Source organism: Peromyscus californicus, unplaced genomic scaffold (genome assembly GCF_007827085.1).
Source record: "Peromyscus californicus insignis strain IS unplaced genomic scaffold, ASM782708v3 Scaffold_4__1_contigs__length_199733344, whole genome shotgun sequence".
NCBI classification, from domain to species: domain Eukaryota; kingdom Metazoa; phylum Chordata; class Mammalia; order Rodentia; family Cricetidae; genus Peromyscus; species Peromyscus californicus.
The window spans coordinates 63145459-63254058 of NW_026294562.1; the positions used below are offsets into that span (position 1 = coordinate 63145459).

At 48.9% G+C, this 108600-nt stretch overlaps 5 protein-coding genes, 1 long non-coding RNA gene and 1 pseudogene across 18 annotated transcripts; 5 read left to right on the forward strand and 2 right to left on the reverse strand.

Moving 5' to 3' along the window:
• The first annotated feature begins 15720 nt into the window (after positions 1-15720).
• LOC128094585 (homeobox protein MSX-3) lies at positions 15721-17401 on the forward strand. 2 transcript variants are annotated; one of them, XM_052713030.1, is made up of 2 exons: positions 15721-16006; positions 16638-17401. In XM_052713030.1, the coding sequence occupies exons 1-2, from the start codon at positions 15793-15795 to the stop codon at positions 17033-17035; spliced, it is 612 nt and encodes a 203-aa protein (XP_052568990.1). In that variant the 5' UTR covers positions 15721-15792; the 3' UTR covers positions 17036-17401. The 2 variants fall into 2 exon arrangements, with proteins under 2 accessions (XP_052568990.1, XP_052568991.1); XM_052713031.1 differs by having other exon boundaries at positions 15721-16080; positions 16638-16910.
• Positions 17402-22328: 4927 nt separating this feature from the next.
• On the forward strand, positions 22329-23461 carry LOC128123822 (cytosolic 5'-nucleotidase 3A-like; annotated as a pseudogene).
• A 3789-nt stretch (positions 23462-27250) lies between these two features.
• On the reverse strand, positions 27251-31685 carry Znf511 (zinc finger protein 511). Of its 4 annotated transcripts, none has more exons than XR_008213014.1 (6): positions 31427-31685; positions 31129-31202; positions 30617-30818; positions 30457-30522; positions 28323-28518; positions 27251-27594 (listed from the first exon to the last, which is right to left on the reverse strand). XR_008213014.1 is itself a non-coding variant. In XM_052713026.1 (6 exons), the coding sequence occupies exons 1-6, from the start codon at positions 31577-31579 to the stop codon at positions 27531-27533; spliced, it is 738 nt and encodes a 245-aa protein (XP_052568986.1). In that variant the 5' UTR covers positions 31580-31685; the 3' UTR covers positions 27251-27530. The 4 variants fall into 4 exon arrangements, 2 of the variants coding, with proteins under 2 accessions (XP_052568986.1, XP_052568985.1); XR_008213013.1 differs by having other exon boundaries at positions 27251-27622; XM_052713026.1 differs by having other exon boundaries at positions 28323-28442; positions 30398-30522.
• On the forward strand, positions 31572-56358 carry Tubgcp2 (tubulin gamma complex associated protein 2). 3 transcript variants are annotated; one of them, XM_052713008.1, is made up of 18 exons: positions 31572-31686; positions 36461-36646; positions 38082-38210; positions 39407-39583; positions 40669-40828; positions 44593-44800; positions 45275-45474; positions 45930-46119; positions 46816-46961; positions 47557-47737; positions 48033-48213; positions 51002-51174; positions 51457-51585; positions 52854-52974; positions 53313-53456; positions 54122-54250; positions 55431-55594; positions 56151-56358. In XM_052713008.1, exons 2-18 carry the CDS (start codon positions 36497-36499, stop codon positions 56284-56286), a joined length of 2718 nt encoding a protein of 905 aa, XP_052568968.1. In that variant the 5' UTR covers positions 31572-31686; positions 36461-36496; the 3' UTR covers positions 56287-56358. The 3 variants fall into 3 exon arrangements, with proteins under 3 accessions (XP_052568968.1, XP_052568969.1, XP_052568970.1); XM_052713009.1 differs by having other exon boundaries at positions 51457-51561; XM_052713010.1 differs by lacking the exons at positions 31572-31686; positions 36461-36646; positions 38082-38210; positions 40669-40828 and having other exon boundaries at positions 39485-39583.
• A 112-nt stretch (positions 56359-56470) lies between these two features.
• Positions 56471-77754, forward strand: Adam8 (ADAM metallopeptidase domain 8). Of its 7 annotated transcripts, none has more exons than XM_052713011.1 (24): positions 56471-60047; positions 60988-61091; positions 62083-62159; positions 62302-62380; positions 62461-62537; positions 62849-63029; positions 63268-63330; positions 63411-63479; positions 63704-63870; positions 64038-64119; positions 64383-64531; positions 64614-64791; positions 65081-65170; positions 65277-65466; positions 65548-65623; positions 65881-66046; positions 66473-66550; positions 66911-67004; positions 67913-68027; positions 68742-68901; positions 73642-73707; positions 73944-73997; positions 76665-76739; positions 77162-77754. In XM_052713011.1, the coding sequence occupies exons 1-24, from the start codon at positions 60008-60010 to the stop codon at positions 77210-77212; spliced, it is 2481 nt and encodes an 826-aa protein (XP_052568971.1). In that variant the 5' UTR covers positions 56471-60007; the 3' UTR covers positions 77213-77754. The 7 variants fall into 7 exon arrangements, 4 of the variants coding, with proteins under 4 accessions (XP_052568971.1, XP_052568972.1, XP_052568973.1 ...); XM_052713012.1 differs by having other exon boundaries at positions 73947-73997; XR_008213009.1 differs by lacking the exons at positions 76665-76739; positions 77162-77754 and adding an exon at positions 72080-72194 and having other exon boundaries at positions 73947-73992.
• On the reverse strand, positions 68212-72833 carry LOC128094588 (uncharacterized). The gene is made up of 3 exons (XR_008213015.1): positions 72724-72833; positions 69948-70944; positions 68212-68370 (listed from the first exon to the last, which is right to left on the reverse strand). It is a non-coding gene; the product is annotated as an uncharacterized LOC128094588 (long non-coding RNA).
• A 676-nt stretch (positions 77755-78430) lies between the features above and the next one.
• Positions 78431-85061, forward strand: LOC128093892 (sperm flagellar protein 1-like). Its single transcript, XM_052711763.1, has 7 exons — positions 78431-78646; positions 79052-79163; positions 80325-80478; positions 80845-81037; positions 81395-81482; positions 81565-81661; positions 84796-85061. Exons 1-7 carry the CDS (start codon positions 78511-78513, stop codon positions 84928-84930), a joined length of 915 nt encoding a protein of 304 aa, XP_052567723.1. The 5' UTR covers positions 78431-78510; the 3' UTR covers positions 84931-85061.
• The last annotated feature ends 23539 nt before the right edge of the window (positions 85062-108600 follow it).

Here is a 108600-nt window from a genome sequence, read left to right on the forward strand (position 1 = left end):
ACCAAACCTTTTCCTTCAGGCCCTGTACACCCTGGTGCTGAGCCTTAGAATCAGAGTTTCCAGAAGGCCACGGAACTCCTATACTCTGGCCTACCTGTTCTCTGGAGTGGAACTGTGGCCATGGCAGGGGCTGCCCACACAGTATGAGATCTACTCCTGTGTCCTGGGTACCTGTTCTGCGGTCCCTGGGTCTGGCCCTGGTGTAGATGGAAGGCCAGCTCTGTGGAGGGGCCAACACTCAACACTCAAGTCTGTGTTGGTATCTGAGGTCCTTTCCACAAGCTGTGACTGCTGGCGAGGCAGGCCTGAGGACCAGGGGGAGTCCAATGGAGTCTAGTATGCCCTAGAAGTCTGTGAGGTTGGAAGACACCTCATAGCTTCTTGGAGGTTCCTCTACCTGGGTATTTGGATGGAGGACTTGCTTTGGACATCTCAGAGTCCAGAGACTAGAGTCCCTGGAAAAGCTCAACTTGGCCTATGGGGGCATCCGTGTCCATCATCAGCTCCTGGCCATGCTGATCTCAGTCAGCCTCAGTCCTTAAGTTACAGTAGCTCTGCTTACTTGCAAGAATATGCCAGGCCACAGCTGTTGCCTAACACAAAGTCTCCCCTCTCCTTCTGCTCCTCACTCCCTTGTCTGATGCTGTCCTCTTAATGGAGAACTTCACTGTGTAAGTCTTAGCCCCAGGATGCTGATGACATTGAGCCTCTTTACCAGCTCCCAGCAGGATCACAATGTTTTGCTGCAGCCTGATGTGTGCTGAGAATATCAGTCCAGTGTTGGACTTCAAATTTGGCTGATTTTTGGGCTAGGGGTCCAGCCCAGTGGTAGAGGGCTTGCCTAGCATGCACAAGGCTCTGAGTTCCATGCCCAGTGTCACCAAAGCAACAGCATTTGCTTCTCTTTGGAAATCACCCTTCAACTGTTCTTGAAGATGTGTAAAATGCATACCCAGAGAAGAGGCCTCCAGGTCTACCACTGACATCAAATTTCCTTCTCTGAAGGTGTTGGAGAGACAGTCCAGTGGTTAAGAGCTCTGGCTGCTGCTCTTCCAGAGGATCAGAGTTCAATTCCCAGCACCCAAATGGCAGTTCACAACCATCTGTGCCTCTAGTCCCAGAGGATCTCATGCCCTCATCTGGCCTCTGTGGGCATCAATCGTAGATGCAGACAAAACATTCATACACACAAAATAAATAAGTTAACAAAAAAGTCCTGCCTTGGTGGGTGTTAGGGAGCGGAGTCAAGTGCATCTCTAATGAAGCCAGCAGGATCTGGAGGAGTACTCAACCCTCATCCTTCTTCATCTTGTCCCACACCTCCCCTACAGAGACCAGGAAATTAAGTTTGTCTTGGACAGATGGATACTATGCTGTCTGCACCCTCAAAAGACATAATTCAAGCTGGGGGTGTAGCTTAGTGGTAGAGTACTCTCTTATATGAGGCTCCAGGTTCAATTATAAGTACACACACACACACACACACACACACACACACACACACACACACACAAACACACACACACACAAACACACACACACACAAACACACACACAAACACACACACAAACACACACACAAACACACACACACACACACACACACATGCAAAATAAAACAAGAGTGTTCAGGCATATCCCACAGACAGCACTGGCAGAAGCACCCCACTGAGGCAGTGCAATTTTATCCACCTCCAGGAGGTGGCACTGCAGCCAGGCCTCCAGGAGGTGGCGATGCTATTCAACGGAGGTCTCAATTGCAGGATTATGAGAGCTGAGAAATGAGGGATCATGGGCAGTGAAGGATGACGTTGGAAAGAACACAGGTTTGCTTCTGTGTGAGGAAGTCTAACCTGCCTGACCCAGTGGGAGCACTCAGCTGAGAACAAACTCAGGCCTCCTCCAAACCCCCTCATTTCTTCAAAGAATGGGTGGCTGTGGCCAGCTCTATGCAGACTCTCAATGTATAGACTCTCAAAATGCACAAGGCTAGAGAGCCTATGGCAGAGTCCAGGAGTCATCTCATGACAGGAACACAGATTTAGAGGACCAGCTTCTGCATTTTCTTCCTAGGAAACCTTCAGAGCCAGCATGGGGGGCATCACTTCTCAAGACCATTGCAAAGGGCAGAGAAACATCGGCAGCAACTGCAGAGATCTGCCAAGCTGGGTGTTCCCAAAGCTCCCCAACTAAGGAAAGGAACAGCAAAGAGAAACAATAAACAAATGCCCAAGATTGGAGGCAGGGACTCACTCAGAGTACATGGTACTTCTGAACACTGGGGTACTAACACATCTTCCCAGAAGCCTAGATATCCAGGGTGCTATATATGCCACCCTCCACAGGCCCAGATGCCCCTGTCAACAAAGATCAGAGGCACAGGTGTGTTTGGGCTGCTGAGGACATGTACTATCTTGCAAGAAAGCAAGATGGGCCACCCTCAGGTGCTAATGTGCAGGGGACTTTCAGGGCATTAGCTGGACAAGAGAGTGGTGGACGCCCTGTCCTGTCAGACTCTGAGGAGATGCTGAGATTAGGGTGCCAGGACACTACTGAAGGAGAAAGTCCTATTCACCAAGCCAGTCTCAGTCCCCTGGTCAGCACTCAGCTCTGGGAAACTGACAGGTCCACTTGGGGTCCACACTGCTCTAACTCATGAACAGGACTTTCCATGCCCTCATTAAGGTCGGCAGAGTTAACCTGTCTGCCCGTGTGTCTGTGGGAACTAACTGCCTTCAGTCTGTTTCTTGTTTCCTGAGAGAAAGCCTTCTCAGAGAAGCACCCGTGGTTGTGAGTTCCTGGATGAAGAGAACCCTGGGCACGGCAACCCTCCCAGGGGCAACTAGGACTTCATCCAAAACTGCCAGCTTCCCTAATTTCTATCCCCATTTCCAACTTGGGACCAACCTGAGGAAGCATACCCCACAGACCCTGGCTTCCCTGTCCTGCCTCCCAGACCAAAGACCTTAACTTATCATGCTTGTATCTTCCTCTGATACCCTGCAGCTGGCCCTGTGGCTTTCTGGGCGAGCAGGGCCCACTCCACTGCCATAAGGCATCTTTGAGAGCCTTCTGTTCAAAAAAAAAAAAAATGGGGGCATATAGAGGTTGTACTTTCTCTTTTCTTTCTTTCTTTTTTTTTGCGGGGGGGGGGGGGGGGGGCGTTTTTTGAGACAGGGTTTCTCTGTGTAGGTTTGGAGTCTATCCTGGAACTCACTTTGTAGACCAGGCTGGCCTCGAACTCACAGAGATCCTCCTACCTCTGCCTCCCAAGTGCTGGGATTAAAGGCGTGCGCCACCACCGCCCGGTGAGGTTGTACTTTCGAAGCTTTTCTTTTCTGAAGTAGCTCATGAAGACACTGGTCATAGGCTTCCTTCCCCACAGCTCTTGGACCAGCAGGGTTCTCTCTATACTAGCTCAGACCCATGGCCAAGAAGCCCTGTTGAGACAGCCTAAGCACTGTGGGTGGAGATTGGCCTGGGGCTGAAAAGGTGCTTAATCACCTATTACTAGGGCCAGGAGCCTCAGGATGCCTAACTAAGCTGGATGCTTAGATGAGGAGGAGCAAGGGCAGGGCTCAAGGTGGCAGGTTAATACAAACCTCTCCTGACTTTGTCCACATGCTTGGGAGGCAGGACACCACTCTCCTACTCCTACTTACATAGAGCAGATCTTTATGCTGTCTGCTTTCTTCTGGAGAATATGGCACACTCACTTGGAGTTACAAGTTGCATGGTGCCCACTTGCCCCACCTGGGTGAGATGTCTGTTTACAGGAGATTACTGTAATCTTCATAATAAATAGCATGGTATTGTAAGGAATGTTTGTGTCAGTAAACCAAGCATATTTGAAAGGCAAATCTCATGTGGACATCCTAATTGCTAGATGTGTCATAGCCCTGTGGCTGGGCTCCCAGCGCCTACCTACTGTTGCCTGGAGGTGGGACTGGAGAGTGGACACGACAAGAGGAAGGGTTACAGAGGAACTGGGCCATGTGTACACTGGGGCAAGTCCAATGGTCAGGACTTGGGGGTGTCCTGAGAAGGAACCTGGAATAACAAGGGAACTGTCAGGTATAGTGGACCCCAGCACAGGGAAAAGAGGTTTGGTGGGATTTGCTTACTACTGCATCTGAAGAAGACAGCAGGGTTAGCAAGACCCACCATCCCCAGGAGTGTTTCCAGTACTGAGGCTTTCCCACAACAGTCCAAGCACAGCCTCAAGAGTTCTGCAAACCACAATGCACCTTCCTAAGGAGGCTCCATCCTTGGTGGACCATATATACAGGACAGACATCCCATGCCTGCATAGTTCCTGCCCAGCCCCAGGTACATTGGCATCTGAACACTAGAAGTGATTAGTGTTGTGCCTTTCTGGCCATCTCTGCCCATCTTTTTCCTAGAAGTCGGGACAGGGAGCAGGGATCCCAGGCTAACATGCACTGAGCCTGCACTGTCCACAGCAGCTTTGACAAACTTTTGCCGAACCCTGTCTACCTGCCACCCTCTGCTCCACACTCTGTTCCTGGGACTTCCTGGCATGTAGGGTACATAAATTCATTTCTGCCCTCTTGAGAGGCCCTGACCCCAAGGTCTCCTTCCTGAGCCACCGCCTTCACACTTAGGACAGGACCTTTGGGTTCCCACCCCTAAGGTTCCCAGCACAGCTCCCAATTGTCTTAGGCCCATTAGGATCTTGACCTTCTCATTAGTCCAACAAATTTTACATTCCAAAGACTGTCAAAAGACGAGGTCAGCATATTCTGGGGTCACTGCTAGGCTAGAGGAGAATTGTGCAGGGGGTCTTTCCCTAGCTTTGAGCCCCTCATCTCCAGCCGTCTGTCTCATCCAGCATAGCTACTAACTGAGCTGAACTCAACCAAGTCGAAAGGACTGGGCAAAAAGCAGGTGAAACAACTGCCTCCCTAAGCGGGGCGGGGCGGGGCGGGGCGGGGCGCAGAGGGTGCCGCCTCCAAGGGGCAATTAGGGGGTAGAGGAGGGAGGGAGAAAAGAGAAGAGGCGGAGGAGGAAGGATGAATGGGAGGCCATCAAGGGAAATGAAGGGGTAAGGGGGCGGGGGGGGGGGGAGAAGGGGGTGGAGGGAATAAGTAGGAGAGGCCGGGAGACCCGTCCCGCTGGCGCGTTCCTCCCGATCTGTGGCTCGGCCCTTCAGCACGCGCGTGAGGGGCGGGGCGGTGGCCATTGAGTGGAGCTGCCATTGTGCCCGCGCTGCGAGTGGCGACACGCTCGAAGTCCGCTCCCTGGTGACGCCTGAAAGCTCTTTTGACCGGCAGCTCACCTGCAGAGCCGGCTCTATAGAGCCTCTGAACGCGCAGCAGCTGCCAGGGGCCGCGGGCCGGGCACCTAGGGGGACAAAGAATGGGGGCCGGGCCCTTTGAATGAGAGGCCACTTGGAAGCAGCAGGCATGTGCCAAGCCTCAGACTAGGGAAGAAAAGTGCCCTTGGTGTGTCTCAGCAGTGAAGGGGACCCTTTCTCAGCCGCTGCGCCCTCATGTGCATGACAAAAGCCCGGGCGCGAGAGCTTGGCAATCGCGAGCCCGCGGGGCTCTACTGCAGGCATCCTGTATCCTAGGCACTCGCTTCCCTTCACCCTGGGCCTCCACACCCTGGTAGGAAAGCCAGGAAGAACCTGAGCCAGATCCATCTTGCCGAGCAGCCCTGGGTCGGACCCTCCAAGGTGGCAAGATCTGAAGGACCAATGTTTTCAGCTGTAAAGATTTGGGTTAGTCTTTTGGGCCGTCCCGGGGGCCATATAGCTGCTATAGCCCAACTCCAATAGGCATCTGCCATGGCTATCCAAAGTTTCATGCCACTACTGTCTCCTTCAGGACAAAGCAAAACTTTGTTTTCACCCAGGAAAGGCTCCTGCTTCCATTCTTGTCCGTTGCTCCCACTCACTGGCCTCATCTATCCCTAGGCAGTCACAACATGCAAGCCTGCAGGAATCTCTCCTCTTCAGGTAATCCTTGACCACACCACACCTCTTGCACGGTTTTATTTGCTATCTTCACCAAACAGCTTTTAAGGGAGGTCTCCCACTCTGCTGTTTCTTCCTCACTTTCTGCTGTCCTTGAAGTCAAGGAACTTGCCCCGAGGCCTCTGTAGAGAGCAGATGAGCCTCACTTGGCCACACAATCACCTTTCCCTTTGGTCTGGCTTCATGGGCTGGCCAGCGTGGCATAGGCAAGGTACCTGCCTTTCATTCAGCTCTTATCTGAATAATTCCAACTTGGCCATTCCTAGAAGTTCAGGCTATGGCCCTAGAGGCCACCATATCCTTGTTTTCTTTTTGTTTTTGTTTTTGTTTTGATTTGTTTTTCAAGACAGCATTTCTCTGTGTAGCCCTGTCTTAGAACTCACCCTGTAGACCAGATCATCTTGGAATTCGAAGATCTGCCTGCTTCTACCTCCCAAATGCTAGGATTAAGAGTATGTCACTATGCCTAGTGATGTCCTTGTTTTCAATACAAGACTTGTGTTCAATTTGATCATCCTGTTGATGCTGACTGCTCAGCTAAAGATAACTAGAGAGGCCTCTGCCTTGTGATTTGGGCTCAGCCTCGGCCAAGCTAGAGCTGCCTTTTGCATTCAATCCTACTCCAGTTGAAGTAGGCAAGGCTGGCCATTTGCCTGTCAGCAGGCATACTGTGCATCAAACCTGTGTGCTGGAGCCCCAGATCCCATGGGGCCTAGTGTCTGCAGGGATCAAAAGTCAGGTTCTGAGCAGCTAAATCCACTGTGTGTGGCCTCCCAGTGCCTGCAGGGATGGGGCTGGGCTGCTGACAGGATTAAGCCGGATTACAAGTTCCCAGTGGGCTGAGTCCTCTCTGCATTGGCTGACCCAGACTGCTGGGTTCTGGAGTGTAGGAAGAAGGCTAAGGCGACTGTTTGTAACCCAGTGGCCCTGGCTTTTCTGCACACCTTAACTCCCTGTCCAGGTCCAAGAAAGGAAGAGATGGGCAGGGTCTTAATGGTCACATCATACCCAACTGATTGTATTTTTTCTTTATCTCTTTCCACATAGGGTCTCGCTTTGTGTCTCAGGTTAGCCTACAACTCGCAATCCTCCTGAGTGCTGGGATCATTGGCAAGGATCACATTCAGCCTTCTTTGTAAGCTTTCTACTTACAAAGTGCATTCTACAGCTAAGCATGATAGTGCATACCTGAAAAGCTAGCACTTAAGTTGAGGCAGGAGGATAGCCTCAAGGTCAAGGCCAGTATAGGCTATATGAGACTGTCTCAAAACAGCAAACAAACAAACCAAGATGTGCTCCTCTCCATTCCACAGCTCAGTACCTTCACAGGGTGAGACTATGTAACACCCATGATGCTCACTCCACTCCTTAAATCCTGATACAACTGACATTTACACTGGACCTAGCTGGTGCTGGGCCTGGGGTTTGCCTTGTGACCAAGCCAGTGCAGGGCTTGGGACACAGAGAGGCCCAGGGTGGCAGGGGTCCATACACAGACACTTCTTCCAACTCCAGTTGCAAACACAGGCTGGATTGAACCTGCAACCTTCCCTGAAGGAGAGGGCTTGTTTCCTACCAATCTTGCCCAAGGCCTAAACTTAGGTGGACAACTCACTCTGTTCAGAGCGCCCAGACAGCCCTAACTTCTTAGCATATAATATCCACTTGAGGCTACTGATTAGGGAAGAAAGTGCTCTTTCCTCCGGATGGAGAAGGAAACAGTCCACTCTGCAGGGAATGAAAATGCCCAGAGTGAAGGTTGTTTGTATTTAAACTAGGGGTCTGAAGCATCAGTGTGCCAGTGTGAGAACCCAGCTAGGAGGAATGCCCCTGTACTTGACTGATGTCCCCTTCTTCCCACAGTTAAATACCTTTGAAGAGGCTGTTCTCTGATCCTGAGGGAGTGTGTGGGACCCAAGGGATCCACCAACAGGGACCAGAGGAGAGGCTTGGCACATGCACCACCCTTAGTCCAGTTTTCCTGAGGCCAGTACCAGTCAGCATTTCAGTCCTGAGGCCTTTCTCTGGGTTTGCAGGCCTCTTCATTTACTGATTCCAGTTCTCCTGGGCTTTAGGAAACTCCAGGAATGAGATTCTAATGTTTTAGCTCTCAACTCCAGGTCCTAGGAGAGAACAGCCAGACACCCTGTTCTACATGAAGATCTCCCACACTTTTGGTAGCTCCCCCGTACCAAAGCTCCCAAGAGCTGCTGAGCACAGGTCACCAATCTTCAAACCTGGGCAGCAATGGGGTTGATGGACAGGGGCTGGAGGTGAGAGGGGCAAGAAGCAGATTGCCCTCTGTTCACTTCCTCCATGACTGTTTGGGGCTTGGGGCTGACTGCTATGACCTCTATATTAGTATATGCAACCCAGTGAGTCAGTCTGAAAAATGAGAAAAATGGACACAAAAATGTTGGACACTTTACTTTCTAACTCAGCAATCTGTTAACCTACTGGATCCTCTAATTTGACTGTGGTTCAGAAACACGTGCAGCAAGGCAAAACCACCTGATTTCGGGTCTGAGAGATATCGGGGGGCTTGTCGTTTTTGTCCAAGTAGAGTTAGGATGGCCAGTGTCTTCTGGGGCCTTTGGGCAGGGCTGAACAAGCAGATGCCACCTCTGGGTATCCACACCCAGGAGCTAAATTAAGGCCAGCACCGAATGGGGCAGGCGGGAGAACTGCGCTGCGGTCTAATTTGAGTTTTAAGCTTGGAATCCTGGGTCCCCTCCCACTTAAGAGTCCGCTTGGGGTCTTTCTGCTAGAGGCAAAGCCTGGTCGCCATCCCTGCAAGGATATGCTGGGGCCCTGGGGACAAAGGAGATCAATTCCGGGGTCTCCCAGCAGCCAAGTGACGCCGCGGTCCTTTAAACGATTTTCACAGCCGGGGAAGCCAATTGTATTTTCCAGCTCATTAAGCGGCGCACAAAGAGCCTGGCGGCCGGCGGCTCGGATTCCCCAGGTCCCACCCCGCCAGAGACGGCCGTGCTTTGTCCGTGCAGTGTACCGCCTGTTTATCCAGGCCCTTTGAACACTGCCCTGCGCGGCGGGGCCGCCTGGGAGAATCCTACTGGACCCGGAACAATGAGCCTGCAGCCGCCGGGCAGTGATTAAAGGGGCCGGACGCTCACAACATCTGGCCGCCGCTGGGGGCGCGGCCGTCAGCACCTCGGGACAAAAACTCGGTTACAGATGCCAAGAAATGGCAGGGTGCAGTGGCCACAGGGACTCTCTGCGCGGCTGGAAGTGGAGCCAGGATCTTAGGGCGTGCTGGCTGGTGGAGCTGCCTGTGGGAGGGACAAGCACTGTCCATCCCCATTACCACCACCGAGTAACTTAGCCGGGCTGGCGGAGTGGGGGGGAGGGGCGGGGTGGAGGGAGCAGGCTCATGAAGACAAGATGGGCTGGGGAGCTCCCTTGACAGTGAGAAGGTTGAATGGTGGAAGAGCGTTCTCTAACCCCTGTTCACCCCATTCTGAGCTGTCCTAAAGGCACCTCTCACCCACATGTTGGTGAGGCAAGGGAAGGACCCACAGGAATGAGGAGAACGGGATATCTCCCCCTCAAGAGGCCTGCTCCCATCCTCACTTCTCAAGACAACTGGCTGACCACCAGCACACTTAACCCACAGGACCAACCAACCTCTACCAGGATGCTACAGACATTTCTTCTCTGGTCTGCAGCCTGAGAGAGCTCATACCCATCTGGCTGTAGGTTTTGATGCCCAGCACACCTGAATACACAGTACTCCTCTGTGCACTGGTGGAATATTTGAGGTAGTCCTTTGTGGTCCCCATGATCTTGCTCCTGAGATTCAAGGAGTCAGGAATAGGGTAGAGTTAAGACCAGCTTGGTGGCTACTGGCTATGAGAACTTTGGGGGTCCAGGAATGGGAGGAGATGTGCTGTCTCTCGCATGGTGTGTGTGTGTGTGTGTGTGTGTGTGTGTGTGTGTGTGTGTGTGTGTGTGTGCTCCTCCTTCCCATCACTCTGAAAGGCAACACTGCTTCTCCCCAGGTGAGGGATCTCCTTTTGGTACCACTCTGCAGGGATGTCCTAGCCTGTTGCCCTAGTCCCAGCCCCAGAGTTTAGGAGTGCAGGGCTGTCACCTATTATGACCACAAATATGTTCTTGCTTCTGTTTTTCAAGCACTGATCTTTTTTTTGAAATGCCTCAAAAAACTTCTCTTTGGGCTTACAGACCCAAGAGTAATCTTGGTAATTTTTTGCATCACCTGTGTGTTGGGGGCTGGCCAACAAGAGTTAAATAATCCGAAGATACCTAGAGTAGACGCTGGAGCCCAACTGATCTGTTGTGGAATATTATTTTAACTATGTAAAGATGTGTTACATTTGTTTGTGCTGCATTTGTTTAATTAGGTAAAGATGGGTTACTGTTTCACCTTACCTGTCTAAGGCACCTGATTGGTCTAATAAAAAGCTGAATGGCCAATAGGTAGGCAGAAGAAGGATAGGTGGGGCTGGTGGACAGAGAGAATAAACAAGAGAAGAAGAAAAAAGAGGGAGAGAATGAGAGAGAAAGAGAGGGACACACCCGAGGCCAGAAGCCAAGCAGCCACCAGCCAGCCATGGAGACAACAGGAAAGAAAGGTATACGGAAAGAAAGGTAAAAAGCCCCAAGGCAAAACATAGATGAAAAGAAACAGGTTAAGTTATAAGAAGCAAGCATAAGATAAAGCCGAGCATTTATAACTAATATTAAGTCTCTGTGTCATGATTTGGGAGCTGGTTGGTGGCCCAAAAGAGAAGCCCACTACACTGGCCCATGGTGGAATGGAGGAGAACCTGGGCAGATGGACACACAGACCTGCCTTCACAGAAGGTCGAGCCACAGGGCACAAGAAAAACTGCCCAAGCTGCACCACTAGCTGGCTCCAGGCACTAGATGGGGAGGTCAACCATCCCATCCTAAAGTCTTGAGGGACTCATCACACCTGCTGAGCTGGTAGTGTGTGATCCACCCCTCACCCCCACACACCAGGAAGACGGGAACAAATGTCTATTTGCACTAAAAAGGGGGTCACAGGCAGACCAAGAGACCTATTCCAATCTAGAGTTACAAGAGAAGGGGTGTAAGGGGCTACTCCCAGGAGTGGGGGTGAATCAAAGGGAGCTGCGTCGCTGCAAAGCCCAACCCAGTACAGATGAGAACTCACAAAAGCTGCATTTCTGGAGCCCTCTGCACAGCCTGCAGCAGCTTTGACCCTGGAAGAGTTTCCTCTCCCCGACAAGTAGTACTGTTAATGTGACCATAAGGAATGTGGCCACACTGAATAAATCCCCTGTCTCTGCTTTCCACTATTACTTCTCTCTTGGCTTGTTGGAGAAGAGTGGTCAAGTCTAGTTCGTTGGAGCTTCCAGGACCTAGGTTTTGACCCTAAAAAGGCTCATTTACCAAATCTGTGGCACTACCGGGAGGTTGTATGTAGTGGGTAGGTAGCTGTTCTAGCTTTGACCTTGAAGCACCACCCCTAGTGAGGTAGCCGGTAACTGTTACATCTGCCTATGACCTTGAAGTACATGACCCTGGGGTTTTGCTGGTCAGGACCCTTAAGACCTGGGATGCACTGCACGTAAGAAGCTCTCTTTTCTCTTCCTTGTGGTATTGGATGCTGAGATCTTGGACCAGGCAAATCAGTGTGGGTTATAGCTCAGCTTTCCCAGGCCCTACGATAAATCTCCCATGGTAGTGGATTAACCCTCAAATAAATTCCTTGCTCATTAAATAGACCCGTGGATTTCTTGCATTAGTTGTACAGTCTTTGTAGGAGATGGGTGTAGGTGGACGTGTGTCCTTGAAGAAGGTGTCTTGACTTGACCACCACCTCACTTTGCTTCCAGCTGCCACAAAGTGAGCAGCTTTGTTCCACCACATGCTCCCCACCATAATGTTCCCACAGGCTCAGAAATAACAGGGCCAAGTGACCATGGACTGAAGGTTTGGAAGCCCTAGCTTAGGTATTTTATCCTAATATCAGAAAGCTGAGTAAGTTTGTGGGGAAAAGTTCTTCCCACAATGCTTCCCAAGTCTAGCTGGGGCCGAGAGGTTATAGACAGAGGGCCAGGCCTCAGTCAGAGAACTGACTCTGGTCAAGCACTGTGGCAGCCCTGCCTGAGAAATCTTAAAAAGCAGACCCAAAAGGACCAACATGCTTCCAAATGATGTGACTGCCCCAGAACAGAACTCAAGAATACGGAGCTGGTTGTGGTGGCACACACATTTGATCCCAACACAGGTAAAAATGGGGCGGGAGTGTCTGGCAGTTCAAGGCCAGCCTGGTCTACATAGCAAGTTCTAGGCCAGCTGACATGATTTGGAAAAGAATGGCCTCCATAGGTTCATGTATTTGAATACTTAGTCATCAGGGGGTGGCACTATTTGAGAAGAATCAGGAGGCATGGCCTTGTTGGAGGAAGAATGTCACTGGGGCATGGACTTTGAGGTCTCAAAGGCCCATGTCAGACCCAGTCTCTCTCTCTCTCTCTCTCTCTCTCTCTCTCTCTCTCTCTCTCTCTCTCTCTCTTTCCTCCCCCTTCCCCCGCCTTCTCTTTCAGGATGTAGCTCATAGCTACTTCTCCAGCACCATGCCTGCCTGCTGCCATGTTCCCTGCCATGATGATAATGGACTAAAGCCCCTAAAACTTTAAGCAATTAATTGCTTTCCTGTATAAGAGTTCCCTTGATCATGGTGTCTCATCAGAGCAATAGAACAGTGACTAAGACACCAGCCAAGGCTGCACACAGAGATTTTTGTCTCAAACAAACAAACAAAGAATATAGACCAGACCTGAGAGTACAATGTAAAGGCTGATGCTGCCGTATAACATTTACAATGTGCTTCTACTTTTTTCCCTATAGAATGTGTTTAAACCACAAAAAAGCAAAAGATTAAGAAAAAATTGCCTGGCAGTGGTGGCACATGCTTTTAATCTCAGCACTCAGGAGGCAGAGGCAGTGGATCTCTGAGTTCGAGGCCAGCCTGGTCTACAGAGCAAGCTCCAGGACAGGTACCAAAACTACACAGAGAAACCCTGTCTCGAAAAAAAAACTTTATAAAATAAACTGAAATATTTTTAAAGAAAGAAAACAATGTGGGGGCTGGCAAGATGGCTCCGTTGGTAAAAGCACTTGCCTCAAAAGCCTGACAAAACTGGATCCCTGGCATGTATATAAAGGTGAGAATAAAGAACTGACTCCACAAAGTTGTCCTCTGACCTCCACCCCTGTTCCCCGGCAAAGGCATGTCCTCAATCATACACACAATAGTAATAAACTAAGTTTATTTTTAAAAGTCAATGAGAAATTGGTCACGGTGATTCATGCCTTTAATCCAAGAACTTTAGAGGCAAAGGCAGGTAGGTGGAGCTCCATGAGTTTAAGGCCAGCACAGCCTACATAAAGAGATCGGTGTCTCAAAAAACCAAACATGCAACAGTGGCACAATTTTTATAGGAATAATCAAACACTTTTTGATTGAATTTAAGGTCTACTCCATCAGATGGAACCGACCCATGATACTGTTAAAGTGGTTAAGAACCTGAGACTGGATACATCATATGCTTAGGGGGAAACCTACTATTACTATTCTGCTAAAGGAACTTGCAACAGGAGCTGGAGATAGCTCAGTGGTTAAGAGCGCTGACTGCTCTTCCAGAGGACTCAGGTTCAATTCCCAGCACCCACATGGCACCTCATAACTGTCTGTAACTCCAAGATCTGACACCCTCACACAGACATCTATTCAGGCAAAACACCAATGCACATAAATTAAAAAATTTTAAAAGGAACATACAACAAAGTGACTCCTAATGACATATTGCTACACCCATAGAGCAGAGCATCACTCAGCCCACATCAGAGCATTTTCTTCTTCCAGTACATGTTAATTAACAAGGAGATCCAAAATTAGGCAATGTGCAGAGAGAGCTTTTGGAGCACTTAGCCTTAAATGGGATGTCTTTATCAAATCCCTCCTCTCAAGGCTCAGGGATCTATACAGAAGAGGAGGCAGAAAGACTGTAGGAGCCAGAAGTGGTGGATGGCTCCAAAGAAACAGTGTCTTCCAGACGTGACCAGACTGATACAAATATGAACTCACAGAGACTCTGACAGCATGCACGAGGCCTGTACAGATTCAAATCAGACAAAATCCCTAGCCTTCTCCAACGGAGTATACATAACTGGATTTATCTACCGCACTCCAAAGCATGCCTCATGTCCAGGAGTAGATGCCAACACAAAATGGGCTCCACGGTTTTTGTGCTATTTTTGTTTTGTTTTGGCATTTTTTTCTCTTACTGATTTTCTTTTTTTAAAGTTTGTTTTGACTTTTTGTTTTTGTTACTTTGTTGTTTTTCCTGTTTTGTTTTTGTTTTTGTTTTGAAAAAAAAAGAACAAGGGGGTTGGGAAGCTCTGGAAGGAGTCGCGGGGGGAGAATATGATCAAATGAATTATATGGAAAAATAGGAAATAAATAAATAACAAATAAATATAAACAGTAAATTCTGCTTTTATGCCCTAGCATAAAATCAGACTCGATTTCCTAAATCAATTTCCAATATTATTCTAAAATCCAAGCCCGGTTTTCTTCCTTCAGAAAGAGGCTGCGGCTCCAGTTGGCTCTGCGGTGAGGTTTGGGGATAAGAATCACCAGCAGCGACAGACTCTATCTGGCCTCAGCCGCACCCTTCCCGAGCCCAAAGAATCCTCAGCTGATGCTTTTGAGAGCCGATCGAACAGGTTCCCACCCTGCTTGTCCCGGTCAGAGAAAGACTGCATCACTGGAGACCCTCTCTAGAGACCTTTCATGAATCTGCGTCAGCGATTCAGCCGGACAAATACAGGGCACCCAGAGGACGATCATGCACCCGGCATCTAGTTAAGGACTCTCAGCTTTGAGCAGCCTGAGGCGCTTGCATCCTGAGCTGCATCTTAGCTGCATCTAAGACTAGTAAGAGGTCTTTCTCCACCACCTTCCCTTGACCTCTGCCTTCGGGATCGGAGACATGTCTCTCCAGCCGATTACTGGCCCAAGCTGGGACGCAAGCGCAGCCCTCGAAGTTTCTAATGGCCTGGAAAATGTGTGGAGACTCCAGAAGCCTTAAGAGAGACCCGAGACTAAAGACACCACAATTCGACCTCAAAGGATCAGAAAGCAGAATCTTGTTGGTCTCATTCGAACGCTATGACTAAAATAGTCGTGAGCCAGTTTCTCAGCAAGAAAAGCAGCCGGTCAACACACCATTGTAGGAGGCGCGAGCTCAAAATTGCTCTCTGTCTAAGCGCTTAGGCTCGAGATCCGAGCAAGGTCAAGAACTGATGCCTAGACGGTGGCTACACCGTACGCGCCCGCGCGCTGTCCGTTCCTCCGCTCCAGGAGGCTGAGGCCATCTCTTCGTCGGTGCCTGGGTTCCCCCTCAGCCTTTCCCGCAGGAGGAGCTCGATAAGCGCCCCCACAGACGGCAGTAGGTCCTGAAAACCTGATGTGGGTGCGACAATGCCACCCCAGGTCTCGGGGCACTCAGTTCCCAGGCAGCGGCCCCGCCCTTCTCTGTCGGTCCCGCCCCCGAAAGCAGTGAATCCAACCCGCACTGAGGCCCGCACATCGACTGAAACGACCATTGGGTAGCGGCTCATGAAAGCGGAGCCACCTTTTTATAGGGTGCGGAGGGGCCCGAGAGCCACCGAGTCCAGGGTCCTGGCAAAACAAGCCGCCGCTACGTCCCGCGAGTACCAGCCGGGCGGGTAGCCCTGCACCCGCCATCCCATGCATGGCCCGGGCGACACTCGACATGAACACGGAGGGGCTCGGAACACGCGGCGGGGGCCACGTAGGGCATGGACCACTCCCCTTCAGCGTCGAGTCACTGCTGGAGGCAGAGCGCGTACGGGGCTCCGACCCTGGGGAGCTAGGGGAGGAGAGGCCGCCGGGTGCCTCGAAGCCCGGAGCATGGCCCCCACCGGTCACGCACACGTGCCCCCCACGTAAGTGCTCAGTGCCCGGGTCCCAGGCCCTGAAAAGCGTGCGCGCATTCAAGGCAAGGAAGTCTGGGGGCAATGCTCGCTGTGGCTCCGAACTTAATTACTAGCCACTAACCCGCCCAGCCACAAATTGGTACAAATTGGTGATGGGATAACTGGTGATGGGAGCCCGACATTGTGCACAGGCCCAACAGCCACGTCCACGTCTCTTCCTGGGCGAGGTCCACAGCCCAGGACAGACACCCCTAATGCTTTTCCACTCCTTGTCGCTCACGCTTTTGCACCCCTTACCGACTTTGCGTATGCTCGCGACAGCTAACTAGTCTGCATATAGCCCTGATCTCTACTCATCCTGCTATTGCAGCCGCCTCCCGCCCCAGCTTCGCTCTTTTTCCAAGTGGGCAGTCTCCAGTTTCCTTGGGGTGCGGGGTCACGGATTGGGAGAGTCTAGAGCGCCTCCCCTCCACTTCCCTGCCCCCTTGCTTTGCTTATCCACGTGGCTTTGGGGACCTCGCTCCTCTGAGCGGAGTGGTCACGGAGCACCAACCTTCCTTTGTAGGGGATGGGACAGTGTCGGGATAGGGGTATGCAGCTAGGGTTTGAGCGCTCGCCCTGTACTTCTCTTTCCTTTCAGGTGCCCCCAGCCCCCCACCCTGCACCCTCCGCAAACACAAAAACAACCGCAAGCCACGGACGCCCTTCACCACTGCGCAGCTGCTGGCGCTTGAGCGCAAGTTTCACCAGAAGCAGTACTTGTCCATTGCTGAGCGCGCCGAGTTCTCCAGCAGTTTGAGCCTCACTGAGACTCAAGTCAAGATCTGGTTTCAGAACCGCCGAGCCAAGGCCAAGCGGCTGCAGGAGGCTGAGCTGGAGAAGCTGAAGCTGGCAGCCAAGCCACTACTGCCGGCGCTTGCCCTGCCGTTTCCGCTGGGCACCCAGCTGCACAGCTCCGCGGCCTCTTTCGGCGGCGGCGCGGTTCCTGGCGTCCTCGCTGGGCCGGTCGCGGCTTATGGCATGTACTACCTGTCTTAGCCCATGGAACCAAGTTCTAGCCTCTGGGGTTCAGGCCTGCGCCACAGCTCCGCCCGCCGCTGATGCTCCTGGTAATTTCTGACCTTTAGGTATCCCTTTCATTTTTAGTTTTTCGTTTTTTACTGTTCATACGATGTTATATTTGATGACTGGAACCTCTTTGCAGGCATCTTACAAATATTTTAAACCTTCCTAAAATCATGTTCACACCAATCTGTTTTCTGACAGTAAAGGGCTTCATACAGTCCTTGAAATGGATAAAAGTAGATCTTCCTACTTCGTACAAAGCAGCACCAAGGACTTTAGAGAGGCTCTTTTGGACTGGCATAATAATTCCATAAAAAGAAATTAAAATAAAAATGTAGTAGGATTGCTAGGAAGAAACTTAGAAATTACTATCACTCTAACTAGATGTGGTACGTTTTACCCCATTGTTATTTTTTTAGATTATACACCGTTACTTTTTTTTTTTTGTTTTCGAGACAGGGTTTCTCTGTGTAGCTTTGCACCTTTCCTGGAACTCACTTTGTAGACCAGGCTGGCCTCGAACTCACAGAGATCCACCTGGCTCTGCCTCCCGAGTGCTGGGATTAAAGGCGTGCGCCACCACCGCCCGGCTATACACCAGTTACTTTTTAGAGTATACACGGTTGAAGGAGCCGGAGGCAAACGCTGCATGGGTGGGAGCGTGGGGAAGGTGATATGCCCCTGGCACCAAGCACCAAAATAAGGGTGGTGGCTGGGGCAGCCCCTGCTGGGCTTCAAGACTGGAGGGCTGTAGCTGTCACGCTGAAGGCAGCGGCCCGCAGGGACCAAGCCCTAGCCTCTTGGGTGCCCAACCAATGAAGAGAAGAGACTGAAGGTTGAGAGCCTTACTGTGGGCGCGGTAGGAGGCGGGGCTTGAGAAGGTCCCAAAGGACTTGCTGTGAGTACCAGAGGCCCCTGTAATCCAGATGCGCCTTAGAAAAGCGGTGGACTTGTTTAGGAATCCGGACCCCTACCTTTATTTGAGGAACGAAAAAAGAACATCTGCGCTGTCCTGTCCCATTCTCCCTGTAGGATTCTCAAGCCTGTCAAGACAGACTGAAGCCCTTTGGGTACCTGTCAACGGCACTGGTAAAGCCTGTGGCTGTTTCCACAGTAAGCTTCCGCCACAACCTCGAGATTTAAGTCTGGAGTGTGCTGAGGGCTCACAAAGGTCCCCTGGAGTCTCAGCCCCGCCATGAACAAGCCCCTTCTTCCAGATGCTGCCTTAGAGCTGAAGAGGAAGAACTGGGCTGCAGAAGTGTGCTTGCTGTGTGTTCATGAGGACCTCCCAGTGATGGCCCTGGGTTAGGATATTCTGGTTGGGAGGAAGGGGAAGACTGGGCTGTCTGTGCTCAGCAGCCTAAGCCAAAACAACTGCTCCAGGGAAACCGCTGTCCTGGTCACTGCTCCATCTGCTCCAAATAAAACAGAAGAGATGATATTGCATGGAATTGCCTATTGATACCCACCGACATTCCTCAGCCCTGTGTCTCTTGGAAAATGGAAACCAGATAGGTTGTTGTTTTGTTTTGAGACAGAATCTCACCATGTAGCCTTAACTGGCCTGGGGCTTGCTATTCCCCAAGGATGGCCTTAGACTCAGAAAGGTCCACTTGCCTCTGCCTCCCAAGTGTTGGGATTAAAGGCGTACACCACCATGCCCAGCCATGTGATTTTTTTTTTTAAGTCAAATGGCTCAGTTGTAGGGGTGTCAGATGCAGAGAGTAAAGAACAGTTGCAAGGGAGAGTGGCTGTGTCTCAGGAGCGTGTACAGATCGATCCCTCAGCCCAGGCTGTTTTAACTTCAGCCCAGTCCTACCGCTGCTCTCAAGAGGTCGGACCCTCTCCTGGTGTGCAAATGCCGATGTGCAGAGAGCCTGGGGGAAGGGTCCTGAGATTTCACAAGCAAGTCTGCTCCTTGGAAAGCAGACCTGGAACTACTTGTGTAGCTCAGGCTAGCTTTAGACTCAAAGCAATCCTATCTCACCCCGCTGAGTCTTGGGATTACAGACATGAGCCACCACACCCAGGCAAGCAGCTGCCTCTTAGATCCCTCCATCATTGCTTCAGTTCTGCTCTCAGATCTGAGGTACTGAGTGGCACTTGGGCACAATCACGTACAGCCACGGCCAGTGCATGGACAATCCCGAAATGACAGGAAAATGAAAATCAAATGTTAATTTCAGGAAAGCGGGTGTGTGCCACCCTACCACTTCACAGTGGATCTAGATCTGTGTGGCACATCTCTATCTGCTGTGCAAGAGCATGTGATGGCACGAGCCACCAAAGGCTGAGCAAAAAATCTGCTGTTCAGCTGACTGGCCAGCTTGCTAGTTTGCCTCTCTGACCCAAAATACCCAGCCAGGCATATTCTCCCCAGATCCTTTCACTGAGCCAGTCCAATTATGTGTCTGGTTCTGAGAGTCCTCCCCCTGAGGGTGGGCATGGCTCTGGTGGTCTAGCAGGTAGGATGTATCCATACCTTCACATCATCCAGCAGGTGTTCTTCCTGTCGTCCAGCAGTGTTTGCTTTTGGGACAAGGCTGAGGCACACTCACACTTTTCTGGAGAGCTGACTACCAGCCTTCTTACAGAACTCAGACCCCTTCTGGTCCCAGCCAGGACCTGATGCTGCACATACTCACTGATCTAATCCTGAATTCAAATAGTATGACTTTGAGTTCAAGGTCTTTATTTTTATTTTTTTTTTTTTTTTGGTTTTTCGAGACAGGGTTTCTCTGTGTAGCTTTGCGCCTTTCCTGGAACTCACTTGGTAGCCCAGGCTGGCCTCGAACTCACAGAGATCCGCCTGGCTCTGCCTCCCGAGTGCTGGGATTAAAGGCGTGCGCCACCACCGCCCGGCTGAGTTCAAGGTCTTTAAAGGCCAAAAGTGGCCCAAAGCCAGTTGTGAAAGGATTTCCTTATTGTAACAATGCAGATCTTTGGGCCTCTGCCATTCAGCATCATATGGACAGACTGCTGAATCCCAGAGTCCATGGCTTCTAGTCTAAGCCCTTTCAGCTGCCAATTCTGGACCACTGAGGGTGGACTTGGAGACCTGGCCCTGCCCTTGGGAACTTGTATCAGGGAGGCCACTGGACAAAGTGACCTAAAAGCTGTTGAGGGTGAACCATGCCTCTCTGGGCTTGAAGCAGGCAAAACAAGAAATAGAGAAGTAATGAAATGGTGTGGACTGCAGATGACCTTGGGCAGAGCGTAGGTACAGAGGTCTGGACTGTGACTTACTCATCGAGTATATGTGTCTCATCTTTCCCATTAGAGTGATCTGATGTGTTGGATGGGTATGGGAGGTCAGAGTATTGCCTGAGCTCTGGGAAACACCCCTGGGGCCTTTAAGGTCAGGATCGCCCCAGGGAGGGAACCAGGGCTCGTGCACCTACTAGCTTCCAAATGGAGCTGGGGTTGGCCACCCATATCAGCTTTGGCCCCTCTGCATCTCGGGGACTGGTCTAGGGTCTCCAGCATAGCGACCTGAGGGCATAGGTACTGTGCTGTGGACCACGCAAGGTGGAGCCTGGTCAGTCCCGTTGGTGTTTCTAGAAGGGACTCTTTAGACATGACTAGTCGACCCTGGATGATGTAAGAGATCTGGAGGGCAGCATCTCCTCCTGGGGATTTCTGCACAGCTGATACACAATAGGTGGACAAGGTCATAGGGCGGGCATTAAAGGACAACGTCATCCCTTCCTTGCTTGAGGAATGGTGAGCATCCTTCTGCTGAGTAACATAAGCCAGGTGCCGGGGAAGAGCAACTGTCTCCTGTCCTCTCTGTGCTTCCGATCTTCTCCAGTTCCCAATCTGGTGGTGTTCTTGGGAAGCCTTTGATTAAGTGCGTCACCGTTTCCCTGAAACATTGTGAATGATGCCATGCAGTTGGTGCCAGAGTCTGATAATCTCATTTTTACTGTGAAGAAATATTGTCTAAATATACACAAGTTTTTCTGTCCTGATTGGCACATTGCATTCTCATTGTATTTGATTGTGTTATTAAGAAAAAAAAAATCAGCCAGGCAGTGGTGGCACAAGCCTTTACTCCCAGCACTCGGAAGGCAGGGCCAGGCGGATCTCTGTGAGTTCAAGGCCAGCCTGGTCTACAGAGCGAGATCCAGGACAGGCACCAAAACTACACAGAAAAACCCTGTCTCAAAAAACCAAAAAGAAAAAATTAAAAAATCATGCATTAAACAGAGATGGTTGATAATAGAGAGAAGCTAAGTTCCAGAGATGGCCAAGGGAGGGAAAGAAATGTCTTCACATTTATAATGTGTGTGCTTTAGAAAACCAAACCACACAACCACAGCATTCCCCTAAATATTCAAGGGGTGTTATCTTTGAAACTTTATGAGAAGAACCATGGGCTCATCTCTACTCTGAACACACTTGTTTTTATACAACAATAGGGACACCTGCTCTGGCAGGTGACTTTGGGTCTAATCCTGTGCTTCCTTTACTAGCAGCTTTTGGGGACCGAGGTTCAGGACTAGACAGCAGTCTACCTCCAACTCCCAGCTTGCTGGGCTGCTGGGGACCTGTGTGAGCACCCAGGTGTCATGGGCCCATTTTTGCTTTTGAAGGAGATGCTTCCAACCTCAAAGGTATTGGCAGTAAATTCGCAGTCACCATTTCTAGATTATTAGGACTCATTTCCCGAGGTGGTTACTAAGAAGTTTCATGAATGGATATTGTGGTTTATCATATGCCTTTTTTTTCTGAATATATTAAGATAACCAAATGGCTTCCTCATTGAACCTGCAGAGTCAAAAGTCGTAAGATTTTCCTTTGTTGAACATGGTGGCATACGCATTTAATCCCAGCACTCCGGAGGTGGAAGCAGAGGCAGGTGGATCTCTGTGAGTTCCAGGACAGCCAGGACTGTTACATAGAGAACAACAACAGAAACAAAAAAGTGGCTGCAACCCTGAGCTCATACTCAAGGGGACGTGCAGGAGGCAACTGTGGGCCTGTCCATGGACCATGTGGCTGTTTGTGCGGATGGGCACAGTGTCAAGTGCCAGATGTGTGCTCAGTGGTGGTGGGCATGGTGCTGGCCCTTGAAGAGAAAGATAGGCTGCAAGATCAAAATCATCAAGATCGTGCCGGGCGGTGGTGACGCACGCCTTTAATCCCAGCACTCGGGAGGCAGAGCCAGGCGGATCTCTGTGAGTTCGAGGCCAGCCTGGGCTACCGAGTGAGTTCCAGGAAAAGGCGCAAAGCTACACAGAGAAACCGTGTCTCGGAAAACCAAAAAAAAATCATCAAGATCATGCCAGAATTTCAGAATAGCACAGTTTGTATCAACAACCCTACAAGAAATTATCTGTGGTCTCATTAAAGGAGGAGCTGCCAAACTTCAGATAATAAAGACTTTTTTTTTTTTTTTTTTTTTTTTTTGGTTTTTCGAGACAGGGTTTCTCTGTGTAGCTTTGCGCCTTTCCTGGAACTCACTCGGTAGCCCAGGCTGGCCTTGAACTCACAGAGATCCACCTGGCTCTGCCTCCCAAGTGCTGGGATTGAAGGCGTGCGCCACCACCGCCCGGCAATAAAGACTTTTATATGACACTTAAGTAGGTTTTCCTACAAAGGGAAAAGATGGCCAACATGTTATAATATTATTGATAACTATAGGCTTTTTAAAAATACATTTTTATTTATATAGTGCTCTGGCTGCATGTATGCCTGCAGGCCAGAAGAGGACACCAGATCTCATTAGAGACAGTTGTGAGCCACCAAGTGGTTGCAGGGAACTGAACTCAGAACCTCTGGAATAGCAGCCAGTGCTCTTAACCGCTGAGCCATCTCTCCAGCCCTAACAAGTGTAAACTTGTTACAGATGAATGTCCAAGAAAGTTACTTAGTTAAAGGAGCAGTATTACACTGTTGAAGTTAGCCCTGTTCTCTGTGGAAGAGAAGTTCCCTTACATGGTAGAGTGGTGTACTAAGTCACATGATTTGCTTGTTGAACACGGCATATCAAAAGCCAAACTTAATAGAGACTCTGGCAGACTCTGATGTTATGCTCATGGAAGGAGATGAGAATTTCTTCGGTAAACTTCAACAGCACCGTATCCCTATGTTCATATTTTTGGCTGGTCTCGGTGACATGCTTGAAGGACATGATTCTCAATTCTCATATGATATTCAAGGGCCATCCTCCAGGTTACGAGATAGCAGCAGCATGAGGGTTTGCTGGACTCTCATGATTGTTCAGTTTGTTCTGTTAAAAAGCTATGCTGACATACAATTCACAAGTCTTCTGGTTCCCCCATTCAGTCTGTCATTCACTACCACCACAGTCAATGTTCAAACATTTTCATCATCACCAAAAGAAACTCTCTCCTTCAGCCATCATCCCTACTCCTCCCCACCGCCCAGCCTTAACCTAACACAACAAACATCCTACCTGTGTTGCTTTACTATTCAGGACTTTTGCTAGAAACAGAATCATACAGTAAGGTGTGTGTTTGTGTGTGTGTGTGTGTGTGTGTGTGTGTGTGTGTGTGTGTGTGTGTGTTCTCATTTATTTAGTTTCCAGCGTTCCTCTCTGTTACAGTATGTTGATATCAATTCCTCATTCTTTTTGTTTTGTTTGGTTTGTTTTGGTTTGGTTTTTCGAGACAGGGTTTCTCTACGTAGTTTTGGTGCCTGTCCTGGATCTCGCTCTGTAGACTCACAGAGATCCGCCTGCCTCTGCCTCCCAAGAGCTGGGATTAAAGGTGTGCACCACCACCGCTTGGGTCCTCATTCTTTTTATGGCTGAAAAATATTCCTGTTATATGTATATAACCCATTTGTCTATCAGTCTGATAGTTGGTGAATATTTGCATTGCTTTTATCTTTTGCCTGTTGTGAATTATGCTGCTATGAACATTCATATATATTTTGTGTGTGTGTGAATGTGTGTTCATTTCTCTTGGTGTATATACCTAAGAGTGGAGTTGCTGGGTCAGATAGTGACTGTGCCTAAGGTACTGCAACATTGTTTCCACAATCATCTGTCCACTCCCGTGTCCGTCCTGAGGAGTGAGATGTGGCTCATGTTGTTAGTTTTTGAGGCACTTCCATTTTAATTCCTGTAGTATAATTTACATTGCACCAGCAGTGTTAAAAGTTCCTTTTTCCACATCTTCTCTAGACTTTGCTTACATTTAAGTTTTTTGAGACTTTATTTTACGTGTATGGGTGTTTTGTCTACATGTATGTCTATGCACTATGTGAGTGTAGTGCTTGGTCAGAAGAGGGTGTTGGATCCCCTGGGATGCTTGTAAGCCACCATGTAGTTGCTGGGTGGGAATCAAACCCAGGCCCTTTGGAAGAGCAGCCAGTGCTCTTAACCTCTGAGCCATCTTTCTAGCCACTCATTGATTATTTTTTAAATTAATTTATTGTCAGGTGAGATAGTGCATGCCTTTAATCCCACAATTCAGGAGGCAGAGGCAAGTAGATTTCTGTAAGCTCAAGGCCAACCTGGTCTCCATAGTAAGTTCCAGGTCAGCCAGACTACAGAGTGAGACCTTGTTTCAAAATATTACTTTTTAAAGTTACCCGTGTGTGTATGTCAGTGTGGGGTTATATGCACAGAAGTGTAGGTGCCCATGGAGAACAGAAGAAGGTGTTGGGTATTCGGGAGCTAGAGTTACAGGTAGTTGTAAGCTGCCTGTTGTCAGTGCTGGGAACCAAATTCTGGTCCTCTCCAAGTGCAGTACATTGAAGCGTGAACCTAATTAGTCTTATCAATAAAAAACAGGAGTCAGATATCGGGGGTAATAACCTGAAAGATCAGAGAAGCAGAGGAGCAGCCACCAGTGACTTCCTACCTCTCCAGATCCTCTGACCAAAAGGGTCAAGATCTTGTCTCCACCCTGACTTATCACTTCCTGTCTCTGCCTCCTGAGTGCTAGGATTAAAGATGTGAGCTTCCCAAGTGCTGGTATTAAAGATGTGAGCTTCTCAAACGCTGAGATTAAAGGCATGGGCCACCACCACCCAGCTCCTATGGTTAACTAGTGGCTAGTTCCACCCTCTGATCTCCAGGCAAGCTTTATTTGTCAGAACACACACAAAATATCACACAACAGTACATGTGCTCTAGAACTAAGCCACTTCAGCCTTTGTTCTCATTTTATTGATGATTATAATTCTGACAGGTCAAGTAGAATCTCTCAGTGTTGAACACTTTTTCATATATTTATTGGCCATTTCGAACAATTGTTCTTATTGACAGTATTATTTATTCTTTTGGTGTTTAATGTCTTGACTTGTTTCTATATTTTAGATCAGTGATTCTCAACCTTCCCAATGCTGTGGCCCTTTAATGCAGTTCCTCATGTTGTGGTGACCCCCAACCATACAATTATTTCATTGCTACTGTAATTTTGCTATTGTTATGAATCATAATGCAAATATCTGACATTTGACCCCTGGGAGTGTCATGATCCACAGGTTGAGAACCACTGTTCTAGATAGTAATACCTTATCAGACAGCTAGCAAGGAGCTTCACCCATTCTGCAGGCTGTTTTCTTCATGGTGCTACTTCTATTTCTTGTAAATCTCATTTGTCAGTTCTTGGAGTTCCTGAGATGCTTATGTCCTTAACAGAAAGCCCTTGCCCATGCCTTTGTCTTGACATGTTTTCTTTGATTTCTTCTAACAGTTTCAGAATTCCAGGTCTTACATTAAGACCTTTGATCCAGGTTGACTTTTGGCAGACAAGAGTCAAGGACCTGGTTTCCTTCTTCTGTGTGTGGAACCCACTCTTTTCCAGCACCGTATGTGAAAGAGTCTATCTTTTCTCCCAGGTATTTTGGGCACCGTTTTCAGATTAAGTGACTGCACTGCATGAGCTTATTTCTGGCCACTTTATTCTCACTAGTCTGCTTACCTGCTTTGTGCCTCCACCATGTTGTTTCTATTACAGCTTTGTATTCTAACTTGCAGTCAGGTATGGTGATATCTCTAGCATTACTCTTTCCTGCATCCATATGGATTTTAAGATCACCTTTTTTATTCCTGTCCTGCCCTTCATCAAATCTGGGATTTACTCTGTAACCCAGGCTGGCTTTGAACTCCCGGTCTTGCCAGTGTTGGGATTACAGATGAGAGCCATGTAACCTTGTCTTTTCACTTTTCTCAGTTCCTTGACTTGCGTTATCCAGTTGATCTGTCCAGCTCACTTAGTCTTCCCTGTGCCATCTCAGCTCTCCCTGCGAGTCCTTCAGTGAGTTTTTAAAGTTCAAGCACTATACTCTCAACTCCAGAATTCCCATCTGGCTCTTTTGAAAGCTGGAGAGATGGCTTGGTAGTTAAGAGCATGCACAGCTCCTCTAGAGGATCGGAGCTGGATTCCCATCAATCATACCAGACGTCTGTAACTCTAGCTCCAGGCCAGAGTCTCTGTGGGCACCTGTTATCATGTGCACATACACATAATGAAAATAAATCTCAAAAACAAAAAACAAACCCCAAATATCTCTTTATGGATGGTCTCTGTGGGGTAGTGTGTTCCCGCCTTCCTTAGTTTTGTGAACGTGAGTGATGGCAGTGGGACTCTACTAGTCCTGGCATTCTGCCACCTCATAGGCAGTTTCCACTGCCTTCAATATCAGGAGGTGGGCTGTACATTCTGGTTCTTCCGACCTCTCATTGCTGCTGTTTAAATTTGACATTAGTAACAACTAATTGATCTTAGAACTACTTTGGGGCTTGTTATTGGTGGGTTTGTAGTTAGATGGAGCATGGTTTTGGTAAAGATGGCTTTCCTGTGTTTGGCTTTCCCAAGTTTCTGGTATCTCAGGAAAAATGAGTTTTGCTGGCCACAGACCTGGGATAGATTTTTTGGTTTGTTTTTGTTGTTGTTGTTTTAAGGCTTTTGGTAGGACCCGTGAGTTCTCTCAATATCTACCCCACAGCTGCCCCACTATTCCTGCAGTGTATGTACAATCTCTCTCCTAGGGTTTCCTCCTGCACTCTTCCAGATACCATGTCCCAGTGGAGTTTAACTGGCTGCACAGGGCACAAGGACAACAAGGCTGTCTCTTACAGCATAAGGATCCTGGATTCCACCTGTGGCTGTTCTGGACCCCTTCCTCACAGCTTTTGTGGGATGCAGGAATTATACAAATCTCCCTAAAACTTTGTGTTAGAAGCAAAATAGTCATGGCTCACAATCATTCCCTTTTCTGATCATCAGTGAAAAAATTTATTTCATATGTTTAATAGTGACATTCTTAGAGCAGCCCCCACGAAGCAGGTAGGCGGTGTCTCCATCTCATTCCTTCAGTGTGTCCTGGTTATTTCTGGAATCTGCAGATTCTGAGTTTCTACACACTGGCTGCTTCATGTGCTCAGACATGGAAATAAGGAGGTGGCAATGGTCCAGCTCAGGGCAGCTATCCAGAAGCAAGAGAAAGGTCCTGGCACACCACTCCCCGAAAGTCCATCTGGCTTTCCTCACCAGGATCCATCAGTGGTGTTTGTTTCTTTTCTTAGTGCTTTTAAAGCCTCTGGCTGCACCCTGGCCAAAACAGACAGTAGAAGGTATTCTGAAACAGAAAAACGGTCATCTCAAACAATGGCATTATCTTTAACAACACACAGCTTGTCTCTACTTCCTTCACATTTGTATTCTGGAATGTTCTCCTTGTGCTTTGGGGAACACTCAGGAAATGGAGTCTGGTCTCTTGGGTCCTAGGATCAGCTCCTGGTCTCAGCCTTGCTTCCTGTGGGATATCTTCCTGGTAGCAATGTGCATTTGCTTAGAAGAATTTAGCCAGCAAGGTTAGCTCCCCTATGGCATTGGCTTCCTGTTATCTCCATTGCTGAAACCCAGTCACCACAGGCAGGCAGGGTACTCACAGGCCAAGGTCCAAACAACCATGGAAGATGGCTGCTGGAAGGCAAATGAGGGGCATCCATGTCCATCTTCCTGCCGGTTTGGATTCTTGGGCCACCCCACCACCAATTTCAAAAATTTCCCCAAAATAATAGTTAAAGCTGATGTGAGTGCAATCTGAGAAAGACAGTCTGCCAGGCAAACACAGGCGAAGGTCCTTTCCACTCAGCAGAGGTAACAGTGACAAGGGGGTGGTGCTGGCATGCGGGGCTCCAGGGTCCAAAGCACAGGAAAGGAGGGAAACTACAACATTCAGGTTGTCACCAGCAACGAAGCCCATCTTCTTGCCCAGTGGTACCCACTCTCAAGCCTAGAGTCATTAATACACACGGAAAGATGCACATACTGACCTGTGGCTGTAGGTCCGCCTGCAGGGAGGTGGGGCAGCAGGTTCAGAGCAGATATCCATGGCGTCACTGTCATCTTTCAGGGCTCTGGCTGGTGGGTCTGGAGCAGCTGGCATGGCTGGGCTGTAGAGGACAAAGCAGTGGGCAGCACTTGTACCTGGTTCCCCAGTACTAGACTCTCAAGGAAGACACTTTTTTCCTGCAAAAATGTTTGTTTGTTTGTTTGTTTGTTTTTTACTATTTTGGCATATTCTACTATTACAATGAAATTTTCAGGCTATGGAAAAAAGAAGAATGCTTTATGGCATGGTCATGCATTCATATAGCTAAGTCTGATAGTTTATAAATTTAAACATAATGATTCTTCATCCCCACCCCCCTCTTTTTTTTTTTTTTTTTTTTTGAGACAGGGTTTCTCTGTGTAGTTTTGGCGCCTGTCCTGGAGCTCACTCTGTAGACCAGGCTGTCCTCGAACTCACAGAGATCCGCCAGCCTCTGCCTCCAGGATGCTGGGATTAAAGGCGTGTGCCACCGCCGCCCCATCCTTCCCCCATTAAAGACATCCGGGGTCAGGTGTAGTAGTGCATCCTTTAATCCCAGCACTGGAGAGGGAGAGACAGGTGATCTCTGTGAGTTCTGGAGGATAGCCAGGCCTACAAAGTGAGTTGCAGATGAGCCAGAGTTACAGTACATACAGTGAGACACCTACCCCACCCCTGCAAAAAAGAAAAGAAAAAAAAAAAAAAGCTGGCCAGGAACTTGATATGTAAGACCAGGATGGCCTCAAATGCAGAGATCTGCCTGCCTCTGCTTTCCAAGTACTGGGATTAAAGGTACACTCCACCATGCTCAGTCCCCACCAGTATTTTTCCTTAAGCTTTTCTATTTTTCTATTTATGTATATGTATGTGTTCTTCTCAGTGCCACACATATGGATGCCTAGAGGACAGAAAAGGGCATGGAGCTGAAATTACAAGCAGTTGTGAGCCATCTGATATGGGTATTGTGGACAGCACTCTACTACTGAGCTCTGTTCCCAGCCCCCAACTGTCTTTCCATGAGGGAGAGATTTACTAAAATTAACTAGATAACATAGATTCTTGTCCCCTACTACCAACAAGCTAATCCAGCACTGTAGAAGTACAGAAGTATTGAAGACTCAGATTCTCATGAAGCATTCCACAATGCAATGGGTTCTCTAATTATTTTACACAGAAAGGTGCACTATTTGGAGAAAATAAGGACTTCACGAACTTTTTATTCATTTACTTATTGTGTGTGCTTATGTGTGTATACCCACATGTGTGGTGCATGCACGTGTGTGTAAGACAGAGGCCCACCTCAGGTGTCATTCCTCAGTAGCCATCTACTTTATTTTTTGAGACAGGGCCTCTTCCTGGGACCTGGAGCTCACAGCTGAGGCTAGGCTGGCTGGCCTAACCCCAGAGACCTCTGTCTCCACTTCTCTAGTGCTAGCATTATATGTGCACACCATGATCCTTGGCTTTTTTAGATAGGTGACAGGGACTGAACCTCAAGCTTAAACACTCCACTGAGCGAGTTGTCTCCCCAACCCCAATCAATGCAATATCTAATGATTACGGAGAGTTCACTGAAAGGAATATGTTTGAAAGGAAGCAAAGAAGTATTATACTAAGAGTTATTCCAGGTGTTATTTTCCTGGGCAGTATAAACAGTCAGGTTAACAAACAGCTTTGTTTACAAGTTTGTAAAAGTAAGCAGAGAGAAAAAATGAAAAAAAAAAAAAAAAAACCTAGGAGGTCCCATGGGAGAAGTGTGAAGAGTACATACACTGGGCTAGTCCCCAAATGTCCCTGCTGGTAGATTCAGAGGGGCATGCAGGGCACAGATCAGCACAAGCAGCTGCCAGTACCACTCCCTCTGCTCCCAGCCAGGGAGTGCCCTCCTGTCTCCACCAACATATACCCCAAGCATACTAATTCACTGTCCTCAGAGTTTCAGCTACCTGTGTATAAATAAAAACTAAGTCAGCTTTGACTACAGTATCTGTTCCCAGGCTTACGACTGGGGGCAGTCACAACTGGGTCCCTACGTACCCTCTGTTTGTCTTGGGCTTATCAAATCGGAAATCCGCAGGGTACAAGTGGAGCCTCACCATGTGATCCTTCCGGTCTTGGCTGGTCTTGAACTTCTGCGGGCAGCCTTCAACCAAGCACTGGTACTACAAAGAACAAGGTGTCACCTCCACTCTCTCCCTGCCCTAAGCCCTGATCCCAGTCACCGTTGCAGATGTGTTCAGTGTAGCCAACACCCACCATATCTTGCCTCTGGGCCAGGATCTGGAACAGAGAGTCATGCCATTCCAGGATGTGGACGTCCAACAAATGCCCAGAGGGGAAGGCACGGCTGCAGAGGGAGCAGGTGTTCCCATGCAACATGTGATAGTGATGCTGGTAGTCCTCTAGGGCGGCAAACACTTGGCAGCAGCCAGCCACCTGACAGGTGAACTCAGGCACCCTGGGAAAGGAGGCGTGTTACTTGGAAGGATGCCTCCACCCCAGGCAGGAATTCTAGGAAGAATTCAGGCTCCTGTTGGTGAGCCTGAAACAAGTTCAGAGTTCCTGTACCACCCCCAAGCTTTACTAATAGACTAGGGGAGAGAGGACCCAGCCAAGCCATGCACGTGCACGGGCAGGGTGGTGCTAAGCCGATGATACCCAGGGTGTCATCTGGAAGGGGTTCTAGTCCTAGCCTGTATGCGGGCGGGAGAGGAGGAGCCAGGGTAGCGCTAGCAAGAAGAGAAAGGCCTCGAAGTCAAGCTGCTCACATGGACTTCTCCGGCGTCTCGGACACTTGCGTGAGCATGTCCTGCAGGTAGAGGTGCCGCTGCACATCCCCATCCTAGGGAAGATACGCGCCAAAAGCCAGGGGTGGACCCGGGTCTTGAAGCCTCGCCCTGCAGCTTTGAACCACGCCCCAACCTACAGAGAGGTGTCCAGCCCCTAAGTCCCGCCCACACAGACAAGCTCCGCCTAGCCTAGCCCCGCCCCCAGCGACAGTCCTGCCCCCTAGGCCCCGCCCTGCGGGGGGGGCTCAGGAAACCTTCCGCCCAGGTTCTCACGCACCTCAAAGAACTCGTGATCCCGCGGGAAGCGCACGGGGCGCGGTGTGAACCAGAAGGGCGCCGCCCCAGCTGCAGGGCTCCGCTCCACCGGCAGCGGTTCGGCTGCCCCGGGCGGCCCAGCCAGGCGGGAATAGAGCGCAGGGGGAAGCAACATCTCCACGGCCGCCGCAGCCCTTCGGCCACCGTCGGCGGGGCGGAGACGGACGTGACATCTATTAACTTCCTGTGGCAACCCTGCGGGGCGGAACGCGGCGCGCGGAGGTGAGTGAGGGCTGGTTCTGGGTTGTGGCGGGAACCTGTCGGGGAGGGGCGGGGCTGGAACCGGACGCGGGGACCGGGTACGGGAACCCAACTAACCTGCAGCGGTGAAGAGTCTGATTCTCTTGGGCATCTGCCACCGGCAGTTCCGACTGCCAACCCGGGCCTGCCCCGCAGCTCGTCGGTGCGACAGCCTCTGGCTGTTTCTGCCCCTCCAGGCGTCCGTCCAGCTGGAGGCAGTGGCCGTGGGAAGTTCACGGTTAATGTGACTTCTCCCCTGAGAGCCCCGCGGTGACTGCGGAGCTGGCTTGCGGGTCTTCTGGAGTGAAGGAGTCAGGGCCACCTTCAGTAGAGACAGACATGGGAAGAAACCCTAAACTAAGCAAAAAGGCGATTGAGATGTGCAGCTGACAGGTTCGGGAGCTTTAACTTTCCTCCTCTCCCAAAATAGCACAGAGCAGGGCTCACCTGTATGAAGGTAATATCAAGGAAGAAGAAGGGGTACTACTGTTTAACAGATATAAACGAAAACTTTTTTTTTTTTTTAAGATTTATTTATTTATTATATATACAGTGAGTGTTTGGCCTGAAGGCCAGAAGAGGGCACCAGATCTTATTGTAGATGGTTGTGAGCCACCATGTGGTTGCTGGGAATTGAACTCAGGACCTCTGGAAGAACAGCCAATGCTCTTAACCTCTGAGCCATCTCTCCAGCCCCAACGAAAACCTTTTGGGGCTATTCTCCCTTCTTTCAGATAGCCCTGGCCATGCCCAGTCTATTTTTCTTCCTCTCTGCTCTGGACTCTTCCAGATGTCTCTGGATATTTTCTCTTTCTTATTTACAATAAAACTTTGCCCTTAACCATAAAAAAGAAAACTTTTTTTGTCATTATGCCTTAGAAATCAAGGTCTGTGTCCATGTCTTTAGCCATCTATCTGCCGATGGGCTAGCGGTGACGTCATCTCTCTCACTCCTCTGTCTCTGAAAAAGCATTTGGATTCTTGACATTTTGCAGGTTATAAAATGTTTTTGACAGGCCGTGTCTTGGTTAGGTTTCCATTGCTGTGATAAACACTGTGACAAAAGGCAACTTCGGGAGGAAAGGGTTTTTTTCAGCTTACAGCTGTAGTTTTCCATGAAGAGAAGTAGGGCAGAAGGGCTTTCTCAGTCTGTCTCTCTCTCTCTCTCTCTCTCTCTCTCTCTCTCTCTCTCTCTCTCTCTCTCTCTCTCTCTCTCCCTCCCCCTCTCCCCCTCCCTCCCTCGCTCCCTCCCTCCCTCTTCCTCTCCCTCTCCCTCTGTCCCCCCTCCCCTTTCTTTTTCTTTTTGGTTTGGTTTTTTGAGACAAGGTTTCTCTGTGTGACAGCCCTGGCTGTCCTGGAGCTCACTTGTATAGACCAGGCTGGCCTCAAACTCAGAGATTGGCCTGCCTCTGCCTCCTGATTGCTGGGATTAAAAGTGTAAGCCATCACACCCAGCCAGCCTGCTTTTTTATATACCCCAGAACCACTTGCTCAAAGGCACCACCCACAGTGATCTGGGCCCTCTCGAATTAATCATCTACCAAAGAAATGTACAGGCCAGCCTGGTGGAGACAGTTCCTCATTTGAGAGTCTGTCTTCCCAGATATGTCTAGGTTTGTGTCATTTGACAAAAACCAATCAGCACACTCTGGTTTGTACTATTATCCAGGAGCCTTTAGTGGCTCTCAACCTTCCTAATGCTGCGACCCTTTAATACAGTTCCTCATGTTGTGATGACCCCTGACCATAAAATTATTTTGTTGCTACTTCATAACTATAATTTTGCTACTGTTGTAAATTGTAATGTAAATATATGAATGCAGGATATCTGATATGTGACCCTGTGAAAGGGTCATGGTGGTCTTGACCCACAGGTTGAGAATTACTGCTCCAGACTCCCCTTTTCACACCTCTTCTACCCCCACCCCAACTCCATTTTAGCCATTGTTCACTGAAAATATGCATCTGGTTTGCTCATAATTGGTTGTGCCAGACTTTGCTAAATAAGTTGTGTTTGGTCTAGTGTATCTGTGGTAACTGATACAGATAGGAACCAAGGAGTATGAGAAAGTCGTGCAGGCTGTTGAGGGTTGATCAGACTTCTCTACAGTTGGACCTTTCAACTGTGACTTTGTCTTCCTGTATGTAGAAACCATTGTGTGGACATTACTGTCTGTGTCCTTTGTCCACTAACTGCCAAGAATGTCTTTTCATTGTTGTGACAACCAAAAGTTTAGGTATGTCTCTAGGACATATCTAAAGCCTTAAAGGAAGCTACTGTTTAGAGATGCGAGAAGTCTCCCCCCACCCCCAATGATCTATAAATCAGGAAGCACGGCAGGCTCCTAGGATTAATACACGGGAAGTAGTGATATCTGAGGATTTACACGTTTACTTGGATATGATTTTAAACAAGTATCTGTGTAGATGATCCTTTCGTGGTAGTACCCTGCCCTGTGTCTAGTGGGCAGGGCTTTGTGTTGGTGGTTCATACCTTCTTTGCCATCTAGCATGTTACAGGACAGCCTTTGGGCCTTGCAAAGCCTCATGGTTACTGCTGAATTTGATGAGACCATATGTGGGGGAAGTTTGGGGTTTTGCATTCTGCTTGCCAGGTAGCTTAAAGTGCCTCTTTTGAGAACTACCAATATTTTTAAAAAAATTTTCTTGAACATTTTATTTTTTTTTTAATGTATGGGTATTTTGTCTGCATTTTTGTTTGTGCACCATGTGCCAATGGAGGCTAGAAAAGTGTCAGTTCTCCTGGGATTAGAATTACAGTTTTGAGCTGCCACATGGGAGCTGGGAACTCAATCCAGGTCCTCTGCAAGATGCTTTTAACTGCTGAGCCATGTATCCAGTCCCAAGATACCTGCATTAAAGATACTGTCAGCGTCTTACTGTCTCTCTAAAACTAAGTAATTCCCATGTTACTTAGTGAGCATAACCAGTTCCCAGAAACCAGAGCAAACATGTTGAGGCAGTAGCTGTTTTATTTAATCTCCATAGCAACTCTAGGGAGCTGTGTTAAGCCCTCTTTTCATGAGCAGCATGCAAGGGACTAGCTAGCGTTTTGACTGGTGTCCACACCCCACGACTGAAAGAATCATGTTTCTATTGTGTAAGACTCCACAGCCCACACTCTGCTGTTGTGTGCTTTTTATTGTGGTTACACTGAACACCTCTTGATTTGGAAGTTTGTGTGCTGGGGATTTGATACCTGCTTTAGGCTTTCCATTTTGTTTTAGTTCTTGGAGACACCTGTTTTGACCATTGGTGGAGGGTGATAAACTAAGAAACTGCTTTCTATTACATGGGTTTACAGTGTGGAACTCTCAAGGTAGAGTTCCAGATGGTACTGTTTGTCCATTAGCATACTGTGGGAGTGTGTGCTGAGTCTCCTGCCCTTGACACTGTTTAACTCAAGGCTTGTCTCAATTGGAGATGCTAGCACAGCGTTTCTTAACTTCTGAGTTACACCTTTGTGAATGTACAAGAATACTCAGAAAATTCACAGATATGAATAGTAAAGTCTCATCTCCAGGCCTAACTTCACTATTGTTTGTGGATCTCAAATTAAGAATCCTGACTTGGGTTTATTACTATGTTCCTATAACATCCATAAAGTTTTTATTGGGCTTAATTTCTAATCTGTAGCAAATGTTTGTTTTCCTTAACGCTGTTTAATAGCAATTCTGATACTGACTGACTAGCTCAGCCATCAGTGGAAGACCCCATGTTCTCAGCTATTAGAACCAGGATGTTGGTACATCTGTTACCCACTAGGACATTATATACAGTCTCCACAGGTCAACCACTTTCCACTGGGATGATGGGATAGAAGTCACCATACCTTTCCTAACCAGTAGAACATTGCTTTAGAAATTGACATGCTGTCTTCTGCTGTTGCTCTGTGATGTCAAATACAGTTCTATTTGATTTTGAGATAGGTTCTTGCTGTCTCCCAGACTGGCTTTGACTGTGCTCTTCCTGCCCAGCCTCTCAAGTTCTGGGGTTACAGCCTCAGAAATCGTTTTGATCTCCACCACTTTAGCCAATGTCTAGACCTCAGTACAGCTGGTCCTAGAGCATCAGTAAAGCTGGAATATGTGGACTATTCCACATATTCTTACCTACCTAAACTATCTTTGTATGTTGTCAGGCCTGGACCAGAAAAAGGAACATTGAAGGTTTTAGAGTGCAAAAAGAATTCCAGACAGGCATGTGAACAGAGGTACCAACTTACAGTTTAGGGTTTAAGAATTGGGTATGGCCTCTTGAGCGGGAAGTTTTACTACATCAGGACAGAGACAGTAGCCTAGGCCTATGCAAGTTCCCTCAAAGGGCAGGATCATTGTGTCTGCCCAGCCTGGGCCAGAAAAGCTGAGACAAAATATCGGATCTGCTTCCTGCTGGCCCCTGGTTACATGAGGATGGGCTGGACCAGGAAGTGAGAGCCAGGTTTGTCTGGCCCATTTCAGTGATTAGCTGGTACAGCTGGCTCAAGTGGTGGTGTGAGCTGGAAAACTGAAAGCTGTGTCGACAGGACCATGGTACAGGTGAATGCAGTGACAGTGGCAGTGACGGTGGCTGGCAGATTTTGTAGATGAGTACCATTTTGATAGATCAGACTGCCGGGGAGAGGAAGAGGCTCATGGTTGACATAATCTTGACAATGATTTTTATGTCGAAGGCTTGAATCAGTCAAAAGACATTTTAGGTTTAATTTTATGAACAGCTTTCTTCCTGCCTTCAGGAGAATATTGCTATGTTGGTGTCTCAGAGCTAAACTATGAGTGAATTTCGGATTCACCATGATGTCAATGAGCTGCTCAGCCTGCTACGCATCCATGGTGGGGACGGGGCTGAGGTCTACATTGACCTGCTGCAGAAGAACCGGACGCCATATGTTACAACCACAGTCTCTGCCCACAGTGCCAAGGTGAGCTCCTATTCCTGATACAGGACCATAGGGATGGGAGCCTGAAGGTGCAGCCATGGGTGTAGACACTCATCCTAGGGCTGTGGAGATGGGGCCCTGCCCTTCATAGCCACAGCATAGCTAGTGCTGGGCCAACAGCACCTGATGGATACTTCCTTTGAACCTGACATTCACTGTGCTCTGCTAGGCTTCTGGTTCCCAGCAATAGCTCCTGTTACTTACTCTATTATAAAGATGAATCAGTGGATGTCCAGAGAGATAGTAGTCTTGAATTCTCACTTCCACAGTTCTCCTCTGTTTCTCCTCCACAGTTTACATATATTAAGGAGGAGACTTAACGTATGTAAAAATTACTGGGTGGGAAAAGGAAAACTACTGATATTAATCACATTAAAATTTCTTTTTTTTTTCTTTTTATCTCTTTCTTTGTGTAGCCTTGGCCTGTCTGAAACTCACTATGTACATATGTAAAACAGGCTGGCCTTGAACTCAGATCTATCTGGGAATAAAGGTGTGTGCCACATCACACCTGGCTTCATAATTCAGTTATGTATCTTTAATAAAAGATACCTTTGAATTTGAAATCTACATCTAAAAATATAGACCTAAAAACATAAACGCTACAGAGACAGCTCAGTGGTTAAGAACACTTGCAACAGTCAGGTGGTGGTGATGCATGTCTTTAATCCCAGCACTTGGGAGGCAGAGGCAGGCGAATCTCTGTGAGTTTGAGGCCAGCCTGGTCTATAGAGCGAGTTCCAGGACAGGCTGCAAAGCTACACAGAGGAACCCTGTCTCGGGGAAAAAAAAGACTGCTTGCAGCTCTTGCAGAGGACCTGGTTCAGTTTCCAGTTCCCCACATGGTAGCTCATAACCGTATATAACTCTAGTTCCAGGGGCTCCAATGCCCTTTCCTGGTCTCCATGGACACTGCATGTACATGGTATATAGACATATATGTAAGCAAAACACTCAGACACATAAATAAAAGTAAAGCTTTTGAAAGTTAAAATACAATAAAACAGACATTGTGAAGTGTCACTTAAACAGTATAATGATGCCCCAGTACAGTCAGACAAATTGAGTGGAGCATGGCTCAGGAAACACACGCCACATCATTAAAAATTGCTGAGTGAAACATCCCTGAATTGGTACAGGCAGTGAGTTCAGGAGGCAACTAGTATGAAAGAATGCATGAACTTGTAGGAGAGTTGTGAGCGCTCCCAGGCCTGTGAAGCGTAAGCTATGAGAAATCATAAAGGAAGGGTGGCTGCTCTTGGGGAGCATTGACATTCATTTCTGTTTACTTCAGAGATGTGATTATTTAGCTCACCTAATTCAACTGTGGTTTGTTTATTTGTTTCTTTTAATTAAGGGTTTTTTTTAAGTATTTGATTTGTTCCTATCATTAAATTACTTATGCTTGTGATATGAGGTTAAAATTGCAGAATTTTCTCGTACTCCTGAGGACTTTTTAAAGAAATATGATGAACTGAAGTCTAAAAATACAAGGAACCTTGACCCACTGGTATACCTGCTATCGAAGCTCACAGAAGACAAAGAGGTAAGCTTCCTGCCTCCTCTGCATCACCACACCTGCTTTGGAGACATTGAAAACACCCCCCAGTGTCTCTACAGAGTCCTGGCTTGTGGTCCTCAAGGAGCCTGGGGTGCAGATTATGCCTTACATGCGTTTACTTCTGCACATCCTTGCCCTGCTTTCACTGACTGGCAGCTGTGCCTCCTGAAGGCAACACTTTGAAGGCATGTGTTTGGTGAAACATTAGCCTTTCCATACTGAAAGAATACCTGTAAACTTAAAGGGAAGTGGTTGTATTGTTTATGGTTTCAGTCCCCATTATTTTGGGGCCCAAGTTGAGGCAGAACATCAGGGAGTAGCCTGGTAAGAGGTGACAGAGCTGCTGACCTCATGGCATGAAGAGTTCAGTTTGTATTATCAGTGAGTTAATCCATTGATAGATAAGGTTAGAGTCTTCACGATCCAATCCTATGTCAGTACCATCACCAGCTGGAGACTGAGCCTTTAACATGTGAATCTTTTGGAAAGACTTTTTTTTTATCCGAGACAGGGTTTCTCTGTGTAATTTTGGTGCCTGTCCTGGATCTCGCTCTATAGGCCAGGCTGGCCTTGAGCTCACAGAGATCCGCTTGGCTCTGCTTCCGAGTGCTGGGATTAAAGGTGTGCGCCACTGCTGCCTGGCTAGGAAGACATTTTTATATCCAAACCATAGCAGTAAATCATAATATAACTCAGGATGGGCACAGACCAGGAAACATGAAAGTGGTAGCATGAGGTAGCACATCTGCTTTTCTCTAATGCTGTGCTGGTCCCCACCTGTTGTGTGTGTCATATGTCAGTATGGAGCCAGTGAGTAGTGTGTTGAGCCCTACTCGCCATCAATGCAGAGGTGTGTACCAGGCACTAGGACAGAAAGGGGAAGTGGTGCTGCAGCCCAGATGTTGTAGGTAGAATGTAGAGGAACATTTGTCCATTGGGGGTGAAATTAGGGATTGACTATCAAAGAAGGCTGTAGGCTTTCGGTCCCCTGTTGTCACCCTACCCCTCCCCCCACCCCCGGAGCTGAGGACCGAACCTAGGGCTTTGTGCTCGCTAGGCAAGCGCTCTACCACTGAGCCAAATCCCCAACCCCTCCCCTGTTGTTTTGGTGACGTGACAGGTGGTAGAGCACAGCGAGCTTTTGTGGCCCAGTGTGAATGTATGGTTTTATGTGTTCTCAGACACTGCAGTATTTGCAACAGAATGCAAAGGAAAGAGCTGAGCTTGCAGCTAATGCTGCCATCAGCAGCACCACCAGCTTCAACATCCCTGTTACAGCCTCCAAGATGTCCACACAGGAGCTAGAAGAACTGAGGAAGCAGCTTGGCAGTGTGGCCACAGGCTCTACACTGCAGCAGGTACTGGATCTACCGTGGTCCACAGCTCCACCCACTGTTCGCAGCAACACTGGGTGCTAGCTATGCAGATATTTCTATTCTTAGTAAAAAATAATGTGCCGTAGGGAGGCTAAGGCTGGATTGTGTTCTGTAGTCATAATTCTGACCCATAAGAATAAACAGTGCAGTGAAGGTCTGACCAAGTCCACCTGCAGTGCATCTGAGCCAGCACCGGTTATGGTTCCCTACCAGAATATGTGACAATTTCTAACAAGGTGGTACTTTTTAAATTACCAGTTATTTCTCTAGGTTATTTTCTTCCACAGTACTTGCTGCTGCTTGGATTTATTCTGCCTCACACTGGGTTGTTTTGTTTTTTTTTCTGAGTTTCCAGTGTCGTCATATAGCCACCACATGCCTACCTTTGAGACCCTCAGACCCCTTTTCACAGCCCCAGCTCTGTGAAGTGCCCCAGCCTCCCCTCTGTGTGCTGAGCACAGAGGACACAGCCAAGTCTTTTAGGTATATCCCCATGCCAATTGTCACATTGCCCATATACCACCCTGTGTGACCTACAAGTATGCAGAGCTAAATTGATGCTTCCAAAAGTTGCCCAGCATTGTTAGTCTCCCAGGAAGGCCAGTGCTCTGTGCATGGCCTAGAATCTAGCCTTTGTGGTGGGCCGTCTTTACATGACAAGGGTGTATGTCAGTTGCTAACTCCCGTCTTAACTCAGCAAGTGGTGTTAGAACTAGTCTCTGCTAAGAAAATCGATTTAGACTTCCTGCCTTGTGTCCTAATCTGAAACAGCTCTGTGGTAAAATGCAGACACTCTCCCATGGCCCCCATAGCTGATGCCCTGACACCTATGGACTCCTTGATGGACAGAAGAGAAACCTTCAGGGGGCCTGGCTCTCTTGTTCCTAGACCCAGATGTTGTGATGGACAGATAGAAATATGTCTCCTTTTTAAATTAGATCAAATGTCCTATGTTCTAAAACAATGGACTTTTTCTATTTCAAAGATGTGTTAATTTCCATAGATATCTTAGTTTTGTTTGCACTGTGGTATATTTTTCTTTTTGTTTTTTAAAATGTCCTTACTAGTCTCTGGAACTTACAAGAAAGATGCTTCGAGACAAACAGAACAAAAAAAATTCAGGCCAGCCCCTTCCGGTCTTCCCAGCGTGGGTATATGAGAGGCCAACACTGGCTGGAGATTTCCTGATTGGTTCGGGCTTAAGCTCAGACACAGCTTTGCCTATAGGTATGTGATGGATATCTTTCTGACACCTGAAAATTTCTCCCTGCTTGCATTTGCTTCAGCAGGCTGGGAAACTATGGGTGTCACACTGAAGCCCAGAGGACTTGAAGTGGTTGTTCTGCATTCCTCCTGCCAGATCTTTGGGACAGCCGGAAGCTGGCCTCCCAGGCTGTGCACAGATGGGCTGGTACAAGGACCAGGAAGACACCTTTTTCTGAAGTGATTTGTGATTACCACAGATTCCATCAAATATTAGTACTGTACTCACAAAGGCCTTCAAAGTTCTGTCTACCTAATAGCACTGCTGTTACAGGACAGGTTCTTGGGAATCTGAGATGTGTGTGTTGGCATACCATGAGCTGCATGCAGCCCTACAGTGTTTTTTTCAGATCGAAATATGAAATTTTGTGCATTGGCATAACATACATGTGGTATCCTGCCCCTTTGATGGCAGCCCCAGTTCAAGAGGAACATGGAGTGGTGGGCCTTGCCACAGCTCATGAGTTCTGTGAGGTGTTGGTGCAGAGGTCTGCTGTCACCTTTAGAAATATCTTATAGGGCTGTTAGACAAATAACAGCGTTTTCTCCTGTCCCTAAGCAGACATATTCTGCTGAAAGTTAGTGGGAAGGTAGAGACAGCTGGCTGGATGTCATGAACTTCTTGTTTGCAGTGTTGGTATTTACCTAATTGTCACCTGTCCCATCACCTGGTAGAGGTGTCTTCTTCCTGTCTGCTTTCCTGTCTACACATGGACCCCTGTAGTCAGCATAGTCATCGTCCTTGGCAGAGACTCAACCTTGGACCTTACCTTTCTGCAGGCTGTGGCTTTAGCTGGTATTCTGCGTATTTGTGTGTCCCTCAGGACTCATTCCTGTTGGATTTCACTCTCCTCAGCAATACTTAGCATCATGAATCAACATTTCTCCAGTTGTCCCAGCTCTGTGCTCTTCCAGACAGTTTTTTCAGTGAGCTCCCCTGTCTTCTCCCATTGCCTGTGCTCCTTGGGGTTTAGTCCTGGACCTGCCACCTCCATCTCCCCTTCCAAGTGGTGGGTAAACTTTGTCACCTATTCCCACTCTGCTGCTGTACCTGCCACCTCCCCAGTGGTTTACTCATACCTACAGCTGTTGAACATTGAAATTCAAAGTGTGGCCAAGGAACCAGTTTTCTGTTTTATTACCTTAATCCCAGTGGCTATGGCATCATGCAGGGGCATGGATCTGATCACCTCATCTTGCTCCCCTTCCTGTAGTTCCTGTACATGTAGGCATAACTAGAGCCTACTTTCAGTACAAGGCCTGAGTCTTCGGTAAGCCTGTCGTGACAACCCTGGAACCACACACACACACACACACACACACACACACACACACACACACACACACACACACACACACACACACACACAGAAACCCTGACAGTTTGACCAGGCCGGCCCCTTCTGACCCTTTAGCTCCATTTTTCACTCAGGCCTCGAATACCAGTCAGATAAGCCAGGTCTACTACCTCAGGGTGTTTGCTCCTTCAGAGCGAAGCTGAAGATCCAGCAATACTTGCCCATTGTTCTTGGTCCTTCCTTGTCACCCTTAATATGGTGTATGATGCTGGTTTAATTTTGTTTGGTATTTTTTCCCTATCCAGGCATGTTGATAGGAGGACGGGGCTGGCATCTGCTGTGCACATGTGTTGACTAGAAGCAGGAGAGTATCTGCCAGACTCATGCTTAGCATGGAAGAGCTACTGGTAGTCATTTGAGTAAGCATGGTGATTCACAGCATTTCAGTCATGACAGGAGTACTGGAGCACCACCTGCTCCCTGCTCTCACTGCTGAGGATTCCATGCTGCCAGTGAACCCCGGGTGGTAGGATGAGAAATAACCTCTACAGAGGGTCAGCTGTTCTTAGAGGATCCTGCCAAACACAGCCAGACTGTCACCAGCCATGGAGATTAGCATTGTGGTTTTACTGGTCAAGAGAAAGCCAGTGGAGTAAAGTGAGCAATGGAACTTGGAATTCAAAGGCATGGATCTAAGCTAGATGTCATCTTGGGGCTGGAAGGCAGCTATACAGAGAGCCTTTTTTTCATACAATGTATTTTGATTATGTTTCCTCTCCTCAAACTCCTTCCATGTCCTCTCACCTCCCCACCCACCCAACTTTATGTTCTTTTTCTCACTTTTAAAACAAAATCAAAACAAACAAGCAAAAGACCAATGAAACAAAAATAACAAAACAAAAAGCCCACAAAAAGATTCATGAAGTCAGTTTTGTGTTGTCCATCTAGTCCTGGGCATGGGGCCTGCCTTGTAGTTGATATACCCAGTGACATTCCATTGGAGAAAACTGATTCCTTCTCCCAGCAAATGTCAATTGCAAATTGCTTCTTGGTTAGGGATGGGATTTTGTGTTCATTCCCCTCTCAGTGCGGGGACCCTGTCTTGTTTAAATCTGTGCAGGTCTTGTGCATGCTGCCACAGTCTCTGTGAGTTCACATGTGCATCAGTCCTTTTGTGTCTTGGAGACACTGTTTAATTGGCTTCTTTTTAATGGTGCTGATCTCTTCAGAAACCATGCATACTTTAGCTACAATCTTACATGGGCTTTTCTGATCTAACTGCATTTTTTTTTAAGCCTTCATGCTCTGTATTTTATTTTACTTTATTTTTGACTCCCAATTGTCACTGTAAAACCCATCTAAAAAGAGTCTGGCGGCTGGAGAGGTGGCTCAGAGGTTAAGAGCATTGACTACTCTTCCAGAGGTCCAGTGTTCAATTCGCAGCAACCACATGGTGGCTCACAACCATCTATAATGAGATCTGATGTCCTCTTCTGGCATGCAGGCAGAACACTATATATATATATATATATATATATATATATATATATATATATATAATATAAAAAATAAATAAATCTTAAAAAAAAAGCCTGTAATAAATATGTCATACCCTGAATGAATGACTGCCTCAAAATTACCTTGCCAGGATTAATTGGTCTATTACCTTGAGACTCAGACTCAGAAATTTTCAGGGTATAAATAGTATGAAGACAAATTCTTGGCTATCTGACACCCAATAAGCTTGCCTTTCACTCTATTCCTAATGGTATTCTGGTCATTGGAGTTCACAAGACTTGCCCATTAAGTCTACTTAAATTCTAGCCTCCTCCATCCTGCATTTCTAAACATTTCAACTTTCCTCCCACAAACTAGTCCAAAGCATAAGAACCACTTGGCCAGGTTTAGTCACAGCAAAATGGAACTTGTTGATACCAACTTTCTGTATTAGCTGCTTTTGATGTGACCAAAATAACTCAGAGGATAATTTAAAGTTGGGAGGTTTTTTGGGTGGTGGGGGAGGGGAGGCCCATGGTTTCAGAGATTTTAGCTAATGTCCTTTTCTCTATTGATGTTGGGCCCTCAGATGAGGCACTACATCAGGAGTGTGTGGTGGAAAGGTGGTTCATTTTGTGGACAGGAAGCAGATTAAGGAAAGAGCTGGGGATCCTGTATAACCTTCAAAGATACACCCCCAGTGTCCTACTTCCTATAACTAAGTCCTGTGTCCTGAGGTTTCCACACCTACCAATGGAGCTACCAACTGGAGGTCAAACATTCAACACAACCTGTGGAGTATGTTCATATTCAGGCCATACCATTTCCTTTTTCCATCCATCTGTGTCCAGGAGGTTACAGAGAAGGTTGGTAAGTAAGGTTATGGAGCCAGTGGCATGGGAGCCTTAGTCTAGTGTTGCCTCTGCCTTGCAGGTACACTGCCCTTGGCCTCCCAGGAATCAGCAGTGGTGGAAGATCTGCTCTATGTGCTTGTGGGTGTGGATGGCAGGTACATCACTGCTCAGCCCTTGGCTGGGAGGCAGAACCGTACCTTCCTTGTGGACCCCAACCTGGACCTGTCCATCCGGGAGCTGGTAAACAGAATCCTCCCTGTGGCTGCCAGCTACTCTACTGTAACCAGGTGGGTCCCTAGCATGACCAGCCACCTCCCTAATGAAACAGGTCCTTCCCTGGCTTCTGATTCTCCCTCCTTCCTAACAAATTTTGAAGAGCCTGTGAGTCACCAATCCCTATCCTGACTCAGTTTAACTCTTTTTCTTTTCTTTTTTTTTTTTTTTAATATGGTTTTTTTTCAAGACAGGGTTTCTTTGTGTATTTGTTGTAGTTTTGGGTGCCTGTCCTGAATCTCCCTCTGTAGACCAGGCTGGCCTCGTACTTACAGAGATCCTCCTGGCTCTGCCTCCCAAGTGCTGGGATTAAAGACGTGAGCCACCACCACCTGGCTCAGTTTAATTCTTAATGCCATAGATTCCCATTGCTATAAGTACTGGAGTGAGTAATTTGCTTCTTGGGTAAGAAGGGGACTTGGAATGGGCTCAACTTTTGTTTGGAAATTTAGCTCTTCCCCAGGATGTCCCATATATCTTTGCTGTAGGTTCATTGAAGAGAAGTCTTCATTCGAATATGGCCAGGTGAACCATGCCTTAGCCGCTGCCATGAGGACCCTGGTAAAGGAATACCTGATCCTGGTCACACAACTGGAACAGCTGCACAGGCAGGGCCTCCTGTCACTGCAGAAGCTGTGGTTCTACATCCAGCCAGCCATGCGTACCATCGACATCCTTGCCTCTCTTGGTGCGGACTGCTGGTGGAGGTGCTGCAGGTGGAGGGCTCCCTAAGGCAGTGCATGGCAGACCATTCTGGCTGCGGGTGGCCGTTCATATTTAACTCTCCAGTGGCAGGGCGGTGAGGCAAGCCCTTGCCACATCTCGTTTTAGTGAACTATAGAAGGAAAGCTCCAGAGTATTTTTCTTGTTTTTTGAGTCAGGGTCTCCTGTGTTCTGGGTTGGTAACAAACTCAACTGTGTAGTCCACATTGGCCTCTCATTTGCAGTCGTCTTGCTTCAGCTTCCTAAGTGCTGAGATTTGGGTGTGTACCACCATATCAGGCCTGGAAGCTTTTCTTGATAGGCCTCATTAGCAACTGTAGCATTAGCATCTGAGTATGGCATCTGGGTAGGGGTCCTGCCTGACTGCCTGCCAGGAGTGCATAGACATCTGGGTAGTGAGCCACCCCTTTCTGCCCACAGCCACCTCAGTGGATAAAGGCGAGTGTGTGGGCGGGTCGACGCTGAGCCTTCTGCATGATAGGAGCTTCAACTACACAGGGGACAGCCAGGCACAAGAGCTTTGCCTCTATCTGACCAAGGCGGCCAGTGCACCCTACTTTGAGATCCTGGAGAAATGGATCTACAGGGGCATCATTCATGACCCATACAGGTAGGACCTATGTGTGCCAGACACCTTTCACTTGGACTCTCCACTGTGTGGTAGCCTCTGAGAAGGGACATGCCACATATAAGTCCTCAACACAACAGTCAGCTTGGAGCTGAGGGAGTGTGTCACTCACTCAGCTGCCTTTTAGTGGCTTCATCCTGTTGAATAAGGAACATTGGTGTCTAAATCTAGAGCCCATATCCTTACTGCCTCCATGTGGTTATGTGTGCCACTTCAGCATGATGCCTTTGAACATGTAAAGCAAATGACTAGTTCACAGAGAACTCTCTTCTCTTGTGCTAGGCATGAATCCCAGACCTTGCATGTACTCTAGCACAGAGTGGGCCTTGTGTTTCTTTACTGAGGGGCCAAATTAAAGAATCCGGTATGGTAAGCAATGCAATTTCCATCTGACTACAGGCAAATGGTTCTTAACACTCTATGGAAAGGGTCTGGTTCTGTTGGTGACAGACCCACATACCCAGGAGAAATCATTCTGTGTCCATCCTTTGTCCATATTGGAAGAGTAAGGAAGAAGTCACCTAGCTTTGCCTCAAAGTAGACCCCCTGCTCCCAAGTGAGGCTAGAGTTATCAACTCACAGTGCAGTGGTTGTGCATGTTGTTTCTGGAAGTATGTGGCCCCCTCAGAGTTGGCCAGCCTTGCCCTGGAGTGCCCTGAGACACTGTGTGACTTGCAGTGAGTTCATGGTGGAGGAGCATGAGCTGCGGAAGGAGAAGATCCAGGAGGACTACAATGACAAGTACTGGGACCAGCGCTACACTGTGCTGCCACAGCAGATCCCATCCTTCCTGCAGAAGGTGGCAGGCAAGATCCTCAGCACAGGTGACTACCGCTTGGACCTCTCTCTACAGCCTTCCAGCCCCTCTGCCCCTGGAGATGACTTAGCTGGGAATGACCTGTTACCCTGAGCTGTTAGCCACTGGTAGTTCCTAGCTCTCCATGTCTTCATTCTGCCCCCTGATGAGGAAACTGTCTGCCTTAAACACAGCTTTCTATTTTGGGTTTTAACATCTAAAACTCCATCATATAGCAGGAAAAGCCATGAGGAACTCACACCTCCCAGGCCAACTGCATCTTTTAGTTTCATTGTTCAGGTTAAGGCCTGATGGAGATATTAGGCAAGTCCTCGGGGCCTTGGCATGTATGCTGTGCTCTGAGAGTTGAGCAGCATCAGAAAGGGCTAGCAGATGATTTAGCAACCTAGCTCTCAAGGTTTTTCAAAATCCTTTCCATGAAGTACAGTTCTGAAGAGCCATTGCAAGTCACTATTGCACAATCTTTTCAGTGACAGGAAACAAATTGTGCCTCATGTTTGGCCCACTCCCCCATGTTTGACTGGTGTCACATAGGTCCAGGCCTCAGGTCCAGGCCTGAGGTGTACAGTGATACCGACTCCACCGTCCTCTACTTTTTCCAGGAAAATATCTAAATGTGGTCAGAGAATGTGGTCATGATGTCACCTGTCCTGTAGCCAAAGAGATCATCTACACACTCAAAGAGCGGGCATATGTGGAACAGATTGAGAAGGCATTCAACTATGCCAGCAAGGTGCTGCTGGACTTCCTTATGGAGGAGAAGGAGCTGGTGGCCCACCTGAGGTTGGACTTCTTCCTATTCATGTGGCTGAGAGTAGAACGTTTCTCTTAGCAGCTATTTTTTGTTTGTTTGTTTGTTTCTGCACAGACTTTCTTCAGCCCCAGTGTGAGGTGGCAGGGTCTTAGTTTTCTATACTGTCCAAGCCAACAAGTCTCTCAGCTCCTTGCTGTCAGCCTCTCCCCTGCCATCCCCGAGCAGTAGCTCCATGTCCCGCTGAGAGCTGCCAAGCCTCTACCTTATATGTTGAAGGCTGGGGTCAGGGTATATGCTCAACAACTCCCCCCGCCCCCGGCACAGGTCCATCAAGCGCTACTTCCTGATGGACCAGGGGGACTTCTTCGTGCACTTCATGGACCTTACTGAGGAGGAGCTCAGGAAGCCAGTAGAGGACATCACACCCACACGCCTGGAGGCTCTGTTGGAGCTGGCCCTGCGAATGAGCACTGCCAACACTGACCCTTTCAAAGATGACCTCAAGGTGAATGCAATGTTAGCCATCATGGCACATGGCTTTGAGACATTGGAGTGAGCAAATAACAGGGCCCAGTCAAGGTGTCCCACCGTGCGTTCATCCTTATTTCAGAGAACACTGGCTTGTAAGCATTTTATTTGGCTTTGTGTCTGGTCTCACGGGGGACACTGGTGTGTACTTTTCTTGTGGGTTTGGTCCACACCTGTGTCAGATAAGGTTCACCTCACACTCACAGAGTGTATGGAGGTGCGTGCTTCCTCTTTATGTTCTTAGGTTTGGGGAGTGGGTGAGTTACTTGAGTTCTGTGCCTGGGCCCTTTTTTTCTGGGAAATACTGCATCAAGGCTCCATCTCATGCCGGTCAAGGTCTTTCATAACTTCTGCTTCCAGAGTCATGCTGGACACCTGAACGTTTCTGTCACCATCAACAGGGTGTGTGCTTGCTGTCATCAGTGCAGAGAGCTCTTAGGGTTTAGGAAGCTGACAGGAAGAGCTCCACTTTTCATCTCTGCGTCCAGTGGTTCGAGTCTTTTCTCCCTCGTGTAGGGAGAAAGCTTGTCAGTTCCATTGATGTTTGTAAGAACTCAGTCTTGGTTTTATTACTTTTCTCCCTTTCTATTCTTTGTTTCTGTTAGCTTTGGACTTAGATTCTGTTCTTATTTTCTTGAGTTTTGAAGTTAGGCTATTTTAGTATGCTTTGTTTTCATTTGTTTCAAGAGATTCTGTAATTTCCTCATGATTCCTTCATTAGTGATTCATTTTGTTTAATTTCTACTTATTTGTTAATTTTCAGGGTTTCTCCTTTTCCTTAGGATTTTTTTGTTTTTTTAAATTTTGTTTATTTTATATATGTGGGTGTTTTGTCTGCATGTGTATCTACAAGAGAGCATCCAATCTCCTGGAACTGGAGTTACAGACAGTTGTTAGCCACCATGTGGATGCTGGGAATTGAACCCGGGTCCTCTGGAAGAACAGCCATTGCTCTTAACCACTGAGCCATCTCTCCAGCCCAGTTACTTGGTTTTACTTCAGCTGCCGTGCTTGCAGAGTGTGCTGTATGTAGTGTCAGTAGTCAAGTGTCACGGTGTGTCCTGGGATTCCACACGGGTTCTTCCTCTGCTTTGCAGGTCTCGGATGGTTCTTAGTGCTGTCCAGGTGGCTTGCTTCTATTACTGAGAGTGGGCCTCAGTCTCCATTGTTCTCATGGAGCTTCGTTTTTCCTTGCAGTTCTGCATTTCTTCACTTCATATAGTTCTGGATCTCTTGTTAGGTACAGGAGTAATTTTATGGGGTACAGTCCTAGTGACAGTCTGTGGCCTCATCATCCAAGTGAACCACACAAGAGCTATCTCAGGTGCTGGCCATGGGGCAAATGAGAGTCGTGTCTGCTCACCTGATGTCTCCATCTGTGTTACTTTGACAAGCAGGATTAGAGTGGTCCACATTTTCATGACTGTTAGGAGATGGTGAGCATTTGATTTGTTCATGAGCTGTTTGTGTTTTTCTTCCTTTATTTTTGTTTTGTCTTTTATATTTTATTTATATTTATATGTCATTCATGTCTTACAGTCACCTGTGTCACACTGGCATGTGGTTGACTCTTAATACGTATTTTAATAATTAATGTTGTAGACAGTACTCTTTGTCCTTAATAATAACTGTCATATAGCTCACCGAGTATGCTTCATCTTCACAGGTAAAATAAAAAGTCTTCACTCCTAAGATTTATTCAGTTTCCCCTATGGTTTCTCATTTATAACAACAACATCAAAAACATTTAAAATGTTATTTTAGGCCTGGAGAGATGGTTCAGTGGTTCAGAGTTATCTTAGGTTTCTGTTGCTGTGATAAACACCATGACCAAAAGCAACTTGCAAGGACAGGTTTATTTCAGCTTACAGTTCTATATCACACTCCATCACTGAGGAAAGTCAGAGCAGAAATTCAAACAAAGAGGACCCTGAAGGCAGGAGCTGATGCACAGGTCACAGAGGACTGCTGCTTACTGCCTTGCTCTTTATGGCTTACACAGCCTGCTTTCTTATAGAACCCAGGACCACCAGCCCAACGGTGGCATCACCCACAATGGGCTGGGTAATCCCACATCACTCACTAATAAAATGCACTACAGACCTGCCTCTAGGCCAATTAGAGGCGTCTTCTTGAATTGAGATTCCCATTTTTCCAAATGACTCAGTTTGTATCAATTTGACATAAAACTAGCCTGCATGAAAGTGTTTGCTGCTTTTTCAGAAACCTGGGTTTGGTTCTCAGCACTCACTGGGCAGCCTGTTTCTTTAGTTCCAGTGGATCTGGTGCCTTCTTCTCGCCTCCACAGGCACCAGATGTTCACATGTTATACATACACACATACACGTAGAGATACTCACATATATACACATAAGATTTAATTTTTACTGTGTGGTGCTGTAGACAGAACCTAGGACCTAACACATGGCAGGCAAGTGCTCACCAGTGTACTACATATATTCCAGCCTAACTTTTTCTTTTGGAGACAGGGTCTCTACATAGCCCTGTCTTGGAATTTACTATGTAGACCAGGCTATCATTGAACTCACAGAGATCTGTCTGTCTCTGCCTCCCAAGTGCTGAGATTAAAGATGTGGGCCTCTGTCCCTGGCTCTAACCTAACTTATTAATTAAGGGTTATCAGTAGGTGGTTAACTTCTAATAGTGTTTAAGAAACTGCTTGCTTTGCCAACTCCATTCAGGGGTAAGTAAAGGTTAAGACAATTTTGTATGCATCATTTCATTTCTTTTCTTTTTTTCCCAAGATTGACCTGATGCCTCATGACCTCATCACTCAGCTTTTGCGGGTTCTGGCCATCGAGACCAAGCAGGAGAAGGCAATGACTCATGCTGACCCCACGGAGCTCACACTGAGTGGTCTGGAGGCCTTCTCCTTTGACTACATGGTCAAGTGGCCTCTGTCCCTGATTATCAATAGGTAAGGTCTGCGTGGCCCAAGCCATTTGTGGTCGAGCAAGTGCATACCACTGAGCTGTACCCTGACCTAACTTTTTAGTTAGGGCTTTACAGTTGATGTTTAACCTCTAATAGTATTTAAGAAACTTAGTTGCTTTTCCAACTCAGTTCAGGGTTGGGTAGGAGTCGGGCAGCCTCATGCTGCAGGATGCTGGGCTGTTCTTGCTGTCTGTTGGTGCCAGCCTGCAGACAGTCAGAAGCACAGACTGCCTTGCCCAGGTTCCTAACATGCCCCTCTTTGCAGGAAGGCGCTCACCCGCTACCAGATGCTCTTCCGGCACATGTTCTACTGTAAGCACGTGGAGCGGCAGCTCTGCAGTGTCTGGATCAGCAACAAGACCGCCAAGCAGTACGCGCTGCACTCTGCAAAGTGGTGTGTCCTGTTTTGCCCCCATGTCATTCTAAGAAGAGTGGCTCTGCTTTTTAGGTCTTGGAAAACATTGTTTGAAAGTCACTTGTAGCTTACCTGTTTTCCTGACTTTCCCACTAGCTACATACTCACTGTCTGCATCCTCATAGAGTTGACTTCAGGCTCTGTCTGCATCACACAAGCCCCTCCCTGCATTCCCTCTTCTTGAGTACTTAGAGTAATGAGTGCTGGGAAGTGCTCTGGTAACCTTTTGTACACTAGTGTGTGGAGCTAGCTGATGTTTGAAGGAAAGTTGAGGATAAAATTTCTTAAGAATTTGCCTCAGGCCGGGCAATGTTGGCGCATACCTTTAATCTAACCAGCACTCGGGAGGCAGAGGCAGACAGATCTCTGTGAGTTTGAGGCCAGCCTAGTCTACAAGGGAAGTTCAGTACAGCCAGGACTACACAGAGAAACCCTGTCTTCAAAAAGACAAAAAAACAAAAACAACCAAAAAAAAAAAAAAGAAAGAATTTGCCTCAGGATGATGGGCAGTGGTGGCACACACCTTTAGTTGCGGCACTAGGGAGGCAGAGGCAGGTGGATCTCTGAGTTCAAGGCCAGCCTGGTCTACAGAGTGAGTTTCAGGACAACCAGAGCTACACAGAGAAACCCTGTATTGGAAAAACAAAACAAACAAACAAACAGAATTTGCCTCAAGAAGCTGGAGCAGTGGCTCAGGGGTTAAGAGCATGTAGTACTCTTGCAGAAGACCAGAGTTCTGTTCCCAGCACCCACATTGGAACAGCCCATTAGTGCCTATAATTCCAGCTCCAAGGGATCCTCAAAGACAACCCCCAGTAAGATACTTCTTCCAACAAGGCTGTACATCCTAAGCCTCCCTACACAGCCACCAACTTGGAACATGTCATCCAAACCTCCACACCCGCTCTGAGTGGCTTAGTTAGCTACAGATCCTGCTCTGTGTCTCCATGGTGTGGCTGGTTGGCACTGTCTTTTCAGGATGCAGGGGAGTAAGAGTGTGCTGAGTAGGACATTTACTTGATATGCCAGTGAAACCAGAAGTGAGTGTCCTTAAACTTCAGCACTGAGGCATCTTCCTTGTTAATATCATTTGTTCCTGTGTCTGAACTCTGCGTACATGAGAGCTAGGGTCATGAGAGTAAGTCTCCTCTGCAGTGGAGTTGGGGGCAGAAGCCATCACTGTGTGTTGTAGGTACTTTATGATAATTCTGCACTTCCTCCTCAGTAACTGTGGTTTATGCACTCAGGTTTGCTGGTGCTTTCACTTTGCGGCAGCGAATGCTCAACTTTGTGCAGAATATTCAGTACTATATGATGTTTGAAGTGATGGAACCGACCTGGCACATCCTTGAAAAAAACCTGAAATCTGTGAGTTTCTGTTCTACAGAAATATACGTAGCATCTGAAAGGCTCTTTCCCAGCCAAAGTGCATTTCATAGCGCCATCATGTGCTCGCCAGGTATCATGGTGGCCACAGAAATGTCCGCAGTCTCACATCTGCCTGCTTCCTTCTCATGTGCAGACAGGGCTTCCTTCCAACATGGGGCATGAGAGAGGAGACAGGGACAGAAGGGATAGAGACAAGTAGTTTCTAAGAGGTCACAGGCCTATTGAGACAATAGAAATGTACAGGCAGTAGAGTACCAAGCAGAACTGAAAACCACATGCACAGTATCTTCAGGGAAGTCTCAGGCCTTTGTTTGCAGGCTTCCAACATTGATGACGTCCTTGGCCACCACACAAGTTTCCTTGACAACTGCCTGAAGGACTGCATGCTGACCAACCCTGAGCTGCTGAAGGTTTTCTCCAAGCTCATGTCTGTGTGCGTCATGTTTACCAATTGTATGCAGGTGAGGACAAGGAGGCAACATGGGAATGTTTAATGTCTGGGCTGTTGCCGAATTCTGCTCTGTCCCACAACTTCTGCCCTTGCAGAGCTCCTGGTCTTTGTGGCCAGTCCATCCCATGCTGGCTGTGAAGCTTTCTAGGGGCCCTCCCTTATTTCTTACAGTGTCCTGGTACTGGTCTCTGTCTTAGGCCTCTTCTGAATGCCTTGGCATTCATTTGTCAAAGTGAGTATTAAGTTGGGTCAAACTTGTCACAAGCAGTTGTCCAAAATAATGCAGAAAATATCAGATGACAGAAGAGTAGCCTGGTCTCTGGGCTGGAGGATGCTGGGAGCCAGGTGCTTTTCAGGCAGCACTTTGGAACAGACAGGAGGTAGAGATGTAGGTGTTGATGCATTATAGAGGAGACAAGGCTGTGAAGCCTGATCCTTAGATGTTTAGGGCCCATGTTAATTCCCATATAAGAAAACATGAATCAACTTTTATGAAAATTAGTTGATAATCATTGAGAAATGTAGGCTTGCAAATGCTGAGAACTAACATCCTGTCTACAGCTTTGTGTCCCTGTGTCTCTGGGTTGGGTAATGTGTACCTATAGATACCCGCTGTCTTCTATGGAACACCGTATCTAGAACTAAACATAACCTTTCCTCATGGTCCGCCCTTAGAAATTTACACAGAGCATGAAACTGGACAGTGAGCTAGGCCGGCTGACACTGGAGCAGGGTAGTGTGCAGGGGCCACCCACAGAGACTGAACGGATTGAAGATCGCCCCCGGAAAGAGCCTACCAGGAAGGTATGTGGCCTTGGAGTTTGTCCAGAAAGACCCTCTTCCTAGTCAGCTGTGACAGTATTAGCACTGCAAACTTAAGAAAAGAAAACTTTAAACAAGACAAATATAAAGCCGGGTGTGGTGTTGTATACCTGGAATCCCAGCACTTGGAAAGTGGAGGCAGGAGGACCGCTTGTTCAGAACCAGCTTCAGCTCCATAACAAGTTTGAGACCAGACCTGTCTCAAAAACAAACAATCAAACAAACAAAAAAAAAAAAGAAAACACATAAATACACTATCTCCCTTTCCTGGCTGTCACCCATGTGATGGGGAAAAAAAGTTCCTGCAGTTAGGTTGGAAACACAGCCACTAGAGTCTTCCCTCTTCTCAACACTGAGCCTCTAGACATCTGGCCTCCAGGGTGTGGCAAAGCCGTCTATACAACGGTATTGTGTGGAGTAGGCCTGGCTGCCCTAGAGTGCAGAGCTTTGCTTGGCTGCAATCAGTGTTTAGTGCGTATTCTGATTAGAACAGTCAGCTGGTACAACTGACCTATGCAGCCTTTAGGATTCATGGTCACGTGTTAGCAAATGGGAGATGGTCTAGGAGCATGTGAGGGTCAGAAGCCTTGGACAACAGGAAATAAGGTCTATCCTCCTTGCGTCTTAGTGACCAGGAGTCAGCACACTAGTTCTGAAATCAGACCTACAGAGAGCACATAGTACCTTGCTGTTGGCTCTTGATACTGTGAGTCTGGAGAAGCCCCAGTGTGCTAGGCCTGCTACCCTAATTATTTCTCCATTTGCTGTGTTCTGATGCCCCAACTTCCCATCTTTTATAACAGAAACATCACAACTTTTCATTAAAAAACTAGGGAGGCTGAGTATGATTGTATATACCTGCAATCCCAACATTTGGAAGGTAGAGGCAGGAGGATCAGGCATTCAAGGTGAGTTCAAGGCCAGCCTAGACCACATGAGATTGTCTCTAAAAAAGAGACAAGTGATGGCACATGCCTGTAATCCCTGCACTCAGGAGGCTGTGGTAGGGGAATTACAAGCCAGGCTGAGCTATAGTAGCAACAGTCTGTCTCAAAACTAAAAAAGCAAAGAAACAAAAAGGGGAAGAGCATCCTCGTAGCTTGCAGAGAGGCTGAGTACCTACCTGGTAACCGCTACTGAGCTTCCTGCGGCTTGTTTCCAGCACCTGTCTGAGCATGTGGATACTCCTCAGCTGGCCCCTGGTTTGGAGGCCACCATCAATAACTTTGACAAAAACTTTTCTGCCCATCTTCTTGATTTGCTGGCCCGACTAAGTGTCTACAGCACCAGTGACTGTGAACATGGCATGGCCAGCGTCATTTCCAGGTAAGTAACACCTGACTTTGAAGCCTAGCCCTGCCATCTGCTTTTACTGTAGCCCTTGCTCCCCAGAGCCCCCAGCAGCAAGCACCCTAATCCAGGCAAAGGCCGAAGAAGGAAGAGGGGCCAGCTGTGAATACTCTGGTGAGGGGGTGTTTGCTTATCATTGGAATAGGAAGGGTCTCTGACTTCATCCAGGAATTGGGTACCATCCCTGAATTGCCCTTTGAAAAGTGATAGTTTGGACATTGGGACCATCTAGCACCCTGTGCCACCCTACAATGCCCTAGTTTCTAGGGTCACTAGCACTGAAAGTCATTGTCAGGCTTCCCAAGCCTGGGGTATCCTCAGACTCCATTTGCCAGGAGATGCTGGGTGATGGGAACCCTAACCCATGATGTTCAGTAGAGCCCACCAGGGTTGAGACTTGCTAGTGTACCCATGTACTGGCAGATAGAGCATGCCCCTCCCTCTGCCTGGCAGAACTTGTGTATCTTCTCAGCTTAAGCTGGACTCTGCTCTATTCTAGAGTTTCCTTAACTCTCCTTTCTCTCCCCTAAAGGCTGGATTTCAATGGCTTCTATGCCGAACGCCTGGAACGTCTATCTGCAGAGAGGAGTCAGAAGGCTGCCCCCCAAGTGCCCGTCCCAAGGGGGCCCCCAGCACCAACCCCCAGGGTGGCCATCCCTGCACAATGAGCTCACTTTTTAAATATCTTCCTGGAACGTGGGTGTTGTGTGTTATTACTGTTTAAATGTGGTTTGAGTTTCCATCTTGGCTCAAGGAGTTTCTTCTTCAAGGTGCTAGATTTCCTTTTAGAAGCACTCCAGAGGGCTGGCGCGATGACTCCGTCAGTAAAGTGCTTTCTGTGCAAGTGTTAGGACCTGAGTTCAGATCCTTGCCGTCTGTCTTCATTAGGGCTCTTATTGCTATGATGAAACACCGTAAGCAAAAGCAACTCAGAGAGGGTGGGGTTTGTTTGGTTTTACAGCGTGTAGTCTAGTCCATCATCCAGGACAATCAGGGCAGGAACCTAGAGACAGGAACTATACAGAGGCCATGGAGGCTTTCTCCCATGGCTTGCTCAGCCTGCCTTTTCATCAGGACCAGAACCAGGACCAGCTCAGAGGCAGCACTGCCCACAGTGAGCTGGCCCCTCCTATGTCAAACATCAATCAAGGAAATGTACCTTGTGGGGCATTTTCTCAGTTGAGGTTTCCTCCTCTTCTTATTTATTTTTGTTTTATGTGCATTGGTGTTTTGACGTGGGTGTTGGGTCCCCTGGAACTGGAATTACAGACAGTTGAGAGCAGCCATGTGGGTGCTGGGAATTGAACCCAAGTTCTCTGGAAGAGCAGTCAGTGGTCTTAACCACTGAGCCATCTCTCCAGCCCGAGGTTCCCACTTCTACAATGACTCTAGTTTGTATGAAATTGATGTAAATTTCACCCAGCACACCACCTACATAAAAAGTTGAGTGTAATGGAACACTGTATTCCCAGTGCTGGGAGATGGAGGTGGGAGGATTCCTAGGGCTTACTGGCCAGCCAGTCTAGCTGAATCATGAGCTCAAGAGACCCATAAATAAATAAAAACTAAAAAATAGGGTGGAGAGTAATAGAGGAAGTAAACTGATGTCAGTCTCTCACTTCCACACGCACACACACGCACACACAAAAGAATAAAAATGGAACCAGGCAGTGACGGCGCACGCCTTTAATCCCAGCACTTGGGAGGCAGAGGCAGGCAGATCTCTGTGAGTTCAAGGCCAGCCTGGGCTACAGAGTGAGTTCCAGGACAGCCAAGGCTACATAGAGAAACCCTCTCTCAAAAAAACGGAAAAAAATAAATAAAAAATAAAAATGGAAGCTGCTTGTACAAGAGTAAGGTGTCCCCAGACTTAACTGTTTGCTTTTAAAATCCAGTCTGTGTGTATGTGGGGGGGAGGGGAGGTGCTTTTAGCCTCAGGCAGTAAAAATACGTTTGTGAAAGGAGCAATATAATTAGAAAATGCCATGTAGGGAAGGTGTAGCATGGGGTTGGAACTGTTCTCTACATGTTTTGGATCTGCCTTTGTGGACACAAGGGGGCAGCATTATTCCTGACAAGGTATTCCTGACTGAAGCTCTTCAACAAAAAACCTTAAGGTGTATGAGGTCTCTGAGGCATATGTTTGGAGACAGGCTAAGCTTCAAGCTGGAAGCTACTCCTGCCTCAACCAGGGTCTGGATGCTCTTTATCCATTAGATGCAGGCCTTGCCTTTTGGAAATTACTCAGCAAAGTAGCTAACAAGTTGTGTTGAAGCTGCCTTGTCTCAATGGCTGTTTTAGTCCTGGAATGGACAATATGTCCTTGATATGATAGTTCCCTGCTCTAGGGTGGCCTGTTCTAGCTAAGCTGCCCTTCCTATAAATACGTGTGTCCTTTTCAGAATCCAGTTTTAAACATCTGCCTCAGGTGAGCTTGAGTGAGGAAGTGTTTGGAGGAGTGAGAACCAGAGGCAGATCTCTTGGTCCTGTGCAGATGGTAAGACTGGTGGATGGCCCAGTCAGGACTGGTTAGCTAAGCAGAGCCCCCCTGGAGTGCTTGGTTTTTTCAGCCACACAGTTTCTTCTGGTCTGCAGCATGTGTGGGCTTGCCTGAGTAAATGTCCATTGGCCAATTGGCCAACTTAGTGTCAGAATGAATGCCAGACTGAGCAGAGCTTAGTGGCCTGTCTCCAGGAGCCCAAAAACCCATGTCGGGTTGATCTGCAACTCCTAGGTTTGCATGGGGCCCAACTCCAAACCCTCCAGAGCTTCTGCTGGGTGAAGATGGCAATAAGTTGAGTCTGTTTGGTGTGGTGGAGTGACTACACATCATTTCCAATGCATTTCTGCCAGTGCGGGATAAAACTGGCCCCACCTGGTCCTGGCTTTTCATTATACCCTGTTTCTTTGCCTTTATTATGGATGGTTGGACTTACAAGACAATGGTGCATACTGGCAACAAACAGCTTTTGATTTTGCCTCTGATTTGATTAAGGAGACTATTGCCTTGAATCTTCACTGTCACCTAACTTGCAATGTAGAAAGGTCCTGTGTATGTGGAAGTCAGTGTTACCCAAGAGCTCTGCCCGCCACTTCCTGCAGCTGGTGTCTACTCTAACCTTAAGCACTGTGGGCTGACGCCTCAGGTAGCAGGTTGCTGGGAGGTTCCTAAGCCATTTCTATATTTCTAATCATAACTCGTTCACAAGGGCAGTGGGGTGACAGTATCATTTGTGCCCTAGCTTAAATTCTTAGGTACAGTCCTTGGGATATGGTCCAAGGCTCCAGCCTAGCCCTGCTAGGCTGCCCTTCAGAGATGTCAGGCCCTGTTGATAGTCTGGGTGTTTCCCCTTACCCCTTAGGTTACTTACCCCTGTGAGGTCTAACCACATCTGTGTCCACAAGGCTGGATCACAGTAGAAGACATTGCCACAAATGATAAACAGGCTTGACCACATCCCCAACAGTCCTGGGTTCCCACAGTAATAGACCCACTTGGAGAAGCTGGGAACCAGGCCATGGTAGGGGTGTTGAGAGCTCTGGTTCTGAGACAGCCCTACCCTTGGGACATGAAGGACAGAATTCAGGCCTGTACAAGAAGACTGGTATATCAGGACCCCCCTACAATGGGGTTAGGATAGGACCCCAAAGGATCAGCCAGGTAGACTTCTTGCTTGCTGTCACTTGGTCACCTGGGCCTAGACACCCACCTGTCTGGTTCCTACCTCCATTTCTCTCCCAGTGAGGCCTTAAAAGCCTGGTAGAGCTGGGCAGGGACTTTGGGAAATGTCAGTTCCCACAGGGTAGTCCTGGGCCCCCACTGCCCATCCTTGCCCCTACCTAAGGGGCATCCTTGCCATCCCATCATGCTCAGCCTTTCAGTTGCCCAGGAAGTCATAGGGTCCCCACCTTCTGAAATTTCAGGCTCATAAGTCACTTCCCCGTCAAAAGTCATCTTCCTCCAACTAGACCACCCAATTAGCACCCTACAGCTCTGGTAGGGCTGGAAGGCTAGGCCTTGGTTTCTGCACCAGAACTGGGAACTTGTAGAATTGTAGAGTGGCCCAAGTTGGTCCATTTACCATCTCTAGCTCTCATTAATTAGGTCCAAATTATGGGAGAACAGTAGAAGATGCAAAGCTACCCAGAAGCCACTGGAGAAGAGCCTCTGTAACTCCAGACTGCTCTGGAGGTGGTTACTGCCAGCAGGGTGCTGGTACAGAGGTGTACACCTCTTGCCCCGCCCAGCCCCACCCCACCCCGCCCCCATGACCTAGCGATTGGCCAGTCCTGATCACTGGGAAGGGCTCTCAGAAAGAATAACTACCCCAGTGCTCAAGCCAGAGTATTTTGTGGAACCTCTAGGGTTAGCGTGCCCAAGATCCCGTCATGCTCGGCCTCTGGCTTCTCAGCGTCCTATGGACACCAGGTGAGTGATGATTACTTGATTTCAAGGAACCCATTCAGGGTTTGGTGGTCTGCCATACTACCATGGTCAGGTCACCTTGCCTCCCTAGAGTTGGTCCTTGGGTATGAAGAAAATAGGTAGATACAGAGTTTCGATTTTTCAAAAGTGGAGTGTAAGAGAAGTTGATTCCTAGGACTTTCCTTTTGAGCTGGTTCCAGGAACAGTGACACCACTAGGTGTGGCACCCACAGGGCAGCTTCCTGGCTGCTGGAGAAGTCCCAGGCAGCAAGGTTCACCTGTGTGACCATGGAGGGTGCTGAATCCTCTAGTCAGGCAGGCACAGAAGCTCAGAAGTCCCAAGCAACATGGGGTCCTGTCTCCTGCTAGAAGGCTTGGCTTACCTCTGTCCTGAGAGGCCTCTGGCTGGAGTGGTCTCTCCTCTTACCTCTCAGTCCTGAAAGTTTGGGGTTAAGAAGCTGCACCCTTTGTCTATGCAAAAGAGGACACTTCTTTGGGATAGGTGGTCTCTAAAACTGGACCTGCCTACAAAGGGTCCCTCATCTGTTGATGGACACTGATGTTTTCTGTTGGGAAGAGAAAAACCTGAAGGAGGGGGTGCTTTCGTCATCAATCAGATATGATCATGTAACTAAAGATGCGATCAGGTCAACTCTAGCGTCTGGCAGGCCGACCAAAGGGCCTCTATATGTGTTCTCTCTGGGTAAGTCTAGATAGGCACTGGGGAATGGTGCAAGGGTGTGCTAGGTTCAGACAGACTGACTCTAGTGTGATGGATCTGGTGATATTTTAGGCACAAAGTTCTTATCTGGATCACAGGGCCAGATCCCATTGCTGGTACCTAGCTATGTAGTGATTCCCCAGATAAGAGGGATAACACTGACCAGAACTTCTTGAGGTAGGATAGCCCCTGCTGTGTCTTCTGACCCCCTTTCTCCTATAGTCATAGCCCCTGAACCTCCTTTGCCCGATATGAAACAGTATGAGGTGGTATGGCCTCGGCGCCTGGCAACATCACGCTCCCGTAGAGACCTGCCCTCCCATGAGGTAAGTCCCTTAGCTTGGCCACAAAACCTGTTTCTGTAAAAGGAGCAGCAGTCTCTAGGGGCTGCCCTGCACACCTCCAGGACCTAAATCTGTCTGTGCGTCTGGACATGACTATGGTCCCTTCCTCCTGTGCTCACTACTTCGTTCCTCCTGCCACCACCCGGAACCAGAGTCTAGGGCCTCCAGGTAGGCACTAGGACCCGCTACCTTGCTCCTTGGAGGCATTGGCTCAGCCTGGAGAGGCCTCTCACCCAGGAAAGGTACAGCAGCTTGTGCTGCCCCAGGCCACTCCCCAGTTTCAGTTGGCAGTGGTTTGTCAGATTAGCTAGCAGCTGCTCACCCTAAAGCTATGTAAATGCCTTGAGAACCTCTTGACCTGAGATTTCCTGGGGCTGGGAACTGAGAATAGCCTAAAGACCTCCAGGAAGATTCCTGGCTCTATCCTTGTTTGGATCTCCAGGAAATATCTCTGCCTGGGCTTTCCTTTTTCCCGGTGTTTGCTATCCCTAGGGCTTGGTGGATGAGTGAAGGGTCGTAGAGTGTATAACACACACCTGCCCTGAACCTCAGGCTAGACACCATAACCAGCTGTGCAGTAGTGGCACTAGGGACATCTTTACCTTTCCCACCCCCATGTTGCCCTGGATTCAGTGGCAATCTGGCTAAGGATACCTACCACTTCCTACCCTACTTTCTCTGGGAAGTAATGCCCTCCTCCTCCTCCTCCTCCTCCTCCTCCTCCTCCTCCTCCTCTCCTCCTCCCCCTCCTTGTGAACAAAAAGGGGCCAAGGAGCTCTATGTTTTTCTCCTTCATCTGGGAGACCTGCTTTCCCTGTCCTTCCCAAACAACTCAACCTGGCCCCAGCCACCTACTTCCCTGCCTGAAACTAATGAATCCCCAAGGTCTCCTAGGGAGGCCCTTCTGGGGGCTCTCTGCTATGAAAAACCTTGGTCTTAATCTGAAGGCCATTCACCCTGACTCCCCATCCAGGGCCTGTACCCAGAGAATCTGAGTTATGCTCTTGGGACCAGAGGGCACATTTTCACCTTGCACCTTCAGAAGAACAGGTAAGCAGATTCTGGCCCTTGGGTCAGTCCCCGAATCCAGTGGGAAGTAAAGGCTGCCGTGTGCCAGAATCTTGGCCCAGACTCCCTATGAGGGCCGCTTGGGGTGAGGTGGAACTAGGGAACTTCATTGCATCTCTTCCAGAGACCTGCTGGGCTCACGCTACATAGAAACCTTCTCAGCTGCCAATGGTTCTGAGGTGAAGGAGCAGCTGCACGGACAGGTATGGTGCCAGGGCAGCATTCCCTGGGCCAGTGAGACCATGGCAGCAAGACCCATGACCTTCTCCCACTTCTTCTTTAGGACCACTGCCTCTACCAGGGCCATGTGGAAGGGTACCAGGGCTCAGCTGCCAGCCTTAGCACCTGTGCTGGCCTCAGGTATGTATTGCAGACCCAGGCAGGAAGTTCCATTCTACAGAAGGGTAAACTGAGGCAGTGAAAAAAGGGCCTTGGCATGAAATTTTGAAAAAAGAATGTCTTTCCTGTTCTGTGTTTGGAAGGGTTGGGGCTCTTAGACTCCATTAGGAATTGCCAGCCATGCCAAACCCATGTGCCTTCTTCCCTCCTGTGTCCACAAGCATCTCTCACAAGGGTTGTTCTGAGGCAGTAGGCATGGACCACCTGTCCTCTCGGATATGCAGGTAGGAACAAGCTGACTATACCCTCTGTTCACCTGGCTCTTCCCTCAGGGGCTTTTTCCAAGTTGGGACCACTGTCCACTTGATTGAGCCTCTGGATGGTGATGAAGAGGGGCAACATGCAATGTATGAGGCAAAGCACCTGCATGAGAAAGCTGGAACCTGTGGGGTCAACAACAGCCTGGATGACCTAGGACCTCGGGCCTTAGAAATCTACAGGTCTCAGCCCCGGGTGAGCAGCAGTATCCCCTGCTGGCCAGCCAGCCACAGACCCCATGCTTGGGCCTAGGCATGGCTGTCTGTAGCTCTGAAGCAGGCCCCATGCCTAGTGGTCAAGCCTGGCTCAGCCCTGCAGCTGGAGAGAAAGCCCACTGCACTGGAGATGTCTAGACTTTGCCTCCCAATGTAGAGTTGGGCTCTGGGCTAAGTTGGGGACAGGACCAAAAATGCTGATTAGATTCTTTCCCTAGAACTGGCTAATCCCCAGAGAAACCCGCTATGTGGAGCTGTATGTGATCACAGACAGCCGAGAGGTATGGGATGCAAGGGCTGAGGGGCTGGATGAGCTGGGATGAGGTTGCCAGGCCCCAGCCTAAAGATCCTCTGTTTCCAGTTCCAGAAGTTGGGGAGCAGAGAGGCCGTGCGCCAGCGAGTGCTGGAGGTAGTAAACCATGTGGACAAGGTGGGTCGCCCCAAGGACACTAACACTTGAAGAGAAGTGCAGCTGTTTAGGGTGGAAAGGGCAAGATAGCCAGTCAAGAGGGGAACTAGTTCAGGGCTCTGTACTGAGCTCAGTACCTGGCCAGCACCTAGACTCGGTACCTCCCAGTGATGAAATGGATGTAATGCTCCTATCCATCCCCACCCCTGGCCTGACCCTGTGGGGGGACTTCTCATCCTCTGCAGCTTTATCAGGAACTCAATTTCCGTGTGGTCTTGGTGGGCCTGGAGATCTGGAGATGGGACAAGTTCTCCATCAGCCCCAGTGCCGATGATACATTGGAGAACTTCTTGAACTGGAGGGAACAGAATTTGCTAGGGCAGCACCCACATGACAATGTGCAACTTATCACGTGAGTGGGGGCACACACCCATCCACCACAATGAGACAAAGCCAAGACTCTAGAGCCAAGCTCTGTACAGCCTGGCCTTGAGGGCAGGACACTTGAGCAGAGCTGTGTAGGGATGAGGAGGGGCCAGGAACCATGTCCAAAGTATTACATGCCATGTCTGCTTCTAGGGGGGTTGATTTCACCGGGACCACCGTTGGACTGGCTAAGGTGTCTGCCATGTGTTCCCGGCACTCAGGAGCTGTGAACCAGGTAAAAGGAATTCTCTCTTACCCAAGTTTTCCAAGCTGTCTGGTGGCTGAACAGTCAAACATAGAGCCTAAGTTGTGGGTAGAAGTGTCAGTCCGGGTCCCTACGACACCATCAAGCAGTCACCTACTCCGGGGATGGATTTGGAACCTGGTTTTTTGTTGGGGTATTAGCAGGAAGCAGTATCATGCCTATTGGCACCTAGGGTGGCAGAGGGCATGTGGGTAGATGGTAGCAAGAGAGCACTAATGAACATATCCTCATAGGACCACCTCAGGAACCCCATTGGTGTAGCATCCACCATGGCCCATGAGATGGGCCACAACTTGGGCATGACCCATGATGAAAACATCCATGGCTGCTATTGTCCTATACCACGGGAGGCTGGTGGCTGCATCATGACTGCAAACTTTGGGTAAGGTCTCGAGGGACATGTTGGGTGGGAAGGGAGAGACTGGCATGTGGAACTTCCTAATGGTGACATCCCTTGCCCTTAGCTCCGAGTTCCCCAAGAAATTCAGCAGGTGTAGCCAGGTTGACCTAGAGTCATTCGTGATGAAGCCCCAGACAGGCTGCCTGACCAATGCCCCAGATGTCAACCGGTTCGTGAGTGGCCCCGTGTGTGGAAACGGATTTTTAGAGCATGGAGAACAGTGCGACTGTGGTGCACCTCAGGTTTGTCTTATCCTATCCCTGCCCCTTGCTGGTCAGCTTCAGCATTAGTGTAGGGACCTCAACCTCAGGTCCTTTTGCTTAGGTTAGCCTCAGGCCTGATGTTATGTGCCCACACCACATGTGGACCTTGGGATCACCAGTTACCTCATTTCCTTTTGAGCCCCTAATAACCTATAAAGGAGTTGGAGATAAATTGGATGCAGCCCCTTGCCCAGTGATCACCAAATGCTAATCTACCCTGGAGCCAGGTCTGGCTAGGATGTAGCTGCTCAAACTGTTGTCCTTCTAGGACTGTAAGAACCCCTGCTGCAATGCTACCACTTGCCAGCTGGTCAAGGGGGCAGAGTGTGCCTCCGGTGCCTGCTGTCATAAGTGCAAGGTAAGTTGAACTCCACCCAGGATCTGCCCCAGTCAAACAAAGGGCAATGGGATACCTGTGAAAGCATCATGTGAGCCTGTCCCACAGTAAGCTTCTCTCGGACCAGGTGAAGCCAGCTGGTGAGCTGTGTCGTCCTATGAAGGACAGATGTGACCTAGAGGAGTTCTGTGATGGCCAGAGGCCAGCATGCCCTGAAGATGCTTTCCAACAGAATGGCACACCCTGCCCAGGGGGCTACTGCTTTGATGGGAAATGCCCCACACTGACACAGCAGTGCCAGGATCTGTGGGGGCCAGGTGAGGCAGGCATGAGCATAAGATGGGGGCCAGCTTGTGGAGTGTCTATGACCTAAACCAAGCTAACTTCTGGCCCTACAGGTGCCCGGGCTGCATCAGACTCCTGTTTTACCTTTAGCATCCCTCGGGGCTGCAGTGGCAGTCTGTACCCTGACAGGTAAATATCAAGGCCAAACTGTTGGGAACTGGATGTGGTATGTCTTCAATGGCAAGGCTGGTCCACAGAGAATTCCCCACAGAGGAGGCCTGCTCTACGAGGCAGGTGACTCTCCTGGAGTCTGCCCTCCTTCAGGTTATCAACCTGAACCTATCATCTTTGAAGAAGGAGAGGTCCTGGGACCATCTCCTGCAGCACCCAGGCCCCTGAGCGCACAACCAGGATACCTGTAACCACAGCCTGCCCTCTCTCTACAGGATGAACCGATGTGGGGTGCTGTACTGTGAGGGAGGCCAGAAGCCCCTTGAACGTTCCTCCTGCACTTTCCCCTCCGGATATGGAGTTTGCCAAGCCCTCTCCACAGACAGCAACACTGGCACCTATGAGTTAGTACTCCAGGGCATCAAGTGCGAGGAGGGGAAGGTGAGCTGATAGGCACTTGAAAGCTATCCAGGGCTATTGAAGATCAAATGTGCCCATATGAGTCTCTGATAATGTCCTATACAGACAATGTTGGCTGGTGGAGGCATGTGCATGGAGCCTCTATTATGCCCTAGTCAAATCTGAGAAGAGAGCCAGGCAAGTGGAGACACCTGTCTAGAGACCACCATACCCAAAGTGTCCCCAGGTTCAGCCAGTTCAGTACCACCCTCATGACTGAGCCCCCCGACACACACACACACACACACACACACACACACACACACACACACACACACACAAGTGTGAGGATATGGTCATCCTGGAGTATGAACACACTAGCTGTCCTGGACTTACCTTTGGGTTTGAGGATAATGGGGTGGAGATTGGGTCTAGGTCAGCTACCCAAGACCCCCTTCCACCTTCCAGGTTTGCATGAATGGACACTGCCAGGACCTCCGTGTATATGGACCTGAGAACTGCTCTGCTAAGTGCAACAACCATGGGGTATGTGTGGCCTTGGACCTTAGGGCATGGTATACCCACTGTCTGGTGCCCTCAAGCTAGGTGACTGCCACCACTTACTTGTCTGATGGAATTGTGGCAGAGATAGCTGTAGCCATAACAATGTGGGCTCAGACTAGCCTATATCCTTCTGATAGAGGCATCAACAAGGCCTCTCTGGGGCTGAGATAGGACAGGTGCCCTCCACTGAGCTTGTGACCAATGGACAGTGTGGTCACTAGGAGACTCCTTATATGCCTAAGACTGACATATGTGGGTGGATGGAGGGGAACCCTATATGTGCTGCAACCTGCCCTGCTGCCCTGTGGGGTACCTGTCCTTGAGGCCCAGCTTTCCCTCTAGGTATGCAACCACAAGAGGGAGTGCCACTGCGATGCGGGTTGGGCCCCACCCCACTGTGCACAGAGGCTGGCAGATATACCAGGTAAACAAGCAGGTAAGTTCCTGAGCACCACAACAGCTGGTATTTGTGGAGTGCTGTTGTTGGTTTTTTGTTTGTTTGTTTGTTTTGTTTTTATCTTTTAGGGGCTCACCACCTATCACACACAGAGGCTTATTCATAATTATAAATGTCTGGCCTTAGCTTGGCTTGTTTCTAGCCAGCTTTTCTTAACTTATCCCATCTACCTTTTGCCTCTGGCCTTTTTCCTTTTCTATTCCTGTATAACCTTCTTTGTTTCTTACTCTGTAGCTTGCTGTGTAGCTCAGTAGCTGACCCCTGGAGTCATCCTCCTTCTCTGGCTCCTTCTTTTCTCCTTCCAGATTTCTCCTTCTATATATTCTCTCTTTCTGCCAGCCCCACCTATTGGCCATTCCTGCCTTGCTATTGGCCATTCAGTTCTTTATTAGACCATCAGGTGTTTTAGACAAAGTAACACAGCTTCACAGAGTTAAACAAATGCAACATAAACAAAAGTAATACACCTTGAAATAATATTCTACAGCATATGTCCTGCTCAAAACAAGGCTAGATAACCTTGGCTCAGGCATCAAGGGCCACTCCGCACAACCCCCACAGTGTCTTCCTCCCCAGTGGTCACTGAGCCTATGACTGTCCACAACTCCACAGCCTCAGGGGACTGACTAGGCCTCAGTGGTGGTACTGTGGGGCAGGGAATCACCACTACAACATCTTCTAAACCATTGCCAGAGAGTTGGAAGAGCTAGTGTAATGTACTGGGCCCTCTGCTGGAGTCCTCAGGCACTTGACCATATGTGGGGTGTGGGACCTAGGACATGGTCAAGGGGGACTGGTCCTTGGGCCAGTATCTCTCAAGGGCCCTCCCCAGCTCTTGATTCAACTGGTCCCAGTCCTGGATGATCATGTGACCATATGTCCCACAGCATCTGGAAGCTTTCCAGTCGGTGTGGTGGTATTCCTGGTGATCCTGCTGGCTGTGATGGTCATCCTGGCAGGTGTCATCATCTACCGAAAGGCCCAGAGCCACGTCCAGAGGAGGTGAGGACATGGCAGTTGTGACATGTCTACATATAAGACACATACTTCCTGTACTCAGCACTTGGGAAATGGCTTTGCTGCTACTTAAGAAAGAAAAACTGGGTTGGGGATTTAGCTCAGTGGTAGAGCACTTGCCTAGCAAGCGCAAGGTCCTGGGTTCGGTCCTCAGCTCCAAAAAAAAAAAAAAAAAAAAAAAAAAAGAAAGAAAGAAAGAAAAACCATTGCCTCCATCAGCAGGCCTAGGCAGAGGCATTCAAGGGGTCTTGGGATTCTCCAGGTATTGGACAGGCCTGGGTGGGAAGCTCAGGAGATTCCTAGGATCTCTGTTTCTTCTTCTTAGTGGCTGTAAAGGGACAGTGTGGGCAACAAATGGGGTATGATAAGTCCAGAATTGAGATAACCTGCCCACTCCTAGCCAGGCTACATATGCCCCACCAGGTTCCCACTGTGCCCTGCACCAAGACCTTGACCCCCAAGCTGACTGCCAAAGGACAGCTTTTCCAAGGGCCACCAAGCATCTCCCTGTCAAGAGACTTGCTCCTTGGCATCCTGGGCTCACACATGTGCCTGTGACTACAGCTTGCATCCTGTGTAGGGTGTACCAGGGCAGAGATGCCAGCCTGAGTTGGGGTTGGAGGTAGGGGGCATGCCCAGGAGTCCTTGATTCTCTGCCTGGAAGTGACTACACCGTTGTTTGTCTCTTTTTCTCCTCAGGAGTGTGGCACCCAAGCCCACCACAGGGCTCTGCAACCCCCTGTTCTACACAGGGGACAGCAGTCTGCCAGATAAGAGCAGGCCTCCAGGCCCTCCAGAGGTGGTTTCGACCAACCAGCCCCTGAGACCCACAGTGACACCAAAGAGGCCACCCCCTGCAGTAAGTGCTGTCCTTTGACAGGTTCATGGGGCTGAAATGAGGGGAACTATAGCACGAATTCTAATTGGTCTTAATAATAAAAACCCGGAGCCAGATATTGGGGTAAATGCTGAAAGATCAGAAAGACAAAGAATCAAGCCACAGCTACCTCTCACCTTTCCAACTCTTCAGCTGAAATGGGGCAAGCTCCCACATCTATGAATCCTCAGATTGAATGGTTGAGGTCCTGTTTCCACCCACCTTATATTACTGTCTCCACCTCCCTAATGCTGGGATTAAAAAGGTGTGAGCTACCACCACCACTTCACTCTGTTTCTCTTTTAGACAGATTCAATTTCATGTAGCCCAGGGTAGCCTTGAACTCCTGTTCTTCCTGCTTCCTCCTCCCCAGTGCTAGAATTAAAGGTGTGGGCCACCACTGTCTGGCCTCTATGGTAACTAGTGGCTGGCTCTGCCCTCTGAACTTCAGGTAAGATTTATTTGTTAGAGCATACACAAAATATTATATTCCCCCTTTTTTGTCTAAAATAAACAAGGTTATAACTAATATAAGAAAAACTATATAAGTACACTAATATACAGGCAATAATTACATCAATAATGTCTAATCCACTAAAATTTGACAAATTCAGAGAAAATACTCCATTATTTATCCTAGTTTGGTGAGTCCAAAGTGTTGTACCTAATTCATTTTTCTATCCTAACTTGTATTACCAACTGAAAACTATCTTTTCATGTCTCTCAAACTTACACACTTTACACTTCTTTATTGAATTTCTTATCTGAATTTGTTAACATGGAAGACTATAAATATAACTATCTAGTCTTCAACTCCATCAGAGACCCAAGAAGGAAATAATATTATCTAAGTAAACAGGAAGTGCAAGCAACTTCAAAAAAAATGTGAGAAATGATAGAAACAGCTGGCTGCCTGGACAGTCACTCAAGGTTCCTCTGCAACATTGGGGCATCCATCTTCAACTTACAGGCTTAGCATATCTGACAGACTTATTTGTGAAGCAGGGTTTTCTGAAGGGTTGTCTTACCTTGTCTTGGCAAAGTTCAGCAGTCCTTTATTTGTGTCCTGCTTGTCCATTTTGGACAGCATACTTTCAACAGTTGAGGCAAGGGCATTTTCTTGCTCAGTGGCTAATTTGCCACAAAGAAAGTAAACTCCATATGGAGTTTCTTCGATGCCCATCATCTTCTCCGAAAAAGATTGGTACTGACATGAGCAGACATGTCTCCTTGTCATAAAAATAAAAAGAACCTATGTTATTAAAACATCTTAAATGTCATATTCTGTAGATCTCTGAAGTGTTGATCTGGCTATCTAAAATATATCTGTTTGACTTTGAAAACATTTTTATTTATTGATTTTATTTATTACTTGAAAACAAGTTTGATTGTAATAGATGACTAACTACTAACCTTCATTTCTTTATTATCCTAAATAGTTTGTAATAATAACTTTCAAGGACTAGCAATTTGCATTACATTGTTAAATGAGATGTATAGGTACAATGCCTTGAATGAGAGTAGAAATGTATGTACAGTATGTTCTAACAAAATTAATCTCAAACTTCTATCAGTATACACAATCTGTGTACAATATACAAAAATCCAATCCAATGTAAAACATTTATAACTAGTAATTGCTTTTTAAAAGTAGATTCAATAATCTACCTTTTTATCTTATCATATCCATATTCCCCTTTTTTCTTTTCAGAATAGATTCAATAATCTACCCTTTTATCATTTCTATATCTTTTTTTTCAGAGTGGATTCAATAATTACTCTTTTCCCTATCATATCTCTATTCCCTTATTTTTTTTTCAAACAAGAACACTGAATATAATCTTCTTTGTTCAACTTTTTTCCTGACCATTACCAACAACTTGTAACCAACAACCCTAAACAATGACAAACATCCATAACCCACTGAGTGACCAAAAGCCACGTACCACACCTCTTGGGAATGTGGGCATCATATTCTTAAATTTACTTCCTGCTGTCTGGGGGCAAAGGCATCTTTAGGGGACCCTAAAAAGAAAAATAATTGGGTTAATTGTCAAGTCCTGGGAGAGGTAGCTGTATCATTTGTTGTTCAGTCTATGCAAAATGGGAAAATGCAGGGCTTGTCTCAAGTCCTGGAGGCTGGATCATATCAGCTAGACACCTGAAAACTGTCCTGAGCAGTTGCAGTTCAATGCTGATCTTTGGGTGGTGTTTGTCAACTTAGTGGTGTTGTTGTCTTGGTGGAATCAGCATTGTGGGGCCCCATCATCTTTTTGGAGACTTCAAAGGTCTCTGTTAGGTGTGGTCATGGTTCATTGCAGAAAACTTAAACATTTTAAATGTCATATGCTGTAAATCTAAAAAAGGGTTTTAATTGCTCTAGGAAGGAGTTTCCTCCACAATGACAGGAAACAACTGAACTAAATTTGATCCAGGGCCTGGAAGAGGCCCCCCCAAGGTGTTTCCCTAAGGCAAAGGGTTACCTTGTCTGTCCCTTGTTGATCCACATTCATTAGTCCAATGCCTGCCTTTGCCACACCTTCTACATAACCCAGAAGGGAGGGATGTTCTGTTGGGATTATTTTTAGCAAAAACATTGTTTCTAGGAACACCCTGTTTATAATCTTCTTTTAGGTAACCTTGTTTACCACAATTGAAACACTTGACATTTTGATTTTTCTTCAAACCTCTGGAAATCACCTCTCCTATCCAAGCATCACCGTAGTTATGAGATTCAATATTGACTGTATCTCCAATTCATTCCTCCAAGGCTGTTAATCTTGCCTTTAACAGCCTAATTACTCTTTTGCATTGTGCGTTAGCATTTTCAAAAGCCAGAAATTCAACTATTATTTGTCTAGCTTCTGAATTTGTTATCATTATATTTACTGCTGAAGTCAATCTTTGTAAGAAATCAGTGAAGGTGCCTTTTGGACCCTGTATAACTTTTGTAAATGACTCAATTTTCTTTCCTACTTCTCCAATTCTGCCCCAAGCATTCAAGGCTGCTATGTGGCATAAAGCCAGGGTGTGATCATTATATATACATTGCCTTTCTACAACAGCATAATCTCCCTCTCCAAGAAGTTGGTCTTGGGAGATTACCGTACCTCTGTCCCTACTTTGTTGTTCAATGGTCTTAGCCTCATCTTTCCACCAGGTCCTCCACTGTAACTGAGGACCAGGCTCCAAGACTGCTGTGACGAAGTCTCTCCAGTCTTGAGGGATAATTCTATTACAAGTTGACCACAAGTTTAACATCTGCTTCACAAAAGGTGAATGCATGCCATATAAGACTATCACTTTCTTGAATCTCCTAGAATCTAACATTTGCATAGGAATCCATTCAGCTGTTACACAGCCTTGGGGATATCTGTCATTTGGCAGTTCCTATAAGGTTACTGGATAAATTAAAGTTGGTTGTTTGAAAACCTCAGGCTTTTCCTCTCTAACCTTATAATGCAATGTTGAGATTGGTTCTTCTTTAAATTCCTCTGTCTAAGTCTGAATATCTCTAATATCTGTTTTAGTAAGCTTTTCTAAAACTCTTATTTGGGCACTCATATTAACCAACTTTCTTAATGATAAAACAAAAATGATCAAACAATAATATTTATAATTGACATTACATAAATCCCATCTAAATTAATTATCCTCATTTAATTGTTCCATTTTCAAATTGTCCAGCGTATTATCAAACAGAGTCCCAACTCCCTCCATTGTAATAGTGTTTCCCATTTTTTAACGTGGAAAAAACTCTCTCTTTTAACTAATTCCTCCCTTAAGAATTCCCAGTTGTCTCACCACATCTGCCGATGATGGCGATTCAGATGACAGTGAAGATATGAGGCTGGCTGACGTGTGTAGACCCGGAGAAGCCTGAGCTGCTTTCCAAGGCTGCTACCTAGTTTGGCAGCAGCCTGAGGAGGGAGTCCAGGGACAGCCCACAACCAGGAGAGGGAAGAAGCCAAAGAGCCAGCTGTCTGCACAGTGTGTGCGGGGGTGCGGGTGGGGAATGCAATATGTGCAAAAGTGGCTAACTCCTACAGTTTGGGGAGCCCAGAAGCCTATGGAGTCTGCTGCAGAGAGGCTACAACAGAGAAAAACCCCAGACTCCCTCAGAGGGCTTGGGGAAGAAAAGGAGCGGGGTCGTGACTCTGGCTGAGTGTGACTCTGGCCTGAGCTGGTGGCTGCAAAGCCACAGGCAAGCAGCTTTTTCATGAATCTGTGCCCCACACGTGCACAAAATATCACCACAGGGAGCTCAGGCTCTCCATCCCTCTGCCTCAGGGTGTGGCCCATTAGGGATAGTGAAGGGATCTATTAGGGATAGTGAAGCCTTTTTGTGCAAATTAACTCATGAGCCCTGCAATAGCCTGAATCCTTGAGAAGAATTTCAATCACCCCAAGGGAGGGAGAGGGACTAAGTCAAGACCTAAGGAGTTTGGACTTGTGGGTTTGAGGGCTCTCAGACCTGAGCTGTGAGAGGAGAATGCCCTTGCTCCTCCTTAAGTGTGATAGGTGACAACATAGCTGGGAAATGGGATGGCCACGCATCCAGCTAGGATGAGCAGGAAAGGGTGCACAGAGTGGCAGGGGTTGGGGAGTGTACCATTTAGGAAGTGTAAGAGCCTTGGGTCCTAAAACAGGGGACCTGGTGGGCATGGGTTGAGGGCTTCGCACTGCTTTTTGGGCCCAGGCTCACATCTCTGTCCCTTGAAGCCTCCAGCTGCTGTGTCCTGTCCACCACTCCCAGTTCCAGTTTATGCCCAGCAGGTGCCAGATCTGGTAAGCCTCGGGAAACAGCCATTCGTGTTCTGAGGAGATGGAAACCTCCTGGGAGGTGGGATCTAGTGGCTGACTCTGTGGGCCTGGGGCCCTAGAGAAATTAGCCCTGCCTAGTCAGGATATTAAATTAAACCTAAGGGTAGATTTCAGGTAGCCTAGGAGGGAGGAGGTAATGCTCTATCCCCCAGCCCTGAACTGGTCCAAGTTTGTGGATCCTAATTCTATCTTTTTCCCAGCAGCTTAAACCTGTTCCACCCACCATGCCCCTCCCAAAGCTGAAACCCAAGCAGGTAAGGGGACAGCCTTAACTCTGAGGAGACCATCTCCTCCTGCAAGCCTGTGGCCCTTTGTTCCAGGGACAAGCCATCCCACACTTTCCCTTGGGAGGAAGCTATAAGGATCTGGAAGGTCTCAAAATGCAACTGACTAAAGCTTTGAAAGTAGAGATTCATTCCAGTTCTTTCCCCACCCCCTGCATTGTTGAAGTCATTCCCAGCAGGGCTCCTCACCTCCAGATGAACAGGAATCTCTTTTCTTAGCCCTAAAAGGAGCAGCCTCTTTGGTGTCACTGTGGGTTTAGGGGCTGGTTGGTAGAAACCACCTCTGGAGGGCCTGGAGACCTGCTCTTATCTGGCAGGCTGCTGTCCCCCGTGTAGAATAGGGGGTTGGAGAGCCCTGTGGTGGGCTTGGGTGCCACACTCCTAGGGAAAAAAAAGAGAGAAACAATGATGTAGTCACTTCCAGGCAGAGAATTCAGGACTCCTGGGCATGTTCCAACTTGGAACCCATGGGACAGTGCCCTAGCCCCAGCCCTAGGTGGCTACTCTGGGGTCATGGCTGGGCTGGTGGAAAACCTGTGTGTGGGTGCATGGGTTTGCCTGTCCCAGGGAGCAAATGCAGGGTGGCCACAGGACTGCCACCAACTGGCCCCTGAGCTCTGACATAGGCCTTAACTGCACAGGCCAGCTGCCCACCTGACCTGTGAGACCTAAAGAGTATCTGTTCCTTGCTCTGCCCGAGGCCTTGTTGAGAACCTTATCTGCCCTTCTGGGCACTTGTGGCTCTCAAGTGGCTTTCAGTCTACATTTCCTATGTTGAAAGTGCTAGTTCACAGTTTTCTGAGGGTCCCTCAGTTTGTCCACTTCTTATCTTCTTATTGTAAGTGGATGTGGGTGATACACTTTTAGCAAGAAGAACGTGGAAAGTAACCAAGATGGGATGGGGGTCTGAATGTCAATGAGATCTTTGTTGGGAGCTATCTGTGTGAACTAATGCCTAGAGAAAGAAATGAATGAGTGCCTGGGAGATCGTCTGGAGCCTCTTAGAATTCCACAGCTCCAGAAACTTGGACACTTGGCCTTTAACAATTGTCACTATGTCCTGCTATAGTGGTTGTGTGTTTTCTTCCTTTTTATGTATTTATTATTGTGTGTATGTGTGTGGGGGCATGTATGGCATGGTGCGCATGTGGAGGTCAGAGGACTGCTTTGTGAAGTTGACCTTTGCTTGGTTCTGGGGATCAAGCTTAGGTCAGCAGGCGTGTGCTGCAGGCTCCTTTACTGGATGATCAGTCTCAGTGAACCTTGCGGCTTATTATTATTATTATCATTATTATATCATTATTGTTATTATGATGTGTGTGTGGTAGGCTGTGGTGTGTGCATGCATGCCACAGCATGCAATCAGGATCAGAGGACAACTTTGTGGAACTGGTTCATTCCTTCCACTTTAACACATGTTGTAGAGATTGAACTCAAATGGCCAGGCTTGCACAGCAAGTGCCTTTACCCAGTGAGCCTTGTCACAGGCCCCTGGTTTTTGTTTGTTTGTTTTGATTTTTAAATTGGGTCTCACTCTGTAGCCCAGGTTGGTATGGAACTCACTATGTAGTCCAGGCTGGTCTTTAAACTTATGGCAGTCCTCCTGCTTCAGCCTCTTAAGTATAAATAGGTGTGATTTTCTGTTTTTCTTTTCACAGTTTTTGAGGAGAGGGAGTTTTATTTGTTTGTTTGTTTGTTTTTTGTTTTCTTTTGTTTTTGAGTCAGGGTCTCACTGTGTAACCTTGGCTGGCCTGAAACTCTATATGTAGACCAGGTTGGCCTCAATCAGAGATCCACTTGCCTCAGCCTCTTCAGTGCTGGGATTGAAAATGTGCCTCTCTGCGCCTGGCCAAGGACTAATTTTACACTTACATAAGAGCTGAAAAACTCTAGCCAGGTGGTGGTGGTGCACACCTTTAATCCTAGCACTTGGGAGGCAGAGATAGGCAGATCTCTGAGTTCAAGGCCAACCTGGTCTACAGAGTGAGTCTAGGACAGCCAGGGCTATATAGAAAAACCTTGCCTCAATAAACAAAACAAAACAAAAACAATGAAAGAAAGACAAGAAAGAGGAGGAGGAGAAGGAGGAAGAGGAAGGAAGGAAGGAAGGAAGGAAGGAAGGAAGGAAGGAAGGAAGGAAGGAAGGAAAAGAGAACCCTAGGAGAAGTCCTAAAGGCAAAATGGGGGCAGTGCACAGGGATTTCTGAGCAAGGATTAGAGAAACTGGATGAGGAGGAAGGCCAAAATGTGCCTCACCCAGGAGGACAGCTCAGCAGAGCCTTCAAGATATCCTGACACCTACCAATGCCAGGTTACCATCCTCTCTAGGAATGTGGACATGCAAAGAAATGTGTTGTAGTGGTTAATTCTTTATCTTGAGCTTCTGGTAACGTTGTAGGGTACTGTTGAGACTATGAGATGGGTCAGGACAGCTAGCTAGGAAGAAGAGTGCTGCCAAGTTCAGTTTTTATCTCCTGAGTGGTATGGCCACAGAGGGCTTTCCTACAGAGCTGTGTGAAGACAGAAGCCTCAGAGCTAGGCTGGAGATGAGCAGGACAGCCTTGGGAGGATAAAGCTGAGAGCAGTACTTGGTCCACTGGGAGATGCCCTCCATCAGCTGTGTCTGGTTCCTCCCAGGTCAAGCCAAACTCTGCACCCCCAACACCACCAGTCAAGCCTGGGACTGAAGGGCCCATGCCTGGAGTGACTCAGGTGAGCCCCCATCAGGAGGGGTCTGTCTTGCTGGAACCATCCTGCTGACTGGCATTGCTCTGGAGGCTGGGGTGGGTTGTTGTTGTTGCTGTTGTTAACTGGTAAGTTTTGTTGACATCTGAAAAGAAAGTGGGGAAAGTCCTCAGTAACAGGCTTGATGTCTGCTTTGTAATCTGCCAGAACTTTTCAGTGCTTGCTGCTGTGAGGGGTTGTCCATTTTTCTTTTTCATATGGCAATGAGAAGTCTACACCATATGTGACATATTAATGCAATCGTCTTGTGTGGATGGGGTCATTAATTCTGCTGCTGGGGAAGTGAGAATCTAAATTTAAAGAATTATAAATGGGAATATTTAGCTGTACCTCTTGTAGCAGACCAGATGCTTTTAACATCAATTTCCCTTTTTTTTTTCCCCCGGCAGAGAGCTGGTGGTCCAAAGGTTGCTCTGAAGGTCCCTGTCCAGAAGAGGTGACCAGCTAGGGCACCCCAAGACCACTGTAGGCTTGTGGAAGTTTGGAGATACCAGTGCTCCTGTGGACATGCTCTTTCAGCAACAGCCCTTACTCAGGCTGGACCTGCTGGCGGGGGGTGGGGGTAGTGGTGGTGGGCGCCCAAAACAGCTTGACCACACAGCTGCCATGACAAGCTTACGGGCAGGCAACACCCAGATCCAGGAAAAGCCATAAGCTGATACCACACAGGGATCCCCCCAGTAATGGGCCAGCATCTAAGGGGAAGTACCTGACATCCCAAATATTCCAGCCCTCTCTCCTCTCTCCTTAAATAAGATTAGATAAGATTGACAGATGTCCCTGAGCCTATTTTCTCTTTTTACCAAGATACCCCAATTTCAGCCAATTAGGGTCCTGAACCCTGAAAATCCCCTCACCCCAACCTCTGCTATGATAAAAACCCTACCCTGCCTGGGCTCAGGCTCTGCTCTCACTGCTGTGTCTGACACATAGAGACCAAGCTCGAGCTTGAAATAAAGGCTCTTTGCTTTTATATATGGGATTCGGTCTCCATGGTGGTCTTTTGGCGGTCTCTGGGCATAACACCTGCAATCACTGGTCCTACAGTGATTATTCCTCAGGAATAATTTCTATGTGGCTCTTGCTATCCAGCTGCCCTCCTGAACCAGTGTCCTCTCCCTGGCCTTGGCCAGCTTAGGCCACATGTCTGCAATTGCTAGGCTGGGGAGCATCACCTGCAGTGAGCGAGTGTACCTGTCTTCTGGTGTAGACAGGATGCCAGAAGCCCCCTCCCAGCAACCTCTGCACCAGCCCTCACCCAGTGACCCCTCCCCAAGTCTGGGGCAGCTCTGCACAGTTCCTGTATCTCCTACACCTCACTGGCCCACGAGACTTAGTGAGAAATCTACCTTCTGGAGGTGGGGTGGGGTGATGGGACAGGAGTCACCATCATTTCGGAGTTGGGACAGAATGGTTGTCTAACATACTGCTAAACACTATTCATTAATAAAAATTTTATTTTATCAGTAGATTACAGACCATTTTCTAAAAAGCCAATTGTTTTTATTACACCAGATCACACGATTTCACCTACCTTCTCCCTTAATTTTAACCATTCACCGTAATTTAGTCCTGTCCCCTGCCTGACATGCAGGAGGACCAATCCTACCTGGGATCGAGGGAGGGCCGGTGCGGTGCGGGCCCCGCCTCTTCCGGCTGTGCCTCGTCTCCCAGCAACGGTCCTACGCCTTCTGGTTTCTTCCGCTGCTTTTCGCTGTTGCAGACTCACACCTTTACCATGCCCAATGCTTCCAAGCAGAGCTCTGCTGCGCTCCTGCCACCGCCTGAGGAAATTCACAACCTCTGCGCCTGGCTGGACCGGCTCCCACTCAGCCGCCCCAAGCGCCACCTGGCTCGGGACTTCAGTGATGGTGGTGCGAGTGAGGGCGAGGCGCAATGGGGCCTATGATGAAGAGGGCTCAGAGCTGAGGGCCGCCCTTGACTCCAGCCCCATAGTACCGGGGCAGGGGAGGAGAGGGGGGCAGTGTCTGAGTCCACACACCGTGCTCCTTAGGAAAGGTAGTGGCAGATGTGGCCGCCTATGACTCTTCCAGCTCCTCCTGGGCTCTCACCCCGTGGTAGCTCCCCAGACCATCCTACTAGGGGTTCTGTCCTGGAGTCTAGGTGTGGTGTCAAGGACTCTCAGGGACGATCACGGGCTCCCCAGGACGAGCTCGTGCCCTTCCCCTTTCACTCCGTACATCTCATATGATCAGGGATTACAACTGCAACCCAGGGTCCTTAGCCAGGCAAGCCAAGCTCACCTTGCATTCCCACAGTGCTGGTGGCCGAGATTGTGAAGTACTTCCACCCTCGCCTGGTGGACTTGCACAGCTACGTCCCAGCCTGCAGTACAGACCAGAAGCTGAGCAACTGGAGCCTTCTCAACAGGCAAGGCCTGGGAGCTCAGCCCACCTAGGTTGACCCAGGGGTACTCTCCAATGCCCCTTTGGGACAAGTTTCTAGTTGTGGGTCTCTGACATTACTGTGGGTCCTTGCCTACAGAACTGTACCACAACCAGGGTTCCTGGAGACCCCCTGCTAGGACAGCCCACCGGGTAGCCATGATCTCTTACAGATTAGTGGAAGCACGGTTTACTCCACCTCCCAAACTGTCCTCAGACCAGCCCCTTGCCTGTGTGTTTGTTGTGTTACTTGATACTAAGAACAACCGGAGGAGGACAGACATGTCAGATGTGGTCAAATCAAGATGGCCCTGAGGAAGTGACAGAGCAGAGATGGGGAACATGTGTGGGTACCCAGGATACTGTATGGAGGAAGTCAGAACCCTCAGGACTGGCTCAGATTGGATTAGGGGCATTGCAGGACTCAGACCTGGGCACAGTCCCATGGTCTCATGTTTGAGAGGGTAGAGTTGGAATGAAACCTCAAGGGTGATCATACCTGAAAGGGCCCAGCTGCAGAGTTCAGGGACTGTTGAGCTGTATCAATAGGACTTACAGGCTGGGTGGTGGCGGTGCACGCCTTTAATCCCAGCACTCGGGAGGCAGAGCCAGGTGGATCTCTGTGAGTTCGAGGCCAGCCTGGTCTACAAAGCGAGATCCAGGAAAGGCGCAAAGCTACACAGAGAAACCCTGTCTTGAAAAACCAAAAAAAAAAAGAAAAAAAAAAGAAAAAGAAAAAAAACAAAACAAAAAAAGAAAGAAAGAAAGAAAGAAAGAAAGAAAGAAAGAAAGAAAGAAAGAAAGAAAGAAAGACAATAACAAACAGGACTTACAGAGCAGAGGTCAAGCAGTCAGGAAGACAAGGATGAGTGCAGGAAGACAAGGATGGCCTGACGTAGCAGAGTGCATCAGGTGTTCTGTGACCTCCTGAAACATAGGCCCACCAGGCCAGGAAGGAGATAGCCATGGGCCCCTGGGCTGTAGAACAAAAAGGAAACCTTGTTAGCTTCCCTTCTCTGAGGAAGCTGGATGCTGTCCAGTAGCTGGAAGGCATGGCCCTCGAGGATGCGGACGGGACTGCAGGAGGGCTCACCTCCCAGCTCCTCGGTGGCACTGCTTTGAGAGTGCACCCCCACTTTCTTTGCAGGAAAGTCTTTCGAAAGCTGCATTTCTGTATCTCAGAGGCTGATATCCAAAAGGTGGTGTCCAACAGGCCTGGGGTTATCGAGTCTGTCCTGTGTGCCCTGAGGGAGAAAATGGAGGCCTGCACTGTTCATCACGTAGGCTCAGCTAGTGCAGCTGTAAGTGTCTGCACAGCAGTTCAGCCTGCAAGTCGGCGGTGTCTGTTGCCCTTTGTGCACGGTCAGATAATCTGTCTGTGTGAGACTAAAACAGAGAAATGAATGTCCCTGTGGTCCAGAATGAGATGAAGTCCATACGTGAGGTTATATACCCACTTACATTTACTTTCCTGCTGCCTGGGATCTTCCCAGGTCCCCATCTCCTTCCCATCCTGAACCATCTACCCTGGGGCAGTGCGAACATTTATAGAATTGTTCCAACTACAACCACCTCAAACCCCAGTTTACCCACTGACCCCACCTAGAGTGGAGACCAGACATATCCATCCCTGCTACACCTTACTTCCCGACTTCTGTACTCTGCAGGAGCCAGGACTCTCCAATGTGGATGCTGTTCGGCCTTGGGTAGGGCTTACCACCCACCCATATACCACTAGGACTCAAGATCCTAATGTGGATAATTGTAGCCTGTCAGAGCCCCTCTGTGGAGAACATCACTACATTCCTGAAGGTTGGACACACAACAACCATGAGCTCACAAACCTTCAAAAGAGGGCAGGTGTGTATGCTCAAGTGCATCCAGGGTCCAGAGGAGCTAGTGGGCCTCTGAGGAAGGCACCCTCACTTGTGCAGGCAGAGTACTTAAGGTCCTGGCTCTATCAATACCCAGAGAGCAACCGTCCAAGGGGGGAAGGGGGGAACCTGTGAACCATGCAGGGAAGTCATTTCTGAGCTTTACAGAGCTATGCAAAGGGCCCTGACAGCAAGCTAGGACCGAGTCCTTTAAGGATGACTTCTGAGTTTGCTTTACCCTCTATGGACCACGCCCTGCCCCCCACTCATCCATGTTTACCCTCACTAGTAGGTGCCTGTCAGAAGCAGGGTCCTGAGCTGATGGTGTCTATTTGTCATACAGGCCTACAGAGCCCTCCAACCCCCTTCAGCATGAAGACCCTTCAGAATCAAAGGGATTTGGAGAAAATGGGCGGCTGTGCTTGCAGAGGGTGGACCCTTATCTCTCATATTCTCCCTGCCCACCTCCTTATGAGCCCTATCCTGGATTAAAGGTCAGTGTTTACCTTTCAGGGACCCAGTTGAAGGGCTCTGGGATCACCTGACCAGCATCCAGCAGCAGCTGGAGGATAAGGAGCAAGCACTAGCCATTCTGCAGGAGACAGTCAAGGTACGATCCTGTTGGACATCCCTTACTGCCCAACAAGGACGCAGAGGGACCCATTGCCCCAGTTTCAGACTCCTTGGCTGAGTTTCTGCAGAGCTGGCACTGACCCACTGAAGGGCATATGGGGTATGCAGAGCCCTGACCAGAGCAAATCCACATTCTCTGGATTATTTAGAAAACAGTCTATGGACCGGACGGTGGTGGTGCACGCCTTTAATCCCAGCACTTGGGAGGCAGAGCCAGGCAGATCTCTGTGAGTTCGAGGCCAGCCTGGTCTACAGAGCGAGATCCAGGACAGGCACCAAAACGACACAGAGAAACCCTGTCTTGAAAAAAAACAAAAACAAAAACAAAAAAAAGAAAAAGAAAAAACAGTCTATGGAACATTTTAGTCCTTCTCGGAGGCAGAAAATATATGGTGGCTCCCTAATGTACTCACCCTCTGCTTTACTGCTCTGTCCACATCACACCCAAGTGCAGCACAGGGGATGGATGACTGTATGGACCAAGGCCTATCTCAGGAAGCAGGTGCTAGGTGAACATCTGGAAAGCAGATAGAGTGGGATGCTGGCTGGAGAGGCTCTTGCCTCCCCGTCCCCCCCGCCCCATGAACCTGAAATGGGCCTCATCTTTCTCCCCATCTGCAAAGGCCAGGGCCCTGGAAACAACTCACCCGGGGATCCTTGTGAGCATTTAGATGTGCAATGCACACCTGGCTTTGGTGCACATCTGGTTCTGTGGAACACACTTAGCTCTGCAGTATACATCTGGCTCTATGACACACAGCTTATTCTGCAGTGCACATCTGGTTGTTTTGTGGTGTATGCCTGGTTGTGTGGGCTAATGCCTGGTACTGCGCATGCACATCCAGTTCTGTGGATGTGCTCCCGGCTCTGTGAGCGCGCACCTAGTTCTACAGTACCTGGTTGTATGGTGCATGCCTTGCTCTCCGATGTACATTTGGTTCTGCACGCACACATCTGTTCTGCTACTTTTTCACCAGAAACTTCCAGTGCCCCTTACTATTTTTTTTTTTTTACCTCTCCTGGTATCCCGGGAGCACAAGAGCTGAAGTCTGGGCCAGAGGACCTCAGGGTCACGGGGGCTCTCGGAAATTGCAGCATCACCTCAGTTCCTGTGTATGTGCTGTTATCTTCTTGTGAAACGGGGAAGTGTTGTACTATCACTGTGGCTTGGGAGTTGCGAGCAAAAGTAGAGAGGAAGCAGTGAGGAGAACCGAAGCTGCTGCCTCCGTCTGCCCTGCTTGCGCATAGCCCAGCTCTCCCCACTGCCGCCCAGGCCCATCTGCTGACCAAGGGAACTGTGACTCTTCACTGGAGACCCACAGCGGAAACACACCAACTTGCCATTTAAGGGTTGAGTACGACTTATAAATTGTCACTAAGTGAGATACACAACTTTGGAGTTGAAGAGACCCCAGGAGTCATAGGAAAAATATATGGTGATAGACAGGATGTTGTGCATCAAGCCTGTGGCCGGGCCACATGGGGTGGAATCCATTGCTGGACCTAACCACAGCTCCCTGGCTTTTCAGTTTGTCATCCGAATGAAGAGTAGTGGGAAGGTGTCCAGAAAATAGGCTCTATGTACTGGCTATGAACACAGTGTCACACCCCCTGGGTCCAAGGAGGGGCCTTGTCGTCCACTGTCTGCTGTGAGGCTGGCTCCCCACCTTACTCCATATATGCCTTCCTTCACACTACGTGGAGATGAGACAGGTCCAGTTTTTCTGCCCGAGGACCATGGTGGGGTCTGTGTTTCTGATGGGAAAAGGTTGGGGACAAGGTCATCCTTGAAGCAGGCATGGAGGGGCCACAGACACCCCAGCCTATAAGCCTGTAGCCACTGTGCCCAAGGCAGAACAGTGGGGGGAGTCTCTGACTGCTCTTTTTTTTTCCGCTTTTCAGTGTCGTAAGACTGAGTCTTGCTAAAGAGTCAGGGTGACTTTGAACTTTCAGTGATGCCCTCCCTGTCTCTGCCTCCCCAAGGGCTAGGATTATAGGTGTGTGTCACCATCCCTGGCTTTTACAGCCCCATCTTCATTCACTGATTCTTTTTTATTTAGTTTTTTAGAAATTATCTATAACTGGGCATGGTGATAACACGCCCTGAATTCCAGCACTCAAGAGGCAGAGGCAGGAGGATCTCCATGTAGGCCAGCTTGGTCTACATAGCGAGTTCCAGGACAACCGGGACTACATAGAGAGATGCAGTCTCAAAAAAAAAAATTAAAATTTTGTGTATGTGTGGGTATGTGCACCCAAGTGCAGATACCCATGGAGGCCAGATGCATCAGACCCTCCTGCAGCTGGAGTTATAGGTGTTTGTGAGCTGCCTGATGTGGGTAGTAGGACTCGAACTCTGATCCTCTCCAAGAGGTTACCAATATGTACATACTCTTTTTTTTTTTTTTAAGACAGGGTCTCTCTACATAGCTCTAGCTGTCCTTGAACTCTCTTTGTAGATCAGGCTGGCCTCAAACTCACAGAGATCCACCTGCCTCTGCCGCCTCCCCACCCACCAAGTACTGGGATGAAAGGCTTGCACCACCAAATCCAGCAAGAACATGCACTCTTAACCTTAACCACTGGCCTACCTACAGCCCTTCCTTCACTTACTCTTGAGTCGTCAACGTTTGAAAGTACATGCTGAACGGAGTCCAACAGCTACACACACCTATTAGTCCGCTACTGGTTCGGCATATGTGCTCTGAGGATCTTCCCAGCTAGGTGCTGGGCTCACAGTAAAGAAAGCTCAGTCCCTGCTGCCCTGCCCTGCCCTGCCCTGTTTCTCGCCCTGCCCTGTATCTAGCCCTTCTGGCTGCTACAGGGGAAACAGGCAGAGATGTCAGGGAGATCCCTGCAGGGAGCAGAAGGAAAACCCAGTCCTTCATGGCCTGCCAGCCTCCTAAGCTCCTCAGGCTCATGGGCTGTGGATTCTTCCCCAAGGATCCTGGTGTTCATCTTTCTCAGTGCCCCCACAAAGGGCCTTTGGTCCAGCCCCCAGCCATGAGACCAGGGATTGGACATTCATTTCTAGAGGATGGAACTGCCCATGGCCTAACTGGCAGGGAGGGGGCATCCTTGGATACTTGCAGACTCGTGTGCTTTCTGAAGATTTTGCAGATGAAGGTGATGAGATTGGAGCACCTGGTACAGCTGAAAGACCAACGGATCTGGGAGCTGATGAGACCTGGACCTGAGGAGCGTCAAATCTGGAGGGGTCCCCATCCAGAGTCATTCAGACCTTGACCCTGAGCCCAACTGGAGCCTCTCACTGATCAGGCAGCTTCGGAGTGAGACATGTGAATGTGGGAACAGCTGTAGAAGCCGGAGCACCCTGGGGCTGGAGACAAATTTGGACAGATTTGAGTTTGGTTCACCCAATCCCCCAGTGTCTTGTCATCATTATTGATTGCTGCATTTGTGAGCTCACAAGGTCCTGGCATGTGCAATGTCTCGGAGTTGCCTTCCAGGGTGGGTGGGAAATGGTAACCATATTGCCCCCATGACAGCCACTCTAGAGTTTTCTGGGGAGTCCACCGACGGGACCCCTGGAAGATTTTACAGGCTTGATCCTGCTGGGCTTTTCCACTGCAGGTGGACACAGAGGGGAAGGTCTCAGGGCATGGCAGGAGGAGGGGCTATAGGAGAGGGAGGTGCTACACCCCTTCTAAGGTAGGCTGGTTACCTACTCTGCCCTGAAGGTTTGGGGAGCCAGGTGGGCCTGAACCCTGGACCTAGATGGCCAGGGCAAGCTGTGCTGCTCTTTGGTTTCAAGACCTGGCTGCTACCTCTGGCCTCTGGACCATCCTCACCTTCCTGGACAGCAGTGGCATCCCAGGGGAGTGGGCATAACTAGCTGCTGCCCAGCTGCCTTGCTCCTATATCCACAGTGGGGCTTGGCTGGGCTCTCCTCTACTCCCTCACAGCTACCACTCTCGCTGGGGGCAGCCTTCTCTAGGCCCTTAGGCCATGGCTGGCCCCTGAAGGGTCTCAGGAAGTAGCGGCAGAGGCCTCAGACTGATGTCATGGTTTTACAGCTTCCACCAGAGATCCAAGCACGTTTTCTTTCCTGAGTCAGAAGCACGTCACGGCAGGTCCTATCATCCTCTCTACTGAGTCATTTTTCAGAGCACTAGTCAGGAAGACAGTATCTCAGTGACTAGCTCTGTCAGCACTAGTCACGTCTGGTCAGCTGGCTGGGAAAACTTGGTGCTCGGAGCCTTGTTCCAAGTTGAGGCAGGGGACCTCAGGAGAGTGGCTCCTATTGTCTTCCCATAATCCTAGCCGAACCACATCGTGGAGGGGGACACCTCTGGTGCATGTGGCATGTTTAGGTTCCTAGTGTCCAAGCAGGGAAATCACTGTAGAACCCCCCAGATGGGGCTCCCACAGCACTATCTATAAAGCCATGCTTGTACCTCGGGGAGGCAGGAAGAATGGAGAAGGGCCAAGGTACTCAGTCAGCACAGGCCCAGGCAGCTCTAGATTGGGCCAGCCCTCCAAGTCCCCTCATGCAGTGAGGGTACAGGCCAGCTTCTCCAGGTCAGATGCATGCACATGTATACAGGCTTGCATGATCAGACATGCAGCACACAAAAACACCGTTGCACACACGTGGAGGCTACCTCTTTGACAAGTAGGAAGACTACCCCTGGCAGCATTAGGGCTTTAGAAAGTGGAGGCCGGTGTTGTGGGCTTTGGTGTGACTACATATGTGACAATATGTATGACTGTGTATGTGACAGTGTGATACTGTGTGTGATTATAGGTAACACTACGTACCTGATGATGTGACAAAGTGTGATTGTATATAACCGTGTGGCATTGTGAGTGTGTGTGTTGGTGTGTGGATGTGTATTTGACTATGTGATACCTTGTGACTGTGACACTGTGAGATTATGTATGTGACAATATATACAGTGTGATGGCCAGTAGAGGGGTCATGGTGGTAGCCTCAAGATGGATGGCAGAGATGCAGTCCAGGAGGCAGAGAGGCTGTGGCTCCCATGCTGGCAGGACAAGCAATGCACCCTGCACTGACTGTTCCTCTCTGGTCCAACACTGCCTGCTGGGCCTCACGGGCTGGGCCTGGGCCAGCTGACGGGCTTTGGGGAAGAAGGTGTAACTGGGAAAACAGAAAACAAGGCTTCAGGGTGATCATGTCACTCCCTGGGGCGGGACTCACTCAACGCTGGAGTGTGCGTTGTGCCAAGGACAAACAGAGGTAAACAAGTGGGGCTTAGGTAACTGGTACCTCAGGTGTTTCAGAGGCAAGCTCTGGCTTGCCCACCCAAAACCAGCACCCCAGGAAGCACCCGGAGAAGAACGGGCGGGGCAGGAGCCTGACTGGAGCTGGAGTTCCCCAGGCCTGAGGAAGTAGAAGACTCACTCTGAGGTGACCTGAAAGAAGCCACACACTCGTCATGCTAGAGCATGAGTCAGGACCACCGTGGTGGCTTAGTGGTGCCAGTTCCACAAGATGCTGAACCCTTGGCTACCATGCCTGAGGACTCTGGGATATGCTGGCAATCGTCTGCTTCCCTTTACTTCGGCTGGCTCTGCCCTGGACCAGCCAAGACCAGGACTGAGAACTTAACCCTGGTGGTTCCCCACGGCTCCAGGGTTCCTCTTTTTTTTTTCTATCCCTGACCATGATGTCATTTGACCCCCTTTCCTTAGCCAGTGTCCCCTCAGAAGCACCACCCATGCTATCAGTATGTCTAGAGTCTCCACGAGGGACTGTGTCTTAGTTTAATTTCCAGTTACTGTGACAAAAATACCCTGATAAGACAACTTAGGGGAGAAAGGGTCTATTTCAATAGTGGAGACGCCGGAGCAGCAGAAACTTGAGGGAGCTGGTCCTATTGCACGGTAATCAGAAACAGAGAAGAGAATGCATACATGCTTGTGCTCAGCTTGCAATGCATACATGCTCATGCTCGGCTTGCTTGCTTTGTTGTGCAGTCCAGGACCCAAACCCAGGGAGTGGTCTTCCCACCTCAATGTAATCAAGATAGTCTGCATAGACATACTCACTGGCCTACCTGATCTAGACGGTCCTTCATCGAGACTCCTCCCAAGTGAGTCTAGATTTAAGTTGACAAAATTAACAATTATGAACTACAATTTGGGGGATAGGGTGGCTGGAGCCACTCAAATACACCAGGCTGCTTGCCTTGTATGTTTGTCCTGGCTAGGGGCACCTGGTTTCCGTAAGCGGATGAGGAGGGAGAGAGAAAGAAAGAGAGAGAGAGAGAGAGAGAGAGAGAGAGAGAGAGAGAGAGAGAGAGAGAGAGAGAGAGAGAAACTGAAAACCTAAGGTGCCACCTGGAGGAGAGTTGTGGAGCTGCAAGCACAGGAGTAACCCAGGCTGGAGGTCTCCTGAGGCCTTTACCTAACCAAGGACAAACCTGGTGTGATGGCGCATGCCTTTAATTCCACCACTCAGGCGGCAGAGGCAAGCAGAGTTCGAGGCTAGCCTGAGCTACATAGCAAGTTTCAGAACAGCCAAAGTTACATAATAGAGACCCTGTCTCAAAAAAAAAAAAGTTGAGGACAGATGAAGACTGGAGGCCCCTGTCACAGAGCTCCCCTCCACCCCACCCCCACCCCTTCCTCTCCCCCACCCCCCACCCCCATTTACCAGTATCTTTGGATAGAAAATTCGTTACAAGACCTGGTGGCATGGTTCCAGGAAGGCTCCTGGGGCATTCTCTGGAGAGGGCTCTAGCTTTCATGATCTAATTGACATTCTCTACCTTGGTCTCAGGGTCTCCTCCCTCAAGGACCTGACCTAGTATGTCAAGATGTCTTGACCCTGAGTTTTGTTTGTGTTTGTTTGTTTTGAGACAGGGTCTCTCTCTATGTAGCCCTGGCTGTTCTGGAACTCGTTATGTAGACCAAGCCATTCTCAAACTCACAGAGATCCATTTGCCTCTGCCTCCCTAGTGCTTAGATTAAAGGTGTGCAGCCAGACCCCGAGATCTTTAGAGTTTGGGATCCTTAGGGATATCTTTCTGGGCCCAAATAAAGATGTCCTTGGAGGGCAGCTGAGGCCTTCACTTCCCACAGCTGGGCCAGAGATGCCTGATTTCCTCAGAACTAAGCGGAGGTAGTTGCTGGAGGTCAGCCTGCAGCGCTGTCTCCAAACCTCCAGGAAGTGAGTGAAGGCTGATGCTGTGGCTAGAGTTTCCCTTTGCTTTTAGTGGTTGCTTGTGGAAATACTCAGTTTCAGCCCCAGTTCAGAGAAACTAGAGACTTTCTGGTGAGGTACAAGGAAGCAGCTATTACTTCCCCCGTTTGGTGGAAATGTCTCCCATGAACTTAGGCTAGGAGCTGAGCCCACGAAAAGATGGGAGCAGAGAGGAGATAAATGGAGCCCCGGGCCCAGTCCTTGCTTTGCTTGCTTTTCAAAACTCATTCTATAGTTGTTCCTGCTCCGCAATAAAGGAAATAGGAAAATACCAGGACAAATTAAGTGCCCGTAAGAAAGGATTCACATGGGGCTGGAGAGATGGCTCAGAGGTTAAGAGCACCAGCAACTCTTCCAGAGGTCCTGAGTTCAATTTCCAGCAACCACAGAGTGGCTCACAACCATCTATAATGAGATCTGGTGCCGTCTTCTGGGGTGTAGGAATATATGCAGACAGAACATTGTATACACAATAAATAAATCTTAAAAAAAAAAAAAAAAAAGAGGGATTCACTCCCGATGTGTGGTACACACTTGTAGTCATAAGAAAGGATTCACTCCAGATGTGCTGGTACACACTTGTAGTCATAAGAAAGGATTCACTCCAGATGTGGTGGTACATGCTGTGAAGGCCTAGACTTGACTTTACAGGCTCCATCTTAGGGAAAGGGCCACCATCTCAGACCACCTGCTGTACTCAGACCACCTGCTGTACTCAGTTCCAGGAAGGACCTCAGGAATTTGCCATGACAACTCATACAACGGATACAGAGCAGTATCCTCCTGCAGACATCCTGTCTGCTGTTTATGGCCCTTGAAGATATCTAGATAATCCTGCTGAGCAGTCCAGATCCTGTTCAGTGGGTTGTGGTTCCCCCACCAAAATTCTAACCCAATGGTTTCAAATGTGGTTTTGCACCCAAAGTCTAGACCAATAGTTTCAAAAAGTCACCTTGCCCCATATCCCTTCTACCCAATCCCAAGTTGCCAATTCCCGGCTTGTGGTTTTTCCCTGTAAAAGCTCTCTACACCTGGGCTCGTGGCAGCTGCCACATTTCCTTCCATCTGCTGTGCGGTGACCCAGGTTGAACATGAATAAAAGGACCCTTATGTGCTTGCATTGGAAACCGGCTCTTTGGTGGTCTCTAGGGGGTTCACGAAATGGGTACAACACACGCTTGTTGTCATAAGAAAGGATTCACTCCAGATGTGGCGGTACACACGTGTAATCCTAATTCCTTTTTTTTTTTTTTTTTAAATACGGTCTCATAAACCAGGCTGGTCTTGAACTTATGGAGATCCACCCACCTCTGCCCCTGAGTGCTTGAATTAAAGGCATAGGCTACAACATCAAGCTGGTTTTTCGTTTTGTTTTGTTTTGTTTTTGTTTTTCCGAGACAGGGTTTCTCTGTATAATAGTTCTGGCTATTCTGGAATTTGCTATGTAGACCAGGCTGGCCTCGAACTAAAAGAGATCCACCTGACTCTGCCTCCCAAATGCTGGGATTAAAGGCATTTTTTGTTTTGATTTGGTTTGGCTTTGTGTGTGTGTGTGTGTGTGTGTGTGTGTGTGTGTGTGTGTGTGTGTGTCTGTTTTGAGAGGATCTTGTTACATAACCCAGACTGGCCTCAGACTTGAAGCAATCCTGTTCAGATGGCCTCAGCCTCTGCAGGACTCCTGCTCCACACTCAGGTGTTGAGAGTACAGGCATGAGCCTCCATGCCTGTCTTTGAGAACATTTCAGGAGCTTTAGGAAGGACACCTCACTGCGTCACTGACTCCATTGTCCCTTCTCGGCTCTTGTCACCTCTAACATTTCCCTCCCATATCACTCCTTCAGGTACATTGCATTCTAGGGGTGTCAGCTCTCACTAAACATCATCATGAAAAGGAACAAAATTAAGCCCATGGGATCAAATCTTGCAGGACTTGTCACACTCCCCCGAAAGAATGGTTTTCATGACGGCAGGCCTGCACCCAAAATGGAGTGAGCACCTAGGAACCATTTCCCTAAATCGATGACAGTGCAGACTTCTGCAGAACCAGAACTGAGATACTGACTCAACAGACCACTGACGAGGACCACATGCTCCATCAGCTATGCATTACCTAATCCCTCTTTGGTAACAAATTTTGGTAAAATTTCTTTGGTAAAAATTCCCTTTTCTGTAACATCTTAGTTGCCACTTGCTCCTTGAGATGGACTTGGGTCACAGAACCCCTTTATCTCTTCTTCCCGATGTGTCCACTCTGATGAAACCCCCTTGATCCTTCACCACTACTGATTTGATTGGCATACTGGGGGAGTCGCTGAGCTTGTTCCACGTTGCTTTTGTCCTAAAACCCTATTAACACTCAAGGACACATATGGATGTAAATGAGCTGTTGTTAGACCCTTCTGTGCCTGGGCATGTCTGCAGAGACCTGGGAGCCCAGCTAAGCAGTTTCCTCATTTGCAAGTGAGAAACACTGACTAAGTCCAGGAGGAAGCACTGGCTCCCCAGGGTGATGTCAGCAGGGTGTGGCTTAGACTAACGGACTGAAAGTAGTTAGGACGTCTGCTGCTGAGTGTTCAGCAAGGGTTGGCTGCCTTCAGTCTCAGAATGACCCCGTGTGGCCAGTCTGGGCATCTCCGTTCCCTGAAGTGTGGCGTGCACAGTGAAAAATCGAGTTTTCCTATTTTTCTTTTAATTTCCTCTCCTTCTTGTCTAGAGAGGATTTGAGGGGCTCGTGTTGATGTTCACATCAACCATTTGCAAGGTCCCCTGGATGTGGGATGTGGAGTCCCGTGTGCAAAGCTACAGACAATACAGTCAGTCTCTGCTGGGCCTGCTCATGAGATGCCTCTGCTGCTTCCGAACAACAGAGAAGCCATTTCCCATGGAGCAATCAAGGAAACCAGTGTTCTCCTCAACCCTAGACACACTGAAGGGCCCTCTCGGCACCCTGGAGTGCCCCTGCACTTGTATGGCCTGTCCCTGAAGAGGGAGAGAAATGAGCAAGAGAGATGATAAGATGCTTGACCAGGAAATGAGAAGCCTCAGAGTGAGTTCTGACTGAAGATGGGAAACCTTAAAAGGGTGGGACTGACTGGGAGTGTGGTCAGCAGGTACTGGGTGCAGACTGACTTTCTCAGCAGAGAGAGGTAGGCATAGCATGACAGTACTCTTTAATCATGGGATATATGGTTCTGCATGGGTTAACTATTCTGCAACGAACAGCTTTTAGAGAAAATAACTGCACAAAAGTTGTGACATGTGAACTGATGGCCATTGCCGCAACAACCCGTCATCACAACCTTTCCTTTGAAGCTCGCTTGAGGAGCTGGAGAGGTGGCTGGGCAGAGAAGTACTCGCAGAGGACCCAAGTTACAACTGCCTGCAAATCCAGGAGATCCGACACTCTCTTCTTCTAGACTCCTCAAGTACGTAATTACAAATAAAGATTTTAAAACTCACTTAGGTCTGGGTGTGGTATCACATTATGCAAAACAACAACAACACCCCCCCCCAAAAAAACAACGACAAACAAACAAATCACTTAGAACCTGAAAATTTCACTTGAACTGCTTTAGGTCAACCAGAGATCGTGCCAGAAGGCCTAATAAACAAATGGAAGGAGACCGGAAGCAGATGTTAGGACAAATAGGACAGGGTCCTCTGCCATAGTGGACAGCTTGTTTGGAGTGAAAGATGCCTATGAGTGTGTGTTCTGGGGTGGAGGGGACCATGACCCAGAGTACTCATGGGGGGATTCTGATGCTCCAAGTGTCTGGGGATGTTCCTGTGGCACCTCCTCCCTCCATGCTGTTGGGCCACATCACTCCATGGTAAACCGAAAGCAGCAGGACCTGCCAGGACCCCCCATGGTCGGCATCCATGAAAGGCAGGTCACATGTATAGGAAGTCAGTGAAGGGGGATGAAGAAAAGGCTTAATCAGTAAAGTGTTTGCCACATAAATTCAAGGACCCAGCACCTACAGAGAAGCCCAGTGTGGTGGTACATGCCTGTGATCTCAGCTCTGGGAGCCAGGGGTGGGGTCGGAGTGGGAGGACCACAAAGGGTTTCTGGAGCTTTCGGGCCATCCAATCTAGTCGAATTGGCAAGCTCCAGGTCAGTGAGAAATTCCTTCTCAAAAAAATGAGGTGTGAAGTGTTTGAGAAAGACAGCCAACGTTAATCTCTGATCTTCACACACACACACACACACACACACACACACACACACACACACACACACACAGTGGATGGACAAAAAAACCAACACTGCTGAAAATAATTACCTCTTTTCTGTACAATTCAGACTCTCCACAATTAGGGAAAGTGGAAGTAATGATTCCTTACAGGCCTGTGAAAGAGCATCACATTTTCACAAACTGAAAAGGACATCTGCATTTATAAAAGAAGAGCCCTGGAGGAGCCGTGGGTGTGGCCGGTGAGGACGATGACCTCCCATGGTTCCCTTGCAGTCTCATCATACCCTCGCTATGAAAAATGGGACACATGGATGGGAGGAGGGGGGAGGTGAGTCGAGAATGCTGAGGTGAGGAGCGTCACCTGTTTTCAGGGGATAGTTGTTGACCACCCCTGCTAAGCACCTTCGCTTCATCCCTTCAACTGGCCAAGTGAAAGGAGGGTGGGCAGGGTAAAGACAGGGTGGCCCATGGGTGCTGGTCTCCACGGTGCCACCTTGACCTGCAGATACCACCCGAGACAGCGGCCTCAGAGGACAGCCTGGGCAGCAATGAGCCATCTCTACCCAACCTGGGATCCCAGAGCAATGTATGAAAATGGGTCATAGGCCAGATGGCAGCAGATCCTACCCGTGCCTGCCTGCTTTGTGTGCCAAGCCGAAACTTGCCAGGAACAGACAGACCCTCTCTGAAGTCTTCCCCCCCCCCCCCCGCAACTCTTTAAAAAATTTATTTTTTGCCAGGAGGTGGTGGCACATGCCATTCTTCTTTAAACCTAATGACTCTCTTTCATTCCATTGCCCAAGTATCCTGGTGGTCCCCCAAACTTGGGCCCCTGCCCCGGCCACCCCTCACTTCAGCCAGGTGTACTGCATCATAAGCTTGGTCTTTCTATATTTTCTGCCATGACTCCCAGACTGAGCTGTGGAGGGCTGAGGGACAGTGAGGCCCTGGAACACCCTTCACCCTCTACCACCGCCCAGCCTGAAGCTGCCCACATCTGGGTTTCTTGTCATTTCCCACATCCCAAATTTAAGCCTGAGTCTCCATTCACTCACAGGCATGCATGATCTCCCATCAGACAAGTTCACCCATGTGCAGGCTGCACAACCCTACATGCCCACCGGTCTCTCTGACCCCACTCAACAGTATGTGATCCTGGAGATGGGGTCAACCTGGGCCTGACCTGGAGATAAGAGGACCTGTCTACTGAGGTCTATGGCTGCCCTTCCTTGTTCAAGGACAGCATCCGTGAGTCCAACAGCAGAAGACCCGGACCATCCCCAGACTGTTCCAGATTCAGGAGGCACACAGCCTTTCTAGCCATACCAGGGCCCAGGGTATGAGTCCCATTGGCTGCATGGCCTGGGAGCTCCCTAGAGAGATGACAGCCCTCAGCCCAGCCAGGTCAAGTCAGGCAGTCTCTCCCTTGATCAAGAGGGACAGGTCTCTTGAGATACTCTGGACGTTGGAGCCAGGAGACATGGGTGCTGACTGTGGCACTGGCACCTAACTGTTCCTCAAACTCCCCTCAGCAAATGGGCAAGGAGCCAGGACTAGGGTCCACAGGCCCATGCAACGCTGAGGGACCCAGGCCTGAGCCAAGAGCCAAGGATGAGCGAACCTGCCATAGTCAGCCTAGGGTCCCTCCCTGTCCAGCTGGTAAGGAGACAAGGGTAGCGTTTGGTGGGACCTCAAGTGGTGACCCCTTCCGATCATGGGGAAACTTAGCTCTTTTCCAGGAGACTTCCAGGTTCCAGGAATCGATGGAAGTGACCATGCTGAGCTGGAGTCCTGGGACTCAATATGCTTTGAGTTTGGTGTCCAGATCCATGTGGACAGAAAAGAAGTCAACCAAATATGCAGCCTGACTTGTGTACACACAAGCATATATGTGTGATGTGTGCACATGTGAGGGGCTTGCACATATATGTGGTGTATTCCCAGGCACGTGTATGATGTGTCTTCTTGTGGGTGGCATGCACGTGCATTTGTGTTCATGATACCCAGCTCAGGTGCAGGTCCTGGCTTCCAGCCAGATGCACCAGGGTCCCCTGCAGTGGGCAGTCAGGGGAGCACGCTGGACAAAGCAATCACAGTTCTTCTAGGGTGGAACTTGGAGAGTTGTTTGCTTGGTGGCCTTGGAGGGCCAGCAGGAGTTCCCACGGCCCGAGTGTTCCTGATTTGTTGGTGTGGGCAGGGGAGAGGGAAAGAAACATCAAGAAGCTGAGATTATTTCCCTGTAGGGAGTGACAGGCTCAGCCTTGAAAGGAAGCCCTGGGGCAGGGGCCAGCTCCATCCAAAGCCCAGGGCTGTCTGTGGCCCCCCCATCTCCAGGACCAGGAACAGCCTGGGCATCACTAGCCACAAAACACCCCCAAACCCTGAGGAATTCCCATAGCCCCCCCCCCCCCCACACACACACCTCATCTTTCCCAGCTGAGAGTGTAGACCCAGATCTAGCTCCTGGCCTCAAATCTATCTTCTCTCTGTAAACTGGATTTAAAGTCACTAAATTTAGCAGTTGAAAATTCAGGACATCCAGTTGAATTCAAATTTCAGAGGAAAGGGTAATTTTTGGGTTTGGTATCCTGGATTGGGAAGTACTTATGTTAAGAAATTGTCCATACTGCTTTCCAGGCTCAGGCCTAGGCCATGATAGCATGGCTGAATGAACCAAGAAGGTCAGGATTATTAGTAAAGACAGGAACAGCTGGGGCTAAAACAGCTCAGTTAAGAGCACTGGCTGCTCTTGCAGAGGACCCAGGCTTGACTCCCAGTACCCATATGGTGGCTCACAACCATCTGTAACTCCAGTTCCAGGAGATCCAACACCCTTTTCTGACCTCCGTAGGCACCAGGAATGCATATGGTGCACATACATACATATATACACAAAAAGTAAAGCTTTAAAAAATGGGACCAGTTATGGTGTATTCCTTCAGGAAATGGTGGGTTGAAATCAGCCAGCACACCAAGCATACTTGCTTCTTCTGTGACAAAAGCAAGATGAAGAAATGGGCCATTGACGCCTGGCACTGTGCTTCCTGAATGAACGGCTGGTGGGGCTCAGGCCTACACCTCCACTTCTGCTGTCAGTATCAAAATACCACTTGACACATCCCTAGTCTGCAATATATGGGCCAGTTTATATAATAACAAAAAAAGAAAAAGAAAAAGAAAAAAACTTGTCCGTGTTTTCTGAGACTCCAATCTGACCAGGGCTCCCAAATGTGTCCCATGCTTGTGTGTGTGCTCACAAGCCTCTGCACCTGTGGGCACACATGAGGATGTTGGGTGTCTTCTTCTATCACGTCCTGCCTTGCTCCCCGGAGATGATCTCTCACCGAACCAGAAGTTAGACCGGTTTCCGCTAGGCTGGCTGGCCAGAGAGTTCCCAGGATCCGCCCGTCTCTGCCGGTGCTGGGATTGCAAGAGCATACACCCAGGCCGGGCTTTGTTTCAATAGGTATTGAGGACTGAACTCGGGTCCTCTTGCTCTCACAAGTGCTTCTCCCCACTGCGCCCCCTCCCTCATCTGTCTCATGTTGATTGGGAAGAAGGCCTTATGGGATCAGCTGTTCAACTGTCTCAGAATGGGGACACCTCCCCCACTTCGCCGGGCAGCTTCCATTGTATTTCTACTTGATTTTGAGACCTGTTTACACATGGTGTGACCCACAAACCCCCCACAGCTGGGGCTCAGTGGTAGGATGTTTGCCTTACCACTAGAATGCCCAAACAAACCAACCTCTCAAGTTCACTATCCTGGGAGATGACAAATGCACGCAGCTGTGAGCATCACCTCTTGGGACACAGCTTCCCAGGCAGCCATCATCCCACATGATGCATGTGACTTCTACCTACTGATCCTCTCTCTGTGGTTTTCTCCATGGTCTGGGGAGTGGGGTCCAGCTTGGGATCATCCTTGCTCGAGTCTTGGGAGACCCGTGACTTTCAAGTGCTCTTGGGCATATACATCTTGGGTGAAATTGCCAGGCCATTGGGTACAGCAAGTTTATAAGACTCCCAGGGGATTGTGTCATTTCCAGCACTTAGTCTGGTGGGTGGGGACACTGAGGCCACAAGAGATGGCTGTGGTGAGCTACTGTTGTGTGGTACAGCTGGCGGCCAGTCTAGTGTGTCCTAGGGGTGAAACTCGGTCACTCTCAGGATGTTAGTCCCAAGGAGGGAGGAGAGGCATGTTGGGGTGCAAGGCATACTGGTATGTGGTTATGTTGGGGTATAGGGAATGTTGGGCCATAGGGCATGCTACATACAGTGTGAGGCTTAATTGGGTGTGGGGTATACTGGTGTGTGAGCCATGTTAGGCTGTGGTGCCTGTTGGTCTGTACAGCATATTTAGGTGTAGGAATGTTGGGTTGTGGTACATATAGGGCCATGGGGCATGTTGGGCTATGAGGCATACTTGAATTTAGGGGATGTTGGGCTGTGTAGTATGCTGGAGTATGGGGTTTGTTGAGTCATAGGGCATATTGGGTTAGGGGTCATGTTGGTTTGCCAGAAATGCTAGTGTGCAAGGCATGTTAGCGTACAGGAGAGACTGGAGGAGGAGCTCAACCTTACACTGTGGCCAGTGCAGGGACGGAGGTCTCCACTGAGGTAGGGTGACAGGCCCTTTCCTTGGGAACTGCAGCCGGGGAATCCGACAAGGTTAAGGGTGCATTGCCTTGGAGACTGCAGCCTGGTACTACGTGAAGACAGCTGCAGCTCCCCTCGTACCCGCCCCCCCACCCCAGCTCTGAAGGGCACAGGATGGAAGGAGTGAGTGAGCCGGCCTGAAGGCCACTGCTTATCGTCGGAGTTCCGTGCCAAGCACGTCCTCCTGATCCACAAGGATACTTTCTGTCTCCTAAGCAGAGGGAGGCAACCTCATGTGTGCTAGCTAGCTCAGGGGCCACTGCTGGTGGATACATGATGCCCTTGGCAGCTGGGATCTTGTGATGTGAGCACTGAGGTCTTCCTGGGGCTGGTGTCTGTCTGCAGCCCCCCAGCCTTGCCAGGTTGAAAGCATGAAAGGATGACCATGGAGGACTCACCATGAGGATGGAAAGAGGGTCTGTGTTTAGAGCGTCCCCTTGTGCCTTCAGGCCCTTGATTCCTGTCACTGAAGATCTCAGGCTGGGGCCCATGGGCACATGGGAGCTGGGCTCTGCAGGCAGTGGGGCTGCCCTAGGGGGTTCTGGCATCCTGTGCACAGGTTTAGGGTTCACTCAAGGTATTGGAATGCCATGGAGGAACTTGGCAAAGGGTTACCTGTAGGTAAACCTGTTGGATAGCCAGTCCTTGAAAGGGGCTGAGACCCCAGGGGTCACAGGACCTTCTGTAAGTTTGGCGAGGAAGGCCGGGCTCAAACTAAAATCTTCACCCTTAGCCTCCTGGCTCCCAGTGAAATCAGCACAGCAGCCTGAGAGAGGCTTCTGAAACATGGATCGCTTAGCCCCCACAATGTCTGTGACTCCCTGTGGCCCATGGGAAACACAGTGGGTCCATTACCTAGCTAACCCCCATCCTCCCCAGGTCCAGCTGCGAGGCCAGGCCAGGCCAGGAGAAGGACAGTGCCTCATATGCTTTTAGAGGGAGAGCTGTTCTCATACCAGCCACAGTTCAGCTCTCCTGCTGCGAGGCCCTCTTGTGATTCCCAAGTGTTGATTTTATAATCTGGAAGAGCGAGTGGGGTGAATGGAGAAAGGCAAAGCACACAGACGCGTTAGAGGGTGGTCCAGGGCTTGCCTCACCTGTTAGCTCACCTGTCTCTCAGTCTCTGTCACTCAAAGTCTCAGCCCCCCCACCCCACCCCTGTCTCTCCTTGTCCCTCCTCTTCTCTCTTCCTTCCCAAATGTGAGGCCGAGGCCACAGCCCAAGGTTGGGGACAACACTGTAGCTGCAGTGGCAGAAGGGAGGCAGCTTTCATGAGGTTGTGCTAGATGGAGGCATAAGAGGATGATGGATCCTCTGTCCGGGCCCTTTCGGCTCAGGTCCAGAAGGTTGGTTGAGTGCTCTTTTTTAGGCCCATGATAATTTGAAAGTGGGGCTTTTACCTACCAGTGTCCCTGAGAACACTTCCTTCAACCCAGGGGACTCAGAAATGTCTGAGGCCGGGCAGTGGAGGCACATGCCTTTAATCCCAGCACTCAGGAGACAGAGGCAGGTGGATCTCTGTGAGTTTGAGGCCAGCCTGGTCTACAGAGTGAGTCCTGGGACAGCAGGGCTATATAGAGAGAGGAAGACAAAATCATGGGTCTGTATACATGGTGTGTATGTGAATGTGAGCATGTCTGAACTCTTGGGGCTGTACCCCCTTCTCTGTGGAACTGCTTTCTACCAGGACAGGGTCCACAGGCCTTTTAAGCCTAGGCCTCATGGGGTCCAATCTGCCCTATGTGGTAGGCCTCCAACGGCGCCCCTGAGTTTCAGCCATTCTTCTCTATACTGCCTCTCAGTCACCACTGGCCACTCTCATGGCCAAAATCCCAGGTCCATGGGCATGAGGCGGGAGATGGCTCTCAGGGTCATATGATCTGCAGATCCTGTCACCCCCAGAGTCCCAAGAGCTCCTTAAGCCCCGGCCCCAATGACAGCCCAGCGCCTGCAGTTCTCAAGCACTCTGCCCTGTGCTACCACACAGGGGTCTGAGGACATTGTCAGGAAGACTCTGGGCTCTTGGTCCTCCCTGAATTCTCTGGCATGTGCCCATTAATGGAGTCCTGTCCTTGTCCACTGCTCTCGGATCTAGGTCAGACCCTGCTCTCTTCCCAGGTGAATGAGGACTATCCAAGGGCTGCCGGGAGGCACATCTGACTCATGGTTACAGATGCAGCATTAGGCCTGGCTGACCTCAGGCAAGGCAATGTGGCCTTCCTCTGAATATTATGGACACTTGCCATGTGGACTTGGCTATCCATAGCCCTGGCTAGCATTGACCAGTTAATGCTCACACACTGTGAGAACTGAGCTGCCCAGCCTGGGTAAGGACTCGTGGGCATGTTTGGATGTCTGCTGTACTTGGGCTCTGATTCTATAGATCAGGATTGGAGCTTGAGGCCAACACAGGCCCAGGAATGGTAGCACAGAGGCCTTAGTTTTGCTTCCTAGCAGCCTCTGACTGCTCACACCCTGGGAGATGCCTGGCCAGGGTCAGTCCATGAGAATCTAGGGCATGGTCTTTTTGTGAGGTCTCTATGTAGGTATCCTTGGGTCCTCGCTGTCTCTGAAGAACCCCCTCTATGTGACCATGCTTTCTTGCTCCTGAAATCTTGTAGCCATGTCTTCCATACTCCCCTGGGGTTCTGGGAAAGGGACAAGGCTCAGGTCAGCTCTGTAACAGAGAACCTTCCCTGGGCCTTGGACTTCTCCTGGTCAGTACCCATTTGACCCTCTGTACAGAAGCCACCAGTGGTCTAAGTAGGGGCTTCCCAGGGGCAGGGGTCTGGATCTCAGCTCCCAGCTAAGTAGAGTACGTTATGAGACACTGTCGTATAGACCTCAAGCGTGGCACCTAGCAAAGGCCAGCCTCAGGGCTGCAGAAGCACCCAGAGACACAGCTATCACTGAGTCGGGCAGGTCCAGTAGGAGGAGTGCCCTTCTCCCCGGACAAGTAGTTCTCCTCCGTATCCATTTCCCAGGCCCATGACGCAAGCAAGAGATAAAGTGTTGGAGGGGCAGCTGGCCAGGACTGGCCCTGTCCCAGTTCCTGGGCCAGCAGCCCCCTACCCTGGGGGCCCCACTGTCAGAAGACCTGCTTGTTCACAGCAGGTCTTTGTGCCCCAGCCTCGCCCGTGCGGGGGTGGGACAGGGTCCTTGGCACGGCACAGCTCTCTGACCACATGGGACTGCCGTGGCCAAGGTCTCAGCCATGCATAAATGGGATGCCCCGCTTGCAAGGAGCAGGACTCCACTGAGCAGCAGCCATGTCCTCCACCACTCTTCCCAAAGCTCTGCATGGCTCTCAGGCCACCAAGGACCCTGTGCCCTGGCAGTCTGGACCCAGGTAAGACTGGTTTGCCTCCAGGGACACATCCTGGGCTTAGCTGGTCTCCTTTATCACACCCTCAGAATGGCAGCGCCTGCTGTCCTTGGCCTCAGTCCTAAGCTATTCCTGATCGTCTTTTGCAGGGGACTGAGCCTTCTGGTGGTTGCTGCTGCCTCCAAGTATCAAAGAATCGCCGGCACAGACTCGCTGGCTGTTCCTTTTTCCTATGCATATACTTCTTTGTGGATCTGGTCTAAAGAGGTATAGCGCATGGGAAAATGGAGCAGTGAGATCTTCCCCTCCAGAAGGATGCCCTTAGACCTGCTTCCTGACCAGGCGACTTCTGCTTCCCTCCCATTGGACCCCGGGGCTGGGCGCTTTCCTGTCCCGCTCCTGGGCACTGTAAGAGAAGAAGAGCCGCACTGCCTTTCCTGTGTCTTCAAGGGAACAGTGCTGGCCCTACCCAAGCAGATCTTAGGGACCAGTCAGGCGTTAAAATGGAGGACTTGTGCTGGGTGGGGGGAACTCTGGAGCAGATCCTACTGATCCGAGGTCCTACAGAAAGTGTTAGAACAGGAGCTGAGGCAGATCTGTCTGAATTTGTGCTTAGGCAATCCTAGGTTCTGGGGACCATAGAGGGGCTCAGGACTCGATCTTTCAAATTTTCTTTACAGGTGTGAAATCAGTGTATGAACATATTTTCGCACATTAGTGGGTGATCGTGGGTCTGATGTTGGAGGAGGTAAAGGGTCAACTGAGGGTTCACTGGGCTCTATGTCCGGTCTGTGTCGTTTCCTGTCACCATTATTACATTTTTACAATGATGGATATGGTTGATTTTTTTGAAGTTCAGGCTGAGGCTGGGTGCCAATCAGTGGCTGAATGCTTCCCATTGATGGGTAAGGAGATCTTGGGTTCAATTTCCAGAACTAAGGGAAAATAAAAATTTGGAAATCTGACAAAAATAAAACTTTTGGACCAACCTGCTGTGCTGCGTTGTTCTTAGTGTTCACAGCAGCATTGACTGCAGTTTGGTGTGTGTGTGTGTGTGTGTGTGTGTGTGTGTGTGTGTGTGTGTGTGTGTGTGTTTCACTGTGGGGAGCGACATCACCGGCGCCACACTCAAAGTGTCATATCAAGGGAGGGATATCAGAGGTATCACATGGGAGGTATCACAACTGGAGGTGTCATGTCAAGGATAGGATACTACAAGTACCACACTGGGATTTGTTACACGGGAGTGTCACATTAGCGTAGGAACATAAGGGGTATCATATTGGGAGGCTAGACATTGGTAATGTCACATTGGGGGAGTCACACTGGACGACGTTACATTGGTGTAAGGGATACTGGGAGTGCCACATCGTGGGATGGGGCATCAGGGGAACAGACCGGGACATAAGGATCTCAGGTTCCTTGGTAGGGCCCTGGGGCTGGCACACGTTGGTTCACTTCTTAGAGGGCCAGACTCTTGGGAACTTGCTCAGTCAGGGAGCAGGGGCAGTAGAACCCAGGACTGGAAAACTTGTAAGTATAGGGCAGGGTCTTTATGAAGAAGGAGCACACGCTCTGTGAGCGGAGCTGCTGAGTCCTTCAGGTCCTTGCAGTGTGAGTCACTGGTCTCAGGATGTGGGAGCTTCACTTCCTTAGCCTAAATTGGGCCCAGCAAGCTACTAGCTCTGTCCAGTAGCAACCCCCCCCCATCTACCCCAAGCTGTGCCTCACCTGTTCCTTAACCTCTTCTAATTGTCACCTCCCTTCATGGGCCACTGCCTGAGTATGGGGAAAGGAAAGAGGAGAGGACACATTTATGGGATCCCAGCAGGAAAGTTCCTTGCTCTGTCCCCAGTCACTGGCTACCCAGTAGGGGAGAGAGATGGGGGGTGGGGCGGGGTCTGTTAGGATAAGTCCTGGGTATAATGACTAGGGAAAGCAGAGTTGTCAAGACACTCCCTGCCTATGGGAACACGACAGATCTGGGGAGACTGAGGGTTCCATGGAGCAAAGAAAATGTGGTTCAAGCCCTGGGGCTACCAATGCCACGCAATCCCCTAGAAGACTCGCAAGAGAAGAACAGTGAGGCGGGAAACAGGCCAGAAGTCTATAGGAGTCACTGTGTCCCAGCATGATGTCCCAGGACTGGCCAGTGACAGCTTCTTTGTGAAGGTCGGTTACCTGTGAAAAGAGCCACAGTCTCCTCAAGAACTCAAACTCTCTGCCTCACTGCACGCTCGGAGCCTGCTGGGCCCTCTAGGATCAATTATAGTTTCTGGGGATAGTCTCCTACTAGAACAGATAGCTCCAGCTTGTTGGACCATGAGGCATCCAACTGCAAGTCCTCACCCACTGAGGGAAGGGTGTGGGGGCTGTGGGGGCACTCTCAAGACTGAGTCTTTGGTTGGTACAATAAGCAAACTGTCCAATTGTGGACAGCACCCCCATTGACCTACCTATAATCAGCTGTCTCCAGGCTCCACAGTCCTCAGGGGCTTTGTTTAGATACTAGTCACTGTACATCTCAATGTAGATTTTATATAAGTCATGGGCTCATGTTAACATTTCCACAATATGAACACCAAGAAAGGGAAGTCTAAAGTACTCCATGGTCCAAGGTTGGCATGCTGAGAACTCAGAACCTTAGAACAGGCTCCTGTTTCCTCTTTCACTATAGCCTGGAGTGCGTGTAGGCATGACTCACAAAGGTCAGCCTCACCTTCCTGAAGACTGAGCAGGGTCCTAGGAATGAGTGTCCCCTGCTGCATGTTCCGGGAACTTACATCCCAGCTGCCGATGTGCAGGCCCTCAGTGTAGCACCCTAGATCAGAGCACACTATCGCATCCCCCCCCTGCAGGAAGCTGCTGGTCCTTGATCATTGTGCTCCAGGGAGGCTGCTGGACAAAGGTTCTGTCAGCTCATCCTGCAGGTGAAGTCCTGGGTCAGGAAGACTCACACAAAAGACTTAGTCAAGGCAGCCTCAGGTTCTTGTTCCTCAGTTTATCATTGACTCTGGAAATGCTGCTGCGTGCTGTTCCTGGATACAGACACCATCATGGCCATTGACTAGGACCTTGCTAGAGGGCTTCAGAGACTCAAGGCCAAGCTGATAAACATGTCACGTACCTTCCCTTCCACGGCTCTTTATTACCTGTGAGGCTGATAATTTCTATTTTTTCAGTAGGAAAACCAGTTTTGCCAACACCTTTTATTGAATAAATTATTCTTGCTGACTATGGTAAAAAAGCTGCACACAGACGCCTGGTGTGGTGCATACCTTTTTAAAAAAAAATTTATTTATTTATTTATTATGTATACAGTGTTCTGTTTATATGTATGTCTGTATACCAGAAGAGAGCACCAGATCTCATTATGGATGGTTGTGAACCACCATGTGGTTGCTGGGATTTGAACTCAGGACCTCTGGAAAAGCAGTCAGTGCTCTTAACCTCTGAGCCATCTCTCCAGCCCAGTGCATACCTTTAATGCCTGTAGCATGAATCTTAAAAGTTCTTATTAATAAAATCAAACCTGAGGCCAGTTATTGGAGTGAACACTGGAAGATCAGAGAGACAGAACAAACCACAGCTAACCTCACCTGGCCAACTTCTCAGCTGGTCCTGTTTCCTCAGACTGGAAGCCTCTGAGTCCTCATCCAGAATGGGTCTCAGCTGAACTGTGCTGCTCAAAACCTAAAAGCTTAACCAGCCAAATGCTTAACCAGCCAAGTGCTTAACCAGGTCAAATGCTTCTAGTTTCTGGTCCTCACGCCTCATAAACCTTTCTGCTTTCTACCACCACTCCCTGGGATTAAAGGCTTGCTTTCTGGGATTAAAGGTGTGTGTCACTATGCCTGGCCGTTTCCAATGTGGCCTTGAACTCACAGAGATCCAGAAGAATTTCTGTCTCTGGAATGCTAGGATTAAAGGCATGAGTGCCACCATTTTCTAGCCTCTGTATCTAGTGGCTGTCTGTTCTCTGACCCCAGATAAATTTATTAGGGTACACTGCTGTGGGATGGTCTGTATGTCAAATGTGTTGCTGATTGGTCAATAAATAAATCACTGATTGGCCCGTGGCCAGGCAGGAAGTGTAGGTGGGACAAGGAGGAGAATAAAGCTGGGAAGTGGAAGGCTGAGTCAGAGAGACACTGCCAGCCGCCATGATGACAAGCCGCATGTGAAGTACCGGTAAGCCACGAGCCATGTGACAAGGTATAGATTAATAGAAATGGATTAATTTAAGCTGTAAGAACAGTTAGCAAGAAGCCTGCCTCGGCCATACAGTTTGTAACCAATATAAGTCTCTGTGTTTACTTGGTCGGGTCTGAGCGGTTGTAGGACTGGCGGGTGGCAGAGATTTATCCTGACTGTGGGCCAGGCAGGAAAACTCTAGCTACAGTACACAGTATTTTGGGGAACACAATACCACCACAAATGCCAGTACTTGGAAGGCAGGCAGGAGGATCTGCGTGAGTTCTAGGCCAGCTTGGTTTACACAGCAAGTTCCAGGACAGGCAGGACTGCATAAAGAGATCCTATCTCAAAAAATAAAAAAAAACAGGAACAACAACAACAACACACACACACACACACACACACAAGCTTTAAATATAATAAGCCCATGCCTGGCTTTTTAATCTGCATACTTGCCTATCAATTACTTTACAAACTCACCCTTTCAGTGAATTTCAGTGAAAGAATAGCTTTAAAAACTCTTCAGCTGCCAGGCGGTGGTGGTGCACGCCTTTAATCCCAGCACTTGGGAGGCAGAGCCAGGCAGATCTCTGTGAGTTCGAGGCCAGCCTGGGCTACCAAGTGAGTTCCAGGAAAGGCGCAAAGCTACACAGAGAAACCCTGTCTCGAAAAACCAAAAAAAAAAAAAAAAAAAAACCTCTTCAGCTGAGCTGGACATGGTGGTTCCTGCTTTTGATATCAGTACTGAGTTTGAAGTTAGCCTGATCTACAGTGTGAGTTTCAGGACAGCCGGGACTACACAAGAAATCCTGTCTTCAAAAAACCAACAAAACAAGGGTTGGGGAGGTGGCTCAGTGGTTAAGAGCACTGGCTGCTCTTCCAGAGGACTGGAGTTCAATTCCCAGCACCTATATAGTACTCAATGCTGTCTGTAACTCCAGTTCCAGGGGATTCAACACTCCCACACAGCTGCAACAACAATGCACAGAAAAAAAATAAAATAAAATAAACCATTAAAACAAAACAAAAAAAGGCTGGAGAGATGGCTCAGCACTTAAGAGCACTGGCTGTCCTTCCAGAGGTCCTGAGTTCAATTCCCAGCAACCACATGGTGGCTCACAACCATCTATAGTGGGATCTAATGCCCTCTTCTGGCATAAAGTTGTACATGCAGATAGAGCACCATATACATTAAATAAACAAACAAAACAAAACAAAAAACAACCGATGAGTGGTGGTGGCGCACGCCTTTAATTCCACCACTCAGGAGGCAGAGGCAGGAAGATCTCTGTGAGTTTGGGGTCAGCCTCGTCTACAGAGTGAGTTCCAGGAGGGCCAGGGCCACACAGAGAAACTTTGTCTGGGGGTTAGGGGGATCAACAAAACAAACAAAACTTCTTCAGCCATAAATTCCCTAGTATCTTAGATAGGACTGAAGCCCATCCATGGCCTGGGAGAGTTCATACCATCATATACAGGATGAGGACACCACATCATGAATGTAAAAAATGAACATCTACCAGGCATGATTTGTGAACTCTGCCAGTGGAAGGCCACAGAATGAAGTGCTTCCTCAAAAGGCACACTTTGTCACAGGCATAGTACACAAACTCAGCAACCCAGCAACCTACAGACAAAGGCGATCCCAGTGTGTGTACCTGGCTGCCAGGGTCTGGGAGGTGGTACGCACATGCAGAGGCCTGGGCACTTGACCCACTTGACAGAACTCTCAGGAGGAATCAGAGGGCAACACGAAAGGCTGGAGCCAGGGCAAGGCTGCCTAAGGGCTTAGTAGCAGTGAATGAGAAACAGGGAGCAAGTCAAGGGTGTATGTTGAAGTCCCCAGAAGTGCATTCAGTGAGGAGTCCTGAGTTTGACCTTTGTGTCATTTGATGATTCTGAAACCATGTTTGTCTGCCGAAAGAAACAAGCCTGGAGGAGGGGTGGGAGCCCACCCCAGCTCAGCCTGATGGTGGCCCACTCGCCTGCACCTCTGAGAGCAGCTCTGTGTCTGTCTCTGGCCAGCTTCATCCATTCTCGGAACCACAGGAATGTATGGTGCTGAAATACACGCCCGCCCCCTCCAAGTACTGAGTTTGTATGGGCTGTGCTGTGGGGTGAGGAGCAATGGTAGAGGGCTCCCCGTTCAATCCCCGGGAGGAGGAGGGGACACTGGGTCCATGTGGCTCAAATACTGTACACATAAGGCATGTTTCCCAGCTCCGAAGGCCACAACGGCTTGGGCCCTGCAGGTGGTGGGCAGATGAAGAGGGATGGACTGGCCCAAATGCCAGTTCTTGTCGGTTGCCCATCCTTGTTCTAGTATCCCGTGCAGTGCTGGCGAATAGTCAGCCAGTGAGAAGGATCTTCTGGCTTCCCAGTTCTTGCATGAGGCAGAGTCCAGAGATCCTCGACTCAGACGACCAAGGCACTGAAGGTTCAGAAGGTATACTCAGGCAGTTTGGTTTAGTGCACCCTACAGTACTCTTTCTGTGTACACACACACAAGGTTCAGAATCATCTGCAACCAGTACCCACTGGGGAAATGCATCCCCTGCTGATTTGGGAATGACTGGCCTGTGGCAATCACCCACTTGTTTAATACACGAGCAAATCAGTGCAAATGTTGAAAAGAATGCTCTAATTCTACACAAGTTGTTACGGAATCGAAACCACCCAGGCAATGCACAGTACAGAGGTGGCACTGAGAAAATAAAGCCACCTTCCATGACTTTGGCGGCTGCTAATGGCGCTGTGCTCTCTGGTGTCTACCTCCTTCACGTCACACAGTCCATGCTGGTTCTGAGTGACTCAGTTTAGTCTGGAAGGTTGCTAAGGAAGACAGCTAAAGGCAAAGCTGATATTTTGCTGTTTCCCTGTTTTTATTCCGTGACTGGGAGAAACTCAGTGCTGAGTATTATCATAGTCGGAAGCGGCTGCACTTTGGGGGATGATGGGTATTGAGACAAAGTTTCACTATGTAACCCAGACTGGCCCTGAACTCAAGGTAATCCTTCTGTCTCAACCTCCTGAATGTTGGGATTCTAGGTGTACATCTCCACAGGTGGCTCTAACTGCACGTTTTATGACGTGATTCCAACATTTGTAAGTCATGTCATTTCATTTTGTGTGTGTGTGTGTGTGTGTGTGTGTGCGCTGGTTTTGGTTTGTTTTTTTGTTTGTTTTGTTTTTTTGAGACAGGGTTCCTCTGTGTACCTCTGGCTGTCCTGGAACTCACTCTGTAAACCAGACTGGCCTCGAACTCAGAGATCCACCTGCCTCTGCCTCCTGAGTGCTGGGATTAAAGGCGTGAGCCACCAATGCCCAGCCTTTTAGATTTACTTATC

What these genes read in the sequence shown, in the direction of transcription:
- Adam8 (XM_052713011.1), top strand. Translation starts at nt 60,008, where the DNA reads ATGCTCGGCCTCTGGCTTCTCAGCGTCCTATGGACACCAG. An exon ending in AGCACCTGTGCTGGCCTCAG is followed by an intron (nt 62,538 to 62,848) that starts GTATGTATTGCA and finishes CTCTTCCCTCAG; the next exon opens with GGGCTTTTTCCAAGTTGGGA. An exon ending in CAAAGAGGCCACCCCCTGCA is followed by an intron (nt 68,902 to 73,641) that starts GTAAGTGCTGTC and finishes TGTCCCTTGAAG; the next exon opens with CCTCCAGCTGCTGTGTCCTG.
- LOC128094585 (XM_052713030.1), top strand. Translation starts at nt 15,793, where the DNA reads ATGGCCCGGGCGACACTCGACATGAACACGGAGGGGCTCGGAACACGC. An exon ending in CACGCACACGTGCCCCCCAC is followed by an intron (nt 16,007 to 16,637) that starts GTAAGTGCTCAG and finishes CTTTCCTTTCAG; the next exon opens with GTGCCCCCAGCCCCCCACCC.
- LOC128093892 (XM_052711763.1), top strand. Translation starts at nt 78,511, where the DNA reads ATGCCCAATGCTTCCAAGCAGAGCTCTGCTGCGCTCCTGCCACCGCCT. An exon ending in TCGGGACTTCAGTGATGGTG is followed by an intron (nt 78,647 to 79,051) that starts GTGCGAGTGAGG and finishes GCATTCCCACAG; the next exon opens with TGCTGGTGGCCGAGATTGTG. An exon ending in GGCGGCTGTGCTTGCAGAGG is followed by an intron (nt 81,483 to 81,564) that starts GTGGACCCTTAT and finishes TTTACCTTTCAG; the next exon opens with GGACCCAGTTGAAGGGCTCT.
- Znf511 (XM_052713025.1), bottom strand. Translation starts at nt 31,579, where the DNA reads ATGTTGCTTCCCCCTGCGCTCTATTCCCGCCTGGCTGGGCCGCCCGGG. An exon ending in AAGCCCAAGACAAACAGAGG is followed by an intron (nt 28,443 to 30,397) that starts GTACGTAGGGAC and finishes TGTCCTCTACAG; the next exon opens with CCCAGCCATGCCAGCTGCTC. An exon ending in AGGCGGACCTACAGCCACAG is followed by an intron (nt 27,623 to 28,322) that starts GTCAGTATGTGC and finishes TTTCTGTTTCAG; the next exon opens with AATACCTTCTACTGTCTGTT.
- Tubgcp2 (XM_052713008.1), top strand. Translation starts at nt 36,497, where the DNA reads ATGAGTGAATTTCGGATTCACCATGATGTCAATGAGCTGCTCAGCCTG. An exon ending in AGCTCACAGAAGACAAAGAG is followed by an intron (nt 38,211 to 39,406) that starts GTAAGCTTCCTG and finishes ATGTGTTCTCAG; the next exon opens with ACACTGCAGTATTTGCAACA. An exon ending in TTGAAAAAAACCTGAAATCT is followed by an intron (nt 52,975 to 53,312) that starts GTGAGTTTCTGT and finishes CTTTGTTTGCAG; the next exon opens with GCTTCCAACATTGATGACGT.